Here is a 124447-nt window from a genome sequence, read left to right as displayed (position 1 = left end):
AGTGTAAACCCCTATTACATTGGTGGCCAGTGTAAACCCCTATTACATTGGTGGCCAGTGTAATCCCCTATTACATTGATGGCCAGTGTAAACCCCTATTACATTGGTGGCCAGTTTAAACCCCTATTGGTGGCCAGTTTAAACCCCTATTGGTGGCCAGTTTAAACCCCTATTGGTGGCCAGTTTAAACCCCTATTGGTGGCCAGTTTAAACCCCTATTACATTGGGTGGCCAGTGTAAACCCCTATTACATTGGGTGGCCAGTGTAAACCCCTATTACATTGGGTGGCCAGTGTAAACCCCTATTACATTAGTGGTCAGTGTAAACCCCTATTGCATTGGTGGCCAGTGTAAACCCCTATTGCATTGGTGGCCAGTTTAAACCCCTATTGGTGGCCAGTTTAAACCCCTATTGGTGGCCAGTTTAAACCCCTATTGGTGGCCAGTTTAAACCCCTATTGGTGGCCAGTTTAAACCCCTATTGGTGGCCAGTTTAAACCCCTATTACATTGGGTGGCCAGTGTAAACCCCTATTACATTGGGTGGCCAGTGTAGATCCCTATTACATTGGGTGGCCAGTGTAAACCCCTATTACATTGGGTGGCCAGTGTAAACCCCTATTACATTGGGTGGCCAGTGTAAACCCCTATTACATTGGGTGGCCAGTGTAAACCCCTATTACATGGGTGGCCAGTGTAAACCCCTATTACATGGGTGGCCAGTGTAAACCCCTATTACATTGGGTGGCCAGTGTAAACCCCTATTACATTGATAGTCAGTAAACAAATCAGCATTGCCATTGATCACACCATTCCCTCCCCCCAGCACTACCACTGATCCCAGGAATTCTAGGATCCCTAGGAGTTTTCCGTCTATTGATGGGTCCCCTCACCACCCCAGACCATGGTGTGCAGGCAGGTGGAGAGTAAAATCGCATGAAGGGGCGGGAAAGAAATTGTTTGCCCAGGGTCCAATCAATATTAAAGACAGCCCTGATTATGCTTGCAACTGTCAGTCTTGCAATGCATCATGGGACTTGTAGTTCCCGCAACAGCTGGAAGGGCCACAGCCAACGCCGTAGGACACAGGTCTCAAGCTGGAGGCCTTTCCAGCTGTGACGGAACTACAAGTCCCATGAGGCATTGCAAGGATGACCGTTACAAGCATGACTCCTCCCACAGGCAGAGGCATGATGGGACTTGTAGTTTCACAACTGCTGGAGGGGCCGCCATTTGGACACCCCCCTGCCGTAAGAGATTCGGAAACCTGTCAGAAAGCTTGCCAGCCTCTTCCTGAACTTTTTAGTAGTTTTCCGGCTGTCGCGTTGATCCTTTGAATTCGGTGCTATTGGAGTCACTGACCCCTGAACAAGCATGCAGCTAATTAGACCTCCTGTGCTTGTTGTGGGACTCAGGCCAAGGGACCAGCGTGACAGCCAGGAAATGGGCATTTTTGGAGACATTGGCAGCCTGTGCTCTCCAGCCGCTGCCGCTTGCATCCTTCAGGATCCGTTTTCCTTTGCTCACGCGTCGGCGTGATATACCGAAGCCGCACGCTGCTTTTTCCAGGAAGCTAAAAACTTTATTGTTCCGGCACTACAAAAAAAAAAACACATCCACCCAGCTCTTTCACTAACGTGTTTCGACACCTACAGGGGCTAATTGTTCCAGCATCACAGAAAACGCCCCCCTGCCCAGCTCTTTCACTAACGTGTTTCGACACCTACTGGGGCTAAATCATAGCACTGATTAAAATTGTCCCTTCCCCCTCCTATGCTGGAGAAAAAAAAGGCTTACCTATTCTCAGCCCAGACTAGTCCGGTCACGTGATCCCCCCTGTCTCAGTCAGTAGTGGGTTCAGAGCAAAGGAGATCGTGTTCGACAATGACTGGTAAAGTCTGGAGCAGTGACGTCACCCGTTGGCTCTTATGGGCCCATCTGTTGTCGGTGCTCCCTCCTCTCCCCTGCAGCCACCACACTGGCTGACACAGGGGAGTCGGATCACGTGACCTGACTGGAGCGGGCTGAAAATAGTGAAGTATAGATAACTTTCTTAAACAGGTTAATCAGCGTAGGTACATTTCTCTTCCGTTCATGGACGGACACAGCAGCCTTGACCTTAGGGTTATATCCGCTCTTCTCCAGGAGAGGTTTAGGCAGAAACACAGCACTTAAAGTGTTAAAAACTTTTCTTCAGTGCAGCTCCTCCCAGGGGGCGTGGTTCCCCGGGTATAACCCACACCCTGTGCTAACAGCCTAAGTTTTTTTTTCTGCCTAACGACAGGAGAGGACAGGCACTCTGGAGTCCCTGTACTCTGGAGATTTTTTTGCGATTTTGTCGCTTTTTTATTGTTTTGTTCCTGCATTTTTCCTTACCTGAGCCCAGTCTTTCCGGCATGGGGAATGAGCACACTAGCTCCAGCCGCTGTCTCTTGTCTTCATTGGATAGATTGATAGCAGCAGGAACCATTGGCTCTCGCTGCTGTCAATCAAATCCAATGACGTGGGGGGGGGGGGGGCAAGGGGCAAGTCCTACTGTCTGTGTCAATGGCCGCATCAGCAGGACACAGGAGTGAGCCCGCACGGGTGCCCAGAGGGCCACTCGAGAAGAGGAGGAGCCAGGAGCGCAGCTGAGGGACCCCAGAAGAGGACGACCGGGGCCACTCTCTGCAAAACCAACTGCACAGGAGGAGGGAAGTATGACATGTTTTCATTTAATTTTTTTTAAACAAACCTTTACATATCCTTTAAAGAGGAGTTCCAGGCAAAAAATGAAAAATCAGCAGCTACAAATATTGTAGCTGCTGACTTTTAATATATGTACACTTAAGTGTCCGGTGATCCAGCGATGTCCTCACCCGAACAGATTCTGATTCAATCGGCTTCTGGGTCACCAGAAGTGGGAGCGCGGGTACTTGTCAAAACCTGCTCCCCCCCCCCCAAAAAAAAGGGGTGAAGCAGGAGGGGTGCTTCCTCCTTTGAGTGGAGCTCTGCTTTAAAGGGGTTGTAAAGGTTTATTTATTTTTTATACTTCCCTCCACTGTGCAGTTAGTTTTGCACAGAGTGGCCCCCGATCCTCTTGTTCTGGGGTCCCACGTCGGCTCCTTCCCCGCAATAGCTAACCACCCTCTGGGAAGCTCTATACCAAGGGGGTTACCCTGCGGGCGCGCTACTGTGTCATACACTCGACGTTTATAGACTTCGAGAGTATGACTTGGCCCCGCCCCCCCCCTGGAGCCCGCGTCATTTGATTGACAGCAGTGTGAGGCAATGGCCTGCGCTGCTATCAATCCAATTAGCGCTGAGACTCCGTGGAGAAGGGGACGCGCAGAGCAGGTGAACTGGCTCGGGTAAGTAAAGCGGGGGGGGGGGGGGGCGTGATTGCCAGGTGTTTTTTCACCCTAATGCATAGGATTCATTAAGGTGATAAAAAAACACTAACCGCAACAACCCCTTTAGGCTCCTTTCACACAGGCGGACTCCGTCGCTACGGATCAGTCCGCAGATCTCAGCTGAGCCGACAGATGACAAGCTGCTCACTGAGCGGGGAGGGGCTTGTCGGGCGCCGCTGTCTCCTATGGAGCGATCTGATGAAAAAGGACAGCATGTCCATTTTCGGCAGATCTTACCATGGACAGCGGGGGACGTGTCCCCATACGTCTGTTTTTAGCAGATCGGGTCGGATGTCAGCGGACATGTCTCCACTGACATCCGACGCTCCATAGGGATGCATGGGGCGACCGTTCAGGTCCGCTGTCAAAGCTGAACGGTCCGTCCGTGTGAAAGGGGCCTTAAGGTCCAGTAGGGGGGTGAAACATGTCGGTGGGAAGGAGATGGCTGTAGTGTTCTCAGAAGTGTTGGAACAATAAAGTTGTTGTTAGATTCTTGGATACAGCGCTGTGCGACTTTTAGTATATCATGCTTCCTTACAAAATGTTGGCAGCAGCGGAACCCTCTGGAGCTGTGGTCGGGGTTTACAGCTGTCCAGCAATTTATTGACTATTAAAAAGAAATATAAAGAAAATGTTGTTTATTTAAAGAATCTTGGAGTTGAGTATTTGCCAATCACGGTGAATTTATTAATTTAGTGATTTTATTAAATGTAATCTACTTGTGTCATGCCAGCTTGCCCAAGCATTGTCACCCCTAGCAGTTTGTTTTGGGTTCTTGTCCGTTAAAACCCATTTTTGGGGGGTGGGGGGGTTTGGGTCAGGGTTCATTGCTGCTTCCTTATCTTTTTGTTCTGTAACCTGCACTGGGAATATAAAAAAAAAATAGAATTTTGTTCTGAGATACAGCTTTACTTTTCATTGTTATGTTTTGGTAAATCTGCGGGATTGCAAATGACTTTGTGTTCTAGATGCTGCCTCCTTGCAGTTGATTGTGCAGTGTATTCGATCCGATCAGTAAAGGGCGTGTGTATATGACCTTCCCTGCTCTGCAGCATCTGCCATTCAGAACCAGAGGCTGGGCACAGCGTCTGCCATTCAGAACCAGAGGCTGGGCACAGCGTCTGCCATTCAGAACCAGAGGCTGGGCACAGCATCTGCCATTCAGAACCAGAGGCTGGGCGCAGCGTCTGCCATTCAGAACCAGAGGCTGGGCACAGCGTCTGCCATTCAGAACCAGAGGCTGGGCACAGCATCTGCCATCCAGAAGCAGAGGCTGGGCGCAGCGTCTGCCATCCAGAACCAGAGGCTGGGCGCAGCGTCTGCCATCCAGAACCAGAGGCTGGGCGCAGCGTCTGCCATCCAGAACCAGAGGCTGGGCGCAGCGTCTGCCATCCAGAACCAGAGGCTGGGCGCAGCGTCTGCCATCCAGAACCAGAGGCTGGGCGCAGCGTCTGCCATCCAAAACCAGAGGCTGGGCGCAGCGTCTGCCATCCAGAACCAGAGGCTGGGCGCAGCATCTGCCATTCAGAAGGAACAAAGATCGTCTCTTGACAGCCGCACTCTGAACAAATTGTAGCCTTTTATTAAAAGGACAGCACTACAAGTCACAGCAAAATAAAACCTGACTGCTGATGCGTTTCGCACTGAAACTAGTGCTTAGTCATAGCTATGACTAAGCCCTAGTTTCGGTGCGAAACACGTTGGCAGTCAGGTTTTATTTTATCTTGCTGTGACTTGTAGTGCCACCTACTATATTTACAGCCTCTGTGCATAAATCTTGTTTAACACTTCCCATTGACCTGAAAAGGATCTTCATCCAATAGTACTGGTATGGCCCATTTAGGATAAAACCTCCTTGGCCTCCTGATCTATTGTAAGTTAACCAAACCCCCCCCCCCATACACACATAGCTCTGTGCAGAAATCTTATTTGACGCTGCCAATTGACCTGAATAGGGTCTTCCAGTATTACTAATTCATTAGGAAGTTATTGCACAGTTTGGGGGTGTTACGGAACCATGAACCAGACGTACAACAAGAGATAAGTGAAAATAAGAAGGCTTTATTGAAAATCAAGCTGTAAAGCAAAAGTCCAACGGATGGTGAAACCAGAGGTCAGGAGCCAGAAGAGTAGTCAGACGAAGCCAGGATCAGGAACCAGCAGGGAAGTCAGACGAAGCCAGGATCAGGAACCAGCAGAGAAGTCAGACGAAGCCAGGATCGGAACCAGAAGCAGCAGCAGTCTTAGAAGCATGTGCACACAGGAGGACCAAGCAAGGAACTGAAGTCACAGACCTCCTATATATGTGAGCCAGGTATCCAGCTCCTCCCAGTGGGAAGGAGGAGCCGCAGGGTGGGAGGCTACAAGAGACCAGAAACCAAGATGGCCGCCAGCACATGTCAAACGAGGGAGACAGGAGAGAGGTAAGACCATGACAGTACCTCCCCCTCAAGGGCCCCTCCTCCGCGGTGCAAAAAACGGTTTCTGAGGGAAGCGTGCGTGGAAGGCTCGGAGCAAGGCAGGAGCATGGACATCTGCGGAGGGAACCCAGGAACGCTCCTCAGGACCATAACCACGCCAGTGGACCAAAAACTGCACCCGACCGCGAACCAGGCGTGAGTCCAGGATATTGCTCACCTCATACTCCTCGTGATTGCCCACTTGGACCGGACGAGGCCGAGGAACCGAGGAAGTTAAGCGATTGCACACCAGTGGCTTCAACAGGGAGACATGAAACACGTTGGAGATCCGCATGCCAGGTGGAAGCGCAAGGGCATAGGCTACCGGGTTTACCCTGCGAAGCACTCGGAAGGGACCAACAAAGCGAGGAGCCAGCTTGGGAGTGGGCACTCGAAGGTTGAGGTTGCGGGTGGACAACCATACACGGTCTCCGACCTGGTAGGAAGGAGCTGGCGCTCGTCTGCGATCAGCCTGGAGTTTCTGGCGCTGCGCAGAGACCTCAAGGGACCTCTGGATCTGTACCCAAGAAGCACGTAGAGCAGAAAGGTGATCCTCCACAGCCGGAATATCCTGGGGAGAGAATGCCTCCGGTAACACGGCAGGTTGGAACCCATAATTGACCATGAAGGGAGACGTCCCAGAGGAAGAGTTCACAGCCGTGTTCCTGGCAAACTCAGCCCAAGGCAGGAGGTCAACCCAATTGTCCTGGTGATCGGAGACATAGCAACGAAGGAATTGCTCCAAGGCCTGATTGGATCGTTCTGCGGCCCCATTGGACTGAGGGTGGTAGGCCGAGGAGAAGGAGAGATGAATCCCCAACTGGGAGCAAAAGGCGCGCCAGAACCTGGACACAAACTGACTCCCCCGATCCGACACTATCTCTTTGGGCAAACCGTGCAACCGGAAGACCTCCCGGGCAAAAATCGTGGCCAACTCTTGTGCAGAGGGTAACTTCTTGAGAGGAACACAGTGGCACATTTTGGAAAACCGATCCACAATCATGAGAATGACCGTATGGCCTCGGGATGCAGGGAGGTCCACAATGAAATCCATCCCCAGGTGTGACCATGGGCGCTCCCCGGTGGCTATGGGTTGCAGCAGGCCCAACGGAAGGTGCCGAGGGGACTTACTTTGGGCACAAACAGAGCATGCCGCTACATATGCGGCGATGTCGGAACGTAGGGAAGGCCACCAGAACAGACGTGAAACAGCCCAGGACAGCTGATTCTTACCAGGATGCCCCGCGGTCTTGGAGTTATGGTAGGTTCGCAACAACCGAGTGCGCAACTCCTCAGGCACAAAACATCTGCCGTTGGGTGTCCCAGAGGGAGCACCAGACTGAGCCGCCAAAATCTGCTCACCAAGGGGAGAGGTCAGGCTGGTGCGAATGGCGGCCAGGATCTGATTCGGAGGTATGACCGAAGTCGGTATAGATTCCTCCCTGGACAGCTCGGAGTACTGCCGTGATAAGGCATCCGCCCTGATGTTCTTGGAACCAGGTAGGTAGGAGACCACGTAATTAAAACGTGACAAGAACAGAGCCCATCTGGCCTGACGTGGTGTCAATCTCTTGGCCTCAGAAAGGTAGGTCAGATTCTTGTGGTCCGTCAGGATGAGAACCGGAACCACCGAGCCCTCGAGCAAGTGCCTCCACTCTTTGAGAGCCTGCACTATGGCCAATAACTCCCTGTCACCAATCTGATAGTTGCACTCCGCGGATGACAGTTTCCGGGAGTAAAACCCACAAGGAAGCAGCGGACCCTCTGGTGTCCTACGCTGAGACAGAAGGGCGCCTACTCCCGTCTCGGACGCGTCCACCTCGAGGACAAAGGGCAACCCAGGGTTGGGATGAGACAGAATCGGAGCTGACACAAAGGCGGATTTTAGGGCCTCAAAAGCCCGGATGGCCTCGAGTGGCCAGACCTGGGAATTACTGCCCTTCCTGGTCAGATCCGTGAGAGGCTTGGCCAGCATGGAGAAGTCCCTGATGAACTTCCGATAATAATTGGCGAAGCCCAAAAAACGCTGCAAGGAACGAAGACCACTGGGCTGAGGCCACTGTAAGACAGCCGAAACCTTCTCAGGATCCATGGAGAACCCCTCAGCGGAAATGATGTAACCTAGGAAGGTTACCTGGGATCGGTGAAATTCGCATTTCTCAAGCTTACCGAACAGCTTGTTCTCTCGTAACCGTTGCAACACTCGTTTGACATCCAGAATGTGAGCCTCCCTGGATTCAGAATATACCAAGATGTCATCCAAATAGACCACCACACACTGCTGCAACAGGTCACGGAAAACATCGTTGATGAATTCCTGAAAGACTGCGGGCGCATTGCACAACCCAAAGGGCATAACCAAGGATTCATAATGACCGGTCCTGGTGTTAAAGGCGGTCTTCCACTCATCGCCCGCCTTGATCCTTACCAGGTTATATGCCGCCCTCAGGTCGAGTTTGGTAAAGACCGTGGCCCCTTTAAGGCGATCGAACAGCTCGGAAATCAAGGGTATCGGGTAAGCGTTCTTGATCGTGATGCGATTGAGACCCCTGTAATCGATGCAAGGCCTCAACTCACCGCCCTTCTTTTTCACAAAGAAAAATCCAGCCCCTGCCGGGGACGAGGATTTGCGAATGTGACCACGGGACAGCGCCTCCATCACGTACTCCTCCATGGCCTCATTCTCCGCAACCGACAGTGGATAGACCTTGCCGCGAGGAGGAACGGCACCAGGTTGTAACTCAATGGCACAATCATATGGGCGGTGCGGAGGTAGGGCAACTGCGCGTACCTTATCGAATACATCCCGGTACTGCTCGTATTCAGGAGGCAACAGAGAGTCCGAGGAAGTACACAGCAACTTGACAGGCCCATGGATGCACTTAGCCCCACACTGTGGTGACCATGAGAGGATCTCGGCCGATCTCCAGTCAAAAGTCGGATTATGCTTCTGGAGCCAGGGGTACCCCAAGACCACCGAGTAGTGTGGAGACGAAATAACTTGGAAGCAGACCGACTCTCTGTGAGCGGCACCAATGGCTACCCCCACTGGAAGGGTCTCATGAGTCACGTGTGACGGTTGGAGGGGTCTGCCGTCTATCGCCTCTAGAGCCAGCGGGGAACCTCGAGCCTGTAGAGGAATGGAATTGGCGGCAGCGAACTCACTATCAATGAAAAAACCACCAGCACCAGAGTCCACCAACGCCTGGGTCGTCACCGAGCCCCCGACCCAGGAGAGGACAACAGTGATCAGTGGTTTATCAACACGGGAAACCGGGGACGAGGAGACTCCACCCAAGATCTGCCCCCGACAGGATCTCAGGTGCGAGCGTTTCCCGGACGGTTCGGACATGCCAACCGAAAATGCCCATCGAGACCACAGTACATGCATCGGCCCTCGCGTCTCCGGAGTACCCTCTCCCCCTCGGACAAGCGAGCAAACCCCAGCTGCGAGGGTTCACCCCCAGACAAGTCAACCCCAGGAGGCGTGGGAGGAGAGGGAGGCACGGGTGGGACAGCAAACTTAGGCGCCAAACTGTTAGGAGGCCTCCGCAGGCACTCCTTAAAGGAAGGTCTCTCCCTGAGTCTGGTGTCAATCAAAATCAGGAAAGAAATAAGAGCCTCGAGCTCCACTGGTAGGTCCTTAGCTGCAACCTCATCCTTCAAGGCATCCGAGAGACCATGAGAGAAAGCAGCGACCAGGGCCTCATTATTCCAACCTACCTCTGCTGCCAGGGTACGAAACTCAATGGCGTATTCGGCTACGGATCGTGAACCCTGTCTGACGGACATAAGGAGCTTCGCAGCAGAGGCGGCGCGAGCCGGCACATCGAATACCTTCCGAAGAGAAGCAACAAAACCGGAAAACTCGGCAACCACCGGATTGTTGTTCTCCCATAAAGGACTGGCCCAGGACAAGGCCTTGTCAGAGAGCAGCGAGATCAAGAACCCCACCTTTGATCTCTCAGTGGGAAAGGCATGTGGCAGCAACTCGAAATAAATGCCCACTTGGTTAAGGAAACCTCGGCACTGAGTTGGCTCTCCCCCAAATCGCTGTGGAAGGGGGGCAGAACCGGACATACCCCGAAACACCGCAGGCGCAACATCAGGTGTCGGGGTAGACTCTGGCGCAACAACCGGAGCGGCAGTAGGAGCGGGCCCAGGAGCGACAACCGACCCATCGGCAACGGGAGCGACATGAACCGTGCGTTCAAGCAGGGTTTGCAACGCCACGGCGAACTGACCCAACAGGGACTCCAGCTGATCAAGTCTGGCAACCAGCGTGGGTAGCGAGGATGGCTCTGTACCGTCAAAATTCATGGCTTGGTCCTAATGTTACGGAACCATGAACCAGACGTACAACAAGAGATAAGTGAAAATAAGAAGGCTTTATTGAAAATCAAGCTGTAAAGCAAAAGTCCAACGGATGGTGAAACCAGAGGTCAGGAGCCAGAAGAGTAGTCAGACGAAGCCAGGATCAGGAACCAGCAGGGAAGTCAGACGAAGCCAGGATCAGGAACCAGCAGAGAAGTCAGACGAAGCCAGGATCGGAACCAGAAGCAGCAGCAGTCTTAGAAGCATGTGCACACAGGAGGACCAAGCAAGGAACTGAAGTCACAGACCTCCTATATATGTGAGCCAGGTATCCAGCTCCTCCCAGTGGGAAGGAGGAGCCGCAGGGTGGGAGGCTACAAGAGACCAGAAACCAAGATGGCCGCCAGCACATGTCAAACGAGGGAGACAGGAGAGAGGTAAGACCATGACAGGGGGCTCGTCCGGGATATAGACAATGCAGTTGGCTGCTGTCAGAGGAGGTAAATAGGCACCCTCTTGCCATGGCGTCCCACTGTATTTATAGCCTCTGTGCATAAATATTGTTTAACGCTTCCCATTGACCTGAATAGGGTCTTCATCCAATAGTACTGGGCACAGCCCATTCAAGTCAATAGGAAGGGGGCTCGTCCGGGATATAGGCAATGCAGGAGGATGCCGCTGTCAGGGGAGGTAAATAGGCACCCTCTTGCCATGGCGTCCCACTGTATTTCTAGCCTCTGTGCATAAATCTTGTTTAACGCTTCCCATTGACCTGAATAGGGTCTTCCAACTGTACTGTTATGACCTATTCAGGTCAATAGAAATTTACTGCATGGTTGGGGGCATGTCCGTGATCTAGACCAGTGGTCATCAACCTTGTCCTGCAGGGCCCACTAACAGGCCAGGTTTTTGCAAGATAACTGAAATACATCACAGCTGATATCATTTGCTGCTCAGTGATTGCAGTATTCTAGACTGCATCTCCCCAAGGTAATACATAAAACCTGGCCTGTTAGTGGGCCCTGCAGGACAGGGTTGATGACCACTGATCTAGACAATGCAATCAGCTGCTGTCAGAGGTTAAAAAAAGCTCTCTCTTGCCATATCCTCCCACTGTATTTACAGCCTTTGTGCATAGATCTTAATGCTGCCGATTGACCTGGAATAATCGAAGGGTTCAGGGAACCCCCATAGACCCTGAAACACCAACATAAAAGGGTGGGCGGGGAGGACTATAGCGGTACTAGATAAAGTGAATCTACTCAAACCAGAGCTATCACATTGCCTATTGACCTGATTAGGGTCATCTTCCAGTAGTACTGGTACGGCCCATTCAAGTCATTAGTTACCGAACAGTTGGGGGCTCGTCCGGGATATAGACATTGCAGTCGGCTGCTGCTGTCAGAGGAGGCAAAAAAGAGCCACCCTTTTGCCATGGTGTCCCACTGTATTTGACAGCCTCTGTGCATAAATCTTGCTTAACGCTTCTCATTGACCTGAATTGGGTCTTCCAACAGTACTGGTACATGCCATTCAGGTCAGTAGGAAGTTACTGCACAGTTGGGGGCTCGTCCGGGATATAGACAATACAATTGGCTGGTGCTGTCAGAGATCAATAAGCACCCTCTTGCTATGGCCTCCCACTATCTTTACAGCCTCTGCGCATAAATATTGTTTAACGCTTCCCATTGACCTGAATAGGGTCTTCATCCAATAGTCCTGGGCACAGCCCATTCACGTCAATAAGAAGGGGGCTCGTCCGGGATATAGACAATACAATTGGCTGGTGCTGTCAGAGATCAATAAGCATCCTCTTGCTATGGCCTCCCACTATCTTTACAGCCTCTGTGCATGAATATTGTTTAACGCTTCTCATTGACCTGAATAAGGTCATCCAACAGTACTGGTACATGCCATTCAGGTCAGTAGGAAGTTACTGCACAGTTGGGGGCTCGTCCGGGATATAGACAATACAATTGGCTGGTGCTGTCAGAGATGCTGTCAGAGATCAATAAGTACCCTCTTGCTGTGGCCTCCCACTATCTTTACAGCCTCTGTGCATAAATATTGTTTAACGCTTCCCATTGACCTGAATAGGGTCTTCATCCAATAGTACTGGGCACAGCCCATTCAAGTCAATAAGAAGGGGGCTCGTCCGGGATATAGGCAATGCAGGAGGATGCCGCTGTCAGGGGAGGTAAATGAGCACCAAGGTAGGGTGAACTTTTTTTTATTATTATTATTTGAAAGTGAACTTTTTCCTTTTTTGAAGCTTCTGAACTGTGGTCCTATATAACTGCCAGACTGAGCGTGGGCTCGCTATTACTTCGGCAACCTTTGGATCAGTTTTTGCATCAATTGCAATGTCGTTTTTGACCACTAGTGGTGGATACTGACTGAATTAATTGCTTTTGTCTTAATAAATCTCCCCCCCCCCCCTTTACACAGGTCTACCACGGCATACATGGATCCATTTTTTTTTCTGAGGAGTCTCCAATGCAGGAGAGGTGGGCATCACCGCTGGCTATCTCAGAATTAGTAGAGAGAACTTTGGTTTTTAACCCCCTCACTGTCGTACTTTTTTATCTTGGAAGAGTACCGTAAGAGGCTGGCGCGTATGCAGATACTCAGGATCACACTACAGCGAGGTATTGGTCATTCAGCAAGCGATAATCGTGCTGCGCCCACCCAGGGGGACTTTTCTAATGATGGGACTTCTTGCGCACATTTTAAAAGTAGGTCTGTCGGCTGCCTATAGAGGAGACGACCTGGTCGTTTTTTTTGTAGGATGGACTTTAAAAAAAACGGCCCCTTTCAGCAGAATGATAGCGGGGAGTATAGTATTACCCAATCTCTGTTTTGGCGGGGAAGTGGGGTTGGGGGGGGGGGGGGGTGTGCTGGGATCTTGGGACGGTTATTCATTATCAAGCCGGTCACATGTTTATAGTTATCTATTTATTTCTACTTTCTTGTGTCCCATGTCTTTTTTTAAAAAACATATATATATATGGAAAATAATAGACCAGTTACTCGAGGCTGTCATGTTGATAAGGCTGAACTACCTGCCTATTTTTTTTTTTTTGTTTCTTTTTTGTAAAATAAATGTTAAATCTGAATACACAGTGTCTTGTTTTGTATCTTGTAGCCAGTGACTATAAAAGAAAAACTGGTAAATATCGGGCCAATGCTGCCAACAGATTTGCGTTTTTCATGAGTTTGCTGGAAATGTTTCACTAATTCAGGTGTGGCCCCCGGGAAGACATCACTAAAGGGCCACACATAAAATGTTGTGAATGTTCAGTGTTGGAGACAGCGGACACAACAGTATATAGTCAAAGACTATGGACGCGATACAAGAGATGGTCAGAGACTCCAGACATGGTACAGCAGATGGTCAGAGACTCCAGACATGGTACAGGAGATGATGAGAGCCTCCAGACATGGTACAGAAGATGGTCAGAGCCTTCAGACATGGTACATGAGATGGTCAGAGCCTCCATACATGGTACAGGAGATGGTCAGAGCCTCCAGACATGGTACGGGAGATGGTCAGAGCCTCCAGACATGGTACAGGAGATGGTCAGAGCCTCCAGACATGGTACAGGAGATGGTCAGAGACTCCAGACATGGTACAGGAGATGATGAGAGACTCCAGATATGGTACAGGAGATGATGAGAGACTCCAGATATGGTACAGGAGATGATGAGAGCCTCCAGACATGGTACAGAAGATGGTCAGAGCCTTCAGACATGGTACAGGAGATGGTCAGAGCCTCCATACATGGTACAGGAGATGGTCAGAGCCTCCAGACATGGTACGGGAGATGGTCAGAGCCTCCAGACATGGTACAGGAGATGGTCAGAGCCTCCAGACATGGTACAGGAGATGATGAGAGACTCCAGATATGGTACAGGAGATGATGAGAGACTCCAGATATGGTACAGGAGATGATGAGAGACTCCAGATATGGTACAGGAGATGATGATAGACTCCAGGCATGGTACAGGAGATGGTCAGAGACTCCAGGCATGGTACAGGAGATGGTCAGAGCCTCCAGAGATGATACGAGAGGTGGGTAGCGACTTCAGCCCTGATGCAGGAGATGGTCAGAGACTGCAGACATATACAAGAGGGGGGTTGTTCCGCAGAACACGCACACAGTACAGAGGAAGTGGTGGAAGGCTGGACACAAGGCATCACATGGGGTAACCTCGAAGTAGTCCAAAGAGAATGTTAAAGTGCACCCCTTGACTCCATCGAGCATCCCACCCCCCCAATTGTTACCTTTTCTGCTTTTGTCGTACAGTACATCCGGAAGGTATTGACAGCGCTTCACTTTTTCCACATTTTGTTATGTTATGTTCATTATTTTCCTCAAAATTCTACAAACAATCCCCCATGATGACAACGTCAAAGAAGTTTATTTGAAATCTTTGCAAATGTATTAAAAATGAAAAAATCCCATGTACATAAGTATCACAGGCTCCTCCCCATGTACACAAGTATCACCGGCTCCTCCCATGTACGCAAGTATCACAGGCTCCTCCCATGTACGCAAGTATCACAGGCTCCTCCCATGTACGCAAGTATCACAGGCTCCTCCCCATGTACACAAGTATCACAGGCTCCTCCCATGTACGCAAGTATCACAGGCTCCTCCCATGTACGCAAGTGTCACAGGCTCCTCCCCATGTACACTAGTATCACAGGCTCCTCCCATGTACACAAGTATCACATGCTCCTCCCCATGTACACTAGTATCACAGGCTCCTCCCATGTACGCAAGTATCACAGGCTCCTCCCATGTACGCAAGTATCACAGGCTCCTCCCATGTACGCAAGTATCACAGGCTCCTCCCATGTACACAAGTATCACAGCCTTTGCTCAATACTTTGGTGAAGCTCCTTTGGCACCAATCGCAGCCTCCAGTCTTTCTGAGTATGATGCTACAAGCTCGGCACTCCTATTTTCGGGCAGTTTCTCCCGTTCTTCTTTTGGAGGACCTCTAAAGCTCCATCAGGTTAGATCGGAAACAATGGTGCACAACCATTTCCAACCGTTTAATCGGGTTCAAGTCTGGGGTTTGGTTGGGCCACGCAAGGCCATTCACAGAGTTGTCCTCTCGCCACACCTTTGTTATCTTGGCTGTGTGCTTAGGGTCGTTGTCCTGTTGGAAGATGAACCTTCCCCCAGTCTGAGGTCCAGAGCACTCTGGAGCAGGTTTTCATCAAGGATGTCTCTGTACATTGCTGCATTCATCTTTCCTTCGATCCTGACTAGTCTCACAGTTCCCGCTGCTAAAAAAACATCCCTACAACATGATGCTGCCACCACCATGCTTCACAGTAGGGATTGTATTGGTCAGGTGATGGGCGGTGCCTGGTTTCCTCCAGACATGACGCTTGTCATTCAGGACAAAGAGTTCAATGTTTGTTTCATCAGACCAGAGAATTTTGTTTCTCATGGTCTGAGAGTCCTTTTGGCAAACTCCAGGCGGGCTGTCATGTGACTTTTACTGAGGCGTGTCTTCTGTCTGGCCACTCCCTCCATTCAGGCCTGGTTAGTGGAGTGCTGCAGAGATGATTGTTCTTCTGGAAGGTTCTCTTCTCTCCACAGAGAAATGCTGGAGCTCTGTCAGAGGGACTACCGGGTTCTTGGTCACCTCCCTGACTAAGGCCCCCCTCCCCCGATTGCGCAGTTTAACCACTTCCATACCGGGGGGCACTTACGCACCTTCCCGCCCAAGCCAATTTTCAGCTTTCAGCACTGTCGCACTTTGAATGGCAATTGCGCGGTCGTGCTACTCTGTACCCAAACAAAATTGGCATCCTTTTTTCCCCACAAATAGCTTTCATTTGGTGGTATTTGATCACCTTTGCGATTTTTTTTTTTTTTTTGCGCAACAACTAAAAAAAGATTTAAAAAATGTTGAAAAAAAAAATATTTTTTATTTTTTTTCTGTAATTTTTTTTTGTAAATAAGTAAGTTTTCTCTTTCAATTACGGGCACTGATATGGCGGCACTGATGGACATCGATGAGGTAGTACTGATGGGCACAGATAAGGTGGCACTGATTGGCGGCGCTGGTATGCGGCACTGATGGGCACTCATAGGCGGCACTGATGGGCACACATAGGCGGCACAGATGGGCACACAGGCGGCACTGATGGGTACTCATGGGCGTCACTGGGCACTCATGGGTGGCACAGATGATAAACAATCAGCGCGAACCCCCCCCTGTCAGGAGAGCCGCCGATCGGCTCTCCTCTACTCGCATCTATCAGACACGAGTGAGGAAGAGCCATCAACGGCTCTTCCTGTTTACATCGTGAGCAGCCGTGATTGGACATGGCTGATCACGTGGTAAAGAGTCTCCGCCGGAGGCTCTTTACCGAGATCGGAGATGCAGTGTGTCAGACTGACACCCCGCATCACCGATCGCCGCGCTGCGCGCCCTCACGGGCGCGCGCGGCATGAAATCCTGCTGGACGTTCTGGAACGTCCAGTCAGGATTTCAAAACCACTTCCCGGGCGTAAATCGGCTATAGGCCGGGCGGGAAGTGGTTAACCAGGTGGCCCACTCTAGGAAAAGTCCTGGTGGTTCCAAATTTCTTCCATTCATGGATGATGGAGGCCACTGTGCCCATTGGGACCTTCAATGCTGCAGAAATCTTTCTGTACCCTTCCCCCGATCTGTCCCTCCATACAATCCCGTCTCCGAGGTCTGCAGACAATTCCTTGGACTCTGTGGCTTGGTTTGTGCTCTGACATTCACTGTGGGACCTTCTGTAGACAGGGGTGTGGACATGATGGGCAATCACCTGAATTTACCACAGGTGGACTCCGATCAAGTTGTAGAAACATCTCAAGGATGATCGGCGGAAACGGGAGGCGCCTGAGCTCAATACTGAGCGTTGCGGCAAAGGCTGCGAATACTTATGCAGTCCTCAAAATTTCCATTCGCCTGTGGAAAAATAATTGCTGGCGAGTGTGGGATGCATCGGAAAGGGGGGGGGGGTGGCGAGCTAATCACTGGTCCAATGCCGGGGACGTGTGATGTATATCAAAGGACCCGGGCCAGGAGGCGGGGCTGTATGTGACGGCGTGCAGGGGAAGCGCTTGGCAATTCAAATAAAAGCTGTTACAGCGACGCCCCCCCCGCGCTCTGATGATCCAGGTGGCCATCCTCTTCCTCACCTCCCCTGCACAGGTGAAGCGGTATTGTTGGGCACAGGTGAGGCTGCATTGATGAGCAGTGAGGCTGCATTGTTGGGCACAGGTGAAGGTGCATTGATGAGCAGTGAGGCTGCGTCGTTGGGCACAGGTGAGGCTGCGTCGTTGGGCACAGGTGAGGCTGCGTCATTGGGCACAGGTGAGGCTGCATTGTTGGGCGCAGGTGAAGGTGCATTGATGAGCAATGAGGCTGCATTGTTGGGCACAGGTGAAGGTGCATTAATGAGCAATGAGGCTGCGTTGTTGGGCACAGGTGAGGCTGCGTTGTTGGGCACAGATGAGGCTGCATTGATGGGCACAGGTGAAGGTGCATTAATGAGCAATGAGGCTGCATTGTTGGGCACAGGTGAGGCTGCGGTGTTGGGCACAGGTAAGGCTGCATTGATGGGCACAGGTGAAGGTGCATTAATGAGCAATGAGGCTGCCTTGTTGGGCACAGGTGAGGCTGCATTGATGGGCACAGGTGAAGGTGCATTGATGGGCACTGATGAACTAGTTGTTAAAGTTGTTGTAAACCTCTCTTTGTAAGTTTTAACCTCGCGACCCCAGCCTCCGCGCTCGCGGCCCGGCCTGAAGCTCCGTGATCGCGGGACCCACGGACCCAATCGCCGTCGGTGTCCCGCGATCGGTCCCCGGAGCTGAAGAACGGGGAGAGCTGAGTGTAAGCACAGCTTCCCCGTTCTTCACTGTGGCGCCGTCATCGATCGTGTGTTCCCTGATATAGGGAAACACGATCAGTGATGTCACACGTCCAGCCCCGCCCCCCTACAGTTAGAAACACAAATGAGGTCACACTTAACCCCTTCAGCGCCCCCTTGTGGTTAACTCCCAAAGTGCAATTGTCATTTTCACAGTAATCAGTGCATTTTTATAGCATTTTTTGCTGTGAAAATGACAATGGGCCCAAAAATGTGTCAATTGTCCGAAGTGTCCGCTATAATGTCGCAGTCACGGAAAAAAAAATTTGCTGATCGCCGCCATTAGTAGTAAAAAAATAAAAAATATTAATGAAAATGCAATAAAACTATCCCCTATTTTGTAAACGCTATAAATTTTGCGCAAACCAACCGATAAATGCTTATTGCGTAGAAGAATACGTATCGGCCTAAACTTTTTTTTTTTATATCTTTTTTTTGTGGATATTTATTATAGCAAAAAATATTGTTTTTTTTTCAAAATTGTCCCTCTATTTTTGTTTATAGCGCAAAAAATAAAAACCGCAGAGGTGATCAAATACCACCCAATTTGTGGGGAAAAAAAGAACGTAAATTTTGTTTGGGAGCCACGACCGCACGACCGCGCAATTGTCAGTTAAAGCGACGCGGTGCCGAATCGCAAAAAGGGGCCCGGTCCTTAACCTGCATAATGGTCCGCGTCTTAAGTGGTTAAAGGGGTTGTAAAGGTAAAAAAATATTTTCCCTAAATATCTTCCTTTCCCTCAGTGCAGTCCTCCTTCACCTCATCCTTCCATTTTGCTTTTAAGTGTCCTTATTTCTTCTGTGAAATCCTCACTTCCTGTTCTTCTGTCTGTAACTCCACACAGTAATGCAAGGCTTTCACCCTGGTGTGGAGAAAGCCTCTTGAGGGGGCGAGCAGGAGAGTCAGGACACTCACTCACACACAACTTCTTTCTCTATCTGCAAAGTAGAGAGCGTCCTGACACTCCTGCTCGCCCCCTCAAGAGGCCTTCTCCACACCAGGGAGAAAGTATCACATTAAGGTGTGGAGTTACAGACAGAAGAACAGGAAGTGAGGATTTCTCAGAAGAAATAAGAACATTTAAAAGCAAAATGGAAGGATGAGGTAAGTGAAGGAGGACTGCACTAAGGTAAAGGAAGATATTTAGGAGAAAAAAATCCTTTACAACCCATTTTATGAGGGCATGTTTAGGGGTGGGGCTGGGGGTCATTATTGCATTCACTGACACCAATACTGGGGGTTATTATTGCATTCACTGACACCAATGCTGGGGGTTATTATTGCCTCCATTGACACCAATGCTGGGGGTTATTATTGCATTCACTGACACCAATGCTGGGGTTTATTATTGCGCCCACTGACACCAATGCTGGGGGTTATAATTGCATTCACTGACACCAATGCTGGGGGTTATTATTACACTCACTGACACCAATGCTGGGGTTTATTATTGCGCCCACTGACACCAATGCTGGGGGTTATAATTGCTCCCACTGACATCAATGCTGGGGGTTATTATTACTCACTGACACCAATGATGGGGGTTATTATTGCATTCATTGACACCAATGCTGGGGGTTATTATTGCCTCCACTGACACCGAGATTTGGGGGGGGGCAGCACAGAGACCTGAGGGGGGTGAGAGGGCAGCTTTGAGACTGGGGGCGGTGCTAAGCTTGGAAGGCGGGGTCAGAGGAGGCAGCGCTGTCCCTCATTGGCTGTACGGTCTCGCACAACGCTGTCAGTGACATAAGCGGTGAGACAGGATCACGTGATCTGACTGGTTCTCCCCCCCCCCACCCCCCTCTTGCTCCTGTCATTACAACCCACCAATCACTAACAAGTTCTCTTTACGTACCCGCCCCCCGCAACATAGCCACCGCCCAGCACAGCGCTCACCCGCCAATCACAGTGAGCCTTTCCCCACCACGCTCCTCGCAAGATGGCCGCCGCGCGGCCTGGGCTACTACATTTCCCAGCATGCTTCGCGGCGCCGGAGGGGGCGGGCCTAGTTGTGTGGAGGGAAAGGGAAGGCGCGCGGGCAGTGACGTGTAAAGCGAGCGACGGAGAGCCTGAGAGAGCGTGAGAGACACAGAGAGAACCGCGGCCCGGGGTGAGAGACACCGAACCGGACTGAGGGGGAGGGACCGGGAGAGGCCTGAGGTGACAGCCGGCGTGAGGAGGAGGGACATGGAGGATACAGACAATAGGAGGACATGAGGGGGGGAACAATACAGGGGAGAGAAGAACATCATGTGAGGAGAGGACATGGGGGGGGGGGCATGATATATATACTGAGGGCCCATGATATATTACAGTATATATACTGAGGGGACAGACTGACTTCATATTATACGAGGGGGGGGGGGCAATCATGAGACCCATAGAGGGGTAAAGAGGGCCTGGGGGGGGGGCGTGTGTCAGGCGGTCACCATAGGGGGGCACTGGGGGGGGGGGGGGATAAAAAGATAGGACATGAGGAGGGGGGGAGAAAACACCATATACAGAGAGGATATTATATTATATGGGGGGGGGGGGGAGAAGAGACCACCATATACAGAGATGACATTATATGGGGGGGGGGAGAGACCACCATATACAGAGATGACATTATATGGGGGGGGGAAGAGACCACCATATACAGAGATGACAAGGGGGGGGAGAAGAGATCACCATATACAGAGATGACATTATATGGGGGGGGGAAGAGACCACCATATACAGAGAGGACATTATATGGGGGGGGGGAGAGCACCATATACAGAGAGGACATTATATATGGGGGGAGAAGAGACCACCATATACAGAGATGACATTATATGGGGGGGGGGAGAGACCACCATATACAGAGATGACAAGGGGGGGGAGAAGAGATCACCATATACAGAGATGACATATGGGGGGGAGAAGAGATCACCATATACAGAGATGACATTATATGGGGGGGGGAAGAGACCACCATATACAGAGAGGACATTATATGGGGGGGGGGGAGAGCACCATATACAGAGATGACATTATATATGGGGGGAGAAGAGACCACCATATACAGAGATGACATTATATGGGGGGGGGGGGAGAGACCACCATATACAGAGATGACAAGGGGGGGGGGAAGAGATCACCATATACAGAGATGACATATGGGGGGGAGAAGAGATCACCATATACAGAGATGACATTATATGGGGGGGGGAAGAGACCACCATATACAGAGAGGACATTATATGGGGGGGGGGAGAGCACCATATACAGAGAGGACATTATATGGGGGGGGGGGAGAGCACCATATACAGAGAGGACATTATATGGGGGGGGGAGAGCACCATATACAGAGAGGACATTATATGGGGGGGGGGGGGAGAGCACCATATACAGAGAGGACATTATATGGGGGGGGGGGGAGAGCACCATATACAGAGAGGACATTATATGGGGGGGGGGAGACCACCATATACAGAGAGGACATTATATGGGGGGGGAGACCACCATATACAGAGAGGACATTATATGGGGGGGGAGACCACCATATACAGAGAGGACATTATATGGGGGAAGAGACCACCATATACAGAGATGACATTATATTGGGGGGGGGGGGGAGACCACCATATACAGAGATGACATTATATATGGGGGGGGAGACCACCATATACAGAGATGACATTATATGGGGGGGGGGGGGGGAAGAGACCACCATATACAGAGATGACATTACATGGGGGGGGGGAGAGACCACCATATACAGAGATGACATTATATATGGGGGGGGAAGAGACCACCATATACAGAGATGACATTATATGGGGGGGGGGGGAAGAGACCACCATATACAGAGATGGCATTATATATGGGGGGGGAAGAGACCACCATATACAGAGATGACATTATATGGGGGGGGGGGAAGAGACCACCATATACAGAGATGGCATTATATATGGGGGGGGGAGAGAGACCACCATATACAGAGATGACATTATATTGGGGGGGAGAGACCACCATATACAGAGATGACATTATATGGGGGGGGGGGGGACCACCATATACAGAGATGGCATTATATATGGGGGGGGGGAGAGAGACCACCATATACAGAGATGACATTATATGGGGGGGGGGAAGAGACCACCATATACAGAGATGACATTATATGGGGGGGGGGAAGAGACCACCATATACAGAGATGACATTATATGGGGGGGGGGGAAGAGACCACCATATACAGAGATGACATTATATGGGGGGGAAGAGACCACCATATACAGAGATGACATTATATGGGGGGGGGGGGGGGAGAAGAGACCACCATATACAGAGATGACATTATATGGGGGGGGGGAAGAGACCACCATATACAGAGATGACATTATATATGGGGGGGGAAGAGACCACCATATACAGAGATGACATGAGGAGGGGGGGGGGGGGACCACCATATACAGAGATGACATTATATGGGGGGGGAGAGACCACCATATACAGAGATGACATATGGGGGGGGGGGAGAGACCACCATATACAGAGATGACATATGGGGGGGGGGAGAGACCACCATATACAGAGATGACATTATATATGGGGGGGGGGAGAGACCACCATATACAGAGATGACATTATATGGGGGGGGAGAAGAGACCACCATATACAGAGATGACATTATATGGGGGGGGGGGAAGAGACCACCATATACAGAGATGACATTATATGGGGGGGGGGAAGAGACCACCATATACAGAGATGACATTATATGGGGGGGGAAGAGACCACCATATACAGAGAGGATATTATATGGGGGGGGGGGGGGAGAGAGACCACCATATACAGAGAGGATATTATATGGGGGGGGGGGGAAGAGACCACCATATACAGAGATGGCATTATATATGGGGGGGGGGGAGAGACCACCATATACAGAGATGACATTATATGGGGGGGGGGGAAGAGACCACCATATACAGAGATGACATTATATGGGGGGGGGAAGAGACCACCATATACAGAAATTACATATATGGGGGGGGGGGGGGAAGAGACCACCATATACAGAGATGACATTATATGGGGGGGGAAGAGACCACCATATACAGAGAGGATATTATATGGGGGGGGGGAGAGAGACCACCATATACAGAGAGGATATTATATGGGGGGGGGGGAAGAGACCACCATATACAGAGATGACATTATATGGGGGGGGGGAAGAGACCACCATATACAGAGATGACATTATATGGGGGGGGGGGGAAGAGACCACCATATACAGAGATGACATTATATGGGGGGGGGGGGGAAGAGACCACCATATACAGAGATGACATTATATGGGGGGGAAGAGACCACCATATACAGAGATGACATTATATGGGGGGGGGGGGGAGAAGAGACCACCATATACAGAGATGACATTATATGGGGGGGGGGGAAGAGACCACCATATACAGAGATGACATTATATGGGGGGGGGGAAGAGACCACCATATACAGAGATGACATTATATATGGGGGGGGAAGAGACCACCATATACAGAGATGACATGAGGAGGGGGGGGGAGAGACCACCATATACAGAGATGACATTATATGGGGGGGGAGAGACCACCATATACAGAGATGACATATGGGGGGGGGGGGAGAGACCACCATATACAGAGATGACATTATATATGGGGGGGGGGGGGAGAGACCACCATATACAGAGATGACATTATATATGGGGGGGGGGAGAGACCACCATATACAGAGATGACATTATATATGGGGGGGGGGGGGAGAGACCACCATATACAGAGATGACATTATATATGGGGGGGGGAGAGACCACCATATACAGAGATGACATTATATGGGGGGGGGGGGAGAAGAGACCACCATATACAGAGATGACATTATATGGGGGGGGGGAAGAGACCACCATATACAGAGATGACATTATATGGGGGGGGAAGAGACCACCATATACAGAGAGGATATTATATGGGGGGGGGAGAGAGACCACCATATACAGAGAGGATATTATATGGGGGGGGGGGAAGAGACCACCATATACAGAGATGACATTATATGGGGGGGGGGGGAGAGAGACCACCATATACAGAGATGACATTATATGGGGGGGGGGGAGACCACCATGTACAGAGATGACATTATATATGGGGGGGGGGGGAGAGACCACCATATACAGAGATGACATTATATATGGGGGGGGAAGAGACCACCATATACAGAGATGACGTTATATTGGGGGGGGGGGAGACCACCATATACAGAGATGAAAGGATGGGGGGGGGAGAAGAGACACCATATACAGAGATGAAAGGATGGGGGGGGGGGAGAAGAGACCACTATATACAGAGATGAAAGGATGGGGGGGGGGAGAGAAGAGACCACCATATACAGAGGACATGGGGGGGGGGAGAAGAGACCACCATATACAGAGAGGACATTATATTGGGGGGGAGAGACCACCATATGCAGAGATGAAAGGATGGGGGGGGGAGAGAAGAGACCACCATATACAGAGAGGGGATGGGGGGGGGGGAGAGAGAAGAGACCACCATATACAGAGAGGACATGGGGGGGGGGGGGGAGAAGAGACCACCATATACAGAGGACATGGGGGGGGGGGAGAAGAGACCACCATATACAGGGGGGGGGGAGAAGAGACCACCATATACAGAGAGGACAGGACACGGGAGAAGGGGGAGAGAAGAGACCACCATATACAGAGAGGACGAGAAGAGACCACTATATACAGAGGACAGGACACGGGGGAGGGGAGACCACCATATACAGGGAGGACAGGACACACTGGGAGGGGGGAGAAGAGACCACCATATACAGGGAGGACAGGACACGGGGTGGGGGGGGGTAGCAGAGACCACCATATACAAAGAGGAGGGGGGAGAAGAGACCACCATATACAGAGAGGACATGACGGGGTGGGGGGGTGGGGAAGAGAAGACCACCAGAGGCCATTAGGATTTGGGGTGATTTGATTGTTGCACATGTAGAATGACAGTCGGAGATCATGATGTCATTGGCCCAACTCAGCAAATCGATAGGAGCTTATTATTCAGTGATAGAATACAAAGCTGCCTATGAATGGCCTCTTAATTGGTTGAGTCAGAGAACGTGACCTCATTGGCCCACCTTTCCAGCTCGGCCAATCAGAGGAAGCTTTGTATTCATTGGTAGAATTCAAAGCCGCCTAGGAACGGTTGAGTTGGAGATCATGACATCCATGGCCCTCCTCTCCAATCCGGCCAATCAGAGGGAGCTGTGTCTTCTTTGATAGAATACAAAGCTGTTTTATTCCAGCCGTGAGACGGAACGTTCTCCTCTCCTAGCTGTTCTCTGTGTGGAGGTTACATACAGATTATACAGCGGGCTCACATGATGGACAGTGACAGAGGCCGGGACAAACTGACCCTGCCGGGCTCCCCCCCCTAACCCTTGTCACTGGCCTTTCTGCTGGACACCTTGGCCTGTGCGTCCAGCAAAAAAACAACCTTTATTCTGAGAATACCTGTAATGATTGTGTTTGGTGTCGGCACAGTGTGTGTAACTATTATCTTGTTTTTGATTCTGACTCGTGTTACTATTATCTTGTTTTTGATTCTGACTCGTGTTACTATTATCTTGTTTTTGATTCTGACTCAGATTTGTGATGCAAACGGTAATCGTTGCATATCATTATTCCTGCTATTAATGAAGGTGCATTTGGGAGTAGGTTGTTGGTGATACTAAACACACACGCTGTGTAACCGACATTGTCGCTTCTATTTCTGTGCCCTGTAATTATTTTAATAAAAATAATATACAAGTACATTTTTTCCTAATGGCTATCCAGCTGTCACATGACCCAGCTCTCTCCCAGCCTGTCTGCAGGGAAACATAAGTAGGAGGAGCTTCTAGTCCTCTGCTGCTGGTCACAACATTGGTAGGAGGAGCTTCTAGTCCTCTGCTGGTTTGTGGGCATGGGGGAGGGGAGTGAGTGGGCATGGAGAAGTAGGGGGGGGAAGGGGATTGAGTTGGCATGGGGGAGTGAGCGGGCATGGAGGGGGGGGGGAGTGAGTGGGCATGGAGAAGTAGGGGGGGGGGGGATTTAGTTGGCATGGAGTGGTGGGGGGGAGTGAGCGGGCATGGAGGAGTGGGGAGTGAGTGGGCATGGAGGAGTAGGGGGGGAGGGGGATTGAGTTGGCATGGAGTGGTGGGGGGGAGTGGGCGGGCATGGAGGGGGGGGGGTGAGTGGGCATGGAGGAGTAGGTGGGGGGGAGGGAGGGAGCGGGCATGGAGGAGTAGGTGGGGGGAGGGAGGGAGCGGGCATGGAGGAGTAGGTGGGGGGGAGGGAGCGGGCATGGAGGAGTAGGTGGGGGGGGGGAGTGAGCGGGCATGGAGGGGGGAGTGAATGGGCATGGAGGAGTAGGTGGGGGGGGGGGAGTGAGCGGGCATGGAGGAGTAGGGGGGAGTGGGCATGGAGGAAGGGGGGGGGGGTGTGGCGTGCTGTTATTTACCACTGTCTATACACCCACATGTGTGACTCTTTAGTCACACGGGCCGCTCAGATGTGATAGGGAGGAAATGCTCAGCATAAAAACTCCCTGAAAACTGAGCATGTGCAGAGCTGCCAACACTGCTCTGTAAAATCCCTTATCTGAAATGGGGACATGGACAGGAGGGGGGATAGACAGCAGTGGGATCAACCACAATACAGAAAACGAATCTCGGTGCGGGTTCCTGCATTGCATAGGACTCTCAGGCAGTTCACACTGCCCTACGCGAAATACTGTGGGTGTCAATAGAACATTAAGGCCCCCCCCCCCCAGATCGGTTTGCGTAGCACAGTGGGAACTGTCGATCGGTTGCAGGAATCGGATCACGTGGGTGTGTGAACACCCAATGCGGACCAGAAAAAAAAAAAGGTCCTGCGCCATTTTGATGCGATGCAAATTCAGCCATACAAGCTGTACGGTTGAATTCGGATCGCACAGAGATCGCATGTGATCTGCACGGCGGTGCGGTGTGACTCGCGTGCAATGTCTTGCAGCGCACAAGTGTGATCCCGGCCTCATAGGCTGCATTCACACCTAGGCGTAGGCAATAGCGGCGTTTTTATCGGCGTTTTTTTTCGGCGTTTTGTCGCGCGTATTCATGCTAATATGCGCGTTTACATACAGCGTTGTCCGACGTTTTTGTACTTAGACGTTTTTTTTTTTAGCCAATAGGAAAAACTATCATCTTTTCATCACTTGTTGCTATGTTGGTAGATTTTTTTAATCTTCTGCATGGGCGACAAGTTCTATTGACAAAACGCCCGTAGCAAACGCTTGTTGTCGCGCAATACGCGCGTATCTGGCGTTTTACATTGATTTCAATGGAAAACCAAAAACGCTCAAATACGCGCATATCGCGCGTATTGCGCGACAAAAAAGGGTCCGGAACTTCTTTTGACTACAGGCGATGCGCGTCAGGCGCATCAGCGTGCAGATGTGAACCATGCCCATAGCCTTACATGTATTTTGGTCCCTCTGGCGTTTGTGCGCGTCGCGCTACAGGCGACAAAACGCCAAGGTGTGAATGGGCTCATAGTGATGAGTGAGTAGCTTTTATATCAACTGGAAACCAGGAATTCTGCATTTCATTATTTCTGCGGGCACAGCGCTCTCTCTGTGCTGATTGGTTAATGTTATATATTGAATATTATGAAGGCGGTCTTTCTCTGTGCTGATTGGTTTGCTCTGTTTGAACCAAGTTTTTATATATTGAACAAATACTATGCAGGCCGTGTGTCTCTGGGTTGTTGTACGGATATTGTGGTTTTGAATCTGTTGTAGAAAATTATTTATTGAACGGACTTTTTCACCAAAAAAAATAAATGAAGAAAACTATACAGTATAGAAACTGTGTATATGTGTGTGTGTGTGTGTGTGTGTGTGTGTGTGTGTGTGTGTGTGTATATATAATCGAAAAACATTTTGGGGAAAAAAATTGTGTTACATGAAATTAAATATTTTTTTTGTAAAAATATATATAATTTATTAAAAAAAATATTTAATTTCATGTAACACAATTTTTTTCCCCCAAAATGTTTTTAGTGTGTGTATGTGTGTGTGTGTGTGTATATATATATATATATATATATATATATATATATATATATATATATATATATATATATATATATATACACACTAAAAACATTTTGGGGGAAAAAAATTGTGTTACATGAAATTAATTTTTTTTGTAAAAATATATATAATTTATTAAAAAAAATATTTAATTTCATGTAACACAATTTTTTTCCCCCAAAATGTTTTTAGTAATTTTTATATATATATATATATATATATATATATATATATATATATATATATATATATATATATATATATATATATATATATATATATATATATATATATATATATAAACATTTTGGGGGAAAAAAATTGTGTTACATGAAATTAAATATTTTTTTGTAATAAATTATATATATTATAAAAAAAAAAAATTAAATTTCATGTAACACAATATTTTTTTTTTTCCAAAATGTTTTTTTTTTTTTTTCTTACTATTTTTTTTTTTTTTTTTTTTTTTACAAAATAAAACATTAACATCTAGTGTCTGAAACAGTAATAATACAAGACCTTGAAGTAAAGTTTTTAGCCGCAGCAGAACATTTTTAAATGTTTTCCTATTTGAACTCCTAAAGAATTACTAAAAGGGAAAAATGAGTATGAAAACTTGTAAAATCTATTTTTCAGCAAATCTAAAAATAAATGTGCTTCTGCAGTAACCCCCCCCCCCCACATTCCCCCTCATGGGATATACATACATGTGCAGTGGGGAGGGGGGGGGGGGCTCTCTGCCCTGCTCTGTGCCGCCTGCTGGGACAGTTCAGTCATTATGCTGCATCTGTTGTGAGTGTCAGACGTGAATTGTATGGAACATTCTTACCTGACAGCTGAACAATAACGGCTTTCTCAGGGGGCTGAACCAGAGCTATAGACACATCATTATAATGTATGAGAGCAACTGAGGGGGTGGCCTCTACTGACCCCTCTGGAAGGAAGCCTTGAGGGGGTTACCTTTTTGCCACACAGGGTGCCAGTCTTGGCAAGGACTGCTTGTCTGTTGGGCTTTGTACAGTACACACGGGCTTCAGCTTGTATCAGAGCGGTGTGTGTGCAGAAAGGTTTTACAAAGTATTTGCACCCCCCCCCCCTCCCATAGGAGGACGTCCCGTCCCCCCGCCCCTCTCCCATAGGAGGACGTCCCCCCCGCCCCTCTCCCATAGGAGGACGTCCCCCGCCATGTATCCCGGGTCCCGCCATCCCACCTGCAGACTCTGACCTAGCATAGCGGGTGGAATAGAGGGAGATGCTGCTCTCCCCTCAGGAACACGGAAGCAACGTGTATTGTGTCACTTCCTGGTGTACCGGTCATTCCCCCCCGGCTGCTGTAACCAGGATAGAAGCTAATGGAACATAATCCGTTGATTATAGACATTGTTGATGAGAGAGATAAAAAGTATACGCCGTTTAGGAGAGATTTACTTTAGATGCAGCTGGTGACGTCGCTGGCGAATGCGCCGGCGAAGGAACAGCCGCCCGTGCCGTAAATGGCGGCTCCTGGGAGTGATGTCATTGCAGCTTCGGTCGCTTGCACAGACGGGTTCCCTGAACCCGGAAGGAACACTGGGTGAATATGGAAGGGCTTCTGGCTAAGGTAAGTTTCAAATAATGTGCTAGAATGCGATGCATACTAGCACATTATGACGTTGCCTTGCAGGTTTAACAAAAAAAGTGGTTTACTACTGCTTTTAATGTTCATAAGCAATGTTACTTTGTATCTATCCTCTGTCTGAACAATGTCACTTTGTATTTATCTTAACAATGTTACTTTGTATCTGTCGCTGGTCTGCACAATGTTTATAAACTTGACAAATGTTCCTCCCCCTTTTTTTTACTGCAGTAGCTTCTATAGTGGCTGTATTAACACTACAGCTTTCTGCTGTCATTTTGACAGCCTGGGATCACCATATAGAGTAGGGGGGGGGGGGTAATGGCAATGGGGGAGAAGATGGGATGTGACGCACACACTTTTTGTACTTTATGAAGTTGCTCGGTGGTGTGTGTGTGTGTGTGTGATGCGTCCACAAATGGTTCCGGCTTCAGGGCTTCACTCCTACGGCTTCAGGGCTTCACTCCTATCCCGCCTTCACTGCTTGGTGTATGACTGACCTAAATATCAGGCTGGTGGTTGTAGGTTTGCTTGGGGTCACAGAATCGCTCAATCCCAATTACTCTCTAAAGACTGGCCCATGACCGGCATGTATTGGTGTCCTTATCAGTATTACACAGCAGCCCCATACTCCATGTTATCTGGTGGGAAAGTGAACTAGGACATGTTGTGTTGGGGGGGGGGGGGTCATACATTGTTCACCACAGACTCCAGCAAATGCCCCAACTTTAATTCATGGGGCAGTGAGTTGTAGGAGGTTTTTTTTTTCCTCCCCTGCTACCCTTGTGTACCAGAAAGTGCACAATAAACTCCGGCACATTCCTCTGCTGGAAGTTGCAGGCCGGTAGTAGATACTGTTTTCATTGTTGGTGTATGTAAACCTTTTATCCCTTTTTGGTCTGCTAACAATACCCTTGAGAAATGGTGCTGCCCCCTCCCCTTTCATTGGTGTCGGGAGGAGGAATGGTGCTGGTGCCCCGTCGGTGTCGGCGGGAGGAGGAATGTTGCTGCCCCCCCCTCTTCGTTGGTGTCGGCGGGAGGAGGAATGGTGCTGCCCCCTTCGTTGGTGTCGGCGGGAGGATGAATAGTGCTGCCCCCCCCCCCCCCTTCGTTGGTGTCGGCGGGAGGAGGAATGGTGCTGCCGCCCCCCTTCGCTGGTGTCGGCGGGAGGAGTAATGGTCCTGGCTCCCCCTTCGTTGGTGTCGGCGGGAGGAGGAACGGTGCTGCCCCCCCCTTCGTTGATGTCGGCGGGAGGACATGTCGGCATTCCACGAGCGGACGCAATTTTGAAGCGTGACATGTTGGGTATGAATTTACTCGGCGTAACATTATCTTTCATAATATAAAAAAAAAAATGGGGATAACTTTACTGTTGTCTTATTTTTTTTTTTTTTTTTATTAAAAAAAGTGTAATTTTTTCCCAAAAAAGTGCGCTTGTAAGACCGCTGCGCAAATACGGCTCCCAATCCTCACCATTGTGGCAGCTAATCGGTGGTCACATGATCGCCGATTCTTCCATTCACTGCTACTCTTCCTTGTACAGGGAAGCTGGTCTTGTCTCCTCCCCTCTTCTAGTTTTCTGTAGTGGGTGGAGTCTGCTGTGCCCCTCCCACAGCTCTGCCCTCTGCAGACAATATATACCAGGGACAATATAGACAATATATACCAGGGATATGTAATTAGCGGACCTCCAGCTGTTGCAGAACCACAAGTCCCATGATGCATAGCAAGACTCTGACAGCCACAAGCATGACACCCGGAGGCAGAGGCATGATGGGACTTGTAGTTTTGCAACTGCTGGAGGTCCGCTAGTTGCATATCCCTGCTATATACAGTGCGCTGCTACTTTATTACAAGATAATATTTTGGTTTTCAATAGTATTTGGTGCACACAGAGTGACTTTATATCCTTTGTGGCTGTTGAGGAATGGAGTTCATTTTTTATTTTTGTGCCAAGAAGTGCGGAACGTTTGCCTAGAACAGCCTAAGATAAGAGATCTGACCTGCGTTGTTTAGGGCCTGAAAAATAATTGGTGTTGAAAGAACCTTTTCTTTGTGTAAGTATTACACAACTTCTTCCACCGCCAGCAGGTGGGAGCGTGCTTTCACTTTCACATGCTCAGTGGCTCCCTCTGTAGGACATGGCCGGTAATGTTATGTCTGTACGGTATAGTAAAGTGAGCGATGAGCTCGTGCTGCTTATCCATGCAGAAGGAATTCTGAAACGTAGAGATGGACTGTGTGCTGCGTGATTTGTGTGTTTGTGTAACGACGCAAGTGTTCCCTTTCTTAGACTGGAAGTCCATCAATATAAAAATAGTTTGTCCATAACACAGACGATGCAATCACTTTATAGTGAAATAAAAGCATGTCGGGGCATGTTCTCACCACCTGAATGCGCGCACACATATGTAGTTCTGAATAGAGGTCGACCGATATATCGTCAGGCCGATCTATCGGTCGATATTTTGTCATTTTTGGAGAAATCGGCATTGGCCGATTTTTATCCAAATTAGGGCGATATTTTACATGGCCGGTAGCGGTGCCACGGCTCCGGAGCTAGGCCGAAGCCGCGGCCTTTCCCGATGCTGTGACCGCGGTCACAGCATCAGGAAAGGCCGCGGCCTAGCTCCGGAGCCGCGGCCATCTTGATACATCCAGCGCGGCAGCCCTCCTCTGTTTACACCCACAGAGGCGGAGGGGCCTGCGCTCGTGGGACACACCGCTCTCTGGTGTCTGTACTACGGGGGGAGTGCACAGACTCCTGGAAAGTTACACCCACTACATTCCCAGGAGTCTGTGCGGTGTAGGTTTGGAAGCTTAAAGGGGTGGTTCCCCCTTTAAAACAAATTTCTAACAATACATTTGGAAGACTGCTTACACTGCGGGTAGGCTGGCTTTTTTTTTTTTTTTTCGTACATACCTCGATATCGCCGTTTCATCCCTCGACTTCCGGGTATGAGTCTTGTGGCGGTGGGCTTTCCTAGTTGATTGACGTTCCTCCGACCGTCGCATACTATGCGTCACGACTTTCCGAAAGAAGCCGAACGTCGCTGCGCAGGCGCCGTATAGAGCCCACTCTATACGGCGCCTGCGCAATGACGTTCGGCTTCTGTCGGAAAGTCGTGACGCATAGTATGCGCCGGTCGGAGGAACGTCGATCAACTAGGTCCAGCAAGACTCATACCCGGAAGCCGAGGGATGAAACGGCGATATGCGATATGATCAAGGTATGTACGAAAAAAATAAAAAAAAAGCCAGCCTACCCGCAGTGTAAGCAGTCTTCCGAATGTATTGTTAGACATTTGTTTTAGGGGGAACCACCCCTTTAAGCACCTAGGTGCAGGAAGAGGGAAGATTAACTATTCTGCCTAGCAACAACACTTTTGAAGGCATCTAAAAAAAAAAAACTACTGATGTAATGTTATATTTATGGGTGGAACTCCACTTTAAGGTGAAAAAACACACTGGGTTTACAACCCCTTTAAGAGAAATTATTCAATTTATGGCCGGCTATTGTTGGGGTCTTATTTAATGGTTATTTTGCAATAACTATTTCTAATGGGTTTACATTAAAGAATACGATTATAGAATATTCCCATGAACTTTCATGATGCAACCTCATTTTTTTTACATGTATATTGTCTTGTTTGTGTTACTAGACATGGCGTCCGCAGGGACATTTGTGGACTCCAAGTCCGAGCTGACAGCCCTGCTGGAGCAGTGGGAGAGCGGACATGGCGGAGGTCAGGATATGGTGCCAATATTAACAAGGTGAGCGGGAAAGTCAGACAGGAAAAAAAATCCTCATTTCCCAGGATGAGGGTCCATCCTTCTTCTTCTTTTTTTTTTTTTTGTGTAGAATACGTTGTAATTTTAGTATTTTTTATGTTTTTTTTTTTTTTTTTTTTTTTTTTTTTTAGAATGGCTGAGCTGATCGAGAAGGAGACGGAGGAATATCGCAAAGGTGACCCCGACCCCTTCGATGACCGACACCCGGGTCAGTAAATGTATTATTGTGTCCTATGAAGGCTGAGCGCTCTTTTTATACCCAACTTTGCAGAGTTTCTACGTAGAACCCGCTCAGCTGTTATCTGACGGGTTCAAAAAGTTGTTCTGAATTGTTTGAGAAGATAAACTTTTCCTCGAAGGATCTTCATTTTATATGGTTTTATAATTGGTTACTTAGTGTGTGCGCGTGTGGTGTGTTTTTTTTTTTTTTTTTTTTTTTTTATTAATTTATTTATTCAAATTTTTTTTGCAGGACGGGCAAACCCCGATTGCATGCTGGGACACCTTCTCCGCATTCTCTTTAAGAATGATGACTTTATGAATGCAGTAAGTTTATGGCTTTGTTAAAAAAAAAATAAAAAAATATAGAAAGTGTCTGGGCAAAATTATAAACATGTGCAGTACATCTCCAATACATATTTGGCTATCACATGGTAAAGGGCGATTGGCCCATAGCCATCACCTGGTACATGGGCCAATCGCAGCTTCACTATAGGAATCACAGTTGTTATGAATAAAATTAACTCCTAACAGCTCACTCAAAGCATTGCTGTTACATTGATCATCATTGTAACAGCAATAAAAGAATGGAGGGGGGGGATTCTGGTTACTATGGTGACACTGCTGATGAAGTGTGTTTTAAAAAAAAAAAAAAAAAAAAAGTTTAAAAAAAAACTTGATTAAAATTATTTTTTATGATTATTTGGGGTTTAGTAGTCCTGTAATATTTTTTTTTTTTTCATACTGTCACTGGTCAGTATCGCTGCCACACCAGTCATATGATGATGCTGTACTGGTGACAGTATGTAAGAAAATCAATATATATATATATATATATATATTAGTGCTGTCAGTTAAACGCGTTATTAACGGCGTTAACACAAACCCATGTTAACGCCGTCAATTTTTTTTATCGCGCAATTAACGTTCGGGGGTTATACCGGGATGATGCCTGCAGCCGCAGGCATCATCCCGGTACCGTTGTTTAGAGCGGGCGATCGGCTATCCAAACATAACAACCGATGCGACTAAAAGCCGCTCGGTTGTTATGCCTGAGGAACGGGAGGGGACATCCCCTCCCGCCGCCTTTCGCCGCTCTGACCGGGCCTCCCGTCCCACCGGGAGACCCGATCCTCCATCCGGCGCCTTCTGTGTTCAGGCGGAGACTGACACTAAGCCGTAAACGGTTTTGATTCAGTCTCCGCATTGAAACCACGGAAGCGGCGTCATGACGTCACTTCCGGGTTTCTTCTCCGGGTACACAGTATTCAGAATCGCCGTTTTCGGCGATCTGAATACTTTGAAGTGCAAAGGAGGGCTCGGAGGTCTTTTAGACCCCCGATCCCTCCATAAAGAGTACCTGTCACCACCTATTGCTGTCACAAGAGATGTTTACATTCCTTGTGACAGCAATAAAAGTGATCAAAATGTAAAAAAATAAAAAAACACAATTTAATATTATAAAAAAAAATAAAAAAATAAGAAAACAAAAAAAAATATGTTTTAAAGGGTGAACCTCCTTAATCGCGCGATTAATCGTGAGTTAACTATGACATTAATGCGATTAATCGCGATTAGAAATTTTAATCGCTTGACAGCACTAATATATATATATATATATATATATATATATATATATATATATATATATATATATATATATATATATTATTTTTTTATTTTTTTTTAAATGAAAGGGTAGCTTTTATCCTGCTTGGAATTAAGTTTCAAGTAAGAATGTTATTGTACATTTTGTCAGCTTCGCGGCCTGTGTAACCTTGGTATGTATTGTTTGGGGTGTAGAGTCAATGGGGCGCCGATTGTATTCTAGAGGACCCTCATCACTTGCATTCCTTGCGGCCTCCCCCTTTTTGAGTCTCTTATTTTTATATATATTTTTTTTCCTCTGTACCTGCTGCTTCATATTGTCTGCACCTCTCATCTTGTTTTCTATTTTAGCTGGTGAACGCCTACGTCATGACCAGTCGGGAGCCGCCTCTGAATACGGCAGCCTGTCGGCTTTTGCTCGACATCATGCCGGGTCTGGAAACAGCCGTGGTGTTCCAGGAGAAGGTGGGTCTTTTATCCTTCGTTTTTTGTTGTGAGATACAATTTCCAGTTGTGGCTCTGACCCTGCAATTCAAAAAAAAAAATTGTATACCGTGTTTTCCGGCGTATAAGACGACTTTCTAACCCCTTAAAATCTTCTTAAAAGTCGGGGGTCGTCTTATACGCCGGTAACCTAACATCCTTACCTTATCCCAAGACATGCAGAATCGCGGCCGTACGTTTTTTCAAAAGCCGCGCCTCCTACGTCTTCTGTTCCGTGATAGATGGAAACACTCCGCTTCCCAGGAGGCACTGTGTTCAGTGTCCGCCTATCACGGAGGCCCTCTCGTCCTGTGTTTAGTGTCCGCCTATCACGGAGGCCCTCTCGTCCTGTGTTTAGTGTCCGCCTATCACGGAGGCCCTCTCGTCCTGTGTTTAGTGTCCGCCTATCACGGAGGCCCTCTCGTCCTGTGTTTAGTGTCCGCCTATCACGGAGGCCCTCTCGTCCTGTGTTTAGTGTCCGCCTATCACGGAGGCCCTCTCGTCCTGTGTTTAGTGTCCGCCTATCACGGAGGCCCTCTCGTCCTGTGTTTAGTGTCCGCCTATCACGGAGGCCCTCTCGTCCTCGGACGAGAGGGCCTTCGTGATAGGCGAACACTGAACACAGTGCCTCCTGGGAAGCTGAGTGTTTCTGCCTATCACGGAATAGAAGACGTAGGAGGCGCGGCTTTTAAAAAATGTACGGCCGCGATTCTGCATGTCTTGGGATAAGGTAAGGGCACAGTCTGGCATGTGGGGCACAGTCTGGCATGTAATGGTGGCACCGTGAGGCGAGTCATGACTAGTAGGAAGGGTCTTATACGGCGAGTATATCCCAAAACCAACATTTTGGCTGGAAAATTAGGGGGTCGTCTTATACGCCGGCAAATACGGTAAGTGTTTGTGTAAATCTTTACTTTTATTTTTTTGAAACCTGAAGATGAGAGAACCGCGCAGCAATTTGTGTCAAGTGTTATCTGATTTGCGATTTTTAAAGTGATGATTAAGTATTTTATTTTTTAAATAACAAACATGTTATACTTGCCTGCTCTGTAATGGCTTTGCACAGAGCAGCCCTGATCCTCCTCTTCTGGGGTGCCCTGCCAGCGCTCCTGGCTCCTCTTGCTTTCAAGTACTCCCTCCTAGCAAGGGGAGGTAGTCCTGCGGGCTTGCTCCTGAGCTGCACTGAGCGACTATTGATGCACGCAGTGCGGCTCTGCCCCGCTCGCCCTCTGACAGCAGCAGGAGCCAATGGGCTCAGGGGTGGACTTGCTACAAGTGTGGAAAAAGAGGTAAGTCTGGAGCTGAGGTTTAATAATGTCTGCTTGTTGCCATTAGGAAGGAATCATGGAAAACCTCTTCAAGTGGGCCAGAGAAGCAGAACAGCCCCTGCGCACCTACGCCATAGGACTGCTGGGGGGAGCCATGGAGAACCAGGATATCGCTGCCAATTACCGTGATGAGAACTCGCAGTTGGTAAGTCTGAGCTCTGCTGTACAGTAGACAGCAGGAGGCTGATGCCAAGTCAAATTCGGGTATTGGTTGTATTTAAAGAAATACATTTGGGGGCTATTCACATCTCCCAATGTGTGTAATGTACAGGAAGCAGAATGATGGCTGCCTTGTAGTACGTGGGGGGGGCGGGGCATTCAGTTGAGATCTGGCATGGTAATTTACACACCAGGATTTTATTTTTTGTGAATCTCTCTGCTTTCCATTCGCAGGTTGCTCTCGTTTTGCGCCGACTACACGAGCTCCAGTCTAAAGAAACCTGCCCCAGGCCGGACGTTCGCCGCCAAAGCCCCCGTAAGCCTCTAGGGGAGCCGCTCCTTCCTCTAGACGAAGAGGCCGTGGACATGGACTACGGCGAAAACATGGTGGACGCCAGAGCTAAGGATGGGGACGCCGACCTCTCGTTCCAGACGGAGGTCTCTCCGAGACTGGGAATCCTCGTCAACTCCGACGGCACCGGACCGCCGCGGAGAACAAAAATGGATCTGGACAGCCACCGTAAGGTGAAACAGAAGCTGTGCTTCTCGGAGGCGGAGCGAGCGCCCAGCGAATTATCCAACAGCAGCTGGTCAGAGATGTCTCCCTGGGTCATAGGGACCAGTTATAGCCTGTCCCCTCTCACTCCGGGCATCGAACAAAGGCTCATCCTCCAGTACCTGACCCCGCTGGGAGAATATCAAGAGGTGAGCAGAAGGCATATGTAAGGCCACATCCTAAAAATGGGAGGGAAAGTTTTGGGTACTAAAATATGAGATGTGCACAGAGATTAAGGGTAAGTTATTACTTGAGATGGATGGAAGGTCTCATAGGGGGGGTATTTACTAAAACTGCAGAGTGCAAAATCTGGAGCAGCTTTTATTGTCAAAGCCTAATTGAACAAGGTGCAGTTAGAAGCTGATTGGCTGCCTAGCTCCGCTAATCCAGATTCTGAGTGCTCCGGTTTTATTAGAGACCATCTTAAAGGGGTTATAAAGGTACAATATTTTTTTCTTAAATAGTTTCCTTTACCTTAGCGCAGTCCTCCTTCACTTACCTCATCCTTCCATTTTGCTTTTAAATGTCCTTATTTCTTCTGAGCACACCCCCCCACGCCTGCTCACAACCACGCTGGCACAACTGCCTAAGCTACGCCGGATCACTGCGTATGCCATGAACGTAACCTTCGCCCAGCCAGACACACGTCCAACGCACAATACGCCGGCTTGTGTTCCCTGGTGCAGACCTGAGCATGTCTGTTGCTGGGTTGCACCTCCTTTATGGGGAATAACTTTACGCCGGACGTACAACTTGCGCGCATCTCGCGTAGCCTGCGCCGGGCACACACACACACACACGTTCGTGAATCGCCGTATTGCCCTCATTTGCATGTTTGAATGGCTAATCAATGGAAGCGGCACTATGCACCCAGCCTAAATGTGCGGCCACTCTACGCCGGCGTGTGCAAGATACGTCGGCGGGGTGTAGCCTGTTTTTAGGCGCATATTGGTTTGTGGGTCTGGCCCACAGATACGACGGCGCACATTTGCACTTACGTCGGCGTAACTTGTTATACGTTGGCGTAAGTGCTTTGTGAATCTGAGCCATAATCTCCCCACTACCAAGCCATCTACCCTGTAGTACTGTTTAGTTGCCGTGTGGTCGGTGGATGTTGCTGGAACAATGGTTGCTGTTTACTGATATTTGTGGTAATGTTTCCTCTTCCAGCTGCTCCCCATCTTCATGCAGCTGGGCTCCCGCGAACTCATGATGCATTACATTGACTTGAAACGCACAAACGACGTTCTCCTCACCTTCGAAGCTCTTAAGGTAAGCGATTTTTGTTAGAAGTGTCACGTTTGTATTTCAGCCCTCTGCATGTCTCACAGCCGTGTTTTTCTCTCCCGTGTGCAGCATCTAGCTTCTTTGCTGCTCCACAACAAGTTTGCCGCCGAGTTCGTCGCTCACGGAGGAGTGCAGAAATTGTTAGAAATCCCACGGCCATCGATGGCGGCCACAGGGGTGTCTATGTGTCTCTACTACCTGTCCTACAACCAGGACGCTATGGAGCGGGTGAGTGCTTGAGAGGTTTGCTGCATGGGAATCCCAGGATGAACCGCTGTTAACCCAACTTAAAGCCCTTCAGGAATTTATTTTTAATTTTTTTTCTTCAGCTTTCCATCTATTAAATCTTCTGCTCTTGTTGTTCTTTTAAAGGTGTGTTCCAGGCAACCCTGGGCAAATTTTTATTTAAAAGCCAGCTGCTACACATATTGCAGCAGCTGGCTTTTAATAAATGGAGAATTACCTGTCCTGGTGTCGTGTGCTGCCGTCGCCATTGCGGGTAAGGGAACCCGGTGACTTGTCCTTAAGGTTCTCCTAACAAGAAAGATCCTTCAAGGACTGCGCAAACTTGCCAACGGAAATCTCCGAACCTCGGCCGGCATCCAGGCTCATTTTTTAACATCCCCGTGGATTGGAGGATGTAAAAAAAAAGCCAGGAGGCGGAGCGAGCCGTCCGAGCGAAGTGAGGCCGACTGGCCACTTTCCTCAAAATCCACGTCGCCCTGGATGCCGGCCGAGGTTCGGGGATATCCGTCGGCAAGTTTGCGCCTGCGCAGTCCTTAAAGGAACTTTCCCATTAGCCTGAAACCATATCGTCAGATCACCGGCAGTAAAGTCTTTCGGCTTCACGCTGGGAACCCTACTGCACATGTGTGAGGCCTTCTCCTCCTATTAGCTCGGCGGGGAGGAGGAGGGAGCCCCGCGGTGACGTCGCGGCCGGACTCCAGGAAGTGGGAAAGGATACCTGTCTCTGACGGGTATCCTGTCCCCCCTCCCCCCCGAAAAATGCCAATTGTGGCACCGAAGAGGGGGAGGAATCCGATGAGCGGAAGTTCCACTTTAAGGGGAAACGCCGCTTTAACTTTGGATAGTAAAACATTTTCTTTCTGCCAGTAAATCCCTTTATACAGCCCACTTCCTATTTATTTTCTGGTCATTAGCCTAGGCTTATGACATCATGCAGAGCTCTCGTGAGAGTTTGCCAGGGTCTGCTGCAAGACTTGGTGGAGGGAGATTTCTGCAGACTATTTGGCAATTACCAATTCTGTATATTATGTATGTATATGGTTGGAGGAAAGCTTCAGAGTGGCAAAGATGTTTTTATTATAAATTTTGTGAGCAGACTGCAGTTCCTCCCAACTTTTTTGTGACCAGAGGTCGTTGAAGACCAGTCAGTATGTGTCAGTTAAAGTAAAACTACAGGCAAAATCTCGTTTTTGTTTTTGAATTATTAAAAAAAAAAAAAAACCTGGATAGAGTAAGGGAGAGTTATAACCCCTGTAAGATTTATTTTTGCCATCTTTCTCCCATTGGGGAGATTTCCCTTCGCTTCCTGTCCCATAGTCAAACAGAAAGTGAGAAAGGGAATCCCTTGGGAACCCCCAGATCACCAGAATCAGTCCCCCATTGGAAGATTTTCCCCTCTCTTACTTTCTTTTGGGCCAACCCGAAATATGGGATTTCCTTTCACTTTCAATGATCATGGTAAACAGGAGCAATAGAAAGGAAAATCCCCCCTAAAGGAGGCACAGACAGCAATAAAAACTGACAGGAGCTGTGCATTGTTTACATATGCAGATCTGTCCAGTGTGTCTCCTCGCCAATCAGCGGGTGCTGGTGCACATCCATTGGCCGGCACCCGCTGATCGGCTTGAGCTATGAGTATTCACAGCAGAAGTGGCGCCCCCTACCCTAAGAGCAGAATCACTTTAAAAAAGGTGAAATTGGAGAGATATATCTATCTCTCATATATATATATATAGATATATAATATCTATATATTTTTTTTTAAATATAAAGAAAAAAATGAATCTGTGCAAACTGCCCACCCTGTAGCAGTAATCTCTATGGGGGTGGTTGGCAACTGGTTATCGGGACCGACTTTTTTTTTTTTTTTTTTTTCTCCCCTATATTTTTTATTTTTTTCATTTCAGGCCATTCAATACATTTTTTTTTTTTTTTATATGTAGTTGGTTGCTGCTACAAGTTTTTGACTCTCTTCGCTTCTGTAGGTGTGTATGCATCCGCACAAAGTGCTCAGCGATGTTGTGAATTACACCCTGTGGCTCATGGAATGCTCCCACGCCTCCGGCTGCTGTCATGCCACCATGTTCTTTTCCATCTGCTTCTCCTTCCGAGCTGTACTGGAGCTGTTCGACCACCAAGATGGCCTCCGACGACTGGTGAACCTGGTAAGTGGTGTGAAGGGCTGCGTCCCTTATAGAATTTCACAACAACAAAAAATCCATATGGCCAGTTAATTGGAATAACAGTAGAGGTTAAATGTTGCTAATCTGGTCTCCTTTTATTTCTATAATTTAATAAAAATAGGAGTCCTCTCCCTCTCCCTCTCCCTCTCCCTCTCCCTCTCCCTCTCCCTCTCCCTCTCCCTCTCCCTCTCCCTCTCCCTCTCCCTCTCCCTCTCACTCTCACTCTCACTCTCCCTCCCAGTGTGCAGTTCCCCCTGCAGCCCCCCTAACCCAGCGATGTGTGTACGAGAGCTCTTGCTCTCCCGGGTCTTTGCGTCCTCTTTGGCTGAGATAGAAAAGCAGGACTCTGGTCCCCAAAGCTGCTGTCAATCACAGCCAGTGAGGAGGGGGTGGGGCTGAGATGTGCACTCTGTGTCTTATGGACACACAGAGGCAGCACGAGTGCCCCCAGAGCAAGCAGCACCCACACTGTGAGCTTCTCACCATGTGCATCAGAAGTTGCAGCAATTCAGGTAGAGCCCCCTGCCTCATTTCCGGTCTGGTTGGAACCCCAGCATCATCCAGCTGCTTCCTCCCCAGCCTGATTGTCTGTCTTTCTGTCTGTGGGCTGCCTCTTTAATTTTGCTATTTATGATCACATCAGGGAATCTGTAATTGCTACTATAACTAACTTTTATTTTCAGATCAGCACTCTAGAAATCTTAAATTTGGAAGACCAGGGAGCTCTGCTGAGCGATGATGAGATTTTCGCAAGTCGCCAAACGGGGAAGCACACGTGCATGGCTCTGCGACGATACTTTGAGGCGCATTTGGCCATCAAGGTGGAGCAGGTCAAGCAATCTCTGCAGCGGACAGAAGGAGGACTTCCAATACATCCTCCTCCTCCCTACAAGGTGGGTGCTGGAAAAGAGACTGACTGGACTTCTGTCTTTTTTAAAGGGCTTTTGTTGGAGCGATTTTTCTTGTCGGGTTTAATAAAGATTGAGACAAAGAGGATGATTTACCAAAACCGGAAAGTGCAAAATCTGGTGCAAAGCTGCATGGAAACCAATCGGCTTCCAGGATACTTGAACAAGCTGAAGTCAGAAGCTGATTGTCTGCCATGCACAGCTGCACCAGATTTTGCACTCTCCAGATTTTAGTAAATCAACCCCTAAAGGTCTCGGCAATAAAACGAGTAATATATAATTGCCTATGCTGTGGGGTTGATTTACCAAAGGCAAATAGACTGAGCACTCTGCAAGTGCAGTTGCTCCAGAGCTTCGCGAATTAGGTGAAGCTTCATTTTATAAAGCATACCCAATCGCATGCAAGGGAAAAAAAAATGTTTTTTTATTTGCACATGATTGGGTGATGGATGTCAGCAATGTTTGCCCTCATTTACTTAGCTCAATATATCTACAAAACGAAAAGTGATGGTAATAATACGAAATGTCCATTTTACTAAAAGCCATTTTTGTACAGCACGCTGTTAAAGCTCTGAGATTAGGCTGAGTTTCAGCCAATGAACTCCAGAGTGTCGGAAACGTGCAACAGTAACATGACAAGATTTTCGCTAACGCCGCCAGAGCTTTCTGCTCAATGATCGGAGTTTGATAGTGATCTGTGTCACATTCATTATGTAAATCGCTCTTTCCCTCCTTTTTTGTTGTATTTTTATCTATCTTTTGTGTATGTTGTACTTCTGCATTGTGATGATCCCTTTTGTCCTCCCCCAGGCCTGCACATACACCCGGGAGCAGATTGTCGAGATGATGGAATATCTTATAGAGTTTGGACCCTCTCAGCTGTACTGGGAGCCGGCTGAAGTGTTCCTGAAACTTTCCTGCGTCCAGCTGCTTCTGCAGCTCATCTCCATCGCCTGCAGCTGGAAGACTTATTACGCCAGGTGAGTGCAGACCACAAGATGGCTGAGAAATTTTCCAATATTCAAAAATTCCAAAATCGGAAATTCAGAAAGCCAAAAATTCTAAAAATATGAAATAATTTGGCTGTTGGTAAACGTGACGAATACGAATTTATCTGACGTTACAAATTATCCAAAATAAAGAATGCCTTATTTAAACGAATGGAACATAACAAATTGATAATAAATGACTATAATAATAATAAAAACGTTTTATTTTTAATTTGTTGCATTTGTTTAGATGCAGCATTTGTTATTTTGGATAAATTCGTATTCATTACGTTCACCAACAGCCAAATTTCAATACCTAGAATTGAATAGTTGTTTTAGTAGTCCGTCTTTTTTTTCGGATTTTCTTTCTCATTTCCGAAAAGAATAAAACAAGATTATTATTTTTTTTCCGGCTATGCACGTGTCTGGTAATGGCATACTTCCTTTTTTATTTATTTACCGTATTTATCTTGCTATAACGCGCCCCGGCATATAGCGCGCACCCCCGAACTTGAAGGAAAATTCCTGGGAAAAAAAAATACTTGCAGTTTGGATGCCCCTCGTCGGTGTCTTGCCCGTTGTCCATCGCGTCCTGCCCGTCGTTCATCGGCGGCCTCGTCCAGTCCGGGGGCCATCGTGGTGTCATCCCCGCGCTGTGTTTGAACCACTGCACCGACATATACCGAGCGCAGTATAGTCGGGCAGGCTCGGCTCCTCTCACGTAAAGGACGTACAGGACGTGACCGCGAGAGGAGCCGAGCCTGCCCAACTATACCCGAGTGTCGGCGTATATCGCGCACCCGCGATTTTGCCCTGATTTTCAGGGCAAAAAAGTGCGCGGTATACGGTACGCCGATAAATACGGTATTTTGTGACCATCACAGCGACTACCTTATCTTCCACCCGACAGGGGGTGCATGCTCCGGGGCTTTCTCTCCCTTACAGCTTGATAAAAGTATTTGTCTGCTTGGGGGCAGGGTAGGGCTGTGAGGACTAGGCTGTTTCTTTTTTCGCTGGTGGTCTCCGGGCTTCTGCCCTCCCCTGATGACATTGCATCCAGCTGGGTGCAGGCGGCTTCCATTTCTGCCTGCGGCAGTGCAGGGAAGAGGGGCGGGTACTTCCTGTTGCTTCTGCTTCCAGTCCTCGCAGTAGTAGGACTAACTAAGAGTTAAAAAAAAAAAACTTGCCTTAGCCTCCGCTGTGCACTCTGCAAGATGGAACGGGCGGGAGCAGGCGCCCTCCAGCACCACCCAGGCCCAGGTAAGGCGGTGCATGGTTCTACTCCTTATACCCCAGAGCCCAAGTTTGCATCAACCCAATACAGAATAATGTAAATACATCCTTTGCCCAGTGCCCCACCTCAGAGGCCCCATTATAGTGCTTGGATTAGTGAAGCTGAACCTGTTGTGACTCCCTGCACATAAAGTAAATGCTCCACATCTTGCATGCAGTCAGTGTATCATGACATTTCTGTTTCGACCAGAGGCGTCTGAGACAGGTTTTTGCTTCAAGGCAGGATTTTTTTTTTTATTTATTTATTACCAAGCAGCCTTTTCCTCATTGGCTGTGGTAGAATTTTTTTTACTTCTTTTCTGTTCAGTTTCTAAACCTAAACGGAACATCCACCCCCAAAGTGCCTAATGTGAGTCCAGAAATTTTGTATGAAATCCACCAGACCCTCCCATCACTTTCTGGTTTCTGTGGACATTTTAAAGTGATATTCAAGACCAGATTAAAAAATAAATAAATGTGCCACTTGCCTGCTCTGTGTAATGGTTTTGCACAGAGCAGCCCTGATCCTCCTATTCGCGGGGTCCCCAAGCTGCTGCCTTTGCCTGTCCATTTAGACACAGAGTCTTGGTTCCATCCTTCGACTCCCAACATTAATACAGGATTTGGCCAGTGAAGTTGGGGGGGGAGGGTCAAAGGATGGGGACACGGGCATTCCATAATCCCCCAAAGGCGTCAACATTTTTGGTACAGCACGCTGTTAGAGCTCTGAGGTCCAGCCAATGAACTCTAGAGTGTCGGAAGCGTGCAACAGTAACATGACAAGATTTTCGCTAACGCCGCCAGAGCTTTCTGCTCAATGATCGGAGTTTGATAGTGATCTGTGTCACATTTATTATGTGTGTGTGTATATATATATAATATAATTTTTTGAGAGAGAATTTATTTAGAAATCTTTTTATATTTATGGGTGTGTGTATATATAGGCTTGGGTGGGAAAGCCTCTTTGAAGTAATACACACTTATTCTGAAGAAGAGGGGAAGGGAAAAGAAAAGTTTTTTTTTTTCAACACATTATAGAGGTCACTTGATAGGAGGGGAAACATACATCCCAAAATTCCTATCTTATACTTCTTCTTAATATGGCACTTACTTTGACAATTGTTATACATATATAGGGTTGGGAGGGAATGCCTTCCCAAGACATTTACATTTTTTTTTTTTCTCTTTTTTTCACATTTAGGCACTGGTATTGAGTAGGGCTGCAACTAATGATTATTTTCATAATCGATTAGTTGCAGATTTATTGTTTCGATTAATCGGATAATAGCCTTTAAAAAAAACTAAATAGCATTTTTTTTTTTTTTTGGGCCAATTTGTTGTTGGGCAGATTACAAAACAAATTGCCGCAAAAACACATTACCGTATTTGCTGGTGTATAGGGCGACCGGGCGTATAAGACGACCCCCTAATTTTAGTTTTTTTAAATTTATGTAACTATAACTTATAATTAATATAGACACCAGTCAGATTTTATTAAGGAGTTATATTGAGACTGTGTATGTATGTTTGTATAATGTGTATTTATTTGTTTGTAATGTTGGGGGGGAAAAAAATTATAAAGAAATTTAATAATTAAAAGATTTGTGACACCGGCCTTTACACACACATGAACTTTAATGGCACCCCAGTCTTGGTTTGTTGGGTTCAATATTGAGTTGGCACCCCCACCCTCCCCCTTTGCAGCTATATAACGGCCGTTTGGCGGACACAGCCGGTGACTGATTGCGCCAATTTTCAGACCCTCCCGACGTCCACATGGGAGGAAAGGCCATGCCCGGCCTATAGGAGATTGACAGCCGAGCGAGAAAGTGTTTTAAAGCAGGATTTCAGCCAGAACTGTTGTCATTTTTGGATGGTGGGGGGAAGGGTTGGTAGGTGTTTCCTTTTTGAGTGAGAGGGATTCGCTCAGTAGGGAGACCACAACCACCCACCAAAACTGAAAACGTATTTTTTATTTTTTTTTGGCTGGAGTTCTATTTTACCTGTGCATTTTACCTGTGCAAATTATATCCATCAGTTATCTTCTTACAGGAACGACACGGTCCGCTATGCTCTGGATGTCCTCGCTATCCTTACCGTGGTGCCAAAGATTCAGCTGCAGTTGGCGGAGTCGGTTGATGTTTTGGATGAAAGCGGCTCCACTGTCACTACTGTTGGTAAGTGATCAGACCTCTTCATTCTTTTTAGCATCCTGCGTTGTCAGAAATACATGATGGCCAGCAAAGGGATTCACAAATGAGTGGGTGGAAGACGTCTGCAGAGAAATATTTACACACCATTCCCCCCCCCCCCCCCCCCATGCATATACAATGAAGAGAGAAAACGTAACCTCCAGTTCCTGTCGGAGGATTGGAGTAGAGCAGTGGTCTCCACCTGGCGGCCCACCCGCTGTTGCGGGACTACAAATCCCATCATGCCTCTGCCTGTGGGGGAGTCATGCTTGTAACTGTCAGCCTTGCAATGCATCATGGGACTTGTAGTTCCACAGCAGCTGGAGGGCTGCCATTTTGAGATCCGAGTAGTAGAGGGATATAGTATGTGCCACGCAAATTTACGCCTGTATTGAAAAGATAAAATACGGCTTTATAATGTACTAAAAAAAAAACTAGTGGATGAACGTGTTTCACAGATGACATTTCTTCATCAGGGTCCACTTGCCATTATTGTTGTAGGATATGGTATACAATATAACATCTATATTGCACAAAATACAGGTTAATCTCAAATTTTGAATATCCTATAAAATTAATTTTATTTTAATAATTCAATTCAAAAAGTGAAACACTTATATTTTATATAGATGCGTTGCACACAGAGTGAGCGATTAGATTTGAAGCATTTCGTTCTTTAACCACTTCCAGCCCAAGGACGTCATATGACGTCCTGGACTTTCAGTGGGAATATCTGAATGATGCCTGCAGCCACAGGCATCATTCAGATGTCCATCTCTTCAGCCGGCGAATCCCTGCACCATAAGAACGATCATAGCGGCGATTTCGCCGCTTGATCGTTCTTATAGGCGGCGGGAGGGGACGCCCCCCCCCCCCCGCCACCATCCGGTGCTTCTCCGGGCTCTCCCGTGCCATCGGAGACCCGGAGAAACGATCCGCCGGCGTCCGATGGAAACCATAGAGTAGACTGGTGACCAGTCACAGTGATTCCTATTACAAGGGATGTTTACATTCCTTGTAATAGGAATAAAAGTAATCAAAAAAAAATGTCAAAAGTTGTAAAATAAAAAAAGTTGAGTAAAATAAAAAATAAAACAATAAACATTTTTTTTTTAAAACTCCCCTATCCCCGGTAGCTTGCGCTCAGAAGCGAACACACGCAAGTCCCGCCCACATATGTAAACGTCGTTCAAACCACACGTGAGGTATCGCCGCGTGCGTGAGAGCGCCAGCAACAATTCTAGCACTAGACCTACTCTGTAACTCTAAATTTGTAACTTGTAAAAAAAAAAATAAGCGACGCCTATGGAGATTTTTAAGTACTGACGTTTGGCGCCATTCCATGAGTGTGCGCAATTTTAAAGCGTGACATGTTGGGTATCTATTTACTCGGCGTAACTTCATCTTTCACATTATACAAAAAAAATGGTTTTGTTTTTTAATTCACAAAACCGTTTAAAAAAAAAAAAAGGCTTTTGAAGAATTATTGCGCAAATACTGTGCAAGATAAAAATTTGCAATGGCCGGCATTTTATTCCCTAGGGTGTCTGCTAAAAAAACATATATAGTGTTTGGGGGTTCTGAGTAATTTTCTAACAAAAAAAATATGATTTATGCATGTAGGAGAGAAGTGCCAAAAAAGGGCCGGTATGGAAGTGGTTAAATGTGATTTACGGCTTGCAGCTCGTGAAAACCCAAAAATCACTATCTTTAGAATATTGCCCAAGACCAAAAAAAAATATTTTTAATACAGAAATATTGAAAAGTATGTACAGTATATAGTATGCACTCAATACCTGGTCAGGGCGCCTTTTGCATTAATTACTGCATCAATTAGATGAGCAACTGAACGACCACAACATACAGGGATATACAATGTAACCTAAGTATTGAGTGTAACGCATCTATATAAAATATGAGTTTCACTTCTTGAATGGAATTGCTAAAATTAACTTTTTTCTTCTAATTTTGAGATGCACCTGTATATATTAACACAAATAATGTAACATTCACAATTTGTAATTTTTTACATCGGTTGAGACCCATATATCACTGGTAGAAATGGGCTGAAGGTTGGAAAGGGGGAGGGAAGGCAAAAAAAAAAAAAAGCCAGAGAGACCAGCAAAACAAGCAACTCCAACCTGTACACCCTCACCAGACCGAGACAAAATACACGCAAAAAGTAGACCCAACATGCAATCCACAGATGAAACCCAAACAATCCCAACAAACTCCTCATAAAGGATGGACACCAGACTGACGTACAACCATTTTTTATTTATTTTTTTCGCCTTCCTTTTCCCTTCCCATTTACAACTTTTAGTAGAGTTCTACCTTTTTTTTAATATGTGTCTCAACTGATGTAAAATTGCGGATGTTACATTATGTGTTTTTTTATTTTTTCTCATTATAGATGTTTCGTGTACCATATCCTATAATAATGGCAAGTGGATCCTGATGAAGCAATTTCATGTGCGAAACGCGTTGATCCACCAGTCTTTTCTGTATATGTATCATGACACATCGGATGTACATAGAGGATATGGGTCTTTTTTTAATGTTTGGATGTTTTTGCTACATTAATCCTGTATTTTATCTCCCTTTCGGCACATGTTAAAATGTGTATGGCACATACTATACCCCCCCCCCCCACACACTTTAATTTCTGTTTTGGCATCCGCTTCCACAGGACAGGTCCTCTTCTTCTTCTTCTTCTTCTTTTTTTCCTCTTCTTCCTCCTTTTTTTCCTCTTCTTCCTCCTTGCTCTTTTTCCTCCTTGCTCTTTTTCCTCCTTGCTCTTTTTCCTCCTTGCTCTTTTTCCTCCTTGCTCTTTTTCCTCCTTGCTCTTTTTCCTCCTCCTCCTCCTCCTCCTCCTCCTCCTCCCTCCCTCCTCCTCCTCCTCCTCCTCCTCCTCCTCCTCCTCCTCCTCCTCCTCCTCCTCCTCCTCCTCCTCCTCCTCCTCCTCCTCCTTCTTCTTCTTCTTCTTCTTCTTCTTCTTCTTCTTCTTCTTCTTCTTCTTCTTCTTCTTCTTCTTCTTCTTCTTCTTCTTCTTCTTCTTCTTCTTCTTCTTCTTCTTCTTCTTCTTCTTCTTCTTCTTCTTCTTCTTCTTCTTCTTCTTCTTCTTCTTCTTCTTCTTCTTCTTCTTCTCCAGCGACGTACCTGTACATCGCTGGACTTTCGGTGGTTATATCAGGGTGGTGTCTGCAGGCAGCGCTGGCGGTCGGCACTCTTGTAATAGCAATTGGAGAGGCTAACTAGCTGCTCAATTGCTATTACAAATAGTGGGAGGGGAATCCCCTACCAGCCACCTTCCACGGCGAGCTCTCCCATCCCACTGAAAGATTGGCGCATCCTTCAGACAGCCAAGTAAAGCTGGGATCAGATTTGATCGGCTATTCCTGATAGTAACCCGAAAGCGGTGATGTGACATCACTTCCTGTTTACCCGGATGTCAACTGTGCCGTTTAAAGTTTTTCAAAAGCATTGATCTGGGTGTTTTTGAATGCTTTTATGGGCAGAGGAGAGATTTGGGATCTTGTAGACTCAGCGTAACATCATTTTATTTTTTAATTTTTTTCTACAAAAAAATTGTGTGTGGTTTTAAAAAAAAAAACATTCCAAAAACCTGCCCATATACTGTGTAGTATTTAAAAAAATTACCAATTTTATTCTCTAGGGCAGTGATGGCTAACCTTGGCACCCCAGATGTTTTGGAACTACATGTCCCATGATGCTCATGCACTTTGAGGTGTAGTTGAGCATCTTCGGAAATGTAGTTAAAAAAAAAAAAACTCAGGGGTGCAAGGTTCGCCATCACTGCTCTAAGGCCTCTGATTTTTTTTTTTTTTTTTTTTTTAAAGCGGAGTTCCAGTCATTTTTGTGTTTTTATTATAAGTCAGCAGCTACTGACTTTTTTAATAAACGGCAACTCGTCTGTCCCTCCCACAATCCAGCGGTTTACCTCACCCCTGCCGTTTTTCACCCCGTGTCCTACCTCGGAAGCGCCTTTATGGGCACCCGGCTGTGATGGCTTGCGGCTTCACATCCAGGTGCCCACTGCATGTGCGAGCGGCGCTGCGCTTTGTGACTTGGTCCCCTCGAAATCTTCTGGGACTTGGCATGCGTCCGAGAAGGCGACCGGAACGGAATTGTGTGCTAGACAATTAGAACCCCTAAATTATATATGGATTATATAATTGGGGGTTCTAAGTGTGTAATTTTTATTAATTATTTTGCTAGACAATTGGTTAGAACCAAAATAGAAAGAAAAAGTAAATCGCGCTACCTCTTGACCATGTGAAAACGTGATTAAATCACAAAGCATTAAATATATAAAAAAAATTGTCATAAATAATACGTGATGGCATATGGTGTATGTCACTAATATGCCAAAAAAAGAGAGATTAATTGCCACTTAAGAGCACTCTCATACCAATCGATAGACGTGAATCAGTGATAACATTAATAGTGTGAGAATTTGAGCATAAAAATAATGAAATCAAAATTAAGTATTCAAATTGACCCACTTGAAATAAAACAAAATTAAAAAATTATAGATATAACAAAGTCCATAAATATTTGACAAGTAGAATGCTGAACACCCGTGCTCTGTGCCAAATTCCAGAATATGTTGAAAACGTGTCCAAAGAAAAGTGATGTATCCTCCACCAAACAATGAATTGGCTCCTTACCAAATTGTCATGATCCCTTATAACAGGGGATCATGAACAGCAAATAATAAGTTGTCACTTCCAGCCACGCAGTTCAGACCGATTCGATCTTTTTAGAATTGGGTCTCATCCAATAGTGATTGCAGATCACCAGCATAAATGCCCACCATGTAAAAAACAATAACCGCTCCACACAGCGCATTAAATGAGTAGAAAAATGTATTAAAAAGTTGTATTGCACTTACAAGTATGCAGTAAAATAATGCCTCAAATCGGGTGTGCCGGCACACAAATTTCCAGTCATCCGTCCTGCTGGGGGATCGTTTGGAGCTCTTGGGTGACAGCGGGTGTCTGGAAATTTGTGTGCCGGCACACCAGATTTGAGGCATTATTTAATAAATTTTTCTACTCATTTAATGCGCTGTGGAGCTGTTATTGGGGTAGATTCAGAAAGCAATTGCGTCTGCGTAACCATAGTTACGCAGCGCAATTGCTTAGTTGCGCCGGCGTATCGAGTGCTCCTGATTCAGAGGGCTCGATACGCCGACTGCAGCCTAAGATATGACTGGCATAAGGCTCTTATGCCATCGTATCGTAGGCTGCATTTTTACGCTGGCCGCTAGGTGGCGTTCCCGTAGTGGTCAGCGTATAGTATGCAAATTGCATACTCACGCCGGTTCACAACCCTACGCGAGCACTGCGTACGCATTTTACGTCGTTTGCGTTCGTCGGGTTCTGCGTAAGGCTGCTCCTGCTATTAGCAGGGGCAGCTAATGCTAAGTATACCCGTCGTTCCCGCGTCGCGAATTTTACATCGTTTGCGTAAGTGAATCGTGAATGGCGCTGTACGCCATTTACGTTCACTTTGTAGCAAATGACGTCCTTGCGACGTCATTTGCCGCAATGCACGTCGGGAAAGTTTCCCGTCGGAAGAAATGCGCACTACGTTCGGCGCGGGAACGCGTCTAATTTAAATGATCCACGCCCCCTACGGGATCATTTAAATTACGCGCCCTTACGCCGGGCATTTTTAAGGAGCGTCCGCGCAAATTACGTAGCTACTGCTTCATGAATGAAGCGTAGCGCACGTAATTTACGGAGGCGCAGCGTTAAAACGGTACGCTGCGCCTCCGTAAGAGGGCGCAAAAGGTACCTGAATCTACCCCAGTGTTTTTTACATGGTGGGCATTTTATGCTGGTGATCTGCAATCACTATAGGATGAGACCCAATTCTAAAGATCGAATCGGTCTGAACTGCGTGGCTGGAAGTGACAACTTATTATTTGCTGTTCATGATCCCCTGTTATAAGGCATCATGGCAATTTGGTAAGGAGACAATTCATTGTTTGGTGGAGGATACATCACTTTTCCTTGGACACGTTTTCAACATATTCTGGAATTTGGCACAGAGCACGGGTGTTCAGCATTCTACTTGTCAAATATTTATGGACTTTATTTGTTATAATATCTATAATTTTTTATTTTGTTTTCAAGTGGGTCAATTTGAATACCTTTAATTTTATTTTTATGCTCAAATTCTCACACTATTTATCACTGATTCACGTCTATCGATTGATATGAGAGTGCTCTTAAGTGGCAATTAATCGCTCTCTTTTTTTTGGCATATTAGTGACATACACCATATGCCATCACGCATTTATTTATGTCAATTTTTTTTTATTATATTTGATGCTTTGTGATTTAATCACGTTTTTCACATGGTCAAGAGGTAGCGCGATTTTACTTTTTCTTACTATTTTGTTTTCTGTACCGAATTGTTTACATGGTAATCGCAGCTCTTGGATTGAACAGGCTGTAACTGTGTTGTCGCTGTTGTTGTGTTTTCTTTCTTTCTTTCTTTCTTTTCTTTCTTTCTTTCTTTCTTTCTTTTCGTTTTTAGCGCAGTTTCTTTCCAATTAATTAGAACACCCCCCCCCCACATACACACACATACATACATACATACATACATACATACATACACACATACACACACACACACACACACACACACACACACTCTTTAGGGGGTTCTAATTGGTAACAAAAAAATACAGGTTTTGTCATGTAAACAAAGTGTAAAAAAAAAAAAAAGGCCCAGAGCTGAAGTAGATAATCTATTCTAGATTCCAACGTGGGACATGTATAGTGAATTTTAATTTTTTTTTTTGTCACAATATTCCTCCTTTTTCTCCTGCCAATCTCCTTATACGATCTTTTCTTCTCCTCCTTAGGCATAAGCATCGTGTTGGGAGTCGCGGAGGGTGAAGTCTTCACCCACGACGCCGAAGTCCAGAAATCTGCCCTGCAGATCATCATCAATTGTGTCTGCGCTCCGGAGGCTCGAATCTCCAGCATCGGCAAATACGTCTCGGGGACGCCTCGCCGACGGGTTCCGCTCTCCCACTCCTACCCGCCGCACGGCAGCGGGGAGCCGACGCTGTCCAAGATGTGGAATGTCGTGCAGTCCAATAACGGCATCAAGGTTCTCCTGTCCCTCTTGTCGGTGAAGATGCCCATCACAGACGCCGACCAGATCCGCGCGCTGGCCTGCAAGGCGCTGGTGGGTCTGAGTCGAAGCGGCTCCGTCCGTCAGATTATCAGCAAGCTGCCTTTATTCAGCAGCAGTCAAATCCAGCAGCTGATGAAGGAGCCGATCCTCCAGGACAAGCGCAGTGAACACGTCCGGTTCTGCAAGTACGCTGCTGAGCTGATCGAGAGGGTCTCGGGAAAGCCTCTGTTGATCGGTAGCGATGTATCTTTGGCGCGGCTGCAGAAGGCTGACGTGGTGGCGCAGTCGCGGATCACCTTTCCGGAGAAGGAACTCCTGCTGTTAATTCGTAACCATCTCGTCTCTAAGGGGCTGCAGGACACAGCGGCGGCCCTGACTAAAGAGGCTGACCTGCCTATGACTGCTGCGCTGCATTCCTCCTTCTTACCAGTAACCGCCACGCAGCCCCCGGCTACCTCATCGCCTGTTACCCTGCCACGTACGCCGCGCATCCAAGCACGCCTCGCTAGCAGCTCCATTTGCCCTCACCTTGTGGCCCGACCTCAGCTGCCTTCCCTGTCGCCAGCCCCTGTGTCTGCAGGCTCTCCTCACATTGGACGCATTAGCTTCGGGCGAGAGCGCCACTCCCCCTGCAACGGGAAGAGGAGCCGCGTCCTGCGGCAAAAGTCGGACCATGGTGCCTATAGCCAAAGTCCAGCCATCAGGAAGCAACTGGAGCGGCTCGTGCCTTCGCCGCCCACACTGGACAGTATTATGACTGAATACCTACGGGAACAGCACGCCCGCTGCAAGAACCCCGTAGCCATCTGCCCCCCTTTCTCTCTCTTCACCCCGCATCAGTGCCCCGAGCCCAAACAGCGCAGACAAGCCCCAACCAATTGCACCTCACGACTCACCCGCCGAGCTGCCTTCCCCAAATACGGGGGCGTGGATGGGGGCTGCTTCGACCGCCATCTCATATTCGGCAGGTAATGTAAAAAAAAAAAATCTAAATATTTGTGAAAAAAACATCTTCAAAAATGCATTGAATTGGGAATTAAAGCCCAACGCCACCTTTAAAGTTCCGGGTGCCGGTCCTCCTCGGGGTTAAATACCGCCCAGCATCATCCAACCAACTTCCTGTATGCCATGGCCGTCCTGGTGAGTGCAGCGTTCACATTTCATTGAAGCGCTGTGCTATCCATGAGTAAGTATTGCCCACCGCCATAGAGAAGGAAAGAGGACCTGTGATGCCAAAGGACCAGCTTGAAGACTGCAGGAAATAAATGCTTAAAGTGACGCTCAATTTCTGATTCATTTATATACAATGTAAGAACGCTGGCTGCAGTTCTGTAGGTGCTGAAAACGGTACGGGGCCATTCACTCTAAAAAAACCTGTATGTGAATCACACAGGAGTGCGGTTCCTGTGCGATTCACAAGCAGTTCTGAGCAACGCAATTTCAGCCCCATTCATTTTTACATGGGCTTTAAAGCGGAGTTCTGCCGGAAAATAGATATTAAGTCCGCAGCTACAAATACTGCAGCTGCTGACACTGTCCATCAGCTCTCGGGGTGCTGCTGCCTCCATCTTTGGTAAGGGAATCGGGAAGTGAAGCCTTGTGACTTCACTTCCTGGTTCCCTACCATGCGCGAGTCACGCTGCATGTTTCCACTGGTCCCTATTGTCTTCTGGGACCTGTGTGTCTCCCAGAAGACCGGGGGGGGGGGGCACGACAGAGTAGGCACTGCAGTGATCTATGCCAGGAAGTTGGAGCAAATACCTGTATTACACAGGTATCTGCTCCCTCCTCCCCCCTGAAAGGTGCCAAATGTGAAAGCAGAAAGTCAATTTGTGGGTGGCACTCTGAATTACTTGCCTTAGATCGAAGCCCCCACACTGGTCCTTGTCCCCGCCCCCTCCGGCGGCGACATCTCTCCCAGGGGTTACTTCCCGGTATCGTGGCTCCAGCACTGTGATTGGCCGGAGCCACGATGACGTCACTCCCGCGCATGCGTGCTGGAGCCGCCGGTAACGGCACAGGGACTGCAGCAACGGCACATAGGTGCCATTGCTTCAGTTTGCTTTTTACGATGACATCAGTGGATATCTCCTAAACTGTGCAGATTTTGGAGATATCCTGGGTAGCTACATGTAAGCCTTTAAATGGGTTGTAAAGATAGATAGATTATATATATATATATATATATATATATATATATATATATATATATATATATATATATATATATATATATATATATATATATATATATATATATATATATATATATATATATATATATAATCTCTATATCTATCTATCTATCATCTCTATATCTATCTATCTATCTATCTATCTATCCTAAATAGCTTCCTTTACCTTAGTGCAGTCCTCCTTCACTTACCTCATCCTTCCATTTTGCTTTTAAATATCGATTTCTTCTAAAAATCCTCACTTCCTGTTCTGAAAGGAGCTGTGTGTTAGTGGGCGTCCTGACTCTCCTGAAGTCCAAGGGAGGGGGCGAGCATGACACTCCACACCAGGGAGAAAGCCTCACATTACTGTGTGGAGTTACAGACAGAAGAACAGGAAGTGAGGATTTCTCAGAAGAAATAAGGACATTTAAAAGCAAAATGGAAGGATGAGGTAAGTGAAGGAGGACTGCACTAAGGTAAAGGAAGCTATTTAGGGAAAAAAAAAGTGTACCTTTTTACAACCCCTTTTTAACCACTTCCATACTGGGCACTTACGCCCCTTCCTGCCCAAGCCAATTTTCAGCTTTCAGCACTGTCGCACTTTGAATGACAATTGCGCGGTCGTGCTACACTGTACCCAAACAATTTTTTTATCATTTTGTTCCCACAAATAGAGCTTTCTTTTGGTGGTATTTGATCACCTCTGCGGTTTTTATTTTTTGCGCTATAAACAAAAGAAGAGTGACAATTTAAAAAAAAAAACACTATTTTTTACTTTTTTATTTAATAAATATCACAATTTTTTAAAAAAAAAACTATTTTTTTCCTCAGTTTAGGCCGATATGTATTCTTCTACATATTTTTGGTAAAAAAAATCGCAATGATCATATATTGATTGGTTTGCGCAAAAGTTATAGCGTTTACAAAATAGCTGATAGATTTATGGCATTTTTATTTTATTAATTTTTTTACTAGTATTGGCGGCGATTTGCGTTTTTTTTTTTTTACTGTCACCGTGACATTGCGGCGAACACATCGGACACTTTTGACACGTTTTTTGCGCCATTCACATTTATACAGCGATTAATGCGATAAATATGCACTAATTACTGTATAAATGTGACTGGCATTCAAGGGGTTAACACTAGGGGGTGAGGGAGGGGTTAATATGTATACCTAAATTGTGTTCTAACTGTGGGGGGAAGGGGGGTGACTGGGGGAGGTGACCGATCTATGTCCCTATGTACAAGGGACACAGATCGGTCTCCTCTCTCCCCTGACAGGACGTGGAGCTCTGTGTTTACACACAGAGCTCCACGTCTTGTCCCTGTAGCCGCCGATTCCGAGTGCCTGGCGGACATCGCGACCGCCAGGCACGCGCATCGGCATCTCGGGGACGCGCCGGGCGGGCGCGCGGCCGCCGGCGCGCTCGCGCGCCCCCCCAGTGGCCGCAAGAATACAGGACGTCATATGACGTCCTGTTGAATTTTCAGAGTAACCGTGGAGCCGTCATTTGACGATGGCCCGGTACTCTAGTGGTTAATATAATTTAATGTAGCATAAAGTGGTTGTAAAGGGTTTACAATAGGGTTGTCCCGACACCACTTTTTTAGACTGAGTACAAGTACTGATACATTTTTTTTACAAGTACTCGCCATTACATATATATATATATATATATATATATATATATATTATATGATTTACCAGCCCCTTTCTCAGCAGCCTTGGCTGCGCTGAAAATGAATGGAGAGAAGACAGCGGCTCCTTTCCATTCATAAACTGAAACCATTGTAAACGTAGTTTAGTCAGTCACGGCGTGACCTCCTTTTAGAAACTGCGCGATCGATGTTTCTAAAGTGCGCCTGCACTGTCTACGGCGCACATCTCTATTGTAAATATCTCCTAAAGATGGAGGTTTAGGAGATATTCCTACAGCTAAGCCTTAATCTAGGCTTGCCTGTAGGTAAAAGTGGGTGTACAACTACTTTAAAGGGAACAATGTACCCAATGCGTTGTTTTGCCCAACAGGGAGCCATTCTGCCGATTGTATATCGCCGTGAGCCGGTCGGCAAGCAGTTAGACTCAAAAGTGGGGGGGGGGCGTTTAATCTGTTTTACCGCGTGACACGTTGGATATGACCAGGAATCTCGGTGGATCAAAAAATTGGCGATGGCCTTTAGCGGAAGTAGTATTTTTACGTTTTGGTGATCCATTGAGCACAAGCCATTTAGCTCCATGAAGAGAAATCCTATCCGGTGCTTTGCCCCCCCCCCCCCCCCCACTTGTTGGCTGTCCAGCACCCGGGTCCTCTCAGGATCCTGAAGAGGAGCCTGTAACATTGACGTCCGTGTGAGAGAACTTTCCCGCATGGAAGGGTGAGTATATCTTCCTTCTCAAGGTAAAAAAATTAATTGATGTGCTGGCTGGGTTGAAGAGTAAGGGGGGGGGGGTTAGCTAGAGAGGAGGAGAGGAGAGGATGGGTTGGTCTTCAATCAGAGAAGCTTCATTTTCACTGTGACTTTCTAACTCGGCAGGTTCCGTCCAATCTCAGTTTTCCGAGAGGCCAACTTGGACGAAAGTGGCTTTACGTGTTGTGCGTTCTCGGCGCGGGAGCGTTTCCTGATGTTGGGGACCTGCACAGGGCAGCTAAAACTCTACAATGTGTTCAGTGGACAGGAAGAAGCCAGTTACAACTGTCACATCTCCGCTATAACGCACTTGGAGCCATCGCGGGTAAGAATCTCTGTTCATTTTTTTTTTTTTTTTTTTTGCATATATTATGTAAGGCGACATTCCCCAGACTCTTCCTTCTATTGCCATGATTGGGCTCTGCTGTCAATGGATGTTTGTACATCTTGATGGGTCTGTTACAGTGCCTTAAAGTATTCATACCCCTTGGGATTTTCCATATTTTGTCATGTTGCAACTAAAAACGTAAATGTATTTTATTGGGATTTTTATGTGATGGACCAACACAAATGTCACATAATTGTGAAGTGGAAGAAAAATGATAAATGGGTTTTCAATTTTTTATTTTTACTAATATATATGAAAAGTAAGGGGAGGAGTCAATACTTTGTAGAACCCCCTTTCTCTACAAGTCTTTTTGGGGGTGTCTCTACCAGCTTTGCACATCTAGAGAGGGACATTACTCCTCCATTCTTCTTTGTAAAATATCTCAAGTTCTGTGATCAGCAATTTTCAAGTCTTGTCCACAGATTCTCAATGGGATTTAGGTCTGGACTGTGACTGGGCCATTCTAACACATGAATAGGCTTTGATCTAAACCAGGGATATGCAATTAGCGGGCCTCCAGCTGTTGCAGAACTACAAATCACATGAGGAATAGCAAGACTCTGAGAGCCACAAACATGACTCCCAGAGACAGAGGCATGATGGGACTTGTAGTTTTGCAACAGGTCCGCTAATTGCATATCCCTGATCTAAACCATTCCATTGTAGCTCTGGCTGTACTTTAGGGTCGTTGTCCTGCTGGAAGGTGAACCTCCACCCCGGTCTCAAGTCTTTTGCAGACCCTAACAGGTTTTCTTCTAAGATTGTCCTGTATTTGTCTCCATCCATGATCTTCCCATTAACTCTGACCAGCTTCCCTGTTGTGTGTGTATATAAAAAAAAAGCGCCCCTACAACAAAATGCTGCCACCATCATGTTTCACGGTGGGGATGGAGTGTTCAGGGTGATGTGCAGTGTTTTCCGCCACACGTAGTTTTTTTGCTTTTAGGCCAAAAAGTTCATTTTTGGTCTCATCTGACCAGAGCACCTTCCCCCACATGTTTGCTGTGTCCCCTCCCCCACATGGCTTCTCACTGCAAACAGGACTTCTTATGTCTTTCTTTCTCCAATGTCTTTCTTCTTGTCACTCTTCCATAAAGGGCAGATTTGTGGAGAGACCACTAATAGTTGTCCTGTGGACAGATTCTCCCCCCTGAGCTGTGCAGCTCCTGTGCAGCTCCTCCAGAGTTACCATGGGCCTCTTGTCTGCTTCTCTGATGAATACTCTCCTTGCCCGGCCCGGTCAGTTTAGGTAGACGGCCATGTCTTGGTAGGTTTGCCGTTGTGCCATACTCTTTCCATTTTCCGATGATGGATTGAACAGAAGCTCCGTGAGATCTTCAAAGCTTGGGAGATTTTTTTATAACCCTGCTTTATACTTCTCCACAACTTTATCCCTGACCTGTCTGGTGTGTTCCTTGGCCTTCATGATGCCATTTGTTCACTAAGGTTCTCTAACAAACCTCTGAGGGCTTTACAGAGCTGCTGTATTTATTCTGAGATTAAATTACACACAGGTGGACTCTATTTACTATTTAGGTGACTTGGGTGACCTCCAAGTGCTTTCATTGAAAGGACATTGTTGTTGCTACAGCATATCACTTAGTCAATGATCTAACGTTACTGAGCATACTGTCCTCTCCCCTTTCAGGACGGGTCTCTCCTACTGACTGCTGCAACATGGAGCCAGCCGCTGTCTGCCTTGTGGGGCATGAAGTCCGTCTTTGACATGAAGTGAGCGTGAGACAAGGTACAAGTCTGTGGGGGGTAGAGGAGTCATTGCTCCTGTCTAATGAATGCGTTTCCTGTATTGTAGACATTCATTCCCCGACGATCATTATGTGGAGTTCAGCAAACACTCTCAAGATCGCGTCATCGGCACAAAGGAAGACGTGGCTCATGTGAGTACTTGGATCCGGAAGGGGGGTGGTATGGGGCCGCTTCTTATAAGGTCGCCCTACATTCAGAGTGGAATCTAACTGTAGCTGCACAATAGAACCTCCTAATCCTCCTTTTTTTTTTTTTTTTTGTCCAACAGATTTACGATATCCAGACGGGTCAGAAGTTGCTGACTTTATATAACCCCGACTTGGCCAATAATTACAAGAGGAACTGTGCTACTTTCAACCCCACAGATGACCTGGTGCTGAACGATGGGGTCCTGTGGGATGTTCGCTCCTCTCAAGCCATCCACAAGTTTGATAAGTTCAACATGAACATCAGCGGGGTGTTCCATCCCAACGGGTTGGAGGTCATCGTCAACACCGAAATTGTATCCTGCCCCCTAATTATATGTTGTGTGGTGATGATGAGGTCCTAAAATCGGGGGGGCCTCTTGTGCAATATGAGGAAAGGGTTGAACCTTGCATAGGTGACCATTTAAAGGGACAAGTTCACGTTTAAAGCGGGAGTTCACCGAAAAAAAATTTTTAACATTAGATTGATGCTCATTTTGTCAAGGGGAATCGGGTAGTTTTTTTTTTAATCGAAGCAGTACTTTTACCGTTTTAGAGAGCGATCTTCTCCGCCGCTTCCGGGTATGGTCTTCGGGACTGGGCGTTCCTATTTGATTGACAGGCTTCCGACGGTCGCATACATCGCGTCACGAGTAGCCGAAAGAAGCCGAATGTCGGTGCCGCTCTATACGGCGCCTGCTCACCGACGTTCGGCTACTTTCAGAAAATCGTGACGCAAGGTATGCGACCGTCGGAAGCCTGTCAAATGGGAACGCCCAGTCCCGCAGCCCATACCCGGAAGCGGCGGAGAAGATCTATCTCTAAAACGGTAAGTACTGCTTCTATTTTTTTTAAAAAAACACCCGATTCCCCTTGACAAAATGAGCCTCAATCTAATGTTAAAAGTTTAGTTTTTCAGGTGAACCTCCACTTTAACAAAAAAGTCTGTGCATTTAAAGCAGAGTGCCACCAATTTAGCAACTACAAATAGTGAACTTCTCCCTATTGTATAATGCAGGGCTTAAAGCGGAGCTCCGCTGAAAAAAAAATATTAAAAGCCAGCAGCTACAAATACTGCAGCTGCTGACTTTTAATAATAGGACACTTACCTGTCCTGGAGTCCAGCGCTAAAAGGTGCATTTTAGAAAGAAAGTTCAACTTTAAATCATGTAATTCTTCCTTCCTTCCTTCCTTCCTTCCTTCCCTTCCCTTCCCTTCCCTTCTTCCTTGGTGTGATCGGAATTTCAGCGCATGAGCTGATATTTGACACTTTACAACAGTCATCAGTTTCCTTGACCCTTTGCTTAGTGGGACCTTCGAACCTTCCATCTCCTACACACAGTGCCTGCACTGGACCAGTGCCGAGTCGTCTTCAACAACACAGGGACCGTTATGTATGGAGGTAATGCCTCAGCTGAATGTTCTAGAGACCCAAAATTTAATATACTTCCATTGTGTCCGATTGACCACCAGATGGTTACACAGTAGGTGAAGTTGAAAAAAGACACAAGTCCATCAAGTCCAACCTATGTGTGTGATTTATAGGTCAGTATTGCATTGTATATCCCTGTATGTTGTGGTCGTTCAGGTGCTTATCTAAACTGAGACCACCACCTGTGGAAGGGAATTCCACATCCTTGCCGCTCTTACAGTAAAGAACCCTCTACTTAGTTTAAGGTTAAACCTCTTTTCTTCTAATCTTAACGAGTGGCCACATGTCTTATTAAACTCCCTTCCCTGATAAAGTATTTTCCTGATTTGTGGGGTCACCGTTACGGTATTTGTACATTGAAATCATCTCCCCTCTCAAGCCTCTCTTCTCCAGAGAGAATAAGTTCAGTGCTCACAACCTTTATTAGCTTTGTACTCGCTCCATTTTCAGTACATCCTTCATGAGGACTGGTGCCCAGAACTGGACGGCATACTCCAGGTGCGACCGGCCCAGAGTCTTGTAGAGCATGAGAATTATCCTTTTATCTCTGGAGTTGATCCCCCTTTTAATGCCAATATTCTGTTAGCTTTGTTAGCAGCAGCTTGGCGCATTGCATGTCACGAGGTTAGGCCTCAAAGTGGAAGTTCCGCTTTATTATCTACATTTTGGTCCACATATTTAGGATGCCATTCCACCAGATCTTCCATTCATCAAGAAGACATTCTGGCTTTTGTGGCGATCGTAGATTACCTGAATGTCCCCATGTTTTCCAGCACACCAATGCATTCTGAGGTTTGCTGTACCACCTGATACACTACCAGTCTGTGGCCCTGCCATGTGGCCTGTTGTAAGCGCCTCAGGTATTCGCTAACATGTGCTGGTGGGCACCTGAGGCCCTCTTGTCCGGGATTCGGTGCAGCTGGCTACCCAGCATGCACCTTGCGATCTCATGCATGTTTTTTTTTTTATTTTTTTTTTACTTTTTCTATAAACTGTTTGCATTTTAGATTTAGATCTCTTCCTGTTCCGTGTGATTGCAATAGAGTCCTCTCCATTGATAACTGTCTTTTCCCCCTCCCCCCCTAGCCATGCTTCAGGCCGATGATGAAGACGACCTTCTGGAGGAGAGAATGAAGAGTCCATTTGGTTCGTCGTTTCGCACATTTAATGCCACAGATTATAAACCCATTGGTGAGTCTGATTTAAGAAAATTGATATTTTATTTTGGGTGATAATGGGGTGGCCACATATATGAACTAGTTCCTGCCAGTTGCCTTTATTGTGGTGTGACAGAGGGAAGCTTTACAGGACAACACCTTAACCACTTAAGCCCCGAGCCTCTTTCTGAGATTTGGTGTTTTACAAGTTAAGAATATTTTTTTCTGCTAGAAAATAATTTGGAACCCCCAATATATATATATATATATATATATATATATATATATATATATATATATATATATATATATATATATATATATATATATATATATATATATATATATATATATATATATATATATAATTGTAAAATTCAACACCCTAGAGGAGCAGGGGTCTCCAAAATTTCTAAACAAAGGGCCAGTTTACGGTCCCTCAGACTTTAGGGGGGGGCCAGACTAGGGCCATTGGGAGTAAAAAATGTCCAGTGGGAGTAAATAATACCATATCTTTGGTGACAGTGGGAGGACTAGTGCCCCATCGTTGGTGTTAATGGGGAATAATTGATGGTGTCAGTTGGAGGAATAGTGCCCCATTGGTGTCGGCAACAAGAATTAGGCCCCATTTAAATTGGATGGAATAATGCCCCAAGGGCCGCATTAAGGCAAGCAAAGGGCCACATCTGGTTCCAGGGCCGCAGTTTGGAGAGCCTCTACCCTAGAGAATAAAATAGCCACCGTTGCAATACTTTCTGTTACACGGTCTTACAAGCGCACTTTTTTTTGGGGGGGGGGGGGACAGTAAAGTTGGCCCAATGTGTAAAACATAATGTTACGCCGAGTAAATTGTTACCCAAAATGTCACGCTTCAAAATTGCGCCCGCTCGTGGAGTGGCGACAAACCTTTACCCTTTAAAATCTCCATGGGTGACTCAACAGGTTGCATGTTTTGAGTTGGAGGTCCTAGGTCTAGAATTATTGCTCTCGCTCTTTTTTTTTTATTCCTATTACAACATCCCTTGTAATAGAAAAAAAGCATGACGGGTCCTCCTTTTTAAATATGAGATCTGGGGGTCAAAAAGACCTTGCATCTCCTCATATTTACACTAAAATGCAATAAAAAAATAAAAATGTAATGTTGAAGAGCTATGGGCGGAAGTAACATTTTGAAGCCGCTTCCGCCCTGCAATGACTTGGAGACGGGTGGGGGCCATCTTCCCCCCTCACTTGTCTCCGTGTCAGGCTAGGAAGAGGATCCTAACGCTATAGTGCGATCAGCAAGTGGTTAAAGTGGTTCTGAAGCCTTAATTTTTTTAATTTTCTTTCTTTTTTTTTTTATTATCTTGCATTCTCTGTATAAGGCCTCATTCACACTACAGGGCTGTTCAGGTCTGAACGGCCGCTCCATGCATTCCTATGGAGCGTCGGATGTCAGCGGAGACATGTCCGCTGAAAACAGATGTATGAGGGCCACGTCCCCATCCGTCCATTCGGATCGGGTAAGATCTGATGAAAACGGACATGCTGTCCGTTTTCATCAGATTGCTCCATAGAACACAGCGGTGCCCAACAAGCCCCTCCCCGCTCAGTGAGCAGAGAGGAGCTTGTCATCCGTCGGCTCAGCGGAGATCTGCGGACTGATCTCCCGCTGAGCAGGCGGACTCCGTAGCGACGGAGTCCGCCAAGTGTGAATGAGGCCTAAAGAAACCGGATGTCCAGGATACCCTACCCCCCCCCCCATGCTCCCCTTATTATCTAAAACCCAATCTCGACCCAGCACTGTGTCGAGAGCTCTCTCCTCTCTCTCCTTCCTTTCTCCTCTCTCACAGGGTAGATTGATGTCAGCGGGAGCCATTGGCTTCTGCTGCTGTTAATCAAATCCTATGGCGGGGGAGCAAAGCCCTGCTGTCTATATTTATAGATGCAGGCAAGTGGGGCTTGGGAGTACCCACCCAGCATTGCTAAAAAAAAAAACACATAATCCCCCCTTATAGCAGGCTGTTCCTCAATGCCGGCTCGCATGTGTGGTGACGTCATGTAGTTGGCACACCCTACGCGTTTCGGCAGAATATTGCGTCATTGGAGGGCTGACTGGACATGTTTGTTTTTAGAATACTGTTTAAGGGTGAGGGGCGAAAAAGGGGTGTGGCTTCTGACAACTAGTGGAGCGTCAATGTGCTGCAAGATTAAACACTATTTCTTTTTTTTTTTTTTTTTTTTTTTTTTTTTTTTTAGATGGTTGTGTGTATCATGGTGAACCCGACTTGTATAATAATTGTTACTCTCACTTTTACAGCTACTATTGATGTGAAGAGGAATATTTTTGACCTTTGCACAGACACGAAAGATTGCTATCTGGCTGTGATTGAGGTAAGATTACACAATCCGGTAAAACTGCAGGCCACACGCGGCATCCTGCTGTAAACCTTTATAGAGGCATGCTGCTTACCTGGGTGCTTTATTTTGGGGGGGGGGGGGGCAGTTTTCCAGAGAGGTGTGGGCAGTTTTTAAACCTCAGACATTAAATATCAACACAGCACATCCCTCTATAGTGTGTGTGTGTGTGTGTACTTGTCTCAATCCAGAGCACTAAGTGTCATTTCTGTCTGCTTCCTCTGCTATCAGCATGAGTCCCTTCCGACAATTTTTTCAGATGCCAAGAAATGGGTGATGGGGAAGGAGCTCCAGCACACAGCCTGTGATTGGCAGCCTCAGCTCTGTTCCTGTTTGAAGGGGTGGGGGTGTCGCTCCCCATCCAATTAGCTCTCACTGAGCTTTCCAGAGTAACTTCCAACTCCCTGTCCCCAGTTTTCTGAACAAGCTGTATAAATGTTTACATGTTGAAGTTTGAACAGATGTAGAGAAGACTGCAGCTAAACGGGCGCAACTCATGTAGGAGGATTTGTTTTAATTTCTGTTATCACCTGAGACCAGTCACTTCACTGGGTATGTAAGGGTTTACAAACACTTTATTATCTACTTTAGGGCAAATATTTGTTTATATCCAGAGATGCCAACAGTCCTGCCTGGGCCCTAGCTAGTCAGCAGGGGGCCAGGCCTGGCTTTCTAATGTTGTCCCTGCTGTTGGCTCCCTGTCAGGTGGGCTGTAAGAGGCCCTGAGAAGAAAGCAAGTGGATGGGGGGGGCTTCTTGTCAGGTAGGCTGTATTGGGCCCCGAGAAGGAAGCAAGTGGATATGGGGGGGGGGGCTTCTTGTCAGGTAGGCTGTATTGGGCCCCGAGAAGGAAGCAGGGGGATCTGGGGGCAGGGGAGGCTTCTTGTCAGGTAGGCTGTATGGGACCCTGAGAAGGAGGCAGATGAGGGGTTGGGGGCTCCTTGTCAGGTAGGCTGTACGGGGCCCTGAGAGGGAAGTAAATGCATGGGGGGAGAGGGGCTCTTTGTCAGGTAAGCTCTATTGAGAAGGAAGCAGGAGGGGGGGGGCTACTTGTCAGGTACGGGGCCCTGAGAGGGAAGTGGAGTGGGGGCTGCTTGTCATGTATGCTGTATGGGACTCTGAGAAGGAAGCAGATGAGGGGTTGGGGGGCTCCTTGTCAGGTAGGCTGTACGGGACCCTGAGAGGGAAGCGGAGGGGGGGGGCTGCTTGTCATGTAGGCTGTATGAGACCCCGAGAAGAAAGCAGGTGGATATGGGGGCGAAGGGAGGCTTGTCAGGTAGGCTGTATGGAGCCCTGAGAAGGAAGCAGATGAGGGTTTGGGGGGGGCTTCTTTGTCAGGTAGGCTGTATGGGGTCCTGAGAGGAAAGCGGGGGGGGGGAGGGGGGGCTGCTTGTCATGTAGACTGTATGGGACCCCGAGAGGGAAGCAAGTGGGGCCGCTCCTTGTCGGGTGCGCTGTAAGGGGCCATGAGAAGGAAACTATTGGAGGGGGCAGACCCAATGGCGGTCGGCTCTCGCTTTCTCCCAATGGCGGTCGGCTCTCGCTTTCTCCCAATGGCGGTCGGCTCTCTGTTTCACCCAATGGCGGCCGGCTCTCTGTTTCTCCCAATGGCGGCCGGCTCTCGGTTTCTCCCAATGGCGGCCGGCTCTCGGTTTCTCCCAATGGCGGCCGGCTCTCGGTTTCTCCCAATGGCGGCCGGCTCTCGGTTTCTCCCAATGGCGGTCGGCTCTCGGTTTCTCCCAATGGCGGTCGGCTCTCGGTTTCTCCCCATGGCGGTCGCCTCTCGGTTTCACCCTCCTACAGCTAGAAAGCTCTGGACTTGTTTTTAGTCCACTCATTGCTGTGTGGTCAGAGGTTGGAGTGACCCTTTAAGCTGTGGGTAGGTACGGGAGTCATTATCTTGGCACTTATCATTCCATGTTCTCTCTCTCCTCCCAGAATCAAGGCACAATGGACGCTCTGAACATGGACACGGTGTGCCGGTTGTATGAGGTGGGCCGGCAGCGTCTGGCTGAGGACGAGGATGAAGAGGAAGATCAGGTATGGGTGGGGGAAGTTGCAGCTGGTATGTTTGGGTGAAATGTATTCGTCTCTAATCACTGCTGACTTCTCAGGAGGAGGAAGAGCAGGAGGATGAAGACGACGATGATGACGACGACGATTCTGATGATCTGGAGCCTCTGCTGGATGCTGAGATAGAAGAGGAGGAAGAGGCCGGAGAACAGGCAGGAGAGGATGGAGAGAATGATTTCTCCCCCTCTGATGATGAAGAGTTGGCCAATCTTCTGGATGATGATGAGGAAGGACATGACGATGATGATGACGACTCCGATATGGACCCCGAGGTGGAGCTCATTCTGGGAGACTGTAAGTAAATATTTTCCTGTCGCCTCCCTGCGGGGTCCTCGCTGAGCTACACATCGTGTACAAGGAAAGTCTCTCTAGTGAATTGAATGGAAGATCCCTCAAGGGGGGTTTTAGCAGTGAGGTTATAAAAGAAAAGAATAGCAAATGATTTCCATAAAAATATTTATTTGTATCAAAAAGATATTCACACAATTACATTGGAGTCGTAAAAAGGAGTTCTGGCCTTGACATAGAAAAACATAACTCGTCAGCAATAGGAGAAAATGCACATAAACTCAAGTTGTATAAAACCATTAGGCTTGTGTAGAGTTTCACATAGTATCCCACGCGTTTCGACCTGTTGGGTTAAGGGTCTTCTTCAGGGAATTTTTTTTTTTCTGTGTAAGAACTGCATTCTCAGTGATGTCACCGCTCTCTAGTGAAGGGATAGTCTGCATTCTCAGTGATGCGCTCTCTAGTGAAGGGATGGGTTACCTTTTCAGTGATGTCATCGCTCTCTAGTAATTGGATAGGCTGCATTCTCAGTGATGTCACCGCTCTCTAGTGATTGGATAGGCTGCATTCTCAGTGATGTCACCGCTCTCTAGTGAAGGGATAGGCTGCATGTTCAGTGATGTCACCGCTCTCTAGTGAATGGATAGGCTGCATTCTCAGTGATGTCACCGCTCTCTAGTGAATGGATAGGCTGCATTCTCAGTGATGTCACCGCTCTCTACTGAAGAAAGAAGGCTGCATTCTCAGTGATGTCATCGCTCTCTAGTGAAGAAAGAAGGCTGCATTCTCAGTGATGTCACCGCTCTCTAGTGATTGGATAGGCTGCATTCTCAGTGATGTCACCGCTCTCTAGTGATTGGATAGGCTGCATTCTCAGTGATGTCACTGCTCTCTAGTGATTGGATAGGCTGCATTCTCAGTGATGTCACTGCTCTCTAGCGAAGGGATAGGTTACCTTTTCAGTGATGTCACCGCTCTCTAGTGAAGGGATAGGCTGCATTCTTAGTGATGTCACCGCTCTCTAGTGATTGGATAGGCTGCATTCTTAGTGATGTCACCGCTCTCTAGTGATTGGATAGGCTGCATTCTCAGTGATGTCACCGCTCTCTAGTGAATGGATAGGCTGCATTCTCAGTGATGTCACCGCTCTCTAGTGAAGGGATAGGCTGCATTCTCAGTGATGTCACCGCTCTCTAGTGATTGGATAGGCTGCATTCTCAGTGATGTCACCGCTCTCTAGTGAATGGATAGGCTGCATTCTCAGTGATGTCACCACTCTCTAGTGAATGGATCCAAATGTAATTTTTATAGAATATCATGCGTTTTTGTTTTTTTTACTGATTAGATTTTTTATTTTTTTTCCCAGCGGACAGCTCTGACAATTCGGACCTTGAAGACGACATCATCCTGGCACTAAACGAATGAGGAATGGTGTGTCCAGCGAGCGTACACAGGGTCTTTTTCCCTCCCTGGAGTCACTGTGAGGAGCGCCAGAGCAGCCAGGTACGAAGGTGGAGCGGCGTATTACCTGTGACAACTCCACCCCTAAATAAAAAATAAAAACACACCCCGGCCCGTCCTGGAGGTCTCACTTCTCATCTCTGTTCCTGCAAACTCCAAGGCGGACTTTTTTTTTTTTTTTTTTTTCTTTTTTGTAAAACAGAGCTCTTAAAAAAAAGAATAAATTAGTTTTATATAAAAAACTGAAAAACCCACAACCAAAAACATCGAGTGCGGACGTTACCCCTCCCCCTCCTGACCTTGTGTTCATTTTTCTTTGTTTTTTTTTGTTTTTCGCACAAATGTATTTAATACATGAAGAGGGTTTTTTTTTTTTTCGTCTCAAAACTTTGGCCAGCAAAGTATTTTTATGATGAAATTGTAATATATTCCATAGGAAAAGTGTATTTTTGTTCCTTTTTAAAAGTGTGTGTGTATTTTTTTTTGGGAGGGGGGGGTGTTGTTTTTGCGCGCCAACAATGGCTCGATCTGTCTGTCTGATGTTAATCGATTTTAATCAGGATTCAGGTTCGTGCTTTTGATGTGGGGGGCGGTTGATGGAGCGAAGGAGAGAACATTAAAGCTTTACTCCAGGTTGAATGTTGGAGTCAGCAGTTTCTTTGTTCGGGCCAAGCTGGCCCAAATCTTTTATATAATTTTTTTTATTTTTTTTAACCAATCGCTGCAGCCGCTGTCAAAACTCTGTGTATATATAGCATAAGCCGCCTACAGTATACAGCGCTGCGCTCTGGCAGCGATTACTGGTACTTCCTTCCTGTCCCCCCCCCCCCGGCGCAAACTGGAGTCAGGCTGAGCGCTGCTCACCCATTCTCAGGAATGAAGGTGGTTGAGGGCAAGCAGATGAAGTCGCAGTCTTCTACCTCAGCCAATCGGAGGAAGCCTTGTATTCATTAATAAAAGCGGGGCTGGGCAAGAGGGGGGCGGGATGCCCTTGGCACTGTGGTATCATGTGCAAGGGTTGGGTGCCGGAGGGATTTGTGTTTGGGTGGGGCGCCAGGGATTTTTGGGGGGCAAGATTCAAGGGGTATGTGGTTGAAGAGGTGATATGGTAGGAGGGGAACTGTGCTAAAAGGATTTTTTTTTTTTTGGGGGGGGGGGTAGTGGGTGTTTCAAGTTTGTGCTGGAAGAGATGACTGGGGGGGCTAAGTTTGTGCTATTAGAGATGACGGTGGGGGGGCTACATTTGTACTATTAGAGATAATTGGGGGGGTTCAAGGGGCTTGTGGTTGAAGAGGTGATATGGTAGGAGGGGGGGTGGGGGGCTACATTTGTACTATTAGAGATGATGGGGGGTTCGAGGGGCTTGTGGTTGAAGAGGTGATATGGTAGGAGGGGGGGTGGGGGGCTACATTTGTGCTAGTAGAGATGACTGGGTGGGTGTGCTTGGAGGGGGGAGTGGGGGGCAATGGGGATAGATACTTGTTCTAGGAGGGGTAAATGGGGGGGGTTTCAGCATGTGGGGTGGATTTGTACCGGGAGGGGTAATATGTCTCAGGGGGTAAGTAGATATATTTTTTTTTTATGGGGGAGCGTGGCGGGGTGGATTTTTGCGGTCACATAATGCAAAAACCTCTGGGGGTGCAGTTTGCCACGTTTGCCCTGGGCTGTGGATGAACTTGTCCCAGCACTGGATAGAATACAAGACTTCTTGTGAATGGCTGAGCCGTTCCCGGCAGCAGGCGGGTCTCCCTGTATTGTTGCCGGAATACAGTGCTGTATACTCTCGCTCAGGGATAGGCAAACCTGGGGGGGCCCTCCAGCTCTTGCAGAACTACAAGTCCCATCATGCCTCTGGGAGTGATTGTAACTGCCAGCCTTGCTATTGCCTCATGGGAAATGTAGTTCCACAAACGGCTGGAGGGGCCTCAGGTTGCCTTCCCCATGTTCTAGCTCAACCTGGGGGCCTCCAGTTTGTGGAACTACAGGACCCATGAGGCATTGCAAGGCTTATTGTTGCGCTGCAGACTCCCAAAGGCAGAAGCTTGATGGGACTTGTAGTTCCGCAACAGCTGGAGGGGGGCTGCGGCTTGGACACCCCATGCTCTCAAGCTGATGCTACATCTAGTATTGGAAATTGTTCCTTTTGGGCCAGCTTGGCCAAAATCAGAAGTGAAAGTAAAGCGGCAGTTGGACTTTAAAAAGAGAACCGGTCTCTCTCTTAATATGCATATCACATACTGCCTAGGGCGCCGTCCCGACCCATGTATTTGGAAATACGGCCAGCTTGGTGCTGTCGGTGCTCTCCCTGGCGTTTTTGAAAGTGTAAGTATAGCCAAATAATTTTTTTTTTTAGGTTTGGCTGGAGATTAGAAGGGTTGGATCCCTCGTCGGGTCTTTGTTTTATGGACAATCTGCCCTTTTTTTTTTTTCTTCCCCGTCTACCCCCCTTGGGGGAGCCGCCGTCAGTCCACCCCCCTTGGGGATCTGGGCGTTGTAGGTTCTCCCCCCCCCCCCAGCATGACCCTGTCCAGGAAGAGATCTCAAAGCATTTCTGAACCCAGAAATAATAAATGTCATATAGATGTGGTGGCTGCTTTCGTTTTGCATTTTCAGTCTTTGCCTTCCTTCCTTTTTATCTGGTGATCCTGCCAGTAAACACTTCTCCTGTCCTCAGGTGACAAAGGGCATTTTATTTAGGACGTGGCGCAGAATATTGTTGATGTACCCCACAGCACCACCATGTGGAGACATGCTAATTTTATCCACGGATGACAGGCATCCCCCCCCCCCCCGTACTGTAGCAATGGGGTGCAAGAAGTGTTGTGTCTCTAGGCCAGGCATCCTCAAATGGCCCTCCAGCTGTTGCGGAACTACACATCCCATGAGGCATTGTAAACCTCTGACATTCACAGACATGACTAGGGCATGATGGGAATTGTAGTTCCTGAACAACTGGAGGGCCGTAGTTTGAAGACCCATGTGTCTAGGCCAGTGGTCTTCAAACTACGTCCCTCCAGTTGTTCAGGAACTACAATTCCCATCATGTCTGTGAATGTCAATGTGTTACAATGCTTCATGGGACGTGTAGTTCCGCAACAGCTGGAGGGCCGTAGTTTGAGGATCCCTGGTCTACGCAGAGCAGCACAAGGTTCGTAAAGTCCAATGTTCAGGGTAACTTGAGCTCAATGCACCAGATTGGCTGCAGCTCCTCCTGAAGAGACTGAAGTATTATCTGTAGGCGAGCAGATAACAGGGCGCAATCTGAGTGTAGTATATTGACACATTTATTGTCATCAAAAGGCAACTCGCATTTATTTTAAAATCTGGCGGACAGTCTCGCAACGGGGGACCCTCAGATCAGGATAGAAATGATAGATGGATATACCTGCAGGACCATGGGAACACACCAGGGGGCGCCAAACTCAGTGCAGCATTTAAATGTAATGTGGAACGGTAAATTGGCAACTCGCACGAGAAGCAGAACTGGCACCACGGTGGGTGGCGCAGTGTAAAAAAGGTCAAATTGCACTTTTTCAACTTCCTTAAAAAAAAAAAAAAAAGACTTACTGCCAAGATCAAAAGGTAATAAAGCTCTTACAGGAAAAAAAAAAAAGCTACTGCCACCACAAAGCTACATCATATGCAAAGTTCAGATTTTGCTACTTTAGTATCCCCCGAGACGGGTAAGAGTGGAGTTCCCGTTACCCCATTGGGGGGAGGGGAATTTTGCCTCACTTCCTGTTCATCTCCAGGACAGGAAGTGGAGTGAGATTTCTGCGCACGGCAACAAATAAATCGATACGTTTTCAACCTTTCCCTACTCAATCCAACCCTAAAAAAAAATGGCTTGGCGTTCTGTACACGCGCCCTTCATTTCATCAGTTCAGATCGACTTTTCAGCCCCCCCCCCACCACACGAAAGATAAAGACCCGTCCGCCATTGCGGGAGTGCACAAAGAGTTCTGTACAGGTCAGTGAGCGCCGGGACAGGTCCTCTTATCCCCCCTAGAACTTTGGATTTTTGGTGTTTTTTGTTCTATAGGTGGAGAGAGCGCTGTTGTCTGGTGGGGGAGGGGGAGCCGGACCATCTCCATCTTGCGCTCTATTTCTCGTGTCTTCATGTTGTTTTTTGTGTTGTTTTTTCTTTTTTTTTTCTTCAGCCCCTCTGCTAAAATAAAAAAAGATGGTCTTAGAAAATTTCAAAATCTTGTTTTACATTTTTTTTTTTTTTTTTGTTCTCGGTGAATCACAAATCGGAAAAAAAAAAAAACGTTTCTGTCCTGTAAAGTGTATTTATTTAAGAAATAAACTGAAAATGTCGGTGTGTCTCTGTTGCTTCAATCTGTACACCAGGGGGGTGGTAATGGGACGGGGGGGGACGGGGGGGGGGGGGTATAAAATGTATGTCCTAAATGTACTGTGTTTAAAGCGGGGGTTCACCCTAAAAACGATTTTCTAACATTACATCCAGCTCACTCTCTACATTCACAGTATGCCGTTTTTTTTTTTTTTTGCGCTGTACATGCCTCGTACAGCTATTTTCTTCCCCCGTTATCCGGGTCGGGACTCCCGCGGGAGTGGGCGTTCCTATCCAGCAGGTGATTGACGTGATGACAAAAACGACCTCTCCCTGTCGCATAAGGAGTGTCACGAGTTGCCGAAAGAAGCCGAGCGGCGAGTCGGCACCTGCGCACCGATGTTCGGCTTCTTTTGCGATGGGGGGGGGGTCGTTTTTGTCATCACGTCAATCACCTGCTGGATAGGAACGCCCACTCCCGCAGGAGGCCCTACACGGAAGCCGGGGAAGAAAATGGCTGCGGCCTGTGGCCAGCAGAAGTGGAAATTTTCCTGGCATCAATGGAAATAAACATTGCCACATTTGGTGTCAGTGGGAGAAATGGTGTACTACTGTTGGCAGAATAGTGTCTCATATCAATGGGAGGGATAGGCTTCAAGGGCCAAATAAAGGGCCACATTCGTCCCCCGGTCTGCAGTTTGGACACCACTGATGTACAGTATAGTATGCACTCAATACTTGGTCGGGGCTCCTTTTGCATGAATTACGGCATCAATGCGGCGTGGCGTGGAGGCACTGCTGAGGTGTTATGGAAGCCCAGGTTACTTTGATAGCGGCCTTCATCTCGCTTGGTGTCTCATCTTTCTCTTGATAATACCCCACAGATTCTCTATGGGATTTGGGGCAGGCGAGTTGGCTGGCCAATCAAGCACAGTGATCCGATGATCATGTGACCAGGTATTGATAAGGTTTGGCAGTGTGGGAGGAGCCAAGACCTGCTGGAAAATGAAATCGGCATCTCCATAAAGCCGGTCAGCAGAGGGAAGCATGGATTCTCTGTTTGAGGGCTCTGCTGACTTTGGACCTGATAAAACACAGAAGACCAACACCAGCAGATGACACGGCTTTGTAAAAAAACATGTGATACAAAAAGAAACAAGTGCGCAACCACTACTTGATTAATTAAATGTCAAACCGTGAAAAAAAAAAGTGAAAGAAAACTTTAAATTATAAAAAATTGGTAACTTCAAAAGTGTACATATACACAAAAATAAAGGGCCAGATCCATTAGCGGACCTCCAGATGTTGCAAAACTACAATTCCCATCATGCCTCTGCCTCTGGGTGTCATGCTTGTGGCTGTTAGAGCCTTGCTATGCCTCCTGGGAATTGTAGTTCTGCAACAGCTGGAGGTCCGCTAATTGGATATCCCTGAGTCGTAGCGGATCGTATTTTTATGCAGGCGTAGCGTATCCTAGTAACGCTACGCCGCCGCAACTTTTTTTTTTTTTTTTTTAACAGAAATGTTTTTATTGATACAAAAGGAAGCATTTGAAACAGGACAATGCAGAGTTTCAGATTAACAGCTTAACAGAACTGTGGTACAGCAAGGTTCAGTATTTCAGGAAGTACATTACAGTTTGATTACTAATGTAGGTATAGAGCATGACACTGGAATGAGACCCAGCCGGGTCTAGGTCGGGAGGCTGGAGAAAGTGAAAATTGCTCATGTGTAGTTCAGAGTAATAAGCATTGTCCCCCCGAGGCGGGGGGGGGGGGCGAGGTGCAAGTCCCTATGGTGGTACAGAGGAGACAGCTCGTGGTAGTATTTCATCGTGGATCAATGGCACTTAGCGGTTCGTGGCCCGGGGTCTCCGTCGAAGGGCAGGGCACTGTCAGCATGTAGGGGGTAGTGCGTAGGGCTAGGCACAGCAATAAGGCCATGCATTCGGTCGTGTAGGGCGTCACAGGTCTAAGGATGTCGTCAGCCACGTTACCGCACAGAGGTTGTCCCAGCCGCCACCCACGACCCCCAGACCTTGTCAAATTTCTGGGGGCATTTCCGCCCCATATATGTCAGCTTGAAGAGAGGTAACACGGAGTCCACCAGTGCAAGCCATTGAGCCACCGTAGGGGGGGCCGTCAGTCTCCACTGGCGCAAAAGTGCCTTCCTGGCGTAGAAGCTAAGGTAGAACAGTTGTAGACCAGCGTGTGTAGATTGTGTGACCCCTTCCGTGATACCCAGGAGAAGAACCCTAGGGTCCAGTGGCACTCGGAGGCCAGTGGCGGCAGCAATTTTGGCCACCACCTCCTCCCAGTAGCCCCGGATGACCGGGCAATCCCACACCACATGGTAAAACGTTCCCGTCCCTCCCTGGCATTTCGGACACTGGTCCGATTGGGTGCGGAATATCCGGGCAAGCCGCTGGGGGGTGTAGTAGGCCCTATGTAAAAATTTTAGCTGGATGAATCTATCTCTAGCGGATATGACTGTTGGAATATAATGTGTCAGCGCAGTCTCCCAGTCATCCTCCGAGAGATCCGGGATGTCCACCCTCCAAACTCTGAGAAGGGGGGACTCCCCTCCTGGGTCTTCACACGTGAGTCGGAGGTATGTGGAGGAGACTACCCTGTCAATCCCCCGGGAGATAAGGAATCTCTCTATCCTATGTGGTTCTACCAAAGTTGTCCTGGAGAACTGTGCCTGGGCCGCGTGTCTCAGTTGCAGATATCTGAACAACATTCGTGACGGAAGTCCGAATGCCACCCGTAACTCCGGAAATGAGAGCAGCGTTCCAGCAGGCATGATATGTATTCACAAAGCATTTGCCTCTAAAGTTACGGCGGCGTAGCGTAATTATCCCGTCGTAAGGGCGCGCAATTAAAATCTATGTGATGGGGGCGTGTTTTATGTTAATACGTCGTGACCCGACGTAAATGAAGTTTTTTTTTAACGGCGCATGCGCCGTCCGTGGGTGTATCCCAATGCGCATGCTCGAAATTAAACCGGAACAAGCCGATGCTTACGACGGTGACGTCATTCTATGCAAATCCCTATACGCAAACGACGTAACATTTTCAAAATTCAACGCGGGACCGACGGCCATACTTAACATAGGATACGCCTCATATAGCAGGGGTAACTATACGCCGGAAAAAGCCGAACGCAAACGACGTAAAAAAAATGCGCCGGACGTACGTTCGTGGATCGCCGTATCTAGCTAATTTGCATACTCGACGCGGAATTCGACGGAAAAACGCCACCTAGCGGCCAGCGTAACTATGCACCTACAATCCGACGGCGTACTAAGACGTACGTCAGTAGGATCGAGCCCAGATTCCGTCGTATATTGTTTTGTGGATACAAAACAGAGATACGACGTGGGAACTTTGAAATTACGCGGCGTATCCATAGATAAAAAGGGGGGGGGGGTGTTTAAAAAGAACACGGGGCATTGAAATTCATTTATAATTAATAAATCAAATTAAAATAAGAATTTTAATAAAAACTTCTGAAAGAACTGACTGTTATATGATATAGGTGAGAGAAACAGGACTGCTCTATGATAATTCTTTCTATAAAGGAAACAATAAAAACATTCGCAAGTCATTATTAAAAAAATAAATAAAAAAATTGAGGAAACTGAATGCGCGTCGGCAACGTCTGAGCGGGGGAGGAGAGATGAAGTCTCCGTTGTGGGAAGGATGAGAGTGAAAAGATGATGTTTATCGTGAATTGCAACATAAAGATATCCCAGCGGAGGCGGCAAAGTGTGATAAAGATATCGTACCGGATAATATATAACGGCCTGAAAAAAACGAACAGGAAATAGAATTTAACCACTTCATGACCAGTCCATTTTTTTGCTATACGGCACTGCATTACTTTAACTGACAATTGCGCGGTCGTGCAACGCATTACCCAAATAAAAATTGACGTCCTTTTTTTTTCCCCGTGACAAATAGAGCTTTCTTTTGGTGGTATTTGATCACCTCTGCATAGTTTACTGTTAAAAAAAAAAAAAAGTGTAAAATTAAAAACTCCAGTGAGTGTATCCTTACAGTGAAGGAGTGTGGGGTGTAGCAAGATGGCTGCTCCCCTTCTCAGTGTATCCTTACAGTAGAGGAGTGTCGGGTGTAGCAAGATGGCCGCTCCTCTTTCTCAGTGTATCCTTACAGTGGTGGGGTGTAGCAAGATGGCCACTCCTCTTTCTCAGTGTATCCTTACAGTGGAGGAGTGTGGGGTGCAGCAAGATGTCCGCTTCCCCCTTTCTCAGTGTATCCTTACTGTGAGGAGTGTGGGGTGTAGCAAGATGGCCGCTCCCCTTTCTCAGTGTATCCTTACTGTGGAGGAGTGTGGGGTGTAGCAAGATGGCCACTCCCCTTTCCCAGTGTATGCTTACAGTGGAGGAGTGTGGGGTGGAGCAAGATGGCCACTCCCCTTTCTCAGTGTATGCTTACAGTGGAGGAGTGTGGGGTGTAGCAAGATGGCCGCTCCCCTTTCTCAGTGTATCCTTACAGTGGAGGAGTGTGGGGTGTAGCAAGATGGCCGCTCCTCTTTCTCAGTGTATCCTTACAGTGGAGGAGTGTGGGGTGCAGCAAGATGGCCGCTCCCCTTTCTCAGTGTATCCTTACAGTGGAGGAGTGTGGGGTGGAGCAAGATGGCCGCTCCCCTTTCTCAGTGTATCCTTACAGTGGAGGAGTGTGGGGTGTAGCAAGATGGCCGCTCCCCTTTCTCAGTGTATCCTTACAGTGGAGGAGTGTGGGGTGTAGCAAGATGGCCGCTCCCCTTTCTCAGTGTATCCTTACAGTGGAGGAGTGTGGGGTGGAGCAAGATGGCCGCTCACCCTTCTCAATGTATCCTTACTGTGGAGTGCAGCAAGATGTCCGCTTCCCCCATTCTCATTGTATCCTTACAGTGGAGTGCAGCAAGATGTCCGCTTCCGCCCTTCTCAGTGTATCCTTACAGTGGAGGAGTGTGGGGTGTAGCAAGATGGCCGCTCCCCTTTCTCAGTGTATCCTTACGGTGGAGGAGTGTGGGGTGCAGCAAGATGGCCGCTCCCCTTTCTCAGTGTATCCTTACAGTGGAGGATTGTGGGGTGTAGCAAGATGGCCGCTCCCCTTTCTCAGTGTATCCTTACAGTGGAGGAGTGTGGGGTGTAGCAAGATGGCCGCTCCCCTTTCTCAGTGTATCCTTACGGTGGAGGAGTGTGGGGTGCAGCAAGATGGCCGCTCACCCTTCTCAATGTATCCTTAATGTGGAGTGCAGCAAGATGTCAGCTTCCCCCCTTCTCAGTGTATCCTTACAGTGGAGGAGTGTGGGGTGTAGCAAGATGGCCGCTCCCCTTTCTCAGTGTATCCTTACAGTGGGGTGTAGCAACATGGCCGCTCCCCTTTCTCAGTGTATCCTTACAGTGGAGGAGTGTGGGGTGTAGCAAGATGGCCGCTCCCCTTTCTCAGTGTATCCTTACAGTGGGGTGTAGCAACATGGCCGCTCCCCTTTCTCAGTGTATCCTTACAGTGGAGGAGTGTGGGGTGTAGCAAGATGGCCGCTCCCCTTTCTCAGTGTATCCTTACAGTAGAGGAGTGTGGGGTGTAGCAAGATGGCCGCTCCCCTTTCTCAGTGTATCCTTACAGTAGAGGAGTGTGGGGTGTAGCAAGATGGCCGCTCCCCTTTCTCTGTATCCTTACAGTGGAGGAGTGTGGGGTGTAGCAAGATGGCCGCTCCTTTCTCAGTGTATCCTGACAGTGGAGGAGTGTGGGGTGTAGCAAGATGGCCACTCCCCTTTCTCAGTGTATCCTTACAGTGGAGGAGTGTGGGGTGTAGCAAGATGGCCACTCCCACTATATTTGAAGAACATTTAACCAGAAGAGAAAATGCTTTACCCCATTCCAACAACTTGTTGGTCTACACAGAACAAATGTGCATAGCTCCATAGAAAAAATGGCTTCCCCTAAGACCCCTCTCACATTTGGGTCGGTTTTCAGGCGCTATTGCGCTAAAAATGGCTCCTGCAAACCGACCTGAATCGGCCACAGCTGTGTCCGAGGGCTTCCACACTGGGGCGGTGCGCTAGCAGGACAGTAAAAAAAAAGGAGCGGTGTGTATACCGCTCCTGTCCATTGAAATCAATGGGGGCACCGTGGCTATACCGCCGGCAAAGCGCCTCTGCAGAGGCGCTTGAGGTAGTTTTTAACCCTTTCTCGTCCACTAGCGTAAAACTGAAATTGGCGGTAAAGCTCAAAATAGCCGACGCCGCCCCTTTCACACTGTGTAGCGGGGGCTGCACATTTCTGCGCATAGGTGAGACTATTCACTTGAACGCACCAAAGAAGATCACGCACCTTTTTGGGGCGTGGAGCATAGCACGTTGTTCAACGCGTTTCGCCACATTTGTAGCATGTTTGTCACGCAATGAAAAAAATGCATGTCTGCTAATCTTTGTTTTGGGTGCCACTAACGAGGAATGGCGCTGCCATTGTGACGCGGGTTTTGTCGCATGTTCGTGAAGCGTGAATGGGGCCTCAAATATCCTCGAGGGGCTCTAAAGATTCAAGAAATGTCGTTCTAAAATGGTTACATTCAGGAAAAGATGGAGTCCTAATTAGAATTTTGGCATTAGCGGGCGCGGCAGACGGGTGTAACGTGTGTCTGTGTTTCATGCAAAGCAGCAGAGAATGGAAATGATTTGGGGCCGCGGTGAAAAGTGATATCGATCGTGTGTTACTCTCACTGAACAGGATCGCTGGTTTTGTTTAGGACTAAAGTGAATTGACTGGTGAATATTCTCAGCATCAAAGAAGAGGTCGCCTTAAACCTTCTCTCCCCTCTCTCTTCCTTCTCTCTTCATTCTCTCTCCTCCTTCTCTCTCTCTTCCTTCTCTCCCCCTCTCTCTTCCTTCTCTCTCCTCTCTCTCTTCCTTCTCTCCTCTCTCTCTTCCTTCTCTCCCCTCTCTCTTCCTTCTCTCCTCTCCCCTCTCTCTCTTCCTTCTCTCCCCTCTCTCTCTCTTCCTTCTCTCCCCTCTCTCTCTCTTCCTTCTCTCCCCCTCTCTCTTCCTTCTCTCTCCTCCTTCTCTCCCCTCTCTCTCTCTTCCTTCTCTCCCCCTCTCTCTTCCTTCTCTCTCCTCTCTCTCTTCCTTCTCTCCCCTCTCTCTCTTCCTTCTCTCCCCTCTCTCTCTCTTCCTTCTCTCCTCTCTCTCTCTTCCTTCTCTCCCCTCTCTCTCTCTTCCTTCTCTCCCCTCTCTCTCTTCCTTCTCTCTCCTCCTTCTCTCCCCTCTCTCTCTCTTCCTTCTCTCCCCCTCTCTCTTCCTTCTCTCTCCTCTCTCTCTTCCTTCTCTCTCCTCTCTCTCTTCCTTCTCTCCCCTCTCTCTCTCTCTTCCTTCTCTCCCCTCTCTCTCTCTCTCTCTTCCTTCTCTCCCCTCTCTCTCTCTCTCTCTTCCTTCTCTCCCCCCTCTCTCTTCCTTCTCTCCCCTCTCTCTCTCTCTTCCTTCTCTCCCCTCTCTCTCTCTCTTCCTTCTCTCCCCTCTCTCTCTCTCTTCCTTCTCTCCCCTCTCTCTCTCTCTTCCTTCTCTCCCCTCTCTCTCTCTCTTCCTTCTCTCCCCTCTCTCTCTTCCTTCTCTCCCCCCTCTCTCTTCCTTCTCTCCCCCTCTCTCTTCCTTCTCTCTCCTCCTTCTCTCCCCTCTCTCTTCCTTCTCTCCCCCTCTCTCTTCCTTCTCTCCCCCTCTCTCTTCCTTCTCTCTCCTCTCTCTCCCCTCTCTCTCTCTCTTCCTTCTCTCTCCTCTCTCTCCCCTCTCTCTCTCTCTTCCTTCTCTCTCCTCTCTCTCTCTCTCTCTTCCTTCTCTCCCCTCTCTCTCTCTCTCTTCCTTCTCTCCCCTCTCTCTCTCTCTTCCTTCTCTCCCCTCTCTCTCTCTCTTCCTTCTCTCCCCCTCTCTCTTCCTTCTCTCCCCTCTCTCTTCCTTCTCTCTCCTCTCTCTCCCCTCTCTCTCTCTCTTCCTTCTCTCTCCTCTCTCTCCCCTCTCTCTCTCTCTTCCTTCTCTCCCCTCTCTCTCTCTCTCTTCCTTCTCTCCCCTCTCTCTCTCTCTTCCTTCTCTTCCTTCTCTCCCCCTCTCTCTTCCTTCTCTCCCCCTCTCTCTTCCTTCTCTCCCCCTCTCTCTTCCTTCTCTCTCCCCTCTCTCTCTCTCTTCCTTCTCTCCCCTCTCTCTCTCTCTCTTCCTTCTCTCCCCTCTCTCTTCCTTCTCTCCCCTCTCTCTCTCTCTCTTCCTTCTCTCCTCCTCTCTTCCTTCTCTCCTCCTCTCTCTCTTGCTTCTCTCCCCTCTCTCTCTCTTCCTTCTCTCCCCTCTCTCTTCCTTCTCTCCCCTCTCTCTTCATTCTCTCTCCCCTCTCTCTCTTCCTTCTCTTCCCCCTCTCTCTTTCTTCTCTCTCCTCTTCCTTCTCTCTCCTCTCCCTCCCTCTCCTCTCCCTCCCTCTCCTCTCTCCCCTCCCTCTCCTCTCCCTCATCTCTTTCCCCTCCCTCATCTCTCTCTCCCCCTCCCTCTTTACCCTCTCTTCTCTCTCCCTTTTCTCTCTCTCTCCCTCCCCCCTCTCTTTTCTCTCCCCTTCTTCTCTCCCCTCCAGTGCTGATCCTGACCTCCCTGGGGCCCTAAGCAAAATGACATGTCACATTAAAGTTGAGAAGCGGTGGGGGCGGGGGTTTCTGCTGTTGGAAATGACATCTTACATTAAAGTGAGAAGCGGGGGGGTGTCGACTTCTTACCTCTTCTCCCATGCAGCGAGTTGAGAAGCTTGGTGAGTTCTCGCCAGGCGGGGGCCTCTAGTAATTTGGGGGGGCCCTCCGCAGCTTTGGTGGGCCCTAAGCGGATTGCATAGTGAGCCTATAGGGCGGATCGGCCCTGCTCCCCTCCCCCTTTCTGTCAATCTCCCCCCCTTTCTCACCTGTGCAGGACTGCACAGCTGTGAAATGTCAGGATAGCCCCTCCCATCAGAGAGCGTCTCCTCCCACTTCCTGTTGTGTCTCCCATACAGGAAGCATGGCATAGTCTTCCCCAATGGACATCAGTAAAAAAACGGTTCGAACTCCCTCATCACTATCCAACCTCAGAAAAATAAATTCTACTTTTGAAGTGGTTGTACGGGCCGAAGTTTATATTTTTTACCTTCATGTATTCTATGCACCTTCTGTGTGCGGTTTGCCCCACCGCCCCCCTAATACTCACCTGAGCCCCCTCTCAATCCAGCGATGTGCACGAGTGCCTCAGCTGTCCCAGGACTCCCTCTTCATTGGTGGAGCCAGTGTGGTCCAATGAGGAGAGAGTGGGGGTGGGGGCCCGAGCTGCGGCTCTATGTGTCTTATGGACGCATAGAACAGGGCTTTGGAGCGAGCATGCACCAGTGCCCCCATAGAAAGTGGCTTGCTATTGGGGGCACTGGTCAAGGGGGAGGAAACATGTCCCTTGGACACAGCGGATCACAGATCGGGGTAAAAGGCCAATCACACCAGCCCTTTACCATGTGATCAGCTGTGTCGAATCAGTGCAGCCTCATCGTTGCCCCTTGGTGCCGCCTCATTGGTGTTCCTTGGTGCATCTCAGTGCAGCCTTCTCGGTGCTCTTCAGTGCGGCCTCATCGGTGCTCCTCAATGCAGCTTCATCAGTGCCCCTCAGTGGAGCCTCATCAGTGCTCCTCAATGCAGCTTCATCAGTGTCCCTCAGTGCAGCCTCATCTGTGCTCCTCAGTGCAGCCTCATCTGTGCTCCTCAGTGCAGCCTCATTTGTGCTCCTCAGTGCTGCCTCATTGGTGCTCCTCAGTGCCGCCTCATTGGTGCTCCTCAGTGTAACCATCGGTGCTCCTCAGTGCAGCCTCATCTGTGTCCCTCGGTGCAGCTTCATCGGTGCTGCCTCATCAGTGCATCCTTCTCGGTGCCCCTCAGTGAAACCTCATCTGTGCTTCTCAGTGCAGCCTCATCGGTGCTTCTCAGTGTAACCACCATCTCTGCTCCTCAGTGCAGCCTCATCGGTGCTCCTCAGTGCAGCCTCATCCGTGCTCCTCAGTGCTGCCTCATCAATGCATCTCAGTGCAGCCTTCTCGGTGCTCCTCAGTGCAACCTCATCTGTGCTTCTCAGTGCAGCCTCATAGGTGCTCCTCAGTGCAGCCTCATCTGTGCACCTCAGTGCAGCCTCATCTGTGCGCCTCAGTGCAGCCTCATCAGTGCCACCTCATCCACGCACATCAATGAAGAAGAAAAGATACTTATTTGCAAAATTTTATTACAGAAACCAAGAAAAAACTTTTTTTTTTCTACCTTTTCAGTCTTTTTTTAGTTTATTTAGCAAAACAAATAAAACCCCCCCGAGGTGATAAAATAAATCCCACTAAAAGAAATCTCTGTCTGTCTCACAACAATGATACAAATGACATTTGGGTGCAGTGTAGCGCGACCGCGCAATTGTCATTCAAAGTGCGACAGTGCTGAAAGCTGGACATTGTCCTGGGCAGGAAGGGGGTGACGGTGCCCCCCCCCGGTATTGAAGGGGTTACATTTCTGCAGCTCTCCGGGGCGAATGTGATTTGCGGATTGTCTTGGGAGTCGCACTTAAGATGAGGAGAGAAATTCTTCCCCCGTCATATGCAAATCTCCCCTCCGCTCCGCTCCTCGCCACTTCTGGCATGCAAATCTCCCAGCTGTCCCCGGGACGCTTCCACAACAAACTGGCACAGCGGGTTCACAGCGGACAGAGCAAGTTCCCCCGCTGAAGCCTAAGGCAGGCCAAAGATGATGCGACTTTCTTTCCTGCAACCACGGGTTGCAATAAAGGAAATCGCTTGATTCCCTCCATCAACACATTCAGAATTTGCTGAGGGAATCTCTCCCGTGAAGCTTTTGTGTTCTCCCAGCGGGCGAGAAGAATACGTATCGGCCTAAACTGAGGAAAAAAAAAATATATTTTTGGGGGATATTTATTATAGCAAAAAGGAAAAAAATATTGCATTTTTTTCAAAATTGTCGCTCTATTTTTGTTGTTTATAGCGCAAAAAATAAAAACCGCAGAGGTGATCAAATACCACCAAAAGAAAGCTCTATTTGTGGAGGAAAAAAGGACGTCAATTTTGTTTGGGAGCCACGTCGCACGACCGCGTAATTGTCAGTTAAAGCGATGCAGTGCTGAATCGCAAAAACTGGCCGGGGTCCTTTAGCTGCATTTTGGTCCGGGGCTTAAGTGGTTAATGAAATTCAATTACAATATGACTTGTGTAGCAATTGTATATGAGATATATAGATATAGATTGCTATTTTTTTCCTGCAAAAGTAGCGTTACCCTCAGGGCCGTCTTTAATATGGTTTGGGCCCTGGGCAAACATTTTTTTTGGGCCCCCCTCCAGCTTATTTTGGGCCTGGCTGGTTCACATGTATGTTTTGGCGGTCCTCATTTGTGCAGGTACAGCAGGGCTGCCATGCCTTTGTTTCCTGCAGAAAAAAGGTGCATTCAGCATTTTAAAAATACAGTTGCCTTGAAATCCATTCTGCTTTTGCACCATGCTACTTACCTGCAGTTCTTGCACACACAAACGCACTGTGTTTTTAAAAGCGTGACCTAAACATCTAAAAATGCAGCAAGTTTGACAGTACGGGAACTGCAGATAAGTCACAGCAGACAGCAGAATGGACAGACAGTGCTGTATTTCAGTGCTTGATGGGCATAGGCGTGCCGTGTGCGCAGCCTATTACATGAGGCATGCGCTTTTATTTGCAGGAAACGCAGGCATGGCGGCCCATTCAAATGAATGGGCTGCTGTGCCTGCGCAAATGTGGGCCGCCAAAACACATACATGTGAACCAGCCAGGCCCAAAATAAGCCCATCAAGACAGTAATGTCATGTACTCTGAGGCTTTACTCAGCCTGGACTGCAGGTCTGGTCTGTGATTTAAAGAGTTCCTCTATTTTACACATGGCATGGCATGGGGTCCCATGGTGCTAAAGCAGAATGGACAGACGGTGCTGTGACTCCCATGCCATACCATGTGTAAAATAGAGGAACTTTTTAAAACACTGACCAGACCTGCAGTGAATCATCAAATATTATAAAGACTTTGGGCACACTCTACAGAAAACTTCTATTTACAATATAGATTAGCAAACAGTGACATACCTTGAGGAGCAGGACATGAAGAAGTCAGCCTCGGGAAGAGCAAACTGGGGATGTTATAAAATCACATTCTAATTCACTTTTATATGCAAGCAGCACCTAGTGGCAGGAAGGGAGAAGGGGTGCTGAAAGGCAGAAAGGGAAGCCAGGGGTGCTGTACATTTTAAAACACTGGGAAGGGAAGCAGTACTGTCACTGGCTGCGCGCCGCTGATGATTTTCAGCCTGATTTGTGGGCAGCACAGGGGCTTAACGGGAGGCAGGGCCGCCATCAGGAATTATGGGGCCACTTACACAGCTTCAGGAGCTTCCTGGAGCAGAGAACCGGGATGGGGGGTGCTGCCGCCTGAAATTGAGAAGCAGGGGGGGGGGGCTGCCGCAAATTTAGAAGCGGGGGGCCCTTTACAAAAAAAGAAAGAAATAAAGAAATAAAGAAAAATATATATAAAAAAGGGGTGTAGCCATCCGGGGCCCTGGGGACCTCTGGGCCCTTTAATAAAAAGAAAAAAAGAAATAAAAAATATATATATAAAATATATTTTAAAAAGGGGGTTGCCATCTGGGGCCCCGGGGACCTCTGGGCCCTTTAATATTTTTTTTTAATAAAAATAAATTACAAAAAAAAGGGGGTTGCCATCCGGGACCTCTGGGCCCTTTAATAAAAAATATATATAAAGAAACATTTATAAAAAAAAGGGGGGGTTGCCATCCAGGGCCCTGGGGACCTCTGGGCCCTTAAATAAAAAAAAATATAAACAAAAATAAAAAAATAAACATTTATAAAAAAGATAAAGGGTGTTTGCCACATGGGGACCTCTGAGCCCTTTAATAAAATATATATAAATATATATATATATATATATATAATATATATATATATATATATATAAAGAAAAAAAAGAAATAAAATATATAAAAAAAATGTTTTTTATAAAAAAAAGGGGGGTTGCCATCCGGGGCCCTGTGGACCTCTGGGTCCTATAATAATAATAATAATAAACATTTTTATATATATATAAATATTATAATTATAATTATATATATATAAATAAAAAAAATTGGCCCTTTAATAAAAAATAAAAAAAAATATATTAAAAAATTGTCCCTTTAATAAAAATATATAATTTTTTTTTATTATTTAAAAATAAATAAAAAAAAGGGGGGGTTGCCATCTGGGGCCCTGGGGTCCTTCGGGCCCCTGGGGGCCTCCGGACCCCTAAAAAAAAAAAAAAAAAAATTTTTTTTTTTTTTTCAAAGGGGGTTGCTTTGGGCCCCCAACAGTGACAGGGCCCAGGGCACCTGCCCCATTTGCCCTGCGGTAAAGACGGCCCTGGTTACCCTTTAAGCCAACATACAAGTAATTCTAATATGTAATTATTGAACACGCCCATTAAACATTCATAGTGCTGGAGGAAGACTAATTACTTCAATGGAGGCTAATTGGAGTCAGTCGTTTGCACACCTGGAGTCCAATTAATGAAATGAGTTTGGAGGGGGTGTGGCCTCATGGGACGTGCGGTTCCACAACAGCTGGAGGGCCGTAGTTTGAGGATCCCTGGTTTAGGAGATATTTGCAAAAGACATGCACTGATGTCTACGGCACATGCGCCGAGCGTTCCGTTACTAACGGCGATCATGCCGTTAGTGGCAGCGCTCCCACACGCATTGCGCGGGAGCGACGTCAACGCGGCTCTGGCCAGTCACAGCGCCGGAGCCGCGATACGGGGAAGACACTTGGGGAGAGATGGCGGCGATGGAGGAGGAGGAGGAGAACGAGCACCGCTGCGGGGGCTTCGATCTCAGATAAGTAATACATCATGAGCTAGTATGCTATGCACTAGCTTTTTCCCCCACAAATAAATATTGGTGGTATTCGATCTCCTCTACGGTTTTTATTTTTTGCGCTATAAACAAAAATAAAGCGACAATTTTGGAAAAAAATTCTATATTTTTTCCTTTTTGCTATAATAAATATCCTCCAAAAATATATAAAAAATAAAAAAAAGTCCTCAGTTTAGGCCGATACGTATTCTTCTACCTATTTTTGGTAAAAAAAAAAAAATCGCAATAAGCGTTTATCGGTTGGTTTTCGCAAAAGTTATAGCGTTTACAAAATAGGGGATAGTTTTATTGCATTTTTATTATTTTTTTTTTTTTACTACTAATGGCGGCGATCAGTGATTTTTTTCGTGACTGCGACATTATGGCGGACACTTCGGACAATTTTGACACATTTTTAGGGACCATTGTCATTTTCACAGCGAAAAATGCATTTAAAATGCACTGATTACTGTGAAAATGACAATCGCAGTTTGGGAGTTAACCACAGGGGACGCTGAAGGGGTTATGTATGACCTCATGTCTGTTTCTAACTGTAGGGGGGTGTGGCTGTAGGTGTGACGTCATTGATTGTGTATCCCTATAAAAAGGGAACACGCGATCGATGCCTCCGCCACAGTGAAGAACGGGGAAGGTGTGTTTACACACAGCTCTCCACGTTCTTCAGCTCCGGGGACCGATCACGGGACTCCAGCGGCGATCGGGTCCGCGCGTCCTGGAGCTTCGGACCGGGTCGCGCGCCTGGACAATAGCACAGCTTGTGCCCAGCCGTGCCATTATGCCAACGTAAATGTGCAGGAGGCGGTCCTTAAGTGGTTAAATAAAAGTTTAAATTTTTTGGGGGGAAAATGCTCAACACTATGTATGGTGCAAAAAAAAAGGTCACAGCTTACCAACATCAAACGTCATCCCAACCGTGAAGTATGGTGGCGGCAGCATCGTGATTTGGGTTCCTCGGGGGCCTGGTCTACTTGATATTGAGTGGAAAATGAATTCCCAAGTTTACCAAAATATATCACAGGGTGGCTGTCCTCCGGCTGAAGCAGCAAGACAATGACCCCGAACCATCAAAGAAAAATCCACCACAGGCCGGCTTCAGGAAAAGAAGAATGCGCCTTTTGGAGTGGGCCAGACCTTAATCCCATAGAGATGCTGTTGGAATGACCTCCAGAGAGCCTCTCACACTAGACATTCCTACAAATGTGTCTGAGCAGAAGGAAAAGGTAAAAACATGTCCTCCTGTGCAGGTCTGATCCAGAGCCACCCAAAGCGCTTGCTTGAAGTCATTGCTGCCAAAGGCGGTACCACCATAAACTCCAAGGGTTCACTTACTTTATCCCCCCCCTCTGGCATTGTGAATGTTTAATGGGCGTGTTCAATAATAAAGAGACACGAGAGATTATAATTGTTTGGGGTGTTATCAGCACGAGCAGATCACGTGACTTGGATGGAGGATCAGATTCATTCCAAGGGGTTCACATACTTTTTCTCTTGCCGCTGTACGGAACAGCTTGAGATTTGTACCATCAGCTTCTTTGGTCTTTACTTGAAATCTACATTATGATTGGCTGCGAGGGATCCCAGATTTCATACACGCGTCCGCGGATCTGGTAGCCACGGCGGCGCCACTAGTTTTACACAAAGGAATAGAACAAAAATTTGTAGCAGATCCCGGAAAATGTGGTTCCTGTTTTGTTTCACCGTGTCCTGTGCGGCCCGATTCTGAATGAGAGGGTCGGGTTCATTATAATCACCTGGTGCACTTTGTGTGTTAATAAAGGAAAGTTGCAGGGTCTGCATCCCTAAACCCTTGGGGGGGGGGGGGGAATCTCACCAAAACTGAAAAATTCCGCCGGTCTTCTGGATTCCTAGGGGCTGGATCAATCTCAGGTCTACGGACTAACTTTTCTGATGCCTCCAGTTCTTTATATGATAGCTCATAGTGTGTCCACCACTGCTTTTTCTTTTGTATTCTTTTTTTTCTGTTGATGTGCTTTTTCAATAAAACTCTTTGTACAAGAAAACTGAAAAATTCCTATCGCAGGGGATGCCTAAAATTTGAATTGTATCTTAGCGCAGACTCCCGGGAAAATCTCCATTTGCAAGTTTTGAGCTGCATTCCTGCTGATTAAAGAGAGTAACTCCACTTTTCTTGATAATAAAACACAAGGAATAGAACAAAATTTGAAGCAGATCCCGAAAATGTGGTTCCTGTTTGTTTCACCGTGTCCTGTGCGGCCCGATTCCGAATGAGAGGGTCGGGTTCATTATAATCACCTGGTGCACTCGGTTTTAATGAGGAAAGTTGCAAGGTCTGCATCCCTAAACCCTTGGGGGGGGGGGGGGGAGAATCTCAACCAAAACTGAAAAATTCCTATTGCAGGGGATGCCTAAAATCTGACTTGTATCTTAGCGCAGACTTCTGGGGAAAATCTCCATTTGGAAGTTTGGAGCTGCATTCCTGACGACGATTAAAGAGTAACTCCACTTTTGATAATAAAACACAAGGAATAGAACAAAAATTGTAGCAGATCCCGGAAAATTTGGTTCCTGTTTGTTTCACCATGTCCTGTGCGGCCCGATTCTGAATGAGAGGGTCGGGTTCATTATAATCACCTGGTGCACTTTGTGTTTTAATGAGGAAAGTTGCAAGGTCTGCATCCCTAAACCCTTGGGGGGAGGGGAATCTCACCAAAACGGAAAAATTCCTATTGCAGGGGATGCCTAAAATCTGACTTGTATCTTAGCGCAGACTTCGGGGGAAAATATCCATTTGCAAGTTTGGAGCTGCATTCCTGACGATTAAAAAGAGTAACTCCACTTTTCTTGATAATAAAACACAAGGAATATAAAATATTTTTTAGCAGATCCCCAAAATTTGGTTCCTCTGAAGAAAGAGCTGTTTGTTCCACCATGTCCTGTGCGGCCCGATTCTGAATCAGAGGGTCGGGCTTATTATAATCACCTGGTGCACTTTGTGTGTTAATGAGGAAAGTTGCAAGGTCTGCATCTCTAAACCCTTGGGGGGAGGGGGGGGGAATCTCAACCAAAACGAAAAAATTCCTATCGCAGGGGATGCCTAAAATCCGACTTGTCCTGTGCAGGCCGATTCTGAATGAGAGGGTCGGGTTCATTATAATCACCTGGTGCACTCTGTGTTTTAATAATGGAAAGTTGCAAGGTCTGCATCCCTAAACCCTTGGGGGGGGGGAGTATCTCACCAAAACTGAAATTCCTATTGGGGGGGAGGGGCTTCTAGTCCTCTGCTGATTATATGAATCTGTCTACACAGCGCTGATTGGTGCTATGCTGGTCACATGACAAAAAAAAAAGGGGGAGGAGCTTTTTAGAATAGATAATTTAAATAAATAAATAGCAACAACTTTTTATTTTAAAGCTTTATAAAAATCTATATTCCAAAAAGCAAATGTTTATTTTTATTTTTTTACATGGTAGGCGGAGTTAAAGTTGTCCGACAATAGCAAGATATCTGGGGGAGGTTCTGCCAATCACAGGCTGTGCCACGCCCCCCTCCAGCCTGTGTCTCTGTGCTGGGACTAACAGGGAGGTGATCTGGAGGAGGTTCTGCCAATCACAGGCTGTGCCACGCCCCCCTCCAGCCTGTGTCTATGTGCTGGGACTAACAGGGAGGTGATCTGGGGGAGGTTCTGACAATCACAGGCTGTGCCACGCCCCCTCCATCCTGTGTCTATGGTGTGTATGTTGTGCTGTGACTAACAGGGAGGTGAAGCCTCCACCAATCAACATCTTATATCCTACCCCATCATGTTTAGGAATAGGAAACATGGAGGGGGGGGGTCATTTATCACTGTGTTTACTCCATGTATTACTCTCTAGTCACGTGGGCTGCACAGATAAGAAAAAAAGGAGCAAATGAAAAGCTTAGAAGGGAACTGAAACTGGAGCATGCTCAGTAGATGGCGTACAGAATCATAAAGCTTTTTGAAATAAAGACAGACACATTTTTCGTTGTATCCAGCTGTATTTACTAGCAATTTCTAACATCCAAGTAAAAGATAGAACGCTAACAGGTCAGAAAAAAATTTAAAAAGAATCGCTGAGTTGGAAAAAGGATCCCCCCCCTTTTTAAAATGACTTGTGAACGCAATCAGGTGTAGCTAATCACCTTTTCAATGTGGCGCACACAAAGCCATTTGACTTTAAACTGCGATCAGTTGTGGTCATTTTGATTAGCTCAGCATGAAAGGAGCTTTCCTGGAGCATTTCGGTCTGTGGTTAGTGCAACTGAAGCAAACAATCTATGGGTGGCAAGGCGCCGTCACCGGGATCTCCGGGATAAAAGTCAGGATATGGATACAAAGGCTTTATCAAGGCCTAGAAGCACAGTGACATCTATAATAAAGAAGGTATTTGGTAGAACACAGACCCCCCCCCTCCCCCCGGATCAGGACGTCGCTCCGAACTGGATGAGAGCGTCAGGAGGAAGCTGGTCAGAGAGGCGACCGAAAGGTCTACAGAAACTCTGATAAAGAGCGCTCATTGCGTGCACGTGACACCAAGTCTCCACAAATGTGGCTCCCGGTGCACCACCGAGCTTCGCCAAAACGCACCGCGAAGGTTCGAGGGCCACATGGAAAACGGTGTTCTGCTCAGAGGAGAATAAAATGTAGTGATTTTGCCTCAACACCAAACAATATGTCTGGAGGAAATCCATCCAAAAAACACCATCCCTACAGCAAAGCATGGAGGGGGTAATAGCCTGTTATGGGGGGGGGGGGTAATATCCTGTTATCGGGAAGGTAACATCCTGTTATGAGGGGAGGTAAAATTCCTGGTATGGGGGGTGTAATATTCTGTTATGGAGGGTGGTAAGATCCTGTTATGGTGGGGATAATATCCTGGTATGGGGGTGGTAATATCCTGGCATGGTGGGGGCAATATCCTGGCATGGGGGTGGTAATATCCTGGCATGGAGGGTGGTAATATCCTGTTAGGGTGGGGGTAATATTCGGGTATTAAGGGGGCAATATCCTGGTATAGGGGGTGGTAATATCCTGGTATGGGGGGTGGTAATATCCTGGCATTGAGGGGGTAATATCCTGGTATGGGGGGGCAATATCCTGGCATGGAGGGGGTAATATCCTGGCATGGAGGGTGGTAATATCCAGGTATGGGGGGGGTAATATCCTGGCATAGAGGGGGTAATATCCTGGCCTGGAGGGGGTAATATCCTGGTATGGGGGGGGTAATATCCTGGCATTGAGGGGGTAATATCCTGGCCTGGAGGGGGTAATATCCTGGTATGGGGGGGGTAATATCCTGGCATTGAGGGGGTAATATCCTGGCATGGAGGGTAGTAATATCCTGGTATGGGGGGTGGTAATATCCTGGCCTGGAGGGGGTAATATCCTGGCCTGGGGGTGTTTCTCTGCAGCATGGACTGGAGCACTTGTCAGGATAGAAGGAAACAAGGATGGGGCAAAATACCGTCAAACTCCTAAGGGAAAATCTGCTGCCCTCTGGTGGCAGAAAGTGGTCAACCTTCCAACATGACAATGACCCAAAGCACACAACAATGAGAACACAGTGGTTGGAGGAGAAGACGGGGAATGCCCACCAATGAGAACACAGAGGTTGGAGAAGGCGGCGGGGAATGTCAACCAATGAGAACACAGCGGTTGGAGAAGGCGGCGGGGAATGTCCACCAATGAGCACACAGCGGTTGGAGGAGAAGACGGGGAATGGCCACCAATGAGCACACAGTGGTTGGAGGAGAAGGCGGGGAATGTCCACCAATGAGCACACAGTGGTTGGAGGAGAAGGCGGGGAATGTCCACCAATGAGCACACAGTGGTTGGAGGAGAAGGCGGGGAATGGCCACCAATAAGCACACAGCGGTTGGAGAAGGCAGGGAATGGCCACCAATGAGCACACAGTGGTTGGAGGAGAAGGCGGGGAATGGCCACCAATGAGCACACAGTGGTTGGAGGAGAAGGCGGGGAATGTCCACCAATGAGCACACAGTGGTTGGAGGAGAAGGCGGGAAATGGCCACCAATGAGCACACAGTGGTTGGAGAAGAAGGCGGGGAATGGCCACCAATGAGCACACAGTAGTTGGAGGAGAAGGCGGGGAATGTCCACCAATGAGCACACAGTGGTTGGAGGAGAAGGCGGGAAATGGCCACCAATGAGCACACAGTGGTTGGAGGAGAAGGCGGGGAATGTCCACCAATGAGCACACAGTGGTTGGAGGAGAAGGCGGGAAATGGCCACCAATGAGCACACAGTGGTTGGAGGTGAAGATGGGGAATGTCCACCAATGAGCACACAGTGGTTGGAGGAGAAGGCGGGAAATGGCCACCAATGAGCACACAGTGGTTGGAGGAGAAGGCAGGGAATGTCCACCAATGAGCACACAGTGGTTGGAGAAGACGGGGAATGGCCACCAATGAGCACACAGTGGTTGGAGAAGGCGGGATTTGGCCACCAATGAGCACACAGTGGTTGGAGAAGGCGGGATTTGGCCACCAATGAGCACACAGTGGTTGGAGGAGAAGGCGGAGAATGGCCACCAATGAGCACACAGTGGTTGGAGAAGAAGGCGGGGAATGTCCACCAATGAGCACACAGTGGTTGGAGGAGAAGGCGGGATTTGGCCACCAATGAGCACACAGTGGTTGGAGGAGAAGATGGCGGGGAATGTCCACCAATGAGAACACAGTGGTTGGAGGAGAAGATGGCGGGGAATGTCCACCAATGAGAACACCAGATGTGTTGTGTGAACGAAGTTAGCAAAGAAAAATCCCAACAGACTAAAGGCTGGAAAGGGGGCTCAACACAATACTGACACAAGAGGGGGGGGGTCCTTTTTCCAACTCAGCAATTCAGTTATTTTAATAATTTTGTTCTGACATGTTGGCGTATCTTTTTGGATGTTATAAGTTGAGTAAATACAGCTGAATAAAACAAAAACTGTGTGTGTCTTCATTTCATATATGTCTTTCTTACTTACACAGGTTAGTTAGTACAGGTGTTAGGAGGGAGGGGGGAGGGGACAATTTAAAGACTAGTTTGGTTTAGGCAGAAATTTTACATTGACCAGCATTTGATTTTTTACCCAGAATTCCTCTTGTGATCCTCCCAGAACGCGTTTCACCAGATTCTCACAGATGGAAATATAAATTCTGTACAGAGATTCACCAACACATTTTTTGGCATAACATTTTACCAATGAATTGCATCACCTACAGGTGCCAAAGTGGCGCCCCTCCAGCTGTTGTGAAACTACAAGTCCCATGAGGCATTGCAAGGCTGACAGTTACAATCATGACTCCTCCCACAGGCAGTCCTAATGGGACTTGTAGTTTCACAACAGCTGGAGGGCCCCCAGTTTGCCGGGCCTAAACCAGTAAACCTCGGCACCCCGGATGTTCTGGAACTACGTTTCCCATGATGCTCATCGACACTGCAGAGTGCCTGAGCATCATGGGAAATGTAGTTTCCAAAACGTCCGGGGTGCCGAGGTTCCCCATCACTGGTCTAGACCATCACCCAATGGAGGCAAGTTGGAGAATTAAAGTGTAAGTTCACCTCACTGCACTTATCCTCCGGGGGATTTGAAAGCTCAGCTCCACCTTCCCTGTCCTCCAGGACAGATCAGAGCGATGAAAAGTGGCCAGAAGCCAGAACCTGAGCAGTCAGAAATCACTCTGATCCATCCTGGAAGTCCTGAGGAAAGACGGTGGGGGAAGATCCAATCCCCAAAACTGCTGCACCAGTTGTATGGTTGGTGACTGCTGACCACACCCACGTGGGATAAGTACAGCGGGACCGGGGGGGGGGGGGGGGCAGGAGCGGGGATTGGGTGGGGGTGGTGGTGAGACATGGGGGGGGTGGGAGCAGGGATTAAGTGGGGGGTGGTGGTGACACACGGGAGCAGGGATTGAGTGGAGGTGAGACACAGGGGGCAGGGATTAGGTGGGGGTGATGGTGATACGCGAAGGACGGGAGTGGTGGTGAGACACAGGAGGCATTAGTGGGGATTGGGTGGGGGTGGTGGCGAGACTTGGGGGCAGGAGTGGGGATTGATTGGGGGTGGAGGTGACACGGGGGGCAGGGATTAGGTGGGGGTGGTGGTGAGACGCGGGGGGCAGTAGTGGGGGTGGTGGTGAGACACGGGAGGCTGAGATTGGGTGGTGGTGAGACACACGGGGGGCGGAGAGTGGGTGGGGCTGGTGGCGAGACACAGAAGGCGGGAGCTGGGATTGAGTGGGGGTGGAGGTGAGACACGGGGGGCAGGGATTAGGTGGGGGTGGTGGTGAGACACGGAGGGCGGGAGTGGGGGTGGTGATGAGACTTGGGGGCGGAAGTGGGGATTGATTGGGGGTGGAGGTGAGACACGGGGGGCAGGGATTAGGTGGGGGTGGTGGTGAGAAGCGGGGGGCAGGAGTGGGGATTGAGTGGGGGTGAGACGCGGGAGTGGGGTGAGACGCGGAGGGCAGGAGTGGGGATTGGGTGTGGTGGTGAGACTTGGGGGGCGGGAGTGGGGATTGATTGGGGGTGGAGGTGACACGTGGGGGCAGGAGTGGGGATTGGGGGCGGGGGTGGTGGTGAGACGCGGGAGTGGGGATTGGGTGGGGTGTTAGTTCACCTTCATATTTTTTTGTAAAAGAGGTGAACTTACACTTTGAAGAGGATATAGAGAAAAAAAACCCGGAGCGGGAGATTTAGTAAAACTGGAGCCCTCAGAATCTGGAGCAGCTGTGCATGGCAGCCAATCAGCTTCCATCTTCAGCGTGTTTCAATGAAGCTTTGACAATAAAACCTGGAAGCTGATTGGCTTCCAAGCACAACTGCACCAGATTTTTAGTAAATCTCCCCCATAAATGTTATATTGTAGCGGCTCTAAGGGGAGCAGCACTGTCACTCTCAGACAGGTGTACAAGACACCTCCATCCATAACATTGGGGGGGGGGGGTGTTCTGTAGTCCACAGAGATGGCCAATAACCAGCACAGGAAATTAGCTCTCTGGCAGGATCAAGTTTTTTTTTTGCCCGTATTAAACAGATTTTAACAAAATAATCATTCAATGAGAAATTCAAAACAGACCAAGTTCATTTGTTCGGATTCACATAGATTTGAAAAGACGAAACATTTTGGTCGGAGCGGGCGATGGTTTAGATATCCAGATAAGGCTTGTCTTTACAATCTGTGTCCCGGGGGGGGGGGGGGGGGAGATTTGCCTTCACTTCCTGTCCTGGAGAATACAACAGGAAGGGATTTGAAATCTCTTACAAAGTCAGGAAAATCCCTGCCTGTGTTTTCTACACATCACATTCAGGGCAGCCCCCCCCCCCCCGTGTATTTCAATGGGCTGTCCTACGAGTGACACGGCTCCTTTGTGGACCCATCGGGGGGAGGGGTCCATCAGGGGTGGACTCATCGTAAGGGACACGGAGCGGGGGCCAGACTCTCGCCCCCCCCCCCGGGTGAGGGACCACGAAGCGGGGGCCAGACTCTCGCCCCCCCCGGGTGAGGGACACAGACAGCAAATAAAAACCTGACCGGTTGTCTAATCCTTCCACACTCCATAGAACATTTCATAACTTTGGGGTACAGCAGGCGGTCTGCCATTCACTGGCGGTGAATCTCCCAGGTGTCGGCCGAGAGATTGATTCACCGCCAGTGAATGTTGGATGAAAGTCACATTCACATCTTTATAAAAGCGGCTTCTTTAAAGCGGAACGCCGTGTTTTCTGCCACTTCTAGTTTTTTTCGGGCCAAACGGGAACTATTTTTTGGGGGTTTTTCTTTACCACGGGAGACGTCTGCAGGGAGCGCTGTATAAAAACTGTAAGGAGCGGGGGGGGGGGGGGGGGGTACTTCCCGGGTCCAGAGTTGACCAGCCATTCACAGAAAGCCTTGTATTTTATGAATGGATACAAGGCTTTCCCTGATTGAGGTGGGGAGGCATGTGGCTACATCATGATCTCCAACCCGACCAATCACAGGAAGTCTTGTATTTTATGAATAATGAATGGCTAGGCTTCCTCTGGCGTAGGGAGGCAGGCAGATACATCACCAACTCCAACAGAGGGGAGGGCGACAGACAGGAGAGGAGACAGAGGCGACAGACAGGAGAGGAGACAGAGGCGACAGACAGGAGAGGAGACAGAGAGGCGACAGACAGGAGAGGAGACAGAGAGGCGACAGACAGGAGAGGAGACAGAGAGGCGACAGACAGGAGAGGAGACAGAGAGGCGACAGACAGGAGAGGAGACAGAGAGGCGACAGACAGGAGAGGAGACAGAGGCGACAGACAGGAGAGGAGACAGAGGCGACAGACAGGAGAGGAGACAGAGGCGACAGAGAGGAGAGCGAGACAGAGCGAGACAGAGAGGAGAGCGAGACAGAGAGGAGAGCGAGACAGAGAGGAGAGCGAGACAGAGAGGAGAGCGAGACAGAGAGGAGAGCGAGACAGAGAGGAGAGCGAGACAGAGAGGAGAGCGAGACAGAGAGGAGAGCGAGACAGAGAGGAGAGCGAGAGACAGAGAGGAGAGCGAGAGACAGAGAGGAGAGCGAGAGACAGAGAGGAGAGCGAGAGACAGAGAGCGAGACAGAGAGGAGAGCGAGACAGAGAGCGACAGAGAGGAGAGCGAGAGACAGAGAGCGAGAGACAGAGAGCGAGAGACAGAGAGCGAGAGACAGAGAGGAGAGCGAGCGACAGAGAGGAGAGCGAGAGACAGAGAGCGAGAGACAGAGAGGAGAGCGAGCGACAGAGAGCGACAGAGAGGAGAGCGAGCGACAGAGAGCGACAGAGAGGAGAGCGAGAGACAGAGAGCGACAGAGAGGAGAGCGAGAGACAGAGAGCGACAGAGAGGAGAGCGAGAGACAGAGAGCGACAGAGAGGAGAGCGAGAGACAGAGAGCGACAGAGAGGAGAGCGAGAGACAGAGAGCGACAGAGAGGAGAGCGAGAGACAGAGAGCGACAGAGAGGAGAGCGAGAGACAGAGAGGAGAGCGAGAGACAGAGCGACAGAGAGCGAGAGACAGAGAGCGACAGAGAGGAGAGCGAGAGACAGAGAGCGACAGAGAGGAGAGCGAGAGACAGAGAGCGACAGAGAGGAGAGCGAGACAGAGAGGAGACAGAGAGCGACAGAGAGGAGAGCGAGAGACAGAGAGCGACAGAGAGGAGAGCGTCAGAGACAGACGGAGATAACAGCGCTGACAGCAGCCACCTGCATTGATAATAGGACCAGCAGATTTGGGCCAGCTTGGGACGGACTATTTAAAGTGGCAGAACACACAGGAGTTCGGCTTTAACATCAAAAAAGACACCACTTCCTATTTCCCGTACATATTACAGCCCCCACCCCCCACCAGGGAGACACCTTTGACTAAATACATAAAAATTAGGAAAAAATAAATAAATAAATAAAAAAAAACATGAAAACCGGGCAGATAATGAGAAACAAAAAACTGTTTATTTTGCCGATCGTTATAAATAGGCCCCTCGCTCATGTCACTCGATCTCCATGGAAGTGCTGTTGTGATTATTGTTGTTGCGTCAACAAACCTCTATAGCTTAAAAATAAAAAATAAGAAGAAAAAAATAAAAATAAAACAGGAGTCCCTTACGAGTCCCTCTGCTCCAGTGTCATCATTACATGTATAGATCAGAGAATCGCCCCGGTCTGGAAACTCCTCCCCCTCCCGGATAATAACGGCGGACTACAAGTCCCAGCGTGGCACCCTGACCTACATCGTACACAACACACACAACGTAAAAAAGAAAATGTCATCTCTAAAGAGTGAAAAGGGGGGGTTTTTGGGTCCGGGGGGGCTGCAGTGTACACCAATTACCACCCCCCTCTCCCCCCCCCCCCACCAGATGCTCAGGGCGTGGTGCAACATAAAGCTTCATTAACAGATAACGAGCTGCGTCTGACTCCCCCCGAGGATTTCCGAGGTTATAAACAGGGAGTAACTAATAAGACCCGGGGGACTCCTCCCCCTATTCCCACACACACCACACATCCAAAGATACGGCGACGCCCCCTCCCCCCAGAACATAAGGCACTCTCGGGAAACCTCCCCGCTACCAGGGACCTCGGGACACGTCTCAAGCGCACAACGAATGCAAAAAACCACAGCGACCAAATAATAAAAAAAGAATGAAAGTTCAGCTATTCCCGTCCAACACACAGGGGGAGGGGCAAATAACACCAGACAGGGGGGGGAGGGGCCAAATAACACCAGGGGGGAGGGGCCAAATAACACCAGGGGGGAGGGGCAATAATAAAAAAAAAATACACTTTATATCTGTCCAGCAGCAAAAGGACTGGGAGGAGTCGGCTGTGTTCATAGAAAAGGAACCTGATCTGTCACCAACCATTGTGGGAGGGAAATGACGGGACCACACCCCCTACTGCTGTGCTCCACCCCCTCCCCTCCCCTCACCAGGGGGGCACCAAATTCTAAAAAAGAGAGACCCTGACCACCGATAAAAGGATTCCCCTGTAAAGAACAGATCTCGTCTCATTGGGCTTCTGGGGACCAATCAGATTCTCCTTTAAGATTTACCATAAACTTTGTAATAGAAGGACAAACCTAAAACAAGCCATCCGATATAAGAACCAAAATCAGGTCCCTATACTACAGAGCTGACGGTAGATCTAAAAGGCGATTGTACAATCTGCTTTAAGATTTACCGTAAACCATGTAATAGAAGGACAAACCTAAAACAAGCCATTCGATATAAGAACCCAAATCAGGCCCTTGTACTACAGAGTTGACGGTAGATCTAAAAAGGCGATTGTACAATCAGGCCATACACTATACAATCTGATTGCGTAGTCAGCTTTAACCTGGCCATACACACTGCAATCTGATTGCACAATCTCCTTTAGGATTTACCGTATATTATATAATAGAAGTCCAAACCTAAAACAAGTCATTCGATATAGAACCAAAAAATGTGGCCCTTATACTACAGTGTTGACAGTAGATTTAAAGGCGATTGTACAATCTGGTTGTATAGTGTATGGCCGGCCCAAGGCTGACTGTACAATCTCCTTTTAAGATTTACCGTAAACTATCAGCCTTGGAATGGCCATAAAAAATACAGCCAGATTGTACAATGGCCATTAGATTTACCGTAATCTATGTAATAGAAGGACAAACCTAAAACAAGCCATCCGATATAGAACCGAAATCAGGCTCTTATACTACAGAGTTGACGGTAGATCTAAAAGGCGATTGTACAATCAGCCTGGGACCGGCCACACACTATACAACGGCCATTAGATTTACCGTAAACTATGTAATAGAAGGACAAACCTAAAAACAAGCCATTCGATATAAGAACTGAAATGCAGCCCCTTGTACTACAGAGGTAGATCCAAAAGGCGATTGTACAATCAGATTGCATAGCCCGGCCATACACACTGCAATCCGATTGTACAATCTGTCCGTATAGTGTATGGCCAGCCCCAGGCTGACTGTACAATCTGCTTTAGATTCACCAATAATGGTCAAACCTACAAAAACACAACAAGCCATTTGAACCAAAATCAGGACCTTGCACCACAGAGTTTGACGGAAAGGCGATTGTACAATCAGATTGCATAGCTAGCTTTAGCCTGGACACACTACAATCTATAAAAAAATAAAAAAAAAACCTCCACAAATGCCCTTATAATACATACTTGATGGCAAATCAAATAGGAGATTGTACAATCGGATTGCGTCGTCAAGCCTTAGTCTGGCCATACACCGTACAATCCGATTTACATTTACCAAAACCCAATCAGGACAAAAAAAAATGAAATTCAATCGATTTTTATGCAAATGCCCTTATAATACACACTTGACGGTAGAGGATTGTACAAATTTCGTTTTAAATTTTTTTAACCAAAATGTATGCAATACGGGGACAAAACCTATACAATCCGATTCTATGCAAAACGTTTACACAGGCCCTGATAACAGATCGAAAAAGGAGGATCGTACAATCAGATTGTATAGCATAAGACCGGCCATAGATTTTACAAATCACCTAAAAACGACATAATAGGAGGGCAAAACCCATACAATCCAATCAGCTTCTACGCAATTGCCCTTATAATACATACTCGAAAAAAAACGAGATTGTACCATCAGATTGCTCAGTCTGGCCACACACATTGCAATTTCATTTACAATTTTAAACCAAAAATAAAGGAAAAGCCGATACAATCCGATCCATTTCTAGACAGATGCCCTTCTATTACATGCTTTACGGTAGATGAAGCCGGATTGTTACAATCTCATTTTAAAAATTTACCAACAAGTCTGTAATAGGAGGGCCGACCGATACCGTTCACAACTTCTACGCCAAGGCCCTTCTATTACATACTCGATGGTAGATCCAAAAAGGAGATTGTACAATCAGATTCGTGGGGGGGGGGGGGGGGGGGGGGGGGAAGGGGGGGGCACAACCTGAAGCCCGTTGTCAGCTGTTGGGGAACTACAAGTCCCACGAGGCACGGCTGACAGTGACAAGCAATGACTCCTCCCACAGGGCGGAGGCATGATGGGACTTGTAGTTCTGCGACAGCTGGTGAGGCCGCAGATTGGGCCCAACACGAGACCGGGCCCTATACTATACAATCCGATTGTACAATTTACCAACAAAAAAATAATCATCACATAATAGAATGACAAACCTAAACAAAACCATTCAATCTATAAATCACATCAGTCGCCCCCCCCCCCTCCCCCCCCCATGGAAGATCTCTAAACAATCTGGTTGTATAGTGTGTGGTCAAACGTTGGGCTGGGGCCACACATTATACAATATTTTCCTTAAACCATATGAGGTCAGAACACAAAAAAACACGATTGTATGGAGTCAGGCAGGTCCTTGTACTACATAGTTTAAGGTAAAAAAACATAAAAAAAATCACAAGAAAAAATAAATTGTATAATGTATGGCCGGCTTTAAAGAGCTACGGCACTCCAAGACTCCCGGGATCCCCCCTTTGAGCGCATTGGTTCGATCTGCCCACCACTACATCAGTACGGTTGGTGGATCAAACTAATGCACTCAGAGGGGGGACAAAGCACCCAAAACACAAGAATGATGAAGAAATCTTACGCATCACTATACTGTATATCATCCAGGTATGTTGGATGCCTCGTCCCCCCGCTGAGTGCTTTAGTTTGATCCACCAACCGTACTGATGTAGTAGTGGGCAGATCAAACCAATGCACTCAGAGGGGGGGGACAAAGCACCCAAAACTCAAGGATGATGAAGAAATCTTACACATCACTATACTGTATCATCCAGGTGTGTTGGGTTCCTCGTTCCCCCCCCCCCCCCCCGAGTGCATTAGTTTGATCCACCAACCCTACTGATGTAGTAGTGGGCAGATCAAACCAATGCGCTCAGTGGGGGGGCAAGGCACCCAAAACACAAGGATGACGAAGAAATCTTACACATCACTATATTGTATATCATCCAGGTGTGTTGGGTGCCACATCCCCCCCCCTCTAAGTGCATTAGTTTGATCCACCAACCGTAGTGATGGGCAGATCAAACCAATGCGCTCAGGGGGGGGGGGGGGATAAGGCACCCAACACACCTGGATGATACACAGTATAGTGATGCTTCTAGAGCAGGGATATGCAATTAGCGGACCTCCAGCTGATGCAGAACTACAAGTCCCATGAGGCGAAGCAAGACCGACAGCCACAAGCATGACACCCAGAGGCATGATGGGACTTGTAGTTTTGCAACAGCTGGAGGTCCGCTCATTGCATAGCCCTGTTCTAGTGCCATAGCTCTCTGTGGTTCCTTCATCCGCCGGCCCCCCGAGAAGACTGCTGGCGAGCGATTTCGGGGGTCGGCGGATCAAACCACAGCAGCGGGGGGATGTCTAAGCATTTGACAAGTGCTGCAGAAACATCGACCAGCCCCTACATCACTACTCGTAAAAATTTAGGCACCTGTGGAGTGTACCACTGCGCTCAGAGGAAGGGGGGGCGAGCACACACCTGGAGGGATACGGTGGACTCTTTGCGGCTCAACTGGCCCCCCCAGGTCATGGAAGAGTAGCGATTTAGGAGCTGGTGGACTGAACCACATCACTCAGAGGGGGGGAATCCGACACCTGAAAGGGATGTCTGACGCTAAAGACTCAAGTCCGCCAGCCCCGAGGTCACTGAATGATTTAGGGGCCGGTGGACTGAACCAAAGCACTCCGTAGGGGGGAGGAGACCACATGACTGACAGATGCTGGAGATACTTTGTAGCAAAGATCAGGAGGAACAAAAAGATACAAACTGTTCTTTACAGGGGTCACCAGTGACAGAGTGGCCCTAAGTGAGCAGAGCCAGGGGCCCCTCCTGGATGGGGGGGGGGGGTGGGGGGGTACAGCAGCGAGCACACTGCTCAGATACAACTCTAAGAGGAGGACAGACTGGGTAGGAGGCAGTCTATGGCGGGATCGTCATCAGGCGTTATCTTTTACCAGCACAATAATCATGTTCTCTTCTAGCTTGCCCACCACCCGCTGGGCGCTCTGCTGGTACAACTGGTGAAAGTCGCTGGGGGGGAAAGCGTACAACATGCCGGTGGGGTCTCTGCCCTTCCCGCTGCCGCCCACGGGCAGGCTGATGACTCCGGCCGCCTGCTTTTGTTTTAGGTAGGAGACCAGGTTCCTGAGCAGGCGCCGCTGTAGGCTGGGCTCCTCGGGGAGAACCCCCTCGTTCTGCGGGGCCTGGATGGCCACCAGTACTGCGAAACCCCCCGGGGCGCCCTGCCTGATGCGGCGGGTCACCTCCTCCAGTTTGGGCTGGTCCAGCCGCAGCCGCTGAGCGATTTTGAGCTGCGTCAGGCTGCCCCCGCCGGGCACGGAGCGGTCCCTCAGCAGGGCGCTGGGCACGTCGCGGTCTCCTTCCAGGAAGTGAATGTAGGTGGGGAAACAGCTGTTTTTCAGTACCAGGTGGCCGCACCAGACGGGCGGCAGCGTCCGTCCCTTCTCCGCCCCCGGGGACACTCTTTCGGCTGGGGGCTCGGGGGGGCGGGGGTGGTGGTTTCTCCTGGGTTGGGGTGGCTCGGGGGTAGGGGGGCGGGGCTTGTCTGGCGGTGGGGGGCGGTGGTTGTGTTGCGGGGAAGGGGTGGAGCTGACCTCCCTCTCGGCAGGTTCCCTCCTGGGGCGGTCGGGGCTGCGCTCCACCCTGCGGCCTCTGTCCCCGGACAAGCTGCGCCGTCGCCGTCTCTCCTCTCGGTTCTTTGAGCTGCTGTTGCCGCCGCCTCCTCCGCGGTCCCCGCTGCGGCTGCGGGCGACCCGGGCGGCGCTGCGCTTTTCAGAGTTCAGCCAGCCCGCCTCCACGAAGGGCCTCTCCCGGTCGGAGTACAGGAGGTGCGGGGGAGTCCTGTCCCTCACCCGCAGGTCGGGCTCCAGCGCCGCGCGGTGGCGGCCGTAGACCTCGGACTGGAGCAGTTCGTAGGAGAGGGGGAGCGGGTAAGGGGTGGCCTGGAGCGGTGCGTAGCGGGACGCGGCGGCGGCTGCCTCTTCCGGCGTCACCTTTGCAAAGTCCACGCGCAGCCGCCGGTCCCCGAGCTGGAAGCCCCTCATCTGGGTGCAGGCCGCTTGGGCGGCGTCCAGGCTCTCGTACTGGATGTAGGCGAAGCTGTCGCCCTTGACGTAGTCCACCGTGCGGATGCTGCCGAAGCGGTCGAACTCCCGTGCCAGGGTGGCGATGGAGGTGCTGGGCCCCAGTCCGCCCACCCACAGCCTGGTGCTGGGGTTGGGCTTGCCGTAGCCGATCTTCATGTAGTTGCGGCCCAGCAGGCGGCCGCTCATGGCCAGCTTGGCCCGGTGGGCCATGTCCAGGTTCTGGAACTTCAGGAAGGCGTAGGCGGCGCCCTGGTTGCGGGCCGGCCGCTTGATCACCACCTCCTCGATGGGGCCGTACTTGTCGAAGGCCCGCCGCAGGTCCGCCTCCGTCACCGCGTGGTCCAGGTTGCCGATGAAGAGGTTGCGGGTGGCCCGGTGGTCGTCCTCGGGGGCCAGCTGCTCGTCGTCGCCCGCGCTGCTGGCGGCGGCGGCCGCCGCGCTGGGGAGGCGGTAGTTGGTTCCTCCTCCGCTGCCGCCGCCGCCCCTCACCCGCTCCTCGTAAAGTTTGTAGTAAGTGTCCGCCGAGGAGGCCGGGGGTAGCAGGAGGTGGCGGGGCGACGTGGGCAGCGCGGTCAGCGGCAACGGGCTGGGCTCGGGGCGGCGGACGCTCTGCTGCGTGAAGACGGGCTCCACCCTCAGCGGCCGGTCGTAGAGCAGCGGGCGCAGCTTGGCGTGCCGGGCCTGGCGGGCGTCCGCGGGCCTGCGGAAGTTGATGTAGGCGACCCGGCCCAGGTCCGGCGTGTGCGACAACTTGACGCTGATGTCGCCGAAGCGCTGGAAGTGCCGGAACAGCCAGTCTTCCAGGAGGGGCTCAGGGAGGGCCGAGCCCAGGTTACTGACCAGCAAAGTCTTGTACTCGGGGCTGTCCGGGAGCAGCAGCGGCCTCGGGGGTGGCGGGTCCCGGGCCCGGCGTGGTGACGAGGCCTGTCCGGCCCTCTCTCTCCTCCCGGAACTCTTGTGGGCCTCTTCCCGCCTCTCCCGGGCCCTCTTGGCGCGGCCGGGGCTCGACTCCCCCCGCTCGCTCTGCCGCTTCATGTTGCTGGCGCTGGGTGCGGGGGAGGGCGCGCTCACACCGCCGCCATCTTCCACAATGACTGCGAGCGAGGGCGGGCGTGCGCGTCATCGGCCAGCGCCGAGGGGGGAAGGGGGTGGGAGAGGGCGGAGGAGGGGGTGCAGCACGTGACTGACCGGCGGAAGCGCCGATTGGCCCCTTTGCTCCGGTGACGTCAAAGCGCGGCCTCCATGGCAACTCCAGGAAAGGAGAGGGCGGGGCGGCCATCTTGCCGGAGACCGGCGTGCGCGGCAGAGTGGTAGACCGCAAAATGGCTGCCGGCCTCTTTTTTGAAAATAAATAAACAGTAAAGTTAATTGCGAGGAAGTGCGAGTTAAATAAGAAGTACACCCTTACCTAAATCTCCCAAAAATAATAAAAATACATAAAACTTGTCCCTGTCTTAAAATAAATAATACAACATGGAGTCCAGAAATGGTTGTAAACCCTAAAAAAAATAAAAAATAAACCGCAAGACATAGCATACTAGCTCATTATGTATTACTTACCTCAGATCTAAGCCCCCGCCACCATCCTCGTAGGGTTGCCATATCATCCCTTTAATCCAGGACACACATTAATTACATTATGTTCTAAAGTAAGGTGACCATATTTTTTTAATTAAATCCGGGGACATATTTATTTTTTATTGGCAAATGGTAAACTATTTTATACGCATATTTTCCTCAAATTATTGATGCAGTCAGTGGTGTAGTGTGGGGTTGTCAGCGCCCGGGACAAGGCAAGAAAGTACTAGTACAGTAATACTGACCAACTTGACCACTGCACTAACCTACCTGATTCCTACACTATCCACTACACTGACCTACAGTACCTGAGTTCTACACTGACCTACCTGATTCCTACACTGACCACTACACTGACCTACCTGATTCCTACACTGACCACTACACTGACCTACCTGATTCCTACACTGACCACTACACTAACCTACCTGATTCCTACACTGACCTGATCCCTACACTGACCTACCTGATTCCTATACTGACCACTACACTGACTTACCTGATCCCTACACCGACCACTACACTGACCTACCAGATTCCTGATTCCCATACTGACCACTGTACTATACTGAGAGTACCAGATGCCCCCCTCCATGCCACTGCAATCCGGGGACAATTTCAGGGACAGACTGACTCTGGGGACAGTGTCCTCAATCCAGGGACTATCCCCAGAAACCAGGGATGTCTGGTCACCCTATTCTAAAGGGCCGATTAAGGTGGTAATTAAACTCACTTGGTGCCTTATCTGCATTAAATCAGCCTCAGAACCCGTGTAATTAAAGCGAAGCTCCACCCTAAAGTGGAACTTCTGCTCATCGGATTCCCCCCCCTCCAGTGCCACAATTGGTATTTGCACCCACTTCCGGGCATAGACTGACAATCAGCTAGTAGGACCTGCGGGCAGTATGTCAGTTCCCCCCAACCATATTTTCGGTAAACAAATCGCAATAAGCGTATATATTGATTGGTTTGGGCAAAAGTTATTGCGTCTACAAAATAGGGGATAGATTTATGACATTTTTTTTTTACTAGTAATGGCGGCGATCTGCAATTTTTTACTGCGACATTGCGGCGGACAGGTCGGATACCTTTTTGGGACCATAGACATTTATACAGTGATCAGAGCTATAAAAATGCACTGATTACTGTATAAAATGACACTGGCAGGGAAGGGGTTAACACCAGGGGGTAATCAAGACCATTAATTGTTCCATAGGGAGTTGCTTTCTAACTGTGGGGGGAGTGGACTGACTGGAGGAGGAGAGAGATTGCTGTTCCTGAGGAACAGACAATCTCACTCTATTCCCCTGACAGAATGGGGATCTGCTTTTTTACACTGGCAGGTTCCATTACTTCTGGTTGGACTACAAGCCCCCAGTCCCAATCCTTTGTTACTTCTGGATAGGCTCTCAGATAGCCTAGTAGACAGATGTCCCCAGGATAGGCCCTAAGGTTTCTGGCCTAGCAGCCCGGGGCAATACGACACACGTCCACCCAGACAGCCATCCAGGTGGCACAGAACCCCCCGTCCCATCACCTGACCTCACTCAAATAAATAGGTTTTCCCAGCAGGCCAAGTGCCCAAGAAAACCCCTGCCCATTGGCTGAGACACCACTTTCATTCCTAATTTGTCCTTGGAATGCCCTTGTTTTATCTAATGTCACCAGATACCCGGCCACCTAGTGACAGAAGAGAGAATTGCAGCAATTCCAGAATTGGGGTGAAATCAATTGACCTCCTAACACTTGGCCAAGGCAACTATCACTTGGCAAATAAATTTAATAGCAACCCGGCCTAAACATCAGGGTACTACATCTTAAAAGGCAAAAAATCCTGGACCCCCTTGGTGCACTTGTTACCGTTTTCACTCCGGTACCATGCGGCCAGGCTACGGGTCTCCGTAACACGGATCCGATTGCTATGGAAAACCGACCGCTGGGAGGGAGCCAGACCAGCGATCCCCCTGGCTACCGGAAGAGCCTTTGCCATGCAAGGTGCCACACTTTATAACAGGGTGACCACATTTCCAAACTTTCACACCCCCTAGACAACACCCCCCCCCCCCCAGATATAGGAGGAGGGGACCCATAGGAAACCATGTTAAATGGACTGCAACGCGTTTCCGCAAAACTGAAAAACGCATAGGTGTGAACCAGGCCTAAGGCCTTGCTTTTTGCAAAAACACACTTTAGTCCATTTAGCATGGTTTCTTATGGGACACGGTCACATCTATGCTTTTTTCTTTTCAGCCCCCCGTGTCTTTGGAAAGGGTCAGGGACTGTTTTAAAACCAAAATGGTGCATTTTTGGGTTCAATTGACTTCAATGGAAATGCTACAGAGAAGCTTGCAGTGCGTTTGTGATGCAATTTTGCATTTTGAATCTGCCCAGCTACAAACACAGAACAGTGGCTGCATTTGATGGGCACAGTGGCTGCGTTTGATGGGCACAGTGGCTGCGTTTGATGGGCACAGTGGCAGCGTTTGATGGCACAGGGGTGGCAATTGATGGGCACAGTGGCAGCATTTGATGGGCACAGTGGCTGCGTTTGATGGGCACAGTGGCTGCATTTGATGGGCACGGTGACTGCATTTGATGGGCACAGTGGCTGTGTTTGATGGGCACAGTGGCTGCGTTTGATGGGCACAGTGGCTGCGTTTGATGGGCACAGTAGCGGCATTTGATGGCACAGTGGCGGTAATTGATGGGCACAGTGGCTGTGTTTGATAGGCACAGTGGCTGCATTTAATGCGCACAGTGGTTGCAATTGATGGGCACAGTGGCTGCGTTTCATGGGCACAGTGGCTGTGTTTGATGGGCACAGTGGCTGCGTTTGATGGGCACAGTGACTGCATTTGATGGGCACAGTGGCTGTGTTTGATGGGCACAGTGGCTGCGTTTGATGGGCACAGTGGCTGCGTTTGATGGGCACAGTGGCTGCGTTTGATGGGCACAGTAGCGGCATTTGATGGCACAGTGGCGGTAATTGATGGTTACAGTGGCTGTGTTTGATAGGCACAGTGGCTGCATTTGATGGGTACAGTGGTTGCATTTGATGGGCACAGTGGCTGCGTTTCATGGGCACAGTGGCTGTGTTTGATGGGCACAGTGGCTGCATTTGATGGGCACAGTGGTGACAATGGATGGGCACAGTGGCTGTGTTTGATGGGCACAGTGGCTGCATTTGATGGGCACAGTGGTGACAATGGATGGGCACAGTGGCTGCCTTTGATGGGCACAGTGGTGACAATTGATGGGCACAGTGTTTGCGTTTGATGGGCACAGTGAGGCAGCAATTTGTTTGCGCCCCCCCACTGAACAACATTAAGGTGCTGCTAAAACGAGCAGAGCTTTACCGCTAACGCACGGGTGGCCCCAGTGCTCAAGGGCTCTAAAGGTAACAAAACACTTTGAAGCATTGGACATTAACATGCAAATACTGCAGATTACTGTACCCCCCCCCCCCCCACCGGAGTGATCAGGCCCTGACGCTGCGCCCACTGAAAAATGCAGCCACCAGGTATCTAAACACGCCACTGGTATCCCGGCAACCCCAGGACGGAGACTGGGTGCTCATTTGACTAATGGAGCCGCAGCGTGCCAGACATGAGATCCCCTACCATGCCTGATTTGTTTGTGTTCTGATATCCTTCTGTGAAGGTGGCACCGGAGAGTCACAGAAAGTTCCATGGAAGAGGTGTGGGGGCGGGGGGGTGCTAATCGCACAGCCGCAGATACATCTGACCCCCCAAAACCACCCAGACACCACCAGACCATGACTGACATCAAAAGCAAACCCCCCCCCCCCCCCCCCACATTCACGAAACCTCACACCAGCTTCAGATTTTTGCGGTCGCATACGCATATCTCGCGTTCAGGACTTTAGTTTACCGGCATTTCAAACACGAAAGGCGTGTAAACGTGTTTTTAAGGCGGAACGTGGAAAAAAAAAAGTTTTCACCACATGCTGTTGCCTGCAAGCAAGAGGAGAGGGAGAGAGGGGGGAGGGGTGGAGAGAGAGAGGGGGAGGGAGAGAGAGAAAGAGAGAGAGAGAGAGAGAGAGAGAGGGAAAGGGAGAGAGGGGGGGAGGGAGGAGATATAGAGAGGGAAAGAGAGAGAGAGGGAGAAAGGGAGAGAAGAGAGGAGGAGAAAGAGAGGGGGAGACGTAAAAAGAGAGAGAGGGGGGGAGAGAGAGATAGAGGGGGCAGAAAGGGAGAGTGGGGAGAGAGGAGAGAGAAGAGAAGGAGGAGAAAGAGAGGGGGGAGAGGGGAAAAAAGAGAGAGAGAGAGAAATGGAGAGGGAGGGAGAGAGAGGGAAGACAGAGAGATAGAGGGGGAGAGAGGGAGAGAGAAGAGAAGGAGTAGAGAGAGAGGGGGAGAGGGAAAAAGAGAGAGGGCCAGATTCTCCAATATTCTGCCGTGGCCTCACGTAAGCCATTTACACTACGCCGCCGCAACTTACTGGAGCAAGTGCTGTATTCCTCAAACACTTGCTCCGTAGTTTGGGGCGGCGGAGTGTAAAAGGCCCGGCGTATCCCCGCGTATTTCAAAGGGGGCGGCTTATATTTAAATTAAGCGCGCCCCCGTTTTGATCGAACTGCGCATGCGCCGGGCTAAAAATAGCCCAGTGCGCATGCTCCAGTTCTCGGCGTAAAACGTCAATGACGCCGACGTGTGAGTCATTGACGTAAAGTCGTATTCAAGAACGACTTAGGAAAACGACGTACCCGACGGGAAAAGATGACGCGGACCCGACGCCATACTTAACATGGCATACGTGGGACTGGCGTAAGGTTACCCCTCATATAGCAGGGGTAACCTTACGCTTACGCAAACGACGTAAGCGACGGTTACGCGACGCAAATTCGTTCGGGAATCGGCGTATCAGGCTCATTTGCATAAACAAATGAGACCTGAACGTAAACGCCACCTAGCGGCCAACGGCGAATTACATTTAAGATCCGACAGTGTAAGTGACTTACAGATGGCGGATCTTAAGCGTATCTATGCGAAAATGATTCTAGGAATCAGACGCATAGATACGCGGGCCAAGAAACAGAGATACTCCGTCGTAACTCTACTCAGAATATGGCCCAGAGAGAGGGAGGGAGAGAGAGAGATAGAGGACGGAAAAAGGGAGAGAGGAGAGAGAAGAGAAGGAGAGAGAGAGAGGGAGAGAGGGAAAAAGAGAGAGGGAAAGGGAGGGGGAGGGGAAAGAGAGAGAGAAAGGGAGAGGGGGAGAAAAGAGAGAAGAGGAGGAGAGAGGGTGAGAGGGAAAAAGAGAGAGCGAGATGAAGGGAGAGGGAGGGAGAGGGAGAGGGGAGAGGGAAAAAGAGAGAGCGAGATGAAGGGAGAGAGGGGGAGAGGGAAAAAGAGAGAGCGAGATGAAGGGAGAGGGAGGGAGAGGGAGAGGGGAGAGGGAAAAAGAGAGAGCGAGATGAAGGGAGAGAGGGGGAGAGGGGAGAGGGAAAAAGAGTGAGTGAGATGAAGGGAGAGGGAGGGAGAGAGGGAGAGGGAAAAAGAGAGAGCGAGATGAAGGGAGAGAGGGAGAGGGAAAAAGATTGAGAAAGAAGAGAGGGAGAAATTGAGGGAGAAAGGGTGAGAAAGAGGGGATATTTATTATAGCAAAAAGTTAAAAATATTGTTTTGTTTTTTTCAAAATTGTCACTCCATTTTTGTTTATAGCGCAAAAAATTAAAATCGCAGAGGTGATCGAATACCACCAAAAGAAAAGCTCTGTTTGTGGGGAAAAAAAGAACGTAATTTTTGTTTGGGTACAGCGTCGCACGACCGCGCAATTGTCAGTTAAAACAATGCAGTGCCGCATCGCAAAAAATGGCCTGGTCATGAAGGGGGAAAATCTTCCGGGGGTGAAGTGGTTAAGTGAGAAAATTGTAATCTCTATACAAGTGTTTTAGCTTCCAATCCTCTCCATTGGGCAGCAGCATTATTATATACAGGATAGTGAACAAAGTATAGTAAAGGAATCAGCCCCACCTAGAGGTCATGTTCAGCACTACAATTCTTTTGCTGCAGATAATTCATCTACATCAGTGGTTATCAATTTACAAGAGATATAGGGGAGGGGGGGGGGGGGAGAGTGGTCTTAAATGTGGTCCCTGATGTCACCAAAGGGCCACATACACTGATCAGCCATAACTTTATGACCACTGACAAGTAAAGTGAATAAGATTGATTTTCTGGTTACAACGTCATCTGAAAATGGGTGATATATATATTAGGCAGCAAGTGAGCATGTTGTCCCTGAAGTTGTGTTGAAAGCAGAGAATAAATGTTCATCGCAGTTTGTTGTGTATGGAGACGTGTAGCCGCAGACCGGTCAGGGTGCCCATGCTGACCCGTGTCCGCAGCCAGAAGAGCCTACAGTGAGCATCAGAAGTGGACCATGGAGCAATGGAGAAGGTGGTCCGGTCTGATGAATGACGTTTTCTTTTACATCATGTGGATAGCCAGGGGTGTGGGTGCATCACTTACCTGGGGAAGAGATGGCACCAGGGCAGTGGCGTAACAAACGGGGGGGGGGGGGGCGCCGGTGTGTCTGCCCTGGGCACCCCCCCCGGTTATTATACCAGGATGAGGCGGGTTGGTCTCTGTTGCTGCGGTCCGGCCCGTAAAAAAGATGGCTGCTGGGCTGTCACGGCTCCGTCTTCTGCCTATGGCGAGTGCACTGCACGAGCCAACGACTGTCACTGCCATAGTGTCCCTCCTGCGTCCTCCTGACTCGATCGGCTATTCAAAAATGGCGCCATTACATAACTGCGCATGCGCCGCCTGGCCGAGCGGATACAAGCTTTCCCGAGCCGGGCTCGGGAAAGCTCGCCATAGGCAGAGGACGGAGCCGTGACAGCCCAGTCCTGTCCAGTCCAGCCCAGCCCAGCTTTAAGGTAATAAAGAAGCTGGTGGTGGCAGTAGGTGATGGTGGAAGAAGGTTATGCTGGCACTGTGGCAGGAGGTGGGTGAGGTGATGGTGGCAGAATGTAATGCTGGCAGGAGGTGGTGGGGACATGAGGTTATGGTGGAAAAGGTAATGGTGGCACCATGGCAGGAGGTGGGTGAGGTGATGGTGGCAGAAGGTAATGCTGGCAGGAGGTGGTGGTGGCAAGAGCCGATTGTGGCAGGAGGTGGGGGTGGTGGGTGCAGGAGGTGATGGCGGCAAGAGTTGGCAGGAGGTGGTGGTGGTGGGAGCAGGAGGTGATGGCTGCAATAGCTGTCAGGAGGTGGTGGTGGTGGGAGCAGGAGGTGATGGCGGCAATAGCTGTCAGGAGGTGGTGGTGGTGGGAGCAGGAGGTGATGGCTGCAATAGCTGTCAGGAGGTGGTGGTGGTGGGAGCAGGAGGTGATGGCTGCAATAGCTGTCAGGAGGTGGTGGTGGTGGGAGCAGGAGGTGATGGCTGCAATAGCTGTCAGGAGGTGGTGGTGGTGGGAGCAGGAGGTGATGGCTGCAATAGCTGTCAGGAGGTGGTGGTGGTGGGAGCAGGAGGTGATGGCTGCAATAGCTGTCAGGAGGTGGTGGTGGTGGGAGCAGGAGGTGATGGCTGCAATAGCTGTCAGGAGGTGGTGGTGGTGGGAGCAGGAGGTGATGGCGGCAATAGCTGTCAGGAGGTGGTGGTGGTGGGAGCAGGAGGTGATGGCGGCAATAGCTGTCAGGAGGTGGTGGTGGTGGGAGCAGGAGGTGATGGCGGCAATAGCTGTCAGGAGGTGGTGGTGGTGGGAGCAGGTGATGGCGGCAATAGCTGTCAGGAGGTGGTGGTGGTGGGAGCAGGAGGTGATGGCGGCAAGAGCTGGTGGTGGTGGAAGTAAGGAGGTGATGGCCGCAATCTAGTATGTAGCAACACATGTATCACATCAGTGGTTTGGATTTTCATAACTTCCTAAAACATTAAACTTGTTGGAAAAAACAAGTTTCGATCCATAGAGGCCACACCCCCCAACTTACAGGACATAAAGGATCTGATGGCTTGGTGCCAAATACCACAATGTTCCTTCACAGGTCTAGTGGAGTCCATGCCTGGACAGCTCAGAGCTGGAGGAGGACCTACCCCAATATTAGGTGGGTGGTCATAAAGTTACTCACTGCTGGGGCCTGATGGCTGCACTACAAACACCAAAGTACTGCGCAGCAGTGTTTCTCAAATCCAGTCCTCAAGTACCCCCAACAGCAGGGCCGCCATCAGGGGGTTACACCTGTAAGGGGCCGATGGGCCCCAGGGGCCCGGCTGGCCCCCCTCCCGTTTTTTTTTTTTAAGGCCTGATATGTGAGCCAGGTTTGATTTTTTGGGTGCCCAATGTGTGAGTCGGGTCATTTCTTGGGGTGCCCAATGTGAGGCCTGATGTGTGAGCCATTTTTTTTTTGGGTCCCCAATGAGGCCCCTCCCATGTACATAAGTATCACAGGCTCCTCCCATGTACACAAGTATCACACGCCCCTCCCATGTACACAAGTATCACAGGCTCCTCCCATGTACACAAGTATCACACGCCCCTCCCATGTACACAAGTATCACAGGCTCCTCCCATGTACACAAGTATCACAGGCTCCTCCCATGTACACAAGTATCACAGGCTCCTCCCGTGTACACAAGTATCACAGGCCCCTCCCATGTACACAAGTATCACAGGCCCCTCCCATGTACACAAGTATCACAGGCCCCTCCCATGTACACAAGTATCACAGGCCCCTCCCATGTACACAAGTATCACAGGCCCCTCCCATGTACACAAGTATCACAGGCCCCTCCCATGTACACAAGTATCACAGGCTCCTCCCATGTACACAAGTATCACAGGCTCCTCCCGTGTACACAAGTATCACAGGCTCCTCCCGTGTACACAAGTATCACAGGCTCCTCCCATGTACACAAGTACCACAGCCTTTGCCATGACACTCAGAACTGAGCTCAGGTGCCTCCCATTTCCATTAAACATCCTTGAGATGTTTCTACAACTTGATTGGAGTCCACCTGTGTGGTAAATTCAGGTGATTGGACGTGATTTGGAAAGGCACACCCCCGTCTATAGAAGGTCCCACAGGTAACAGTGCATGTCAGAGCACAAACCAAGCCACGAAGTCCAAGGAATTGTCTGTAGGCCTCGGAGACAGGATTGGCCCGTGGTAGGAAATTGGGCTAAAGGATCACAGAGGAGCATATTAATTGACCCAGCACTCTGGGGGTCACTCACCTCCATACTCAGTGTGGAGTATCTTTTTTCGTTAGTGGCTTCAGGATCCAGCCTTGGCTTGGATTTAATGGGGCTCCTGGTTGATGCAGAAGCTGCGCCTGTGTTCCCCTCCGTTGTGTCTGTATGATCCAGTGAAGCAGGCACAAGAGAACCAGCGTTTTGCGGCGATGGATGTCTCCGGCCGCCATTTTGTTGAAGCCTGTGGGACATTGCCGGGAAGAAGTCAGGCAGCTTGAGCGCGTGCGGCTGATCTTGGAGCCTCCTCCCCATGCCGGGCAGTGCAGGGTGTCACTAGGCGGCCCGGGAGAGTGATGGCAGACGATGCCGACAGCTTCAGGCGGCAATAGCGCTGTCGATTCTCTCCCCCCCCCGTGCAGAGATCTTTTCTTAAACGGCCGTGTTGGTGAGCAGTCGCCACCCCAATTTTTTTAATAAAGTTGAAAAGATTTCAAAACAAACTTCTTTCACGTTGTCATGATGGGGGATGGTTTGTAGAATTTTGGAGGAAAATAATGAATTTAATCCATTTTGGACCAAGGCTATAATAACAAAATAAGAATAAAGTGAAGCGCTGTACAGATAAAGTGGCAGGTGAGTGTATAAACAGCCATGGGGGAGGGGCAACTCCACATTAACCACTTAAAGACCTTGCCTGTTTTTCAGATTTGGTGTTTACAAGATTAAAAACAGTTTTTTGTTAGAAAATTACTTAAAACCCCCAAACATTAACTATATAGATAAAATATATATATATATAACACCCTAGAGAATAAAATGGCGGTCATTGCAATACTTTTTGTCACACCCTATTTGCGCAGCGGTCTTACAAGCGCACTTTTTTTGAGAAAAATTCACTTTTTTTAATAAACAAAAAAAATAAGACAACGGTAAAGTTGGCCAATTTTTTTTTATATATTGTGAAAGATAATGTTACGCCGAGTAAAATGATACCCAGCATGTCACGCTTCAAAATTGCGCCCGCTCGTGGAATGGCGTCAAACTTTTACCCTTAAAAATCTCCATAGGTGACGTTATACAGGTTGCATCTTTTGGGTTACAGAGGAGGTCTAGGGCTAGAATTATTGCTCTCGCTCCAACGATCGCGGCGACACCTCACATGTGCGGTTTGAACACCGTTTTCATATGCGGGCGCTACTTGCGTATGTGTTCGCTTCTGCGCGTGAGCTCGTCGGGACGGGGCGCTTTAAAATTTTTTTTTTTTTTTTAGTGTAAAAATGTATAAAAAAAATAAATCACTTTTATTCCTATTACAAGGAATGTAAACATCCCTTGTAATAGAAAAAAGCATGACAGGTCCTCTTATATATGAGATCTGGGGGTCAAAAAGACGTCACATCTCATATTTACACTAAACTCCGGAAAGCTGCCAACGGCTCCGGCCGATAACGGTGATCTCGCGGCGAATCCGCCGCGGAGACCACCGTTAACGTTTAACCACTTTAAACGCACGCCGTCATATGACATTCAAAAAGGGGATCTGTTATCCCGGGTGGATGTCATATGACGTCCTCGACTTTGTGCGGGGACGTCTGAGTGATGGGTGCACCTAGAGGCATCAGATTTAATTTTCTTCCGGCGGCGATCCTGTGCACCGTAAGAACAATCATAACGGCGGAACATCTCCCCCCCCCCCCCTCCAGCCGCCATCCGGTCGGTGCTTCTCCGGCTCTCCCGTTGCAACAGGGGCCCGGAGAAATGATCGCCGTCCGCCGGATGTGCAGCATAGAGATGACTGGTGACCAGATGGTCATCTCTATGACCTCGGAGGCCCGATGTGATGACGTCACGCCGTAAGTAAACAAACCGCAATTGCGGCTTGTAGGAATGAGATCTGTGACATTTTTTTTCACGATCTCATCTTTTCCAGCCTGGAGGAGAGATGTGGAGGTCTTATTGACCCCGCATCTCTCCATAAAGAGGACCCGTCACACACATTTCCTATTACAAGGGATGTTTACATTCCTTGTAATAGGAATAAAAGCGATCGAAAAAAAAAAAAAAAAAAAAGAGAAGTGTAGAAAATAAGTAAAATAAAAAAATTAAATAAAAACGCCCCTGTCCCCGGAGGCTCGCGCCCAGAAGCAAACGCACACGCAAGTCCCGCCCACGTAGCACCAGACCTCCTCTGTAACTCTAAACTGGTAACCTGTAAAAAATTCAAAGCGTCGCCTATGGAGATTTTTAAGTAACGAAGTTTGGCGCCATTCCATGAGTCTGCGCAATTTTAAAGCGTGACATGTTAAGTATCCATTTACTCGGCGTAACATCATCTTTCACATTTTACAAAAAAATAAATTGGGCTAACTTTACCGTTATTTTAATTCATGAAACCTTTTTTTTTTTATAAAAAAAAGGCGTTTGAAAAATGATTGCGCAAATACCGTGCAAGATAAAAAGTTGCAATGACCGCCATTTTATTCCCTAGGGTGTCTGCTAAAAAATAAAAATAAAAACACACAACATACATAATGTTTGGGGGGTTCTGAGTAATTTTCTAGCAAAAAGAATGATGATTTGTACATGTAGGAGAGAAGTGCCAGAATTAGGCGCGGTATGGAGGTGGGTTTTAAAGCCCCGGTATTGAAGGGGTTAAAGGACCGCCCACTGAAAAGATGGATATCTCGATGGTGGCAGCGGCTGCGGCCCTTACCGAGATATCCATCTTTAAAAAAAATAACGCATATATATACACGTGAGCGAGTCCTTAAGTGGTTAATGGTCACGCTTGTGGAAATGGATGTCCAATGAGCTCACACAGATGTGATGGTCAGGAGGGGGGGGGGGGGGGGGGGTTGAGTCTGAAGACACTTGGCCTTATAATTTAACCTTTATGATTGTTGCTTTTCAAATAAAAACCAGTAGAGATTGTAGAACAGTTCAGGTCATTCTGAGATAGAAACTTTTAATAGAAATATGAATGGGATCATCGACAGAGATGTGATTTCCCCAGATCACCCCACATTGTGAACTCGCCCCCCCCCCCCCCCCTCCAATATACAGGTCACAGAGAGGAACGTCTGACGCACCTTTTAAATCTTCTGCGTGGGTGGTAAGAAAACAAAATACTGATTAACCGTTGATGTACCCACATTGTGTAAAGCTATCTACGCGTGAAGGTGCCCCCCAAATCGGGTGTTTTTTTTCCCCGGTTATCGTTGTCACTCCTGAAAAGGTACACAAGACGTGACACATGCAGGACAGCCACGTGTGACAAGTCCGGAGCCGAGTATATGGTCAGCACAGCAAGAGTGGGTGCTTTTTTAAATTTTCATAGAAATAAATCCCCACTCAAGAAAAAAAAAAAAAAAAAAAATCTTTAACCATTGCTGTAAACCTGGTGAGAAAACGGCACAGCGAGGATCAATAACTTACAACAAAACAAAAAGTGTGAAACCCGTCATCTGGTGATCCTCCTCCAGACGCTACCAAACCATGGAACAGAAAAGGAAATCTATGCCGTTAAAAGAAGTAGAAATAAATCTAAAGGTCGGCCCGCTGGCTTCCGCAAAGGGCAGTGCTGAGAGTCCTTTATTGAGGCTCCTCGGGGAAGGAGTGTGGGGGTCAGAGGTCAGTCCGTGCCTGGGCAGCGTTGGGAGCGTATTTGGGCATCAGTTCGTTGATCTTGCGGATGAAGTCGGATTTCTCGGCGCAGCCCTTGCAGATCTCGTCCCAGTCGTCTAGGATCTTCTTCAGCTCCTTCACCCGCAGTTTCTTTAGGTCAACCGTGCTCAGATCTATCTGCTTGTCTGTGGAGGAGAGAGAACATGGCGAAACCTTTTAGGCAGTGACTTTTACATTACTTAAAAGCGGTTGTAAAAGGTGTAAAAATAAAAAATAAATCCTAAATATCTTCCTTTACCTTAGTGCAGTCCTCCTTCACTTACCTCATCCTTCCATTTTGCTTTTAAATGTCCTTATTTCTTCTGAGAAATCCTCACTTCCTGTTCTTCTGTCTAACTCCACACAGTAATGCGAGGCTTTCTCCCTGGTGTGGAGTGTCATGCTCACCCCTCTCCCTTGGACTACAGGCTGGTGATCTGCCGATATGGTTCCCCCCTTGACTGCGCAGGCGCAATCCGAGCCAACGCAAATCTCCGAAACTGATCAGCTGTTTTTAGGTGTAGCAACAGGTCCAGAGCGACATGGAATTCGCTGTAAGTGGCCAGTCGGCCTCACGTCCTCGCTCGGCCTCCTGGCTCTTTTTAACATCCTCGGGGATGGCAAGGAATGAGCCTGGATGCCGCCCCGAGCCGCACATGCGCTGTGTACACATGAAGAACAGGTGATCAGGTTCGGAGATTTCCGTGGGATTCGTCTGCGCAGTCAAGCAGGGAACCATATCGACAGGGGAACTGTATCGACAAGACACTGGCATTATCAGTTAAGGAGTAGGGCCGCTGCGTCCTTAAAGCGGAGCTCCACCCTAAAGTGGAACTTCTGCTGATCGGAACCCTCCCCCCCCCAACCCCTCCGGTGTCACATTTGACACCTTTCAGGGGGGGATGGGGTGTAGATACCTGTCTAAGACAGGCATTTGCACCCACTTCCGGGAGTCCTCTCTGCGGGGATTCTGCGGGTAGTACGTCGCTTCCCGCCCCCGCTCGTTGTGTTCTGGGAAACACATGGCTCCCAGAACACAGTGGGGACCAGTGTGGACGGCGCTGCGCGACTCACGCATGCGCCCTAGGGAATCGGGCAGTGAAGCCGGAATGCTTCACTTCCTGGTTCCCTCACTGAGGATGGCGGTGGGGGCAGCAGAGTGACAGAGGAAGAGTGTGCCAAGTTTGACGTCCAGGGGACCTACGGCCGGCACCGGGTCCTCAAAGTCCGGGAGATCAGGTGCAAAAAGTGACTCGAATATAAGCCGAGGCATCTAATTTTACCACAAAAAAAAAATGGGAAAACGTATTGACTCGAGTATAAGCCTAGGGTGTCCATCTGCATGCCTCACTGTGCCCATCTGCATGCCTCACTGTGCCCATGATTAGACTGACATTTAACATGGGAGTCTATGAAAGGCGTGCCCGGCTTTGGAAAAAAAAAAAAAAAAAAAAAAAACACAGCAACGGTGCTCCCCGGCCGTAGGTCTCCCAGACAACAAACTTTGCACACTTGCAGAGGAAGAGTGGGGCTACATGTGTGCCAAGTTTGGGGTCCAGGGGACCTATGGCCGGCCAGTACCGGGTCCCCAAAGTCTGGGAGACCAGGGGCTTTAAAAAGGTGACTCGAGTATAAGCCGAGGGGGGATCATTTTCAGCACACAAAAAAAAAAAAATAATGTGCTGAAGAACTTGGCTTATACTTGAGTATATACGGTAATTAAAACTTTTATTTTTGCTTTGTTTTGTAATATTTTGACACCTTTAACATATATACTTGCATATTGAAAACAAATAAAAACATTTATTTTATTTGTAAATAACTTTTCAGTGCTTTGTACCATTGCTGACAGTTGAAGTGTAAACAAAACAGTTCCGGCGGGTCACTTCCATAGTGAAGCAATAAGCCTTCCCCTCAGCAGTAGTGCGGTTTCCACTCACCGTATTTCAGCTCACAGATCTGTCCGTCCTGCTTCTTCAGCTTCTCGCAGATCTTCTCGGGAGGAATGTGGTTGCTCAGCGGCCTGGAAATCTCATTGGTGATCTTTGTAGCAGCGTCAACAGTGCCCCCGATATAATAACACTGAACAAAACAAAAATAAAAAAGGATTAAAAAAAAACCCATGTCCTATTTGCTTTTTCCGTTTGTTAACTACTTGACCTCTGGAAGATTTACCCCCCCCCCCCCCCCCTCCATGACCAGGCCATTTTTTTTTTTTTGCGATACAGCACTGCGTTACTTTAACTGACAATTGCGCAGTTATGCGAAAATGTACAAATATAAAGTTGTCCTATTTTTTTTCCCTACAAATAGAGCTTTTGGTGTTTATTTTTTGTGGTATAAACAAAAAAAAAAAAAAAAAAGACACATATACATATATATATATATATATATATATATATATATACACACACACATTTTTTTTTTTCCATAAATCTATTCTATAGTTTGTAGACTATATCATTTTTGCGCAAACCAATCAATATTACGCTTATTGGGATTTTGGTAAAAAAAAAAAAAAAAAAAAAAAAAAAAAAGGTAGTGGAATACATATTGGACTAAATTCATGAAGGAATTAGATTTATTTTCAATTTTTTTTTAATTGGATGTGTTTTATAGCAAAAAGTGTAAAAGAAAAAAAAAAACATTTTTATAAATTGTTAATATATATAAAAAAAAAAAAAAATTGAGAGGTAGGTGTGTGTGTATATATATATACACACACACACCTCATATATATATATATAAAACAAAATGAGGTGTGTGTATATATATATATATATATATATATATATATATATATATATATATATATATAAAAAACATTTTTTTCTTCTTTTAGACTTTTTGCTATAAAACACATCCAATTAAAAAAAAAAAAATTGAAAATAAATCTAATTCCTTCATAAATTTAGTCCAATATGTATTCCGCTACTTTTTTTTTTTTATATATATATATTTTAAGAGAGAGATATAATTATATTTATTATCTAAAAATTATATTTAACAATTTATAATCCCCCCCCCCACACACTTTTTGCTATAAAACACATCCAATAAAATTTTTTTTTTTTTTACAATAAATAAATCGAATTTCTTCATAAATTTAGTCCAATATGTATGGGAAGGCAGAGATCTGAGTTCCTGATTTTTCAGGAACGGAGGGATCAATGCCTTCCTTACAGACAGAACGGCAGTCTGCCTTGTTTATGTAGGCAGACTGTTGTTCTGCTCCTGCGCTACAACGATTGGCAGGACCCGGTGGACATGGAGTCCGCTGGACCCGCCGTGATTGGACACAGCAGGAGCCAATCAGCGGGGTCCGGTGGACTCCATTCCCACCAGGGCGTAAGCAGAGTATTATCGCAAACATTGGCCTGGTCATGGGGGGGGGGGGAATATTTTTTGATCAATTGGTTTATTGATGAATAGAAGCGGATTGGCTCCCATGCAGAGCTGCACCAGATTTTGCACTCCCCAGTTTTAGTAAATCTCCCCCCGATGTGTCAGCAGCTCAGCGACTCTCAGGCGGCCATCTATCCCCCCCCCCCCATAGAGAGTCCCCGTCGGATCCGTCACCATGGCACCCGTCGGTCAGGTCGGAATACGTACAAATCGGTTCTCTTTGCCTTTAACCTCATTGCAGAGCTTCAGGAGCTCCTTCTCCACGGAGGGCGGCGTGAACTCCACATTCTTCTCCTTCAGGGATTGGTAGAAGCGGGTCAAGAAAGAGACACAGACTGCAAAAGGAAAAGAAAAAAGGAGCCGAGGTTAGATGGGGACACGGCGACCAGAATATGCATTGTGGGGTCACCTATAGAGGACAGCCGGGGGGGGGGGGGGGGGGGGGGGGGTCTCCAACAATCCCAGTACAGGTTCTTAAAGCAGACCTCCGCTCCCAACACAAACTACAGTGTCTGGTCAGGCTCCAGACACTGTAGGGGTGAAGTGTGTGCATGGGGGGGGGGGGGGGGGGGGGGGGAGGGGGTCAGGCTCCAGACACTGTAGGGGTGAAGTGTGTGCGTGTAAGGGGGGGGGGGTCAGGCTCCAGACACTGTAGGGGAGAAGTGTGTGCATGGGGGGGGGGGGGGGGGGGTCAGGCTCCAGACACTGTAGGGGTTAAGGGGGGGGGTCAGGCTCCAGACACT

At 48.3% G+C, this 124447-nt stretch overlaps 3 protein-coding genes, 2 long non-coding RNA genes and 2 other non-coding genes across 9 annotated transcripts in view; 3 read left to right on the top strand and 4 right to left on the bottom strand.

The window, feature by feature from the left end:
• Positions 1 to 20122: 20122 nt before the first annotated feature.
• DCAF1 (DDB1 and CUL4 associated factor 1) lies at positions 20123 to 70618 on the top strand. 3 transcript variants are annotated; one of them, XM_040358745.1, is made up of 25 exons: positions 20123 to 20211; positions 33503 to 33614; positions 33764 to 33840; positions 34105 to 34178; positions 35811 to 35924; positions 37278 to 37415; positions 37664 to 38134; positions 39156 to 39257; positions 39342 to 39500; positions 41504 to 41683; positions 42385 to 42594; positions 43420 to 43589; positions 46923 to 47047; positions 49476 to 49505; positions 53967 to 55212; positions 58959 to 59157; positions 60869 to 60951; positions 61034 to 61118; positions 61256 to 61489; positions 62481 to 62574; positions 63691 to 63795; positions 66061 to 66134; positions 68096 to 68197; positions 68272 to 68524; positions 69885 to 70618. In XM_040358745.1, exons 2-25 carry the CDS (start codon positions 33505 to 33507, stop codon positions 69941 to 69943), a joined length of 4494 nt encoding a protein of 1497 aa, XP_040214679.1. In that variant the 5' UTR covers positions 20123 to 20211; positions 33503 to 33504; the 3' UTR covers positions 69944 to 70618. The 3 variants fall into 3 exon arrangements, with proteins under 3 accessions (XP_040214679.1, XP_040214682.1, XP_040214681.1); XM_040358747.1 differs by having other exon boundaries at positions 20165 to 20261; XM_040358748.1 differs by lacking the exon at positions 49476 to 49505.
• Positions 43162 to 43317, top strand: LOC120946353. Its single transcript, XR_005750687.1, has one exon. It is a non-coding gene; the product is annotated as a small nucleolar RNA SNORA62/SNORA6 family (small nucleolar RNA).
• On the top strand, positions 45578 to 45722 carry LOC120946354. Its single transcript, XR_005750688.1, has one exon. It is a non-coding gene; the product is annotated as a small nucleolar RNA SNORA62/SNORA6 family (small nucleolar RNA).
• A 2629-nt stretch (positions 70619 to 73247) lies between the features above and the next one.
• LOC120944962 lies at positions 73248 to 91476 on the bottom strand. The gene is made up of 2 exons (XR_005750528.1): positions 89148 to 91476; positions 73248 to 74147 (listed from the first exon to the last, which is right to left on the bottom strand). It is a non-coding gene; the product is annotated as an uncharacterized LOC120944962 (long non-coding RNA).
• An 8222-nt stretch (positions 91477 to 99698) lies between these two features.
• LOC120944961 lies at positions 99699 to 102682 on the bottom strand. Its single transcript, XR_005750527.1, has 2 exons — positions 101104 to 102682; positions 99699 to 100931 (listed from the first exon to the last, which is right to left on the bottom strand). It is a non-coding gene; the product is annotated as an uncharacterized LOC120944961 (long non-coding RNA).
• Positions 102683 to 103960: 1278 nt separating this feature from the next.
• Positions 103961 to 107021, bottom strand: RBM15B (RNA binding motif protein 15B). The gene has a single exon (XM_040358744.1). The coding sequence runs from the start codon at positions 106934 to 106936 to the stop codon at positions 104732 to 104734; it is 2205 nt and encodes a 734-aa protein (XP_040214678.1). The 5' UTR covers positions 106937 to 107021; the 3' UTR covers positions 103961 to 104731.
• Positions 107022 to 119842: 12821 nt separating this feature from the next.
• MANF (mesencephalic astrocyte derived neurotrophic factor) overlaps positions 119843 to 124447 on the bottom strand; it is a 9584-nt gene continuing 4979 nt past the window's right edge. The window contains exons 2-4 of the mRNA XM_040358743.1: positions 123912 to 124039; positions 122240 to 122381; positions 119843 to 120445 (exon numbers count right to left, since the gene is read on the bottom strand). Of these exons, the coding sequence (XP_040214677.1) occupies positions 120261 to 120445; positions 122240 to 122381; positions 123912 to 124039 (455 nt within the window). The 3' untranslated portion in view covers positions 119843 to 120260. The remainder of the gene's footprint in view (positions 120446 to 122239; positions 122382 to 123911; positions 124040 to 124447) is intronic.

This window comes from Rana temporaria, chromosome 7, assembly GCF_905171775.1.
Source record: "Rana temporaria chromosome 7, aRanTem1.1, whole genome shotgun sequence".
Classification (NCBI taxonomy): Eukaryota; Metazoa; Chordata; class Amphibia; order Anura; family Ranidae; genus Rana; species Rana temporaria.
Note: the sequence above shows the minus strand (reverse complement) of the source record. Positions and strands in the feature narration are given on the sequence as shown.

Bases quoted from the DNA above. Each gene is read 5' to 3' on its own strand.
- DCAF1 (XM_040358745.1), top strand. From the start codon at position 33,505: ATGGCGTCCGCAGGGACATTTGTGGACTCCAAGTCCGAGCTGACAGCC. The intron at 33,615-33,763 runs GTGAGCGGGAAA...TTTTTTTTTTAG, and splicing joins ATGGTGCCAATATTAACAAG to AATGGCTGAGCTGATCGAGA. The intron at 59,158-60,868 runs GTAAGAATCTCT...CTCCCCTTTCAG, and splicing joins CGCACTTGGAGCCATCGCGG to GACGGGTCTCTCCTACTGAC.
- RBM15B (XM_040358744.1), bottom strand. From the start codon at position 106,936: ATGAAGCGGCAGAGCGAGCGGGGGGAGTCGAGCCCCGGCCGCGCCAAG.